Here is a 116,912-nt window from a genome sequence, read left to right as displayed (position 1 = left end):
CTCCCCCCCCACCCCCATAGACTCCCCCCCCACCCTCATAGACTCCCACCCCCATAGACTCCCCCCCCACCCCCATAGACTCCCCCCCCACCCACATAGACCCCCCCCCCACCCACATAGACTCCCCCCCACCCCCATAGACTCCCACCCCCATAGACCCCCCCCCCACCCCCATAGACTCCCCCCCCCCCACTCCCATCGACTCCCCCCCCACCCCCATAGACTCCCCCCCCCACCCCCATAGACTCCCCCCCCACCCCCATAGACCCCCCCACCCCCATAGACTCCCCCCCCCACTCCCATCGACTCCCCCCCCCCACCCCCATAGACTCCCCCCCCCCACTCCCATCGACTCCCCCCCCACCCCCATAGACTCCCCCCCCCACCCCCATAGACTCCCCCCCCACCCCCATAGACTCCCCCCCCACCCCCATAGACTCCCCCCCCACCCCCCCCCCCCCCAAGGCAGCTGGACCGAGGGGGTGCCGGGTGCTCACGTTATCTCGTAAGAGGGAGAGGTCACGTTATCTCGTAAGAGGGAGAGGTCACGTTATCTCGTAAGAGGGAGAGGTCACGTTAAATCGTAAGAGGGAGAGGTCACGTTATCTCGTAAGAGGTTCAAACGGCACACGACAAAACAGTCCCACAAATTTTGCTAAACCCATCGACAGTTCCCTTGAAGAGCTACCCCATTGTGGTCCTCTCGTCTTACGCAGGGCCACGTTGCATTTCTTCAGGGACTGCTGATGGTTTTTGCATACTGCGCAAAGACCGAATGCTTTTTTGTACACGTTACTGCTGTGTGTTATTTGATACTTATGGTTTTTTCAGTCTGCGTTGTTTCTTCTTCTATTATGATGGGTATTTCTCGTAATTTACTGATTCCATTACTTTATTTCATACGGCTCCGGGCCACATAGTCGTACTAATCGGATACTGAGGGGGATATATTTTCGACTTATAATCGAGGGCTTTGCACCTTGGTATTTGAAACTGCGGTTCGACCTCCGGTATGAATCGGTCGCTTTCCCTTGTTAAAGGCTGATACAGCTAACCTATTCACAACTTAGTGGGGGTGTCATGATGCATCCGATTAATTGGATAATGATTTTAAGGTCGTAGTGCATAAATACAATTGTGTGTGTGTGAAAATGGATATACTGTATATTGTATTAATTTAATGTCCACGTAATCTCTGCGGCCACTAGAGCCCGCTATACTCGACTGGATGTTAATTGATTAATTAATAGATAGCATTGAGATCTTTAATGGATACAATTGGTGTATTCGTTGATATCGTATGCCCTTTCAAATATTTACTTACATAGCATATGTACTCGTAGCATCACGTGGCGCACACACTCATACAACACACACTCATAGCTTATATATAGATGGCCCTATCATCATGTAGAGAGGACACAATCATAGCTTATACACTCACCAGATGCATTTCAGCAGCACCCAAGCGCATTTGAGAGTCACCGCTTCCTGTAATAACCGAGAGGATTTTCAAATGCCCAAGACACTTCCACCAAATGTGTAGTGGACCTTTTTTTAATAAAGAGATGACAGTGCCTATGTAGTCAGTACTTGGCTGGGTGGCATTCCGATTGGAGTGCTTGACTCAAGAGGCGGTTAGAAGGGGGGGGGGTCGCCCTCTCCCTGTTGAGACCCTGGATACTGGTATTTTATTGATATTGATAAGCAAATATACCCACGAACATGTTTTACTATGAATCCAGGGCCCTATTCAGAAAGCTTGGAATTTCTGGACCGCCGTCTCCCCCCCCCCCTCCTCACGCCCACGCCTCTTGCTGAGTTTTTAGATCTGGCCCTGGCATAGAAAGAAGAACTTCATCGAGGAGCGGATCGACAAATGTCTGTAAATAAATTCGAATTAAAACTCTCAGTCGACGTGGTGTTTGTCTGCGGTTCCCTCGCTGGTGCACAACTCGAAATAACAAAAAAAGAAGCGAGGGATTGAGGAGTCATCCTTGCTGGAGCCTCAGCCATAGCCAAACGAGGGGGGGCAGAGATGAGCCACCGCCTTGCCATCTGCTCCGAGGGCAACCGGCAGCAGCAAGCACTTCGCTTGGCTGCTGCCTGCGCGCGTCGCCGGCTCTGAACAGCCAGAGCCGTGATCACGCCCGCCAGCGAGGACCACGCGGCACGCCCGCTTACAAATTGACTCCCTAGGGATCTCCAAGCCAAATGTGTTTTTTAAATTTTCTTTTTCTTTGTATCTGTGCTTCTCCCACTCTCGTTCGGCATATGGTGGCTGCGAGTTTGTATCTTCATTAACGGGACATTATTATTATTACTCATCTTACAATTTGCGTTTTTAAATACCAAGCAGATGCATGCGTCGTGGTTGCATTTAAATGACACCACAAGGGGGAATCTGAGACTTAGTTTTGGCGATCATTATAGAGATAGGGGGTAACTGTTTCAGGAGCGTAGTGGTGGCATCGTGGTTTGCAGACTGCAGCTGTAAAACCGGCGACTGGAGTTCGATTCATAGGCATAATTGACATCAGTTTCGAGTGATTTGGACCAGTCCTAAGTCTGTCCCCCCCCTCCTTCACCAAACCACACTGTAGTGAAGTATTGTCAACACTCGTCAACGACCGAAATACCGGGGGAGGCCTTCGCCAGCGGACTGACAAATGGCTGTCATTTCTCTTTAATTATTCACTGCCATCTCATGCAGAAACTCAACTCATTCGTCAATAGCACTGTTTCCCTCAAAAGTAAACAATATAATAGCCCGTCTTCATAGCAGAGAGATAGAGAAGCCTGAGAGACAGAGTGAGCAATAGTTTGAGACTGCACGATACACAGTTTTAAATGTGGCATCTCATAAAGGACCAGGGCAGCAGTGGAACATCGGTGGTTAGGGTATGTTATCCTACAATCAGAGGATGCAAAGCATTCAAGTGGACAGAGACTCGGTAACCCCAAATATATCCCAGTCCAACCAATTATCTATACCTGTATGATGGCAGCGCGAATTATTTTCTTTCAAGATACATTAGTTTGCCTTTCTGTGCCCTAGGCAATGAACCACCAGAGTCCTGCGTGAATCTTTTGTTTCCAAAGCATCGCGCCCGGCTTTTCCAAACTCCATTAATCTTGGTTTCAGGTAGGACGGTACACCCTGTTCTCTTGTACCTAACAGTGCAGTGCACGTTTAGTGGTGCCCTCTCTTGAGCACCGGCCTCTGCATACCCACACGAACAGATGTGTCCAGACCATGGCACCTCCGTCACAAGGCAAGTGCCTCTACCACAACCTATTTAACATTGTCCAACCTGGTGAAGTATGGTCAAATAACCCCGCATGGTGTAGGAGAGGCCCTCTTATCCAGCAGTGGATTTACAAAAGGCCTACACATGTATATACAAGTTGATCATTTTATAGGCCACGTGTTTTTTAATCCTGCCCCACCTGTCCCCTTAGCACAGCGCTCTTCATTGCAAGGCCCGCGGGCCACTGGCGGGCCCTGGTGGCCTTTAGTGCGGCCCCCTGACGTGCGGCCCCCGACAATACACAGCACGTGACAACACTCAATCATGCTATAAACCGAATGATTTCAGATGTGTGGCAGCCCTCAAACTGATGTCTTATAGGCGAAAGTGGAACATTGGTGAAGAACATAATAAAGGTTTTTGGGTTAGATCGCGTTTATTTATAAATGTGTCGTAACCCTCCACCACCCGACACGGCCAATCAGCAAAAAAAGTGTCACGTTGACAAAAGACAAATAATTCACTACTTTTGTCAACGTGACACTTTTTTTGCTGATTGGCCGTGTCGGGTGGTGGAGGGTTACGACACATTTATAAATAAACGCGATCTAACCCAAAAACCTTTATTATGAATAATATTGGTCGCGAAAGCCTACGTGTTAAATTGGTGAAGAACATTGACTCAAAGGTATGAATGGGGACACCACAGTTAATGGACCGACAGGTCCCGTGCCATAGGGTGCAGTGTGAGTACTGCAGGGCTGCACTTTCATCATTTTGTAGGCGACAATAGATAGAAGAATGGTAAAAAAAATTAACGGGTATGGAAATTAGTGCTGTGTTTTTGTAACCTATTGAACGGATCCGTTGGTGCAAGCGGCCTAGAGTGACACGCCATTCAGCTGTTTGGATTGTGTCATTCTCCACTGGCCGCCCTCGCACATGCTCCAAATGCACACGTGTGCGAAGTAAAAACAGCCGGGGTATGACGAGCACACACGAAGCCAAGGGGTGAACGGTTGGGACCGGGATCGCAGCCACCATGGGTGTCATGGGTGTACGGACACCTCCAACGTTTTAGATATGGCTTAAGATTGTTAGACGTCCACCCAGAAATACGCCACGGACGTCTGGCCAGCGTGAATGAGGAGGCCAACATCCCTCTACGTCACGCAACAAACATTACTCTCAGTGGCAGAGCAGGTGGGAAAGTGTTGCGTTTGACTGGAAGGGATCTCAGAGGTAGCTCTATGATATCCACTGCTGCGGGACATTTTTTTTCCGCACGACGGGATACGTCCTGTTGTGCTAGAGAGCCGAATTTAAACTGCGTCTATTGACATGACGCCGACAGCACAGTCGGGATGACATTTGGGGAAAATTACGAGGAAAAAAAGCTATTCCGAAAAAAACAAGATATTTTGATATATTTTTTTGGCAGGAAAAAAATGTGGCTTTCCACTCTCGCACCGCAGCTGCGAGCCCGTCTTACGTTCCCCACACGAGTCACGAGACCGCGCGAGCAGCCCCGCTCGTCACACCAAACAAGCCCGCTCATTGATACCAACCCAGAGCCGGGTGGCCTCAACGACAAACAACTCCAAAAGGGCAACGGAGCCGCGGCGGCGGCTGCTGCTGCTCCGCTCGCAATCACCACACGGCGCCTTTTTAGCTCAGCGGTCGTGTCACACGATGCGCCCCGAGCCGTGAGTCACACACGAGCGTTGGTTCGGCCATCCCCGGGCATCTTAGCCTCGCGAACACCACAAGGGAACAACAAGGGAACAACAAGGGAACAACAATGGGACAACAATGGAACAACAAGGGAACGGCAAGAGAACAAGGGAACGACAAGGGAACAACAATGGAACAACAATTAAACACCAATGGAACAAGGGAACAACAAGGGAACAACTAGGGAACAACAAGGGAACAACAAGGGAACAACAAGGGAACAACAATGGAACAAGGGAACAACAATGGGACAACAATGGAACAATAAGGGAACGGCAAGGGAACGACAAGGGAACAACAATGGAGCAACAATGGAACAAGGGAACAACAATGGGACAACAATGGAACAATAAGGGAACGGCAAGGGAACAAGGGAACAATAATGTAACAACAATGGAACAAGGGAACAACAAGGGAACAACAAGGGGACAACAAGGGAACAACAAAGGAACAACAAGGCAACAACAAGGGTTTTATACTGTGCTGGGGGTGATGCGGGGACTGTCCGGGCAGCAGCAGTGAGGCTACGCGATGTGGGGGAGGGGGCAGCACTGGGTTGAACTCGGGACCGCTTTTGTTGCTTCGTTGAATCATTTCATGGCCCCGCTCCGATGTGTTTGAGGGTTGTGCCGGTGTCTTTTTTTCGCGGGACGTGATGACCCGACGTTTCGCGCCTCGCTCCGGGAGCTTCTTCCAGAACAGAACGCACACTAAGAGCGATGGAGACAGACACACGGAGACAAATGCAGACGATGGTGAACAAACATGCAACGGGTTAGAAAGAGACGGACACGGAGAGACGGAGACATGGAGTGACACGCAAAGAGACAGATAAACTCATTGAGAGAGAGGCATATACAGAGAGACACAGACAGACACACAGACAGAGACGGCCCCCAGCAGGTGCAACGAAACGTCGGGCATCATCTAAAAAAAGCGGCCAAACAATCCGAAAACACACGCGTGGTGGACACCTATGCAGTGGTTATGTGAGGGCACAGTCTCTGCGGAGTCAGCCATCAAAGGAAGAGGAGATGAGTGATGCGAAGGAGGAGTTGGGACACGGGACCAGCGCGTGGTCTAAACACACAGAGCAGCCGTTGTGTCTTTAGAGTGAACAGCTCGCGCTGTGCAAGCTGTTCACAAGCAGTTCCGGGAAATCTGAGTAATAATATAAAACAAGCGCACGCCTTGCAGTCACCAGCACTCGCGTGCGAGCTGCTTGATGCTCACAGAGCCTCGGCAGCACTGAGTGCGGTCCTGTGCCAGCAGACGTGGGGAAGAGTAGGCCAAGGGACGGAAACAGATACACGCACAGGCACACAGAGACACAGACAAGCACAGATAAACGTAGAGACATGGAGAGACACAAAGACACACAGGTAAATGGAGAAGAGACAGTTTTAGACAGACATGAAGCAAACACAGCGAAAAACAGGCACACATAGCTACAGAGAGACGGTAAAACGATATAAAATTTAGGCAGACAGACATATACAGGTAGAGACACAAAGGGGCGTAAATAATGATCTATGTGCCTTTAGAATTCGCAGTAAAAACACAGAGACAGACACAGCAAGACGGAGCGAAACACAGCGACATACATAAAGACAACAACAAGGAAACACAGAGCAGACGTAGTGACAGACACAGCAACATCGAGACACACGTGGAATGTCGAACGCCCTTATCATCCTCGCAGCAACGGCTTTTGGCTCGCCATCGAACAAAGGCGATCAATGCATCGCGCGCTTTCAGGTGCGCTTCTGCGGCCGTCTGGAACGCTCTTCCTTCCGCTATTAGGAAGCCTCTTTTACATAATCTAGATTTACAAACTCATTTATTTATAACTGCTTCGTGCATTTCGTGTGTTGTCCTTCACACCGCACCTCCGATCAGCGTGGTTGGCTACGTACGGCGCAAAAGAAGTTAAACATTCATACAGACGCCGGCAGCGCGTCATGCACATGCGTCTGTGGAGCTCAACACACACACACACCCAGTGATTCTTCTTCATGTGAGCCACGCTCCCACTCGAGGGAGACATCATATGGGCATCATCATCAGCAGCAGCAATGGACAGCCAATGCTGCCCGCTCTACCCGCTGCCAGATACAACACAAGCCTTCAAACGAACGCTGGTGCATGAATAAATGAAACTGTGGCAGCCGGTGGTGAGTTTTGGGGGTGGATTGCTCGGTCCCTGTGCTTCCAGATGGCGCGAGGCTATCGCATTCAGCAGGGCCATCTGCCTCCCTGGCAGACGCCTGCTGAGCTTCGCGCGGTACATCTGTGGGGCTGGATGAACGAGGGTTGCCACCCCTAAGGTGCAAAACAAAAGCGCGGCTTATCATGGAAAGAAGTCGGGCTTAATTTATCAGGGAATATTGGATTGTATACCCCCTTCTCTTTTCCCCTGGCTCTCACCCCCCTCCCGCCCCCGCCCTGACCTTATTCTCCAGGGGGAATATTTTTTCGAGATCAGCCCCCGACTGCTCCAGCTGAAATTGAGCACTGGGAAGTAGAATATCTAAAAAGTACGGGAAAATGGTAGTGCTTTGTGTTATGCGTTGCCGTGAGTGGTGCGTTCTTATTATTATCACTACACAAATTACAAAAGTCGGGACATTACTTAACCGGGACTTGTAATTACCTGGGAAGTGGCCCAGTATATCCAGGACAAATATCGTAGTCTTCAGATAATAAGGCGTACCAGAACGTGTGCCCGGTGTCAATACAGTTACAAAAATGTGTTCTGACGCACACGTGCACGCAGTTCCCGGATCCTATGTCGCACCCTCAACTTTTGATTTACAATAAAAAGAGGCAGCGCAGCGCGTCACAATCCATAAATAATAATCATATATAGCCTGAGCAAGAGGGCGATCCTGGGAAAACCAGGACAGGTGGCAACCCTACGCTGTGCGCCAGCCGGCGGGGGTCCCTGTGGGGAACCCAGGATTCACGAGACAATTACCGCGCCGGGTGACGCTGCTGCCGCATGCGTGTGCCCTCAATGCAGCCAATAGATAGCCCAGAGGAGAAATAATGCACGAGGCTCCTAAAGTGGTGATAAACTCTGCACCGCAGAAACTATTAGAGGGATTGATTTTGTGTGGTGTGCCGAGGTTGCTGTGTGTGTGGGTGTGTTTTAAAGGACAAGAAGAGTGATATTACCCTGAATGATTTGCACTCTAAAAGGGGTCAAGAGGTCTCTCGTTTCATGGATGGAGCGGGTGGGGGGGGGTGTGGCAGTGACTCCTATCTCGTGTTGCTCTGTCAATCCACTGCTGGATGAAGGCTCCCCGAGTCGTTTTCAGTTATGGGGACTGTTGAACATACCTGCCGGTGCGGTTTGGTGAAGGAGGTGGCCGTGACCGCGGCTCACATATCTCTCGCCACTCGCGGCATTTATTTTCTGATTATTAAAAAAAAATACCCAGAAAAATCCCTTGTAATGAAACGTGTACAAAATACGTTACAATCGACAATGTATGCAGCCTCCGTTATATGCGCTGTCAAATACATTTATATATACAGAGTCAGGAACAGAGACGAGATATTTTAGTCGTGGCCATGAATTGAACTCAGGCGGAGGCGTTTAGAAGTAGTGCGCCAACCACTGCGTCACAGTTCCCTACAAAATGTTTACTGTCATTGAAAATGTATGGACGATGCCGTTTGGATGGATCGAGTGATGGCATAACGATGAACTGGCATTTAACGTGTGGCATCGCGTCCTGTTACACGCCAGGTGAACTGCACGTCTCGGCATCGGTCCATTCTGCTGACAAACTGCGCGTATATTTGGTACTTCCATCAGTAGATGGCACGGGTGTTTGCTGGCTGGCGCGTTTCAGTTACCTACGCGCTCATTTGTAAGATGTGTCATCGCCTAATTGCGCGGCTCGAAAGGTTCAAGCCATTAGCCTATTGTGCAAAAACGAAAGGGAATTCCAAAACTGGGGTCTTCACAGCCAAGTGCAGTGTTTGCGCACCTGCAATGCGATCGTTTAAATAAAGCCTCGCTTGGCACATGGTTTGGCACGAGCTAAAAGGTGGCAGCGTTTCAAAAATCCTCCATAGACTCGACCCTACTCACCTCTCATCTCACTCTACTCCCCTGCACGCATTCTCCTACCTATCCACTGTCATCTCACTCTGCTCCCCTGTACGCACTCTGTTCCAGTAATTAAGAATGTCTCGACTGACGCCCTCAGTCAATATTCTCCCAGTGAGGTGGCTCATTCGCCGAAGGTGGCTGTATTGTCTGGAACTCCCTTCCCACAGTCATCCGTGCTGTAGACTCCCTGCCCCTATACAAGTCCAGGTTCAAGATCTTCTTCCTCTTCTCCTCAGCCTATCACCGACTGCCTCCTATAAAACACGCCCACTATTTCTGCAAAGCCTCATGGGATCCGGTCACATTTCAACGCTATCTAAATCCACATTATAGTCTATTGTATCGAGAAGGGTACACATTGAAGAGAGCCAAGCTAGCTCTGTAGACTGTGTAAGTATTCACGAATGACTATTGCCGTTGTGAGTGTAAACCCATCGTGTGGGTGGTGGGGGTTTCTCCTGCTACTCGAGTTTCCATACAAATGCTAAACACCCATTGATGGAGTGAGCCAAACATCCCAATGTAGCAGCACTCTCCTGACAATGAGCCTTGAGACTCGGCGAGGACTCCCTGGATGAAGGATGCCTGGTGGGATGGGGATGGTTTAGTTTTATTTCTATGTTTAGGGGTAATTTGTTTGCCTTTCCTGTACTTTACACTGTTATCGTGTTCTTGTATTGTTTGTTGTTGTAATGTTCTTACCCGTCCTTACTGGAGATCTGTGAAAAAAAGAGAGCTTCATAGCTCATCGGATTCCTCCGTTATAAAATACTGCACTGTAAAGATTCTGATTCTGGCCACGGCTTCTCTTCAACCACGTGGACCCCTGAAAACCGAAGAGAGGGCGTGGTCTGACAGAAGGGGGCGTGGTCTGGTAGTAGGGGGGGCGGAACTTGACGGGGGTGTGGTCTAGCGGAGGGGGCGTGGTCTGGTAGAGGAGGCGTAGTTTGCCAGAGAGTTATTTTCAACCGCGCTCTCAGTCGCCGTCGCCGCCTGTTCCTGCGGCCTGTTGTCGTCCACCTTCTTCGCTCACTCCTCGCTCTCTCCGCGCGTCCGCCCTCTCCGTTGTCCACCCCTCTCGGCCTCTGCGCCGCGGGGGGAGATGAAGAGGAAGCGGCCCAGCGCGGCCGGGGGGAGCGGCGCCGCCAAGAAGGTGCGGCCCGCGCTACCAGGGCCTCGCGCAGGCCTCGCTCTGCATTTCATAGTCTGCATAAGCAAGGGCCGACGTGTGTCATCTAAGGGTTTATAATTATACTTTTCACAACGTATCATCGTTAGCCACGCTCTATCGACTGCTGGATGACACAGGTCGTACCGCGCGCTAAGTTTACCGGAGTCTGTATAGGTCCCCGAAGAGTGGTTGCAACCGCCTATGCTCGTGTGAATTATGGTTTTAAATTTCATATTGCACAACTTATAAGAATTGTGTTACGTGTGCGCTGTTTATCAACGCAAATAAAATAACATTTTCAAATACCTGTCCGTTAGCCTAGTGGAATGTTGTCGGACCCAATGCCCTTCCAGCGGTGGAGGGACGGGTGGCTGTACAATAGGAAACACGAGATGTGTGATGGCTATTTCCCGACAAGATATCAGGCAACAGCAACCCGGCTACATTGAAGAGGCCAGACTGCCGATGACACTCGGATACATCGAAACCAATCCAGGGAATTTTTACTGCTGATGATGATGGTGGCGATAATAATGGTCGGATGAAGTCGTCTACAAGTCTCCCACATGACAAGGGGATGCCTTCATCAATCCAGCAGTGGATAAATGATGGCAGATTAGATGGAAGGATTCACTGATTGGAAGGTTTTGTAATAACATTAAAAGCGTTTATCTTTTTCAGAAAAGTTCTGCATTTGACATTTTGGCCATTTTCAGTGATGATTGGCTTCTTGTGGGAGGCGACTGGAGTGCCCATAGAATATCCACGAGTGGGGAACACGGTCAAATGTCCACATAGCTGATCCACCAACCCTTGCCTTCCTTCACAGCATCGTATCACATGCGTGTTGAACCATATCTCGAGAAATCAATCCAGTTCCAATATTTATCATAGTTTTATTTTCCCAGTGTTGCAAATTCATTGTTTCAAGATAATTTTAGTTTTTATTGTGGTGGAGCAGGTGGTGCTGGGGTTAGTGCTACTGATACAAATCCAGTGACTCGTGCTTGATTGCTGGCCACGACTGACATGAGTGCGAGTGATGTGTGAACCCGGCGTGGGTATCCCCTCGCCAGCGTAGTGAAGTGCGGTCAAACAGCACTCGTGACCCTGCACAGCGTGTGGAGGAGGTCGTCATCTCGCAGTTGATTGATAAAGCACTGTAAAATGTTTTGCTGTGACCTACAGTGGATTTACATTGTAAAATATGCCAAGTTGCAAGACAGCTTTCAAAGTGAACATTGTCACATTCATTATGCGTTAGTGTCACACTCTCTGGTTTTAGACGCTTCTGTGCACATTGTTTCCACGTTAATGAGGGTACAGACGGTTCAGTTGATTAAATGAGTAGAGTCAGCCTTGAGAGCGAGAGAGTTCTTAACATTTGAGTGGTTCCAAAATAACTTCACCTGGTATGCCAATTTTAAAATACATTATTCATCAGTCCACTCCTGAAGCCTTTCCCTGGCTTACCAAACTTGACAGGAATGTATGAGAAGCATTGCTGATCAACGTCCCCATCATACGAGAGAAGAGGATGCACTCAACTTTGGTATTGTGTGACCGCAGAGTTTGGTGGTCCAGGTGACGAATGGGCTCAGGAGCAGAGTGGGCTCGTGGATCCAGGGGATTTTCCGGCCGGACAATGACAGCGAGTCGAGGGTCACTTGGAGCGATGACAGTGGCTCCTCCTGCGAGGAGGCGGAGGAGAAGCCGGCCTCTTGGGGCGACTCCCTCGTGCTCGACCCACCCTCCTCCAGCAGGGGTAGCAGCAGCAGCCCCACTCGTACGTACTGCACAGCGCCCCCGCCCCGGCTCGGGCAGAAGTGGACTTGACTATTTAAATGTGTTTAATGTGATTTGTTTTAAATTAGTATTATACCACCTGAGCATCGCATATCTTCCACGATCGAATAACCGCCCGCGCCCACGCTAGTGTTTGTGCATTGTGTAACTTTTACAAATCCGAATTTGCCAATTGGATGACCTCAATAATTGGGTGCGTTGGAAATTGTTCGGCCCTCACACCAACATGTGATAACTAAGAGTGGGCTCAATACTCTTTGGTTCTATTCGGTAAAGTCACGTAGGTAAAAAATAAAACAACAAAAATCACGACGTTTCGGCCACAACACAAGCGGCCTTCATCAGGTGAAGGGACCAGACTGTCTCGAGACAGCGCTGGAGTGAAACACAGCCAAGCTTAAGTGTGATTTTTGTTGTTTTATTTTTTACCTACGTGACTTTACCGAATAGAACCATGGAGTATGGATCCTTGCAGTCACGAAAGCTTCAAATCTAGAAGTGGGCTCAATGTTTTGCCAGCTTTTATTCGACCGGATTAAGAGAATGACTACAAAAAATCCACAGACTGAGACTTAAAACAAAATTCCACAAGACTATGACTGAAATAAAACACGCTTGGTAAATTTACACTGGTTCTACGTGTTACAGAAACAAATGCCCTCGGCGCCAGCTCGACTGCTGAACACAGGGCGCCTCTTGGCAACGACCGTCCTGAACATCGGTCCTTCAGAGAGGGGTTCGCTTTTAGGGGCCCCGCATCCCCAGCTAAGGCACTCCTACAGAAGCCTCCCCCTGCCAGGCCGTGCAAAGACGTTGCGACGCAGTACGAGGAGGATGACGACATGTCTTCTACGAGCGGCTTCTCGTCGCGCCACTCTGACAGAGGTATCACTGGTACGCCAACAGGATGCTGGGGGGAAGAGCGAACTTAATTTTGTTGCACAAGCACATACGAATGAAACTTTAGTGTTACGTTTTGTTGTTGTTAGGAACTTATCTGAGAGGAAATCGGCCACATTTAGCAAAGGGTTTCCTAAAACTTTCACACAAATCCGTCGCCTGGGCTTTGGTGCCTTGACAACTGAGGAGCGCATTAATCTTCCCTCTTGATGATGTCAACACTCACCGTGTGTCGTCATCTCATTGTGCAGCTTGAAACAACGTCACTAATTATACATCCGAGGACAAACGTATATTAGAAAGCGTGACTGCCCCATGCGGCTTCTGGGTAGTTCAAATGCGGCTCAACGGAGAGAGATTATTTTTTTACTTTCAGCTTTGACTTTAGTTGGAACGGGAAAAATCTGTGGAAGTGGGAGCAGCCCAGGGGACTTGTTCCTGGCAGCACAGCCAAGAAATGAGTACTGTGTGGTCAGGAAGTGTGGCCACCCCTCATAGAGTTTTGCTTTTTGTCCCATCACAGACACAGTCATGTCATGGACCCTCAAGTGTGAGGAGGCCCAGAGGCCTGGACACAGCAATACGAGTACCAGCGACATGAGCAGAAGGAAAGACTCTGCTGCGGTTCACTTGGTAAGTTACGCTGGGCTTCAGAGAAATTGAAGCTGTGCTTTTAAATGTTCTTGTGTGTCAAGTTGAAGCCATATCAGTGTGCGATGCTCGCTCGCCTCTAGGCTGCACTGCTTGAAGTTGATAACCGCAACTGACACGAAAATTGCCGTTGTATTCACTGTCTTGCATTCAGGGGTTTGTTCACTAATGAAGCCTGATGCTGAATACACAATAAGTTTTAGTATGGTTCGTGTTTGATGCTGAAATGAGGCCAATACCGCTTGTAGCGATCTGCTTAGACGACGCAAGCGTTAATGAGAGAAGAAACATCAAGCAGACTTTTATTGTTTTCGACAATAACACATTCAGTGTAGCCCCAATGATGTTTACTTTGAATTCCAAAATATTGTACCGAGGCCTGGTTACATTATCATTGACTGATGTTTTTGCACAAGGAGTAAAAATTATATTTTGCATTCTGGATTCTTCCGTCGCTTCAACAGACGAGTGAACAGCCAGCTAATGTTAATATTGAATTCTGTTTTTTATATGCGTTCTCACATGGGAGGCGAATCCCATCTGAGACTTATTTTGCAAAATGTAATGTTTAATGAGACAAGCCTCCTCAGGCTTACCCTTCTCATTTTGTTTCGCAAGTGACCATGAACGTTCTCACCTCCTGCCCCAGCGGTACCCACGTACACGAGTGCATTTGCTACCTTCCACAAGTTTGCTTTGGTTACTGAGAGGTAAACTGCCGCGGTGGTCGCTTCTAGAGTTCGAAGAGACTGGCAAACGAATGCTTGGATAAGCAGAACGTGTCGTACAAGCGGACTCGTGTCGCCTACGACAACCCGGCACCTGCATTTTCATCGGCCTGCGCTCCACCAGAGCTTTTCAAAGTGAGCTGACATCACCCCCTGCCAATACTGTGACTTCACTCTTAATTGCTGGTGAAGCTACATGTTTATAAAGTCATAATAATAATGATGATGTACAACTCTGTCAATCCACTGCTGGATGATTGCATCCTTCATGCTGTGTCGGTCATGAGGGTTGGCGGACTACTTCACCACACTGGACAGTGTGGATTTGCGAAGGTGGGGAGCGATTAATGTTATTTGTAATCTGCCTGTTTGGAGGCAATCGTGTGTTGTATACATACAGTCCTTTTGATTTAAAGCGTTCGTGACTGCAGGGATTCTTATTCTTGGTTCTTTCGGTAAAGTCACGTAGAAGGGAAACAATAAAAATATAAAACAATAAAATTATCACGACGTTTCGACTGCAACACAAGCAATCATCATCAGGTGTGAAAACACAACAAGAAAATTTGAAAAAGTGGCGTTTTTTTAACGTTAGCACCACGGATAGCGATTTGACAGTTTGTTCAGATGGACGAGTCCATCTATGTTCGGAAAAGAGGAGGTGGAAGACGAAAAATAATGGATGCGGTCTGAAAGCCACCTTAAGCGTGATCAATCAGTTAAGACCCGAAATGGTTGATCAAATCCTTCCAATGATTGCTAAGCCAGAATCCATCTTCTCGGTTGAAATTCTCTGTATATATGGATAGCCTCATGAACGAATCTCTCATGGTAGCCAGATGGCTTGCAAAGAACCTCTGTCTTGGAGAAGTCAATGTCATGTGAACCTACTGAATTATAACAGTGATCTGCCACGGCCGAGGTGTTGGTCCTACCGTGTTTCAGGTCTGCTTTGTGTTCACGAATGCGGTCCGAGACATGTCGTTTGGTTTCTCCAATGTAACTACTACCACAGAGGCAACTTAGTTCGTAGACGCCAGGGTACTGTATGTCCGGAATCTTTTACAGACGGAACCAGGACACGGATTTTATGTAATGTGTTTATTATTTTATTGTTTCCCTTCTACGTGACTTTACCGAAAGAACCAAGAATATACAGTCCTTTGTTAATCCGCTCTTGGATAAGGGCCTCCGCACACCATGTGGGTCATGGCGTTCATGTCACCATACTTCACCATGCTGGCCCATGCGGGTTTGTGACTGTGGGGAGCATAGATGTAGGAGCACAGAGGTACAGTACAACAATAGATTTCGCCGCACTGCCCTCTGTTGCCCAAAGCATAGGCCCTGAGCAGCCCCACAACACCAGTTACACACTTGTTAGTCGCTCAACCAAGCACTACCTAGGCTACTTAGCTGTAAAGATCTGATGAGATCAGGCACATTCCAGGTGTGTTAGCAATTTACATATACCCTCGACTTTTTAATTGCTTGTACACCGTGCCTCTCACTGAATGTGTAGTTGTACTATAATCAGTCGAGGGATAATCTGCATGAGCGGACTTGCGCCTTGGGGCGTTTATTATTTAGCATTGATTTGTGTTTGTGTAGCATTTTCAATTTCTAATGTGACACAGTTATTTTGTCCTGATTTCTATTTGCTTTGTTGCTGCACTCGATTTGTTTTTTTTATTGCTTTTGTCATCTTTGTGACCCAGGTCATTCATGCAAATGAGGTTCATCCTGGTTTCTTGAGTTCTCACCTAGTAAAGCAAATTACCTTGAGCCCTGAAACTACAGGTAACACTTCCTAACATTCATGTAATTCCTTGTTGCTGAGTAAGGTGGAGACAGGGTATGCGGTTAGGGAGGGCGTTATGATAATTGTGACTCGTGGCTTGACACGGACTCATGTTGCCTTCTACTTCAGGCTTCCTCCGAGCGTCCCGGCCGGACCGAGGCCGCACCCTGTGACGTGGCCCAGCAGGCCGTGCGGAAGATCCTCCGTTCCCTGGAGACCATGTCCTCCCCTCTCGCCGTGAGCACTCCGCTCCTGTCCTACTGCTTTCCAGACTAGCGCAGTGTTTTCCCTGCGAGGGATGTCTACAGTAGGATATGCACTATGTATGGCGTGTCCTCGAAGCAATGTTCGGGGTTTTTATTATTTAAAAAGCAATGTGAGCAATGTCAAAAGTTGTAAATGGACTCAATCGGATCTTGATGGCTATACCGTAGTTTTTTTTAAAACAGCAGATATGCTTGGGGGCACCTGGGCCATAATGTATGCCAGTATTTCGAGGACAGCATATAAGACCCTTATACAGCGTATAAGACCCTTATACGCCATATAAAACAATACTGTTGTATTGTAAACTCATATTGGGTGTTGGTCAGTGTGTAGAGTAAACACTGATTTGTGACTGCCAAACCACATACTTTTAATGCTTTGCACAAAGCTGTGCTGCGTATACCAGTGCATTCTAATGAGCAGCATGCTCTTGGTGTCGTGCGTGCTCGCCTACGCAAGGTCTCGTTCACCAACACCTTTTGGGCCCTGTGTGAAGTGACAGTCTAAGAATGGCGTGCTGCTGCGTGAACTTGTAAGCGTGTATTGTTTGTTTTTTTGTACTACACGTAGGACGCTAAGAAGATTCCACTGATGGCGTCGTGCATCGAGGTGAGATATAGATACTTTAAAAGTTTTTGTCTCCGTTGTGCACTTCGCGTTCTTCATAACCATCCGCGGTTTGTTTAGCTCTGATTTTCCGCTATGAGATAGTGTTTTATTTTTTTGGCAGATGAAGAATGACAGAAAGCATCAATCAGAAACAGCCCCTGCTTTCTCGTCTCCCTTGAAACGCCTGCGGGTATGTAACGAGGTCAGATGGTTTGGTGCATACATGAATTCTAATGCGTGCTCACTGCAGTTGATAGGCTTTGACAGCAATTCCCTCGTGTAGAAAGGGAATATTCTCAAAGTTTTTTGGGGGTAACATTTTGTACCGGGAACATCTTTGACACGACGTATTTCCTTCGTTGTGCGGTGCAGCAGAAGGTGTGTGTGTTTTAGACGGATAGCGAGTGTCCAAAATTGGCGCTCAAATCAATCTAGCGCCTGGACCCTTGCCCTTGATATAGTGGGTTCTCTGAGCCTGCCGTGAATTCCCTTTGTGTTTCTCAGTGGGAAATTATGATTAAATGTGCTGGTAATGTGCTTTTGTACCCGGTTGCATGTGCGAAGAAGGTGCTTATACACGCAGTGACTGGAACTAAAACTCGATGTAGTGTAGTGTGTGTGAAAATCCTGACCTCTCTGTGCTAGTTCACACGGAAATTTTCCAATTTGCTTTTCTCATTTGGTTCTGTCTGGCTGATGGTGGCTCTTCATAACTGAAAATTTAAAAAAAAAATTTCAATAAATATGGAGGTATATATCTTACACTTGTTTACATCTCATATCACACTTGTGAATAATCTTGTATCTTATATCTAAATTTTGTAACGTTCTTCTTGTAATCTACATGTGGCTGTTCCATTTTAATAAATGTTTTTTTTTTATTCTCAATGAAACTTTTTAAAATAATTTATTTTGGTTTAATTATGGCTGATGGCAATGTTAAGTATAAGGAGAGGGTTTGCATTTAGTGGATGCTTAAATGCCCCAGGATCTCGGAGAATCTTGCATCACATCAGTCATTCCATTGCCCACCTCCAGTTTTCTCTCATTTAGACCTCGGGGGACCCTTTCATGACGGCTGATTGTGCGCCACACAAGGTGACGCAGCACCGGCCTGCAAGTGGGCATTAGTCCGTCAGCACGGGGGCTACGTTCGCTCTTTTCGCTATTCCAATCAAGTTATTTCATCGCGTTACTTGCGAAACAGATTGCCGGCGTCTCGTGCTCGCCCACGGAGCACAGAGGGACGTGCCTTAAAGGCCTGCCACCGATCGAAACTTCCGGTGAAACTCGGAGGGAACGCGGTGCAAAGCGAACCCCTAAGCACAGCCCTCACGCCAGCACGTCCTCCATGGTGGGTGTTGGATCAAAGCGTCTTCCCCGGTTAAACACTTGTATGCATGACAACTTCATTAGTTTGGCTATGTCGGGCGGTGCACGGTCTTACAATAGAAGTTTAGCCAGATCATTACCGTGGCTTCTAACCCAACAATAAATTATGAATCATAATATTGGCTATTGACCAGTAGAGCATCCCTAATTACACATCCCTGTCGTGTGGCTTCAGCCGGGGACGAGGTCCGCGTCCTCCCCCGGCACGTTGGGCCGGTACTGCCGCCCGCCACTCGACCGAGCAGAGATACCTGTGGCACGCGGCGAGCGAAGGGTGGCGGCGCGCGAGCCCTCCCAGCAGGTGTGATGCTTCACCCCAACGTTGGTGTAGGGGGGTAAACATTGCCCTTCAGGGGATTCTTGTCACGCAACAGCATCGATGTTCTCTCAGTCTGTAGCATCCTGGTGAGGTGTTCCCATTCAGCAGGGGATGCAAAAGAATTTCAACATACATACACGCATGTCCCTTCGATGTTTAGCTGCATAATGCGCAGCGATGGCACAATCGGTTTATCTTTGCCCTGGTGAGGGCCTCTCACAGTTTTCCCATTGCATTTCTGAGGCTCACGGTTGGCGGTCATGTCGAGTTGCTCGTAAGCAGTCAAATAATGTAGTATATTATTGTTATTATTACACTTGTTTACCCAGGAAACTTCACTGAGCCTCATGACTTACTCAGGCGGGTCCTACCAGGTGTTCGCAGTAGGAGGCGATGTTGCTATTTGTAATCCCAAATGAGTTATTTGCAGGTCGTTTTGCACCATTGGTATGTTTGGCCAATAGTTACATTGTGTGGTTTTAATAGTTCTCACTGTGATCAACCGGTGTCTTACAATGACACGCTCTCACCAACCTTTCCAACGGATGTTTAAACTTCTGTCATCTTAGACGACAGTCAAAAGTCCACCTTTGGTGGTTGCGGAAGCAAGGGCTGAGAAGGAAGAGCAGAGTGAGCGTGTGAAGAGGACGCCGGAGCGGAGGAGCAGTGGTCACTTCACCGCATTTCTGGCAGACGACGTGAATGACCTTGACGACATCGAGGTTGGTGTTTGACGCGTCTGTGGTGCGGAGGCTCGGTCGGGATGCTTGGTTGGCAAATTACCTTTTATCAACGAGCGAGGAGGCGTAGACATCACTGCGAGTGTATTTACACAGCTTGTCTGCATTCATGCAATGTGTACGACTGCAGATTAACATCGCCTGTGAAAAAAGCAATTTCGTGATAGCCTCGCGCCGTAAGAATGGGGTGTGGAATGCAAAATGTACCAATGATGTGGTTTGATTATATAAGCGTATTGAATCATTGCCGCATCTCCCATGCACTCCCTTGTGGCTGCTGGGATGTCTAAAGCAGAAGAGATTTTTTTTGACGGACAGTTGTGTGCAGGCGGCATATTGCCTGCTTATTTATTTTGTTGCTTAAATTCTCCACAGTGACGCGAATAATTATTTTGTGATTATATAATATGTGTGTTTTCTGCATTGTTTGTTTTTTCGTTAGTCACAATGTGCTCTTTTAAAAACCTTCACAGTTAACAAAAAAGGGGGGAAAACGCCTCCAGTTCTAAAGTAGCTTTAGTTTCAAGGCTGAAACGCGGGGTAGTGGGGAACACGCGGCCTGCGACTTCATTCCACACGGCACGCAAAAAGCCGACCACTTCAAAACTGCCCACAAACGAATACCGCCCCTCCGATTAGCACGGTTGGCTAAATACGGTGCGAAATATCTTCAACATACATCTTAGCCGCATGGCTACTTGGGAACTGCGACCCAACATCACCGGCGTTCTTACTCGGAGCAAAGCAGGCTCCCGGCGTCGCACTTGCGCTGTTAAGGTACGAGCCCTGATTATTTTTAGTGATATTGCCGGGTAACAGTCAGGCGTGCGTTAACGTCTGGCCCACCAGCGGGGTTTGAAAGTGCGATTTGGCCCCATCTCGGTAGGCAGACAGTTCCGCACTCCCGGCGTGAGGGAGGATTCTCTCGAGTTGTGTGCGAGGTTTTTTTCTTCTGATTATCCATTCTGTGTCCCCCTTGAACAGATGGAACCACCTTCCAACTCCCAAGCATTTAAAAATATTGACAAAGGTGAGTCATTTCACACAGGAGCGAGCGACCAATCAGACATAGATCTTGCAAATACTAATTTAACAAAGATGCGTTTCGTGAAAATGTTTGTTCGAGTAATCTTGATGTTTTTAATATGATATATCTTTCATTATTGCATTACTTTGTTTACACGAATAAATGTATATTTAACTCAATGCATTTCTTTCTTTTGCACATACAGTACAATCTTACATATCTGACCATGGCATATTTGCTCTGGCCAAGTAACCACCCAAACGCATTGCAGTATTTGTGCATGGTATAACTGTTCACTTATCCGCCTATACCCCAGTGCATGGCGAGTTTGATGCGACATGTTGTACTCTTAATGACAAATATTTATTTCGGGGTTTACATGTTGAGACCAGTGCTGTCAACGGTGGTACATGTACATTGTAATAGATGATGACGACGATGTTGATAATCCTTCCTGGCCAGGTTACATGTCCGGCTCGTCTTCCACCACCTCCTCGTCATCCTCAACGCCCACCAAGGGCCTGGTGACCAACGCTTCGGCCTCGACCCTCGTGCCGGCCAGTGTGAGTGTGGACCCCCCCCGTGTCCGCTAGAGGAGCGGGTTCCTCACGGAGGTTAACATTTGTGGAATGCGCGGAGGTAGGTTTGTGCTCGTAAGTGCCCCGAGAAGAGATCCGCAGCGATGCCGCTGAGAGAGTTGGGGACCGCGATCGGAGAGGGAGTGTGGTTGGCATGGGCCCTGGTGCAAGGAATTAAATGTGGGGGAGCCCCCCTTTCTACTTTGTAGCCGAGTGCCTGGGCTCCTCCGGCCTGTGGGTCCTGGAACAGTTGCACGCCCTGCAACGCTTAATTGCTACTGCACTCGTTCGTAGCGTTGTTTTAAAAAAAAAAATAAGCTCACATTTTTTTGGGAAATCGATCGTTAGAGCTGTATTACTGTTATTGAAGTTATGGAACCCGTAATGTCACTTTGTCGAAAGAATGGGTTGATGTAATCAGGGAGAGGAGGCTGCTATGGAGGTGTCATGTGTGCAGGATGGATGGAAGGCAGTTTACCTACACATGCATTTGAGACCCCTGGCTTCCATTAAAGCCAGATGGTGGAATACTGTAAAAGCAGGGTGGGCAGGGTGTAGCAGCATAAGCAGTAACGGCTGTGGTGACCTCTTGAATTTGCCGGCTGTGAGATGTGGTGATCGACACGCGTTAGAATAACGTTCTGTCTCCTGAAGAGATCTCCAACTTCCTCAAGAATCTCGGAAGACGCCGCCACCAGTGGAGCGGAAGGAGACCCTTTCTGCCCTCCCGCCGACGAGTCGAAGGGCAAGTCCTCGTTTTCAAGCGAGAGCAGGGCCGCCAGCACCTGGGAGTGCGACACGTGCCTTGTGTGGAACTCCGGGCGGCGTCTGCGCTGCGCCGCGTGCGATGTGCCGCTGCCCAGCGTGCTGGCGCTTCGCTCCATGCTGGTGCCGCGCCCGTCCGGCAGAGACGCGTCCGAAAAAAAGGCGGGCGCCGCGGGGCAGGGCTCGGACGATCGGCCTGATGGCCCGTCACCACCTGGCAGCACAGGTGAGAAGGGTTTGGAATTTAGTTAAACATATTAAATAAGGGAAGTCTCGAGATCTCTTCTCACGGGGGTCCTGTATTGGGATGCTTGGTACCCCAGTAAACCCACGTGTCCTACGAATATGAATCCATAAATCTTATTTCTTTCAGGGCTGGACAGCAACACAGAAGGGGATACAACCAGCGTGGAGGTGGCAAACGACGCGGCTCAGGTGGAAGTGAACAGCCCGGCGGGTCCTCCCACAATTCCACCAAGCTCGCTCGCATCCCAAACGCTGGCGCCACAGCCGGGGCTCCCCGCAGGCAGCGGTGACATCGATGCCGACACGGCTGGGAGCTCGGCAGCTTCTCAGACGAAGGCTTCCGAGATCGTCGTGCCCGGCGCCAGCAAGGCCGCTCCAGATGGCGCCGTGCCCACATCTGTAACCATCGGTCATACGTCCGAACCACCAAACACCGCACCGACGGCAGGGTATTGTTTCGGAAGCAAACCAATCACGTCAGCGGCTGCCGGAATGTCATTCCAGTTCGGAATCGGCGGTGGCGGCCAACAACCCCAGCCCCCCGCGGCTGTGTCAGGTCTCACAGGGGTGGCGTCCGCACCGATGCCGGGATCGGGCCAAGTGCTGGACCAGCAGGGGGACGTGGTCGGGAAGCAGTCGCTAGATGCCGCGTCTGCGGCGGAGAAGCAAACGCCACAGTTCTCGTTTGGATCCTCGGCGAGCGGCTTCAAGATCGACTTCTCCGGGCTGCAGCAGCAGGGCCTGGGCTTGAGCACGGCATTCCGATTCGGAGAGGCCGCCATTGGTAAAGATTGTACGGGTGGGTTGGCGATTGCCGTGTCTGTTCTCTGGTACAGTGCGCTATGCAACTCGGATTTGTATAGGGTTGAAATGCGACTGCATCTCAAGGCACTTTACAGAAACGACGTGCAGAGGCAGTCGGTTATATCTATATATTTACATCCGGAGAGATCTATTTACGATACGAGCAGCTAAAACGAATTATGCCGTTGCTTTAGTTATTCCATATTTTACCGTCGCAATACTAGCGTGATTTTCTTTGTAACTCATGAGCAATGTACATTAAGCTCATTAACTTTATTGCTTTTTTTTGCTTTTTTTCCCAACTGGAATTTCAGATGGGCCCCTTAGCAATCCTCCTCCAGCATCCAACACAGCCGCCCAGCCTGGCAGCACCGGTGTAGCCAGCAGCAGCAGTGACACGAAGCCCAATACTACCGACGGGCACCAGCTGGCACAGAACTCGGTCGCGTCCAGCATCAACTTGCCCGGCGTCGCTCTCATGACAAACCCCTCCTCGCTTATTGATACTAGCTCCGCAGGAATCACAGCCGCTGCCGCCACCAGCAGATCGAACACCAGCACGGCCGCCCCCGCTTCGTCCTATTCCTCGCCGATGCCGGGGCTGCACGCCGCGTCCGCCACCTGTACCGTGCCAGCGCCCGCTGCCCCTGGCGCAAGCAGCGGGATTTCGGCAGCCGCTCCGACTTCCTCCGCCTTCTTCACATTCGAATCCTTCACTCGGGCCAATGGCAAGACGGACGCAGCGACGGCGGTGAGCGGCACCAACTCCGCCCCCAGCACCACGGCTGGCTCCCTTTTCACCTTCGCCAACACGGCCACCGCAAACTCAAGCGGTGGCGCAGCGGCCGCGCCGTCGTTTGTCGTCATTGGAAACCCGCTGGGCACACTTGGCGGCTCCGGCTTAAACCCCACGTTCAGCGCCGCTAGCTCCGCTGCGAACACCGTCAACAAACTCTCCTTCGCCTTCGGGAATCCCGCTTTGCCGACAACCAGCAGCACGGCGGTTGTCGCGCCGACGGTGGCGTTTGGCGGATTGGCGAACGGGGCTTCGGCTTCCGCGGAACCCGAATCGAGCGTTTCCGTCGCGGCTGCGGCAAGCGGCACGGGCAACCCTTTCGTGTTCGGCGTGGCGTCGTCCAGCGGCAGCGCCGCAGGGACCACCGTGCCCAACTTCACGTTCGGCAAAAGTACCGCCGGCGCCCCTCTCCCGGCCTCCACCGCGGCTGGGAGCGCCCTCTCAGGAAATGGAGGCAACGCAGCCGCTCCCACCTTAACGTTTGGGCAAACGGCCCCACCTGTTGCCGCGCCAAGCGTCGCCGCGTCGCCGTTTACGTTTAAAGGCGGCGCCGCGAACGCCGTCGCCACGACCGCGGCGCCACTCTTCAACTTCGGAGCCATCCGTACATCGGGCAACCTGGCGACGACCAACCCGTCGATATTCACGTTCGGGAGCGGCAGCAGCGCCGTGAAAACCAGCACGACCATCGCGCAGGCGCCCATCTTCTCGTTCGGCAACGTGACGTCCGCAGCCACCGCGGCGCTCTCCACAAACGCGCCTCCGCAGGGCGCCGCCGGCGTCACGATCCAGCCGTTCCAGTTCGGGGCGACCGCCACGACCGCCGGGACCAGCGCCGGTGCGAACGGTGGCAACTTTGCTTTCGGTGGCGCACCTTCTGGCGCCGCCCCAGCTCCGACGTTTGCCAAACCAGAAGCGCCGACCTCGGTCTTCAAGTTCGGAGCTTCTGGTGCTGCCAACAGCGGAGGAACGCAACCGGCTGGGTTCGCGTTTGGCACGACCGCGCCGTCAGCTGTCGCCACTCCACCAACCGTGCCGGCGCTGTCCTTTGGGCTGCAGGGTGGCAGCAAGCCAGAAGTGGCAGCTGGATTTTCATTCGGAGCTGCCGCTCCGGCTCCCGCACCTGCCCCAACTGCCGTGCCGCTGTTCAACTTCACAAATGCCGAAAGCAACAACGGCAACAACAATGCCGGTTTGTATTCCGTTGCCTGTCACTGTTGAGAAGAGGTGCAGCCACTTTGTCAAAGTTGGAGATGCCCCACTAGCGAATGGATCCCAGTGGTTAATGAGCAGATGACAGATGGAGGTGTATTAACAAAAAATATATATGCGCTGTCCGCTGTCCAGAGAACGTTAAATATCTCTGTTCGAATTTAGCAAGAAATTGTGGCGACTTCATGCTGCAAATTTGAAAATAACTCCCAAATTGCTTCCTTGGGTAAAACCACGTAGAAACACCGCCCCCTCCTGGCAGACTATACCCTTCACTGAAACTTGGTGCCCTTATGGTAGCCTTGTGCTATGCGAATGGCGTAAGTAACATATGCACTGAATTGTGATTACTTTTATTTCAGGATTTAGGTTTCCGTCCAACACCAATCCTGCAGCCTTCGGTGCTCAGCCCAGCAGTCAGCCAGGTTTCGGACAAACAGGCAATCCGGCGCCTGTGTTTGGATGCTCACCCAACCCCTCGCCAGTATTCGGGCAAGCGGCCAATCAGACGCCAGCCTTTGGGCAGGCAACCAATCACGGGCTGGCTTTTGGACAGCAGGCCAACCAAGCTGCCATGTTTGGGCAAGCGACTAATCAGGCGTCAGCTTTTGGTGCTGCTGTGTCTGCGTTCAGCCAGACAGCCAATCAAAATGCAGCATTCGCGTCGCAGTTTGGACAGGCGACCAATCCACCCCCTGCCTTCAATGCTACTCCTCCCACCAACAACGGTATATATAAAAAATAACCTTTCTCTGAATGTTATCATATAGTTTCCTTTTTAATGCTTTACAACTAAGGTTTAAAGGATAATGTGCAAGTCCTGTCTGTCTATCTGTAATGGAGGGGGGGATGACACTTGTAAAGATGATCCAATGCTATTCAGGACTGGAGAAAGCCAGCCATGTTGACCAAAGGGTTGCCCTGTGCCTCGTGACGTCATCCCTTTTACGTGGCTTGAATCGTAACATTATTGCTAATTAAATACAAACGCACGTTGGAAAGCGCTAAGAGTCCACGAATCTGCGTGATTTTCCTTAGCTTTTGTATGACAAAATGAATGTGTCTTAAAGTGAATACGTATCAACTCTGAATGCAAAGTACAGTAAAGCCTTGTTATTTCGTTATTTGATCATTTGGAATTGGGGATGATTCGGCACGGCTGCGCTTTTGGCGTATATACGATGTATTAGTAATTCGCAATGAGGCGGATTGCCGTACGGAATGGTCTAATTTCGGCACACACGTGGAGCGACGCCGCACGCCGCAACCAGAACGACGACTCCGTCTAGTGGCGGCGTGCGTGGCGAGCGTTAGTGCAGACCCGTTGCTTTGGACGTTACCTTGTTTATGCAGTCTGTGCAAGCTAACCCTCTCAGAAATGTCGTCTACACCTACATCAATAAGTTGATAGGGACTCAAATATTAATTCCTAAGTCTGCGAGACAATTCCAAAGTTTTGGATAGAATTGATGCAGGTATGTCAGTGCGTATAGTGTGTGAAGAGTTTGGAAAATAAATTTGGAAAACATGTTTTGGCAGGAGGCACTGGGGGGAGTACCATTGTACATAATTCAGAATATTGGATAATCCGGCAAGGCCAAAGCCCCATATGTGGCGAATTAACAAGGGTTTACTCTAAATACAATGCCACGTTTCCACACATGTTTCTGCTGGTATAGACCCACATTTTAAGAATATCTTCTGACGATAGTCTTCCGCAACCAATAATGCAAACTCACCGGTGGAGCTGTGCACAGTCGGTGGGTTCCAGTTTAACCCGGGCTCCAACCCAAACGTTTCCTTTGCGAGCGTGTCCTCAGGCTCGTCTCCATTTGCGTTTGGAGCGAACCAGCCCACGCCGCAGCCCTTCCCTGCCTCGAGTCGTCCCACGTTCACTATCGGGTACGCCAGCACTCCGCTATCTGTCCCCTCTACACACAAGTTACGACTATTATCGTCATACTCACAATCAATGGGATGATAGTCTGTGGCTATCCACTGCACATTTTGTATTTAATTTCCACTTACCTTTGTTTTGTGCCAATGCTCAAGGAGTGAGCACATCTTTCTGGCACCAGTATTTTATGTCGTTGTCAAGCCTTCCTCTCTTTCTTCCATTCTTCCCGAACAATACACTTTAAATGTTGCTGTTGTTGTCCACCCTACATATGTGTCCAAATAGTGCCAGGTATTACTATCATTATTATTAGCACACTCGTTTACCCCGGTTAAACCTCACAGAGTCTCAAGACCTTTTTTTTCAAGAGTCTCCTGTGAATTTTCAAAGTAGGGGGGCCCATTGATGTATGTATGTTTAACTTCTTTTGCACCGTACGTAGCCACCCATGATAATCGGAGGTGTGATTGTTGCTGCTGTGTGTGACCCCTATTGAGTAATTTGTAGGTCATTTTTCAACATTGGGATGTTTTAGCAAATACCAGTTTGTGTTTTTTTAGCTATGCGAGGGATTTGGAGAACCTGGAGGAAACTCCTGCAGAACAGGGAGAGAACATACAAACGCCACACAGTAATTTGTCAGAGTGGGGAATTGCACTTGGACGCTTCATACTGTAAGGCACAAGTTTCACTCCTGTGTTACCCAAGTTGATTAAAATAATGTAATTAATTTATCGAGGAAATAAACACTGACGAAGTCTCAATACTTTTTCAGCAGGGTTCTGCCAGAGTATATTTGGCCCATTTAATTTTGAGGACTGCATAGGTTTTTGTGGTTGTCCTGTCAAGCTCTCTGACCTGCATTCAGGTTGAGCCGCTTGTTGTTTGGCATGATGTCTGAGGTTTCGCTTCACATACTGAAAGATTCTTAAGTTCCGGACAGCATTTGAAGAATACATTAACTTTTGTCACTGCAAGGGCACTGCAAGGGCATATTGTAGTGACAGGAGCGACTGATGTGTGTGTGCGAAGATGTGGTTGTCCGCCAAACGTATTTGACAGCTCTTAGTAACGAGAATGTTTCCCACCGCTTAACTGAAGTAAAACTGGTGTGTACAAGTGTCCCATATGCCTTCCTGGGTGTGTGTGTTTGTGTTTGTGTCGGGTGGGGGGGGTAAGTTCGCGCACTGCGCTACAAACCTGGCGATCCGAGTTCAATTCCCACGCACAGCCAAAATCAGTGATGAATATCTGAGCTGGTCCTGGGTCTCCCCTAGGTCGACTCTGCCTCTATTTATAACTTGATGCGGTGTGTAAACATCAGTTTCAGGAAGACAAAGGGCGGCCAGGCATGGCTCTGGCCACACCACCTCTTCACGTGCCACGTTCAATTTCATAGGATCTTGCTCACAGCGAATCCACCTGACGTTTTGTGTTCAGCCTTGCAGAGGGGGATGGGGAATTGCTGTACTTGTACGTGTGCGTATTTACTCCACAGCTCGGCAGGCAGCAACCGGGGAAACCCCCACCGGCGGATACGCACGGCGCGGCGCAGGCGAGATCAGAACGAGCCGGCGCACTTCCACTGAGTACGCTGCACATCTCTTTGGCTTCACCGTATTTTAACACGGATGATGATCGAGCTTATTTGCTATTCGCTCCGTTCTTGTAGTGCACGGCTTCCACAAAGGCGCTGCGTGTGTTTTTTTTCACAGACACATGTTGTCTTGCCAGTAGGATGCGAAGTTGCTTTGTACGATCCCAATTGAGTAGCTTGCGGGGTCATTTATTTAAATCGGGCAAATTTGGACCACGTTAATGACACACAGTGGCCTTCTCTTTTCGAATTCCATCAGGGGATCTTTAACATCCGCTGCGTATATTCACATGGTTAATACACCTGCTGTAAACCTCTGGAACAAGTGGCAAATGCGCTGCGGCTGGGCCACGTCGCCACATCACCTGGGCTATGTCACCACCTCCGTGTTTTTGACCACTTATTCACGTGCGTGATTGCGGCATGATTTTCACGCACGCTGTTGCCATGGCTGGATTGTCCCTCTTTTCAGGCCCGCCCAGAGTGGGAGGGAGGGAGGAGGAGGGGAGCAAAGGGGAAATTTTACACAGCATTTCATTAAAGAAGGGCCCCACAATGGGCCTGTTTGTACCGCTTATGAACTAGGAGGCCTCATGTGGGATTCTGCCCCGGGCCTCGAGACCCAGGCCTCTAGAACCTCTGGACAGCCCTGCCTTTTCTTTTTTCTTTTTTTTTTCTATATTCCAAATCTATTTGCCGTTGTGGATATTTTAAAATGTTTATGTGCTCTTTACGTGTTAGCCATGTATGTGTCACAAGGCACTCTGGGATCACCTTTGCAAATGAGATGTTCCTTCTCGGGGGTTATACAGGTAAGTTTTAATAATAATTATCTATTTTATAGAGCAATCTAATAGAGGCCTTCATTCAGCAGTGGGTTGATAAGGTGCTGTAAATTATTAGTTTTATAAATTTATCGTAATTTGGTGACTGCAATATAGTTCTAACAGTCATTGAGAAATAATTATTGTTTTTCTTGGTGTGTAGGTCTGCACCTGGGATGAGACATGCAGGTATTGGTGTCACGCACGCTTGCTCCGGACTGAAGTTCCATCGGTCAGTCGCTCCTCAATCCCATTCGAGAGGCTGAACAGCGCTCCTGCAAGCAACTGCTAGGATGCAAGGTTGTACCTGGAGTGAAGTTGCATGTCAGGAATGGAGAATGGAATGGATAGCTTCTGCAGGCGACGACAAAGAGACTTCACTCTGTAGCCGACAGGCACACAAGGTGCAACGGTGCGCGTTTCGAACATGCTTTGGAAAGAAAGGGGCCTCGTCATGAATCTCTGGCTTTCTGCTTTGAGGTTTGAGTCCTTTAATAGGAGCGTTCAAAGGCTAATGTGTTGAAAGGTAACAAACCAGCGAGCGTTAGGCTGAGATGGTTTTAGAACGCTAGGTTTAAGATGAATGGGAATACTATTAATTGAAATTCTTAAAATATATTAGCTTTACTTGAGCTGATGTCGGCTATTTAGCGCGATGTATTATAAGGCCAATGTAAGTAACATGCAGTGTGTATGCATGGTCAGTCTGATATTTTTCAACTTTTTCCATATGCCAGCTCATGAATTTCCACATTGTACATTGAGATAAGTGTAACTCAACTCATCTGTTATTACATAGCTTAGTCAATTGGCCTGTTCTCTTGTTTTAATTTGAAATTGGTTTGTTTGCCACAAATCTATGTTGGCTAATTTAAAATCGTTAATGACCTTTTTAACGTGTAAGAAAGAATTTCACAAATAGTTGCCTAGAGCTGGCAGAGGTGAGGGGTACTAAGATCGTCATATTTTCGTGGATATTGTACAATTTAATGTTCCAACTTTAAATGTTAATATATTGCGATGTAACTCGCTTAAGTGGCTGTTCTGATAATAATAATAAGAATAATTTGTCCATTTAATTATATTGCTGAATTAACAGAAAATGAACTGAAATGGACAGATTTGCACTTGGTGTTTTTGGCGGGCAAAAGCCGGACGTTGAAAGTATTGGCTGAGGAAATGCTGCCGCTTTCTGCGATGCAGGGGACAGTTGCTGCTGTGCTGGCCAAGTTAAACATTGGGCAGAGGATTCTAGAGAGTTGTTGAAACGTTTAGGTTGCCGAGCCAGGACACAAGGAGAACAAATAGATCTGGAATGGAGTTGTGATGAATATGAGGTCATGTGAACTCTCTGACAGTGTGATCCTTGAGAATGCATTCAATGTTAAGCCATAACTTTTTGGCCTGCGGTCTGCACAGTGAGTGTTGTGGCTCATGGTCGCAGCACAGGTAAAGCATGTCCTTAGAATCGTTGCCAAAAATAATAACACATCTTTAGGAACACTGCAAAAGAAAAGCCCTGGGTTTGGGTAAATCACTATTTATTGGTGTGTTTGTAAGAGGTACGATATTCACATTGGATTTGATCGGCTGTTGTTTTCAACAAAGACGCTGTGTATAGTTTACATTTAAAACGTACATGTGTGAAGATTGTAACACGCATTTAGGTTGAGCCGACTGTGGAGTGAAGGGCAGGACATTTGTAAGTAAGAACTTAACTCCTCTGGCTTACTGACGTGTAGCTGCAGTACGCATTGGCACCTTAAGTTCGCATTGAAGTCGATTGCACATTGTTGTCACCTAGTTTTACACAATACCGTATTTGATATCTTCCGATGGGATCCAAAAAAAAATTAATGTTTAAAAAACGATTTACTGTGCGCAATGTGCAGCTAAGAGAATTGCGTTTTGGTATTTGCGAGTGGGTCGGTCGACTGTTTTTGCTCCGTCTCTGGATTTGGCCAAAGTGAACTTCTGCCACCCAGTGGCGACCAGGGTTTGGTTTACTTCACAAGCAGCACAACCGGGGGTATTTGGCAATAGGAATCACATGTGCCATTGGCTTGTTACGTGTACGCTACACTACTTACTGCCTATTGGAACACCACCGGCTGAGAGGCATCCAGGTTGCCAGGTCACTGCAGGTGTTACAGCTTGCTTCGTTTAGCTTTAGTTTTTGGCTTGGTTTGCGTTTGAGTACTCCTAACGACATGTTGTGCTGTTGTATTTACTATAAGGTGAATGTGCGTGACGGTGCATCGCTGCATATTACTTGTTCTCGTGACTGCTGGCAGAAGGGCTTCCGTGAACAGCTGCTCTCGAGAGGCCTTCTAGAGGCCCCCTCTGGAGGGTAGTGGGATAGTGTGTCTAACGCTGTTGTTTTCTTCAGCGGTTCAAACCACAATTTAGTCTTCGGCAATGCGTAGTTAATGAGCAAGCTGACAAACGTGTCGTTTGCAATTAAATTTGTAAAGTATTAGTGTATTACACGTGAGACGCGAGCGTGTTTAGTGACGCTGGTTCGGTAATTCACTGCAAGGAAGACGTGAAAAGTGAATGGTCAACGTGGATGCACGATTACAGGCAGTGCCATGATGTTGGTGTCGTTGGTATTTGGTCACCACGCATGTAATCATTCATCCCCTCTCCCCTTCTGTCTCTCACGTCTTCTGTTATTTGTGCTGCCGTATCTCGCATGGCCTGTCTCACTCTTCTCAACCCGTTAGCCTAAAGAAACACACACTGCCTACATTTGCATTAATCATTAACGATGTATTCTCACATGCACAATTTGTTGCATGCGTAATCGATTTTAATTCATGATTCAGTGAATCATTCAAGTTAAAAGTGCTTTCTTGCTTACTTGGGCATTGAGACAGTGCTTATCTCCTGTTTACAGCCATGAGCCGTTGGTGGGAATTCCACACTTCTATGGCCGGGTGCGAGTCTATCCATAGGACAGCCCGTGTTGACTTCCCCACAAAACGGTACTCATTTTATCGACTCCAAAATTCAAGTAATTACTCGGGCTGCTTCTGACTCATTGTGCAACTGACTATAACTCAACTGCTGATGCCCTGGTAATTATTTTTTTCTAGATGATGAACCGAGTTCATCCCCAACCAGGATTTCATCTCACAGTCTCGCGATTGCGAGCTGCCACTGAACCATCATTGCACACGAGGCATCCCAGTATCCAATCGGAGTGAGGATTTGCGATATCAGCGTGGTCTTGTGGAACTTATTGCTTCACGTGCCTCTCGGCGATACGCATTGCGACATACATTAGCAATTCACAATATATTTTTTTATTGATGAGATTGCGTTAAGGGTCGAAGTGCATTGGATAGGGTGGTGAGATTGCTCTGTCGGTCCAAAGTGTGTCCATAAGCAACGTTGCCAGGCTCTGTCTACAGTGTAAGTGGGCTGCTGGAATCGGGAGCCATATGGATTTCAACAACGTCATCATCTGATCAATCTCATCAGATCTCGTTAGCCGAGTAGATGCGAGGCTGGATAGTGCTTGGGGTTGGGGGAACTGCCATGCACAGTAAGGTTGACATAGGTGGCTGTGGGACCACATGGTGGACAGTACAACAATGTTGAGGGAAGTCAAGAAAATACGTTGTGCTGTACTTCTGTGCTCCCGCATCTATGCTCCCCACCTTCACCAATTAGCGCGATCAAATAACCTCCGTGACCGGCACGGCTCTCATCCAGCAGTGGATTGATAAAGGGCTGCACATAGAGATGTATGTCGTCCAAGGAAGAATGAGGGAATTCGTGTAGGTCATTCATAGTTGTTTCTTATTCCAGCTTGGTTTTTTAAAATAGTTTTCTTCTTGTTTCAGTGTGTGTGTGTGTGTGTGTTGAACACTGCTTCTGTCATTAAATTAGCCATTATTGCTTTGACACTGCCACGTGGGTGTCTTAGGCAAGGCAGGCACAGGCTTGTGATGGCACCTCAAGGGATGGTGACCCGACAGAATATGGTAAGGTGGAAGAGACATGGTAATCCTACCGTCCATTTTGCAAAATATAATTTTGATCTCGCTTATCCGTGTTAATTTAATTTATTAGATATTTTATTTGCTGACCATGTGAAATGACAAATTCGTTACTTAAATTTGTAAGCAAAGAGCCATTGTCCATTAAATTAGTGCTTTGAAAAATGTTTTTTTAGCAATTTATGGCATTGGCGATTACATGCTGTCATTTTTTCTATTCAATGGAATTAATAGTTTCCTGTGCACATATCGGCAGGAGTGTGCATAAGCGTTTCAGATTGTAAAATTTGCAAGGAAAAGAAGACGTGGCCAGCTCATGTTGAGTGAACTGCAGTTGACAAGCTTAGTCACAGCAGAGCACAAAAACAAGTCAACAGCAAATGTGAAATACAATTACAAAGTTACAGGAAACTAACATCGCGGTAACCATCACATCGGGAGTTCTCGCAGCGCGAAAAATTCTATCACGCTAAGCCCAATTGGGTACCGATTAGACACATTCACGCACAGAGTGAACTTGGGTGAAGGGTTGCGGGCCTACGATTGCTGAAGGCAGTTGCAGGGCTGCTCTGTCGGGCAGCCGTGCCCGTTGGTAACAGGGTTCTTGCACGACGTGCTTTGTGGTTTGCGATGGATAGCTTCTGGGTCGAGTCCTTCCCCCTCCGCTGCATGCCAGCGTGGCGCAATCACCGCGGCCGCTTTAGGAGGGTGCAAGGTGTAAGTAGCCCTTATCGTCGTACGTGAACTGCGTGTACAATTACATAACCGCGTCGAGCTTATTTCCGTGCTGGTGAATGTTGCCGATTGACTTGAATTTTTTCGAATGAACTCTATAATACAAGTGATAGCTCTGAAGGGTGGGGGGGGGGGTGGGAGTGTGGCTCGGTTGGAAGTTGTTCGTCAGAACTTGTTTGTGTTCCCGAGGTGCAGAAAGTGCACTGTTGATGGATTGCCAGGCCTAATGCAAGGCAGAATGTAAATATTGAGCGTCACATTGCAATAATTTGATCGCGATAATAAACGATACACACTGATACCACCAACTCCAGCGTTCGCTGCATGCTTGTGGAAAGAACACTGATTATGCAATTACCTGCGGCATTTTAAGTCTGCAGGTCTTTGTTCTGCGCTGGTCCATTTTTTTTGTTAAGTGTTGCATAAGGCGTGAACCGTTCACAACTCGTGGTGTAGCTTATTAACCAGTGTGTGCAAGGTATTCATAAAGTAAGGTCCCTGGTTTACTACAAGGCCCGGAGCTCTGGATTAATGTTGAGTGTGTGTTGGGTGTGCAAGACAATTCCTTTGCAGGTATTGTCTACCTTGCCACCATTCCCAACCATAACCACAATTAGGGTAGAGCCGGGCCATTATCGGATTACTGTATTATATCGAGATGACTATAGTAATTTGAATACTCTTCCTATTATTGGTTCAATTTATTCGACCAATCGGATAACACGAAAGAGTTGGAGGAAAAAAAAGTGTCACCCCTGCGAACGCCTCCCCTCACGTGCCGCTGGTCGGGAGGTGATGAGCAGGGCTTGGTGACATCAGCTCCATCACGCCGGGCGTGGCTTGTAGGGGGTTTCCTGCCTTCAGGAGGTGGCTGTGGGGGGCGGCCGCCATTTTTAAAGGGGTCCAAGCGTTCAACCATAAAAAATGCACAAGATTGAAATTTTGGCTAATCGACTAAATCGACTAATTGTCCCAGGAAATCCAAAGGGATGTGCATTTCGATGAAGTAAAAGTGGATGATACTTTATGAATGCCTTTGCTTGTGTTTTTTTTGTATTGTTACCTAAAAACAAAGTATTATTTTCATGTTTGATAGGGGCAGCAATACTGCAGAGGGAATTTGATAGTTTATGAATTACAGTCATAATAATCATCATCATTCCTTAACATTTGTGATGGTGGTGGTGTCAAGGTTAAACCTTAGGCTCGTTGTAAATATGAGTGGAATGACTGTCTTCCAAGGTCCACGTTACCACTGCAAAATTGCTAACTCTACCTCAAAGCGTTGCTTGCTGTAGTGTTTAATCTGACGGGGCTCAAATTGGGCGTGAGCACTGAGGCATTACTCCTGATCCGTGGGTAATGTTTCGGTTATAAAATGTGGTTAATTGTGCATTACTAGAATTGTATCTTCATGTACATTGTGTGTGTGTATACTGGGGTATTCGATCTTCGCGAAAAGCTCTTGCCCCAACTGCCTGTGTGGGCTTCACCGGATTCTTTGTCTTTGTGCATGAGTGGAGTCGTGGCATAGTGGTTGTTAGCGCCCTGTGCGGTGATTTTCCGAACCCGTCATGGGCCTCTCCCCTATGTCGACTAAGCCTTAAATGAGTAACAATTGCAATCTTTAATCGTTAGCACTGGGGGAGACCGAGCCGGAAAGGCGTAGTGCTGTCAACACCGCCGCCTCGCCTGTCCTGGTCTTAACAGGCGCTCGCTAACAGCACTTGCCCCGACATCCTGTTTGGCTATATGGGGGATCTTTGCGTATAATACACACACACATTGTACGTTTACACATTTACTTGTGTATGGGAGGGGCTCTCAAAATGTTTTGAGAATGTGCTACTAACATTGTGCGGACTTACTCGAAACCACTTGATTTTTTTTATTCAGTCCTTACATTATTGCACTTATTACACGATTGTTACATAATATTGGAGTCAAAATTCCTTAACGTAAGATCAATGAGACCAATGTTATTGTCATTCTCAAGGTGTTTTGATTGCCTGTATTATCTAGATGTATATTTCCCTTGTAATGGTTAAGAGAATGTTTAATGGTATTACTTTTATTTTATTATAATTTCTTTTTATATATTTTAAAATATGTTTCGTAATTTGTCTATGCAGTCCTTCTTATTCAACGTTGCCAAACACCGCTGGCGTTAAATGCTCGGGAGGAGAGGTGAACGAATTAGGGCACTCGCGTAAATTTCTACAGTCGGAGCAAACATTTTCAACGTTTAAGAAAGGTGGTATTTATTTTTGTACTCTGCTAAATGGACGGCCGCTGGTGGATTTGGATAAAGAAAACGTTTGCTCGCTGGCGATGCGATTAGCGTGCCCCGAGGCAGGAAAACAAGACGGCTTGTGCGTACTGCGCGCGTGTGTGGCCTTGCGAGACTACAGTCGAGCCTTCGTGCATCCGCCCCTCGGCGCGCTCTCGCGATGTCGTCGTCGTACCGGAGAGAGCGAGCGAGAGAGAGAAACAAAACTGTCGCGAATCTTCCTCTCATTACTTGTTTGTGGGGTCATTTTGTCACCAAAACAAAGCGGGGTGGGAGAGGTTAAGAGTTGTGTTTTTAATAAGTTTACATGACTTATCGTAATGTATTTGTTGTATTAATCTCATTAAATACAGGATAGAAGACACACGCAATTTTGACGTTTGATTTCTTTAATATCTTTTGTTGGTGCAGTGGTACAAGTGTGCATTTTTAGTTTGAGGCAGGTCTACGAGGTCAAAAGAAAGAATGTGCATTGTCCAAGCTCCGTTACGCCTGTGAAACCGTGGCTCTGCTCCTCGTGCCTGTCGGCGGTGTCAAGTGGAGTTCAGAGTGACGTTAAGAGTGACGTTACGTTTCGATGTCCAGTCGAGAGCATCGGGGGGACGCAGGGTGAATTTCAGAGGGACGGTTTGGTCACTCAACGCTCCGAAACAAGACGGGAGATTTCAGTGCCAATTTTATGTTTTTGTTTTTAAAATCGTCACCGCTCGTCCAAGAAACCTCGGACCGCACGCTTGGCTGACCTCTGCCAAGTCCACACCAAGCCGTGGGCACGTCACGACGCCCTGTTCCCCACTGTCCCCGGCACCTCTGAGTCGACTAATTGCCGCTGTTCATTGTCCTGGTTTCTATTACATAATTTGTAAAAAAAAAATTACAAGTCGGTATCGCAGCCACAGTTGTGATTCATAATTGGCCACGTGTATACTTCACTTATTTGTACTTCCTGCAATTTATTCTGACTGACTGGATCTTTGTCCTAAAGATGCTTGGCGCAGTTTCAAGCGAAACGTCTGATTCTAATTGCTAAATTTGGTTTTGAGAATTGCTCATCAATTTACAGCTTCGCTTGTACATGTTTGCTACATTAACCAAATCCATATATAAATTACCCAAAATATAAGTAGTCTATTTTCACGCGTTACGACTTGATGCGTGTATCGTGAGCGTAAGAATCGATTTCAAGCGACGAATCATCGAGACGGTGAGTCGTGGTTGCGTGCCTACGGTACGGTAATCTCGTGTCAAATTATTTTGTGACGTGCTTTCAGTAGCGTGCAATCGCCAACACAAATTCGGTACGCTCGTCAATAGAAGGGACACTGCCCAAAATTACGCCTTATATTGATATGCATTTCTGCTCTCAGGCAGTGTTATTGACGAATGCGGTCTTGTTGTTAATCTCTACTCCTGGTTGCGGGGCGATCCGGACGAGCGCTACTTGGGCGTGATGAGGTGGACGACTTCAATGATGTAGTCCAGGCCCCATCTTTCAGCACGGTCAGCCATGGACTCCTTGTCCGATTCCAGGAGTTCCACATCGCATCGCTCCCCTGCACGCCGCAGGGGAGCCACACCACGTCGGGTCCCCACCGTCGCCCGCCACGTTAGTGTGCCGCGTGGTAAGGAGCTATGCGCTTTGTCAGGTGGCAAGCGAGCAGGAGCTTCATCGCCCACAAATATACTCGCTGGAAGACTGAAGTAGGGTGGCACGTGCCTAATAGCCACAGCCATATCCAGTGGTATACTGGATGTGGTGTGTCAGGTGCAGACATTTTCCCGGGTCACAGACCCAGCTAAAATTATTAAGTCTCGGATGTGTCCATTTTTAGAGACTCGGGATTGATGTGTGGATACTTTAGCGCTCTCCAATTTGCGTTCGTCCTCAGAATTAAAGTATTTAATTGGCAATTATAACGTTACCTTCTCAGTCACAAAATGAGATATTACAAGGCACGGAACCTGTGACATCGTGAGATGACATCACACGATGAGGTCACGGGAAGGCAAGGCATCTGGTGTGTGAAGTCATTACCTTTGTTTACCGATTATCGCTCTTTTTTACCGCTAGGTTTTGGATAACCCTTTAATAAATTTGCCAGTTTTTTTATAGGGTAATTCCCCAATATTAAACCAACAGTTTAAATTTATCTTGGATCATATTTACGAGCTTCATCATGACCCTGCGTTAGACGGAGCTACTGCATTCCCGCATCCAACCTTGGTTGGAAAAGCATTGAGAAACGCTTAATGATTTAAGGCGAGACAAAAGTGGTTTTCACGTGCTGCCTTCATAACTAATTTAAATGACTCCGTCAGTGCCGCGTTATTTTCACGGTCCATCAAACTGCGTCGCGTCAGTGTTCGCCGCGTGCGTACAAGCGCGGCTGCTTGCCCTTTACTTCACAGCGTGCATTATTCATGGTAGTCTTACCGTAGAGAGCTCGTATTTCACTTTCAGGCACGTAATGGGGTGGTCCTACAAACACGGAGACAGCGGTGACCTCGTTATTGTGCAATTACACACTGGCCGTGCTAACAAATTACATTTGTGCAGTTTTACCACCTTCTGAATTTGTGCTTCTGTAATCGACACTTTTTTTTGTGAACTTCACTTTGGGCGTAACGTAAATGTCAGGGGTGTTATGGTGCATTCTGCGCTTATTGCCAGGGGATCCGTTTGCAAAGCGTGGCACCTCTGCCCCACGTCTCGCGTCCGATGCGCCGATCGCGTTTACCGAGTGCGTTGCTTGGGCCTCTGGCATCGTGCGTTCATTCTGAGACCTTGGTTAAAGTGGATCAGCAGTTTCTCCCTACCTTCAAAGATCCTCCCAGGTTAGGAAATTAGACAAATTAATCTAAAATAAAATAAAACTAAATCAAATCCCGACGTGTTGGAGGCAACACAAGCTTCCGTCTTCAGGTGGAAACAGTCACAGCAAGATAGCTGCAGTTTTATTTTAATTTTATTTTATCTACGTGATTTTACCGAAAAAACCAAAGAGTATGCATCCTTGCAGTCACGAAAGCTTCAAATCTAGAAATGAATTAATCTAAATTAGATTTTTTTTATATCTTTCCATATCGTGTATAGCTTTAACCAAAACGCTTAGAACGCACGTGATCTCACCAAATCTTGGAAGTTAAGCAGAATTGACCCTGCATAGCGTGTGGCGACTACCCAGAAAGCAGTGTGGCAAAATACTACATGATACTGTTATATGCTGCCTGTGTTTAACCAGCATTGTAAAAGAATGGTCAAACCAGAACGGCATCGGGAGAACCTCATCCGTAGTTGTCCTTCCCCCGCACCTCCGATTATCATGGTTGGTTCCGTACGATGCAAAATAAATTCAAGGTACATGTACACATTGACACAACGGCTGTATATGTACATCCTGCACTCGGTCCAACTTCCTGCCAACGCGGAGAGATTCCGATGTGAACGTGAGCTCTGTGCCGAGCTGTTTGGGTGCTCACCCTTGAAGGTGAGGTCATTGTAGTTGAAGGTGTCCAGAAGATATCGGCAGCCCGGTGCCATGAGGTCGGTCATGATAGCTGCAAACCTGCAGGTTCGGCAAATGGCATGTTCACAAATATCACTTAATAACAATGTGGTGATGTATTATTATTATCAGACTGAAGACGGTCGCTCGTGTTGAGATCGAAACGTCGTGATCTATACATGTTCTACCCACGTGACTTTACCGAAAGAACCAAAGAGTATGGATTATTCCTGCAGTCACGAAAGCTTCAAATCAAGATTTATATTCTTCTCGTTTTTTCTGCTCGTTTACCCAGAAAAGCCTCGCCGAGTCCCTAGGCACTTTTTCAGAAGGTTCCTGACAAGTTTTCTCAGTAGGGGACAAGGTCGCTCTGTAATCCCCATTGAGTAATTGGCAAGTAATTGCTCAGCATTGGGATGTTTGACCAATATCCGTTACGTATTACTTGTACAGCGATACCTTCACTTTCGTCCACTTGGCTTTCGTCGCTTCGCTGTTTCGGCCGTTCTCAACTATAACCACATTTCAAATTTCGTCCCCGTGGCTTTCCACTGTCGTCGGATTTCATCCCAAACTTCCCACGACGTTTGTGCCACACGCCGTCTTTTTCGTTCAGTCTTTGAATAGAAGTCGTGCAGTGAGCATCTCTTATATTTGTGTTTATTCATATATTATTAATACTGTACTTTTTTCTGTGATTAGACTGTGAACAATTCATAGTTATTTTTGTGATAACAGTATATAATTCTAGTGTTCATAGTTATTTTCGTGATTATAAAACGTGTGTACAGTATTCATTTTATGAATCTAGATTCCCCCTAAATCACCAATATATTCATCGTCTACTTATGCAAGAATACAAATATTTCAGGGTATCATAATGTTTATTTATTTAGGCTTTGTTTATTTTTCTTTCTGTTTATTTAGGTTTCGCACACGTGTTATATCGTTACTGTAGTTATTTGCATGTACATTTTTATATTGTAGTTATCTACTCTAGTTATCTGCAAGTACGTTTTTCGCTGGCCAAAATAAATTTGCTAGCTAAATAAAGGCTCTGCTTTGACATTCGTCCATTTTTGATATTCGTCCATGCTCTGGTCCCTAACCAGACGAAATTTCAAGGTATTCCTGTATGTGTTTTGAGCTGTTGGAAGAAACCAGAAAATCCCATGCATAAACTATTAAATTATAAAAACTAGCAAACATTTTTTTTTACTTTACCAGGTAAGGCCCAATGAGCTATATCGCTCTTTTTAAAAAGCCACCTGGCCACAAATGAAGTTGCTTATCACGTGGACATGTATAGCAGCCAAATACTCTAAAACGCGTGTTTCTAACCGTGGAGGGAAAAACCGGACAAAAATCCACGCGACCACGGAGAGAGACATAAAAATTACAAATATCCAGGTATCCGGGTAGGGATCGAACCCACGACCTCCTGTACACCAGGCGAGGTAGTTAACATCTCCTCGCCACCGTGGCGTCCAACCTCGGCTGTGGCAGACGCAGGCCGCGGTGCCTCACCGCTCGCGGTCGCTCGCGTTGATGGCGACGAGTCCCCCGCGGTCCCACATCGCGTCGAACCGACCGGCAACCGCACTGCAACAACAATAACAACAACAACAATAACACACAGACACCCCGTGTGGTCTCAATGCGCTGCTGGGGCAAGTGCGGTGAGCGAATAGCACCGATGAAGGCCGGAACGGCATACGAGAGGGGGTGGCGTGGCCAGAATCACGGCCGGCCGCCTTTGTTTCCTCAGCGTTGATGTTGAACGTCGTGCCAGGTGCTCATTTAAGGCTGAGTCGAACTAGGGGAGGCCGAGGACCGGTTCATATATCCATTACCGATGTTGACTTTGAGTCGGGCTCGTAGCGCAGTGCGCTCCCCATCCATGCGCACAAGGAAAAAGATCCCCCATGTATCCTTCACAAACTTTTGGGCCAAGTGTTATTCTCGAGCACCTTTGAAGGCGGCACGGCGCACGATGGGGTGGAGCGGGCGAACGGCATGCCTGGCTGCCTTTGCACAGACGCGCGCACAGAGGCGCACGCCCCAAGTGTCCTCTCGCCATCCCCGCGTGCAAATGTAACACCTCCGCCGTGAGTTAACGCGCGCGGACGCGGCCAGCGCTGGGAGACGAAACGACGTGTCTCTGACCGAATTCGCGAGCACAAATCAGATTTGAAACACGGCAGAACGAATTCTTCTGCCGTAGCTGATCATTGTTTCAACGCTGTGGGTGATCACGATATAATTTTCTCCGATACCAAGGTCCTTTGCAAACCGACAGGTTATCATCAGAGATTTATCCACGAGGCGATTCAGATTTACAAACACAGACACAATTTCAACCGAGAAGATGGTTTCAAATTAAGCAACCATTGGAAAGATGTTCTAAATCGAACCAAACATTAAACTAATTTCAATGGTACAGTATATTTATTTCAAATAGTGGCACTCCAAACTTCCAAGGTCGTGATTTTTGTTGTTTTATTTTTTACCTACATGACTTACCTAATAGAACCAATGAGTATGGATCCTTGCAGGTACGAAAGCTTCAAATCTAAATTTCAATTGTACAGTATATTTATTCTAGTAGTGGTATTCCAAACTCCCAAGGTGGTGTATTATCATCTTGTGCTAATTCCAAGCTTTGTCAGTGGTGCGTTTCATGCTAATTTCCTTTGTCAGGGCGTTTGCCGTTTGCCCCCTCACAGCTTAAAGGGAGGCGACCAGCGCTTGGCTTTCTTCACTCCAACGCTGTCCGCTGGACAGGTTGGTCCCTTCACCTGATGAAGGCCGCTTGTGTTGTGGCCGAAACGTCGTGATTTTTGTTGTTTTAATTTTTTACCTACGTGACTTTGCCAAATAGAACCAAAGAGTATAATAATAGGTTTGACCCTTTCTGGCAATTAAACAGTTGTGTTAAGATGTTAAAACACCAAACAGAAACCTTTTGCAAGTAATCATGTCTGCATTAACCACATATATTCGTGGCGAACATGAAAATAAAACATGCTCTGATAGTATATTCATCGTCTTCGAAACTGTCTCCACCAGAGACAGCTTTCTTTAGAGCCTCGTCTCAAGGGAGGTACCATGATTGTTGCAGCTCACCCCGAGCTCTCAATGTCCTGCTGATAGTGCATTGCGTTTGTGATGTTCGCCTTTTGGCGTCCTCTAATGCAGACGTGATTCCTTGCAAATGTTTTATTGCCAGAAAGGGTAAAACCTATTATTAAATAGACTGAGCATGGCTGACGATCGATGGCGATGATGTGTATGCAATGACAACTCCCCATCCCAGGTTGGCAGCAGAATTGGCAAAGTGACCTCAGTTTTTTTCAGTTTATTTTGGTATAGCCCTGTGAGCCATTCGGCTCTTGAATCGGGTGCAACCACAACAAACAAAAAACAAAAACACGAACAATAAAACATCTTAAAGTGAATCTAGATTTGAAGCTTTCGTGACTGCAAGGATTCATACTCTTTGTTTTTTTTCGGTCTTGCTGTGACTGTTCCACCTGAAGACGGAAGCTTGTGTTGCCTCCGAAACGTCGTGATTTAATTGTTTTCTTTGATTTTTATTTTACCTACGTGACTTTACCGGAAAAAAAAAACAAAGAGTATCTTAAAGTGACTATGTGACTGTGCAAACAGAAAATCCATGGAAAAAAACCAGCAAAATATTCCTGAAAAAAGCACCGTACACCAACGCTGTGTGCAAAAAAATCCCATAACGACGACGCGCCAAGCGAACCCGAGCACCTTGTAAAGTTGAAGAAGTCACACCTGTACACCGACATCTTGCCGTCCAGACTCTGTGACAACGATAAAGGTCGGGGAAGGGTTAAACACCGAGCGCTTGAGCGGCGACTCCCGCCGTCGCCTGCAGATGCAGGGACGTAGAGCTGCTCCTTACCGGCATGCGAACAGGCCTCGCGGGCAACCAGCCTTACCGAAAACGCACGCACAAAACTCCATCGCTGATGCGTCAGAGTTTACATTTGTAAACGCGCGCGCTCAAATCACAAACACGGCGTTGCGATGGTTAATACATTTCATTCTCTGACATGAATTGTAACAAATAGCTGTGCTATAAAACCCGGCGACCTGACTTCGATCCCTTGGCTGTGGCTGACGTCAGTGGAAAGCGATACCAGAACCGGACCTGCCCTTCACTGACCCGCAATGACCAACGTGACATGAAGTCCGATTAGCACGGTTGGATGCGTGAGGGGCAAAAGAAGTTAAACATGCACGTAGTCGCGGGCAGCCGGTTCCCGACACCTCCCCGAGTGAGGAGCGGGTGGCGGAATCACCTGGAAGAGTTCCCCGTCGGGTAGAGACGGCACCGTTTGCCTCCGAAACTCCACGTTCTGCTCCGAGAAAAACTCGACGATGGCGGATTCCACCCCCTCCACTCCGACCACCTCGTGGCCCAAGTCTGCGAGCCTGAGTACCCGGGAGGTTTGTTAGAAGAGCAGCAATCGGGTGAATCCTCTGATTTTGTAATAAAATACATATTTCTTCTCGGCACGACGCAGCTAAGTGGAACTGCGCCAGCGCGCTCGGACTCACCACTTCATGTCCACGGCTTTGCCGCACAGGGGCAGGAAGACGCGCAGCTTGGCCCGGCCGCTGCGCATCGCGTCCAGGTACTTGATGAGCTTCCTGCAGCGAGCACAACACAGGCCGTGAGCCGTCAAGGCTGCTGCGACACGGAGCTCCCCTTAAGAGACACCGCTGCTCTCAATGGGATGTTGCCCGGTTAAGTTATCTGTGTTCACTGCCTTTTGTGTTGAGTTTGCTGTTTTTCCCCGAATCTCCGATTAGGGTGGTAGGCTACGTACGGTGCGAATGAAGTTCACCGTACATCTAGTGTTGGGGTCTAAGAGTGTGCGGAGGACAGTTGTAGCTGCCCCATAGCCTCCTGTGGGTGGTGCAGTTGCCACCAGGGATTAATTTTAACCAGGTCCGTACTATGAAAAATAATATTAAAAATACTATTAATATGAAAATTATTAATAGTACTAAAACTATAAAAAGACACCTCGCTATACATATTATCTTGGCATTTTATTATTACGTACAAAAGCGGATTACTTTTCGTGCTCCCGAGCACAGGAGGATTTTGAGCAGTGTTAAGAACACGACAGCCGTCCCTTATTTTGCGTCACAAAGCAGCGACGAGAACGACAAAAAACCCAGGGGGACGTGAAGCCCCGGCCCTCACTCGTGGACGTTGGGGTCGTGGAAGCCAATCTGCCTGCGCTGCCAGGCGCCCTGCCAGTAGGGAAGGCTGCAGTCCTTCTCCTCCGCGCGCGAGTCCGTACCGCCGTTGTCACCGCCACCGCTGCTCATGGCTCCTGCAAGCAAGGAGGGCCACGGAGAACGCTGACGGGGCGGGAGGGGCTGTCCCCCTGGTCTCTAGACGGGCCCCCATGCGAGATGCGGCCTCTCCGCTGTGGCCCAGGAGAGAGATCGTCAGCCCCAGGCGCTGCTCATTGGTCGACGACTCGAAGCAGTCGAACCATTGTCGTAGCAAACATAAGCACAGTCCCAGTGGATAAGTTGACATACGTTATTTATCTCTGCACATTTTTTTTTAACACATCCCATCAGCCGCACGGCCACCTCTCTGGGTGAGCAGTTTTTTCAGCAACACTGGCTAAACACAACACTGGGCCGGTTTATACATTCAGTATATCTCACTAGCAGAGTCAAGCTTTACTAAAAGCAATGCTGGCGAACTTGCCCAGATGCTTATGGGAAAGTTGCGTACTGTCAAGCGTTATTTATTTAGACTGTTCATACGTCGTTAGTAACTGGGGTTGTATCATCCTATCCTCTGCTGCCCTCTTGAGTGGCGATTGATGAGCACTCACTGCTGCGCCACACGTGACTCGGCACACGTGGGCTGCCGCTATACCGCGGTTCACGATTCGACGATAATCGCGATACCAATTTCCCATTAATGTATATCCCCAGGCGCGGCTGTTGGACCAGTGGGCAAGGGGAGAGGGGGGTACATGAATGGCACAATGGAATATTGCAATTATTCAACAAAGCAGCGTCGTAAGAACAAGACATGATGTGAACGATACTCATTAACATGATCAAGGCGCGTTTCCTCCGTGCATCACCACGTACGGAGATCATGAAGAGAACCTGCGGGGTAAACGTCCCGTTTAAAGAGGCGAGTTTTCAAGATAGGACTTAAATATGTCTAACGACTCTGTCTTGTTAGCAAGGGGGCCAAGCGTTGTTCCAAAACTTAGGAGCTGCACTGCCGAAATCCCGATGAGCCCCAGCTTCAGAGCCTTGACCTCGGGAGCCCCTGGAGGTCAAGGCGATCGTTTGAAAGTCAACACGTTTGGAGCAACGGCGCTTAGCAAGCGATGAAGATGCACGGCGAATAATTTCTGCAGCGAAACAAACAGTCGGCACCCTGCACGCGACGCCGCCTACAGCTCTCGTCACGTCGCCAAATCGCCCGACGGCGATGTGAGACACCGGCCTGGGCCCGACACGTGGTGGCGAAGCGCAGCGCGATCACGGTCAGTCGCTCGAATCTGCTTTCCACGCAACAGCTGTCAACCCGTACGGTTTACCCCGTATTCTTCTTGTACGGGGACAATGAGTTTTCAGGCCCATTCGCCGTACAGCTGTTTCAACCCATCTGATCCAAAAAAAAACTTATGGATATTGGGCGCGAAAGTCTACGTGTTAAGCCGTTGTGATGGGACTGTAGGATGAACGTTGCGATTTTTAAGAGCACGGGGAGACTAATACGGTCTGAATTGGTCTTCTAATAAGGTAGAGCACTGACTGACAAGGGGTTGACAGCTATGATGACGATAAAAGTCCACCCCGACCCTTTCACTAATTCGCCTATACCACCAATCCCTGTACCATCTTGTTTTGTGACCTGCAGTGTGGTGAGTGAACAGTGTGGTGAGTGGGTGGGTGAGTAGGTGGGTGGATCAGTGAGTGGGTGAGTGAGTGGGTGGGTGAGTGAGTGGGTGAGTCTGAGTGATTGTGTGAGTGGGTGATGGTGGGTGAGTGTGTGGGTGAGTGAGTGGATGAGTGTGAGTGAGTGGGTGAGTGTGAGTCAGTGGGTGAGTGTGGGTGAGTGGGTGAGTGGGTGAGTGTGAGTGAGTGGGTGAGTGTGTGGGTGAGTGTGGGTGAGTGCGAGTGAGTGGGTGAGTGTGAGTGAGTGGGTGAGTGTGGGTTAGTGTGGGTGAGTGGGTGAGTGTGAGTGGGTGAGTGCGAATGAGTGGGTGAGTCTGTGTGAGTGTGGGTGAGTGGGTGAGTGTGAGTGAGTGGGTGAGTGTGAGTGAGTGGTGAGTGAGTGGATGAGTGTGAGTGAGTGGGTGAGTGTGAGTCAGTGGGTGAGTGTGAGTCAGTGGGTGAGTGGGTGAGTGTGAGTGAGTGGATGAGTGTGAGTGAGTGGGTGAGTGCGAATGAGTGGGTGAGTGTGGGTTAGTGTGGGTGAGTGTGAGTGAGTGGGTGAGTGTGAGTCAGTGGGTGAGTGTGAGTGTAGGTGAGTGAGTGGGTGAGTGTGAGTGAGTGGGTGAGTGTGTGGATGAGTGTGGGTTAGTGTGGGTGAGTGCGAGTGAGTGGGTGAGTGCGAGTGAGTGGGTGAGTCTGTGTGAGTGGGTGAGTGTGAGTGAGTGAGAGTGAGTGGATGAGTGTGAGTGAGTGGGTGAGTGAGTGGATGAGTGTGGGTGAGTGGGTGAGTGTGAGTCAGTGGGTGAGTGTGAGTGAGTGGGTGGGTGAGTGAGTGGATGAGTGTGAGTGAGTGGGTGAGTGCGAGTGAGTGGGTGAGTGTGGGTTAGTGTGGGTGAGTGTGAGTGAGTGGGTGAGTGCGAGTGAGTGGGTGAGTGTGAGTGAGTGAGAGTGTGTGGGTGAGTGTGAGTGAGTGGATGAATGTGGGTGAGTGTGGGTTAGTGTGGGTGAGTGGGTGAGTGTGAGTGAGTGGGTGAGTGCGAGTGAGTGGGTGAGTGTGTGTGGGTGAGTGTGAGTGAGTGAGAGTGAGTGGGTGAGTGTGAGTGAGTGGGTGAGTGAGTGGATGAGTGTGGGTGAGTGGGTGAGTGTGAGTGAGTGGGTGGGTGAGTGAGTGGATGAGTGTGAGTGAGTGGGTGAGTGCGAGTGAGTGGGTGAGTGTGGGTTAGTGTGGGTGAGTGTGAGTGAGTGGGTGAGTGCGAGTGAGTGGGTGAGTGTGAGTGAGTGAGAGTGTGTGGGTGAGTGTGAGTGAGTGGATGAATGTGGGTGAGTGTGGGTTAGTGTGGGTGAGTGGGTGAGTGTGAGTGAGTGGGTGAGTGCGAGTGAGTGGGTGAGTGTGTGTGGGTGAGTGTGAGTGAGTGAGAGTGAGTGGGTGAGTGTGAGTGAGTGGGTGAGTGTGAGTGAGTGTGTGAGTGAGTGGGTGAGTGTGGGTAAGTGTGGGTGAGTGCGAGTGAGTGAGTGGGTGAGTGTGGGTGAGTGGGTGAGTGAGTGGGTGAGTGTGGGTTAGTGTGGGTGAGTGGGTGAGTGCGAGTAAGTGGGTGAGTGAGTGTGAGTGTGGGTGAGTGGGTGAGTGAGTGGGTGAGTGTGGGTGAGTGAGTGAGTGTGGGTGAGTGGGTGAGTGTGTGGGTGAGTGAGTGGGTGAGTGTGAGTGTGTGGGTGAGTGCGAGTGAGTGGGTGAGTGGGTGAGTGCGAGTGAGTGGGTGAGTGTGTGTAAGTGTGGGTGAGTGGGTGAGTGTGAGTGAGTGAGAATGTGTGTAAGTGTGGGTGAGTGGGTGAGTGTGAGTGAGTGAGAGTGTGTGTAAGTAAGTGGGTGAGTGTGAGTGAGTGAGTGTGTAGGTGAGTGTGAGTGGGTGAGTGCGAGTGAGTGGGTGAGTGTGTGTAAGTGTGGGTGAGTGGGTGAGTGTGAGTGAGTGAGAGTGTGTAGGTGAGTGAGTGTGTGGGTGAGTGTGAGTGAGTGAGAGTGAGTGGGTGAGTGAGTCTGTGTGTGTGGGTGAGTGGGTGAGTGTGAGTGAGTGTGTAGGTGAGTGTGTGTGTGAGTGTGGGTGAGTGGGTGAGTGTGAGTGAGGGTGAGTGGGTGAGTGTGAGTGAGTGAGTGGGTGAGTGTGAGTGTGTAGGTGAGTGAGTGTGTGGGTGAGTGTGAGTGAGTGTGTAGGTGAGTGAGTGTGTGGGTGAGTGGGTGAGTGGGTGAGTGTGAGTGAGTGTGGGTGAGTGGGTGAGTGTGAGTGAGTCTGTGTGTGTGAGCGTGGGTGAGTGGGTGAGTGTGAGTGAGTGTGTAGGTGAGTGTGTGAGTGAGTGTGTGGGTGAGTGTGAGTGTGGGTGAGTGTGAGTGAGTGTGTAAGTGAGTGAGGGTGAGTGTGAGTGAGTGGGTGAGTGTGTAAGTGAGTGGGTGAGTGTGTAAGTGAGTGAGTGTGTGGGTGAGTGGGTGAGTGTGAGTGTGGGTGAGTGTGAGTGAGTGTGAGTGAGTGTGTAAGTGAGTGTGAGTGAGTGTGAGTGAGTGTGTAAGTGAGTGTGAGTGAGTGTGAGTGAGTGAGTGTGTAAGTGAGTGAGTGTGTGGGTGAGTGGGTGAGTGTGAGTGAGTGTGTAGGTGAGTGAGTGTGTGGGTGAGTGGGTGAGTGAGTGTGAGTGAGTGAGTGTGTGGGTGAGTGTGTGTGAGTGAGTGTGTAGGTGAGTGTGTGGGTGAGTGTGAGTGAGTGTGTAAGTGAGTGAGTGTGTGAGTGAGTGTGTGGGTGAGTGAGTGAGTGTGTGGGTGAGTGGGTGAGTGTGAGTGTGGGTGAGTGTGAGTGAGTGTGAGTGAGTGTGTAAGTGAGTGTGAGTGAGTGAGTGTGTAAGTGAGTGAGTGTGTGGGTGAGTGGGTGAGTGTGAGTGAGTGTGTAGGTGAGTGAGTGTGTGGGTGAGTGGGTGAGTGAGTGTGAGTGAGTGTGTAAGTGAGTGAGTGTGTGGGTGAGTGTGTGGGTGAGTGAGTGAGTGTGTGGGTGAGTGGGTGAGTGGGTGAGTGTGAGTGTGGGTGAGTGTGCGTGAGTGTGAGTGAGTGTGTAAGTGAGTGAGTGTGAGTGAGTGAGTGTGTAAGTGAGTGAGTGTGTGAGTGAGTGTGTAGGTGAGTGAGTGTGTGGGTGAGTGGGTGAGTGAGTGTGAGTGAGTGTGTAAGTGAGTGAGTGTGTGGGTGAGTGTGTGTGAGTGAGTGTGTAGGTGAGTGTGTGGGTGAGTGTGAGTGAGTGGGTGAGTGTGTAAGTGAGTGAGTGTGTAAGTGAGTGAGTGTGTGAGTGAGTGTGTGGGTGAGTGAGTGAGTGTGTGGGTGAGTGGGTGAGTGTGAGTGTGGGTGAGTGTGAGTGAGTGTGAGTGAGTGTGTAAGTGAGTGTGAGTGAGTGTGAGTGAGTGAGTGTGTAAGTGAGTGAGTGTGTGGGTGAGTGTGAGTGAGTGTGTAGGTGAGTGAGTCTGTGGGTGAGTGGGTGAGTGAGTGTGAGTGAGTGTGTAAGTGAGTGAGTGTGGGTGAGTGTGTGGGTGAGTGAGTGAGTGTGTGGGTGAGTGGGTGAGTGGGTGAGTGTGGGTGAGTGTGAGTGAGTGTGAGTGAGTGTGTGAGTGTGAGTGAGTGAGTGTGTAAGTGAGTGAGTGTGTGGGTGAGTGGGTGAGTGTGAGTGAGTGTGTAGGTGAGTGAGTGTGTGGGTGAGTGGGTGAGTGAGTGTGAGTGAGTGTGTAAGTGAGTGAGTGTGTGAGTGAGTTTGTGTGAGTGAGTGTGTAGGTGAGTGTGTGGGTGAGTGTGAGTGAGTGGGTGAGTGTGTAAGTGAGTGAGTGTGTAAGTGAGTGAGTGTGTGAGTGAGTGTGTGGGTGAGTGAGTGAGTGTGTGGGTGAGTGGGTGAGTGTGAGTGTGGGTGAGTGTGAGTGAGTGTGTAAGTGAGTGAGTGTGAGTGAGTGAGTGTGTAAGTGAGTAAGTGAGTGAGTGTGTGGGTGAGTGTGAGTGAGTGTGTAGGTGGGTGAGTGTGAGTGAGTGTGTAGGTGGGTGAGTGTGTGGGTGAGTGGGTGAGTGAGTGTGAGTGAGTGTGTAAGTGAGTGAGTGTGTGGGTGAGTGTGTGGGTGAGTGAGTGAGTGTGTGGGTGGGTGAGTGGGTGAGTGTGGGTGAGTGTGAGTGAGTGTGAGTGAGTGTGTAAGTGAGTGTGAGTGAGTGTGAGTGAGTGAGTGTGTAAGTGAGTGAGTGTGTGGGTGAGTGGGTGAGTGTGAGTGAGTGTGTAGGTGAGTGAGTGTGTGGGTGAGTGGGTGAGTGAGTGTGAGTGAGTGTGTAAGTGAGTGAGTGTGTGGGTGAGTGTGTGTGAGTGAGTGTGTAGGTGAGTGTGTGGGTGAGTGTGAGTGAGTGGGTGAGTGTGTAAGTGAGTGAGTGTGTAAGTGAGTGAGTGTGTGAATGAGTGTGTGGGTGAGTGCAATTGTTCGCTCACGCCACCGCTGGCGCAAGCGCCTCCACACGAGAGCCCCGCTCGAGGCTACCTTGGCCTACTCTTCCACGCTGGCCAGACCTCCGGGTAGAGGCGCGAGCCCCCACACTTAACCCACTCCGCGCGCCACGCGGCCATTCGACTAAAACTGCTGCGTGGACTTGGCGCGTGCGTGAGAGGATTGAAGACAGTTTCCGCGCCGGGAGATGGAGTCGAACCGGCGCGCTCGGGATTTGAAGCCCGCTCGAGGTGACCCACCTGCTCGCGTCCTGATGTGCTGGGGCAAGAATTGAGAGCGTAGCGAGAGAAAGGCAGTCGGGGCTTTTCCTCTTTCGTTTTCTCTCCCTCTCTCTTAATCTCTCTATTTAGAGAGTCCAATGGGGGACTCTGGGCACGTCACCCGCTACCCAATCAGCGCGTGGGAGGGCTGCCAGGGCTGCCCAGTATCGAGAGGCTCTCGGTGGGAGGGCAGCGTGGAGGTGCGGCCGTGGTGTAAGTGGAGAGAACGCTTCGACTCGCGACCCAGAGGTCGTCGGGTTCGATCTCCCTGCGCGGCAGCTAGATCGCCCCGCCTCTGGCCACCCAGCAGAAACGAAGGGGTTCGCCACCAATTCCACTCGATGGGCATGTGGCGTGCTAGCCGCTGGGGTCTAATGCGGGCACTGCCACCGCTTCTCAGACAGCTGCCCAGCGTGGGAAGCAGGGCAGGCCAACAACACATGGACGAGGGGGAGTTGGCTGGAGTGGAGGCGCTTTTGCCAGCAGTGGCATGAGCGAGCTGTTGCAGGTCTGCGCCTTTGCCTCTTGTGCAGAGGAGTGGCAAAGGGGGTGCATTGCTACAAACTAGATTTGGTGCTTTCGTGACTGCAGGAATTAATCTTTGTTTTTTCGGTAAAGTCACGTAGAAATAAGAAACTTTACCGAAAAAAAACAAAGGTGTATTGCTACAGTTTCGCGGTTGTGTCCAGCACTGGAAAGACAAAGGCGGCCGGGCGTGTTGTTGGCCACCCACCTCCTCGTGTCCCGTGCCGGCCTTCATAGGTGCTCGCTACCAGCACTTACCCCGACAGCATGTGAAGGCTACACGGGGGACCTTTGTCTTCATACAGACACGCGGTTGTGTTGAGGAGCTCTCCCCTGTGTTTTGGGTCGTACCGCGCGTGTTGTTCGGCATGACGTTCCGACGTTTCGCGCCACGTGCGCGGGAGCTTCTTCAGGAACAGAGAGCAATGTTGATCCGGGCGACAGAGCGGGGCACTTACAACCATGAAGACGGCCAGCGAGTCGACGCGTACCCAACAAGACGCAGCGCCGCCAGCGCTTCGTTTGTCGATATTCAACCACAACGCTGCGAGTCGGGATGATTATGGGCGTGAGGCACTATACTAGCACGAGAGTACCCTGCAACGCCACGGTTACCCGCCAGTATCCGCAGTACAACGTCGGCGAGATGGACGCGGAGTGCCAAAGATGATTTTGGGAACGGTCTGAACGAGGAGCCGTGCGCGGCAGGAGCAGCACATTGCGGGAGCCGCTGTGTCCGGGACAGATACAAACAGCGGAACCCCCCGCGGTGTGCACGGCCCTTGATAATTATTCAGCAGCGATGGCTCGCCGCGCTCATTCCACGCCCGTGCCACGCCAGCCCGAGGCACAGCGCGCAGATGGATTGCAAGCGATGTACATTGGTTCACCAGCCCTTAACAATGCAGGCTCGCGCGGGCTCTACGAAGGGGGCATTGTTAAGTTTGTGCACTCGGTAACGGTGCTGTGCAAACTCTCCATTCACCGTGACTTTCGTGGGTCAAGAGCAGAGGGCGCGCGTTGAATGCTTAACAGCCCGTGCAGGTTGTGTTTGTGAGCAGTGGGGAAGAGTGGAGTGAGTGATCGTTTGGGCGGGGGTCGAATCACAGACTTCAAAGTCTGTTGTTGTTGTTGTTTTAACTCGGCGGTGGCCGGCTCAAAGGTCAGAGACGTTGAGCCGGAATCCCGGAGTGCCTGGGTTCGAATCCGGGTTTCAGCCAGTTGTGATTGAACCGGGCCTCAAGCGTAGCGAGTTGATGGCCTCAGCCCGGTCACCAATTACTGCACAAAAACACGTCGGAGTAAATTTGGCTCTGTGCGTAATTTGGCGAAATTCAGCTCTGAAAATTTAAAAGTATCGCCTTGTCAGTGTTGCTCCTCGCTTCTATGTGGAGCAGAAGGCACTTGAATGGATCTCAGGAGTAGCTCTGCGATATCCACTTCAGTGGGCTGTTCTCTAACTCGTGGTGGGTTGCCCTGCTCGGCCAGACCTGAAAGGGTGAATTGGGATAAACATTTGGGGAAACTTTAGACAAGTTGTGTTTATATAATTTGCCTATCTCTTGTTGCATCACAGAAAAAAGCTTTTTGCTGGTAAACCAATCCCAACACTCCGTATAAAGCCAGCAGACAAACAGTGTTCCAGCCGGCAAAACATTTAATGTGGGGTTTGTGTTTTGGAACTGGAATGTATTTAAATACGTAGATTTAATACGTAGATTCATCCATTCTCACATTTGGTAATGGACTGGTTCCACGGGTCCACTAGGATTAGGATTTGCACCGATGTCTAAACAAAAGAGATGTCGTGGAATTAAAGAAAGGATGAGACAATAGCGAGATATCGTCCGGCGAGAGAAGACAGACTAATTGGTGTTAATGTAAATTCTCTTGTGACGTTTATTAGGCGTTGATCCCGAGCTGCGGGTCTAACGAAGCCTGCTTGGCTTTGCTTTGCTTTTGCCTTGTGCCGCCACCGGGCCTGTCGCTCAGCAGGGCTTGAGGTGCTCGTGGTGCTGGAAGATGATGTCCATGACTTTCTGCAGAACGCCCGCCGGGGTGTCGGACGCGTCGATGGGAATGCAGCGCGGCTCCCGCATGCGCCGGTAGGCCTCTTCCACCCTGCGCGCAGCGGCGGCGACACGGCAGACCACGGTCAGCCACCGGGAGAACGAACGCTCGCAACGCGCCGTCGAGAGAGCCGGTGCGGGACGCACCGACGGGAGGGGAGCGACGGACCGGCGGGAGAGACGGGCGACCGAGTGGCCGCCGAGGGAGGGGATGCACCCGCCGGGAGGACCCTCGGCGCGGGGATGGAGCGATGACATCACGGCGAGGTCAGCTCGCGAGCAGGAGATGGATGGTAGCGGTAACTGGAGCGTGGTCGATGGCCTACGGCGTGGGAGTGCCTTCATCCAGCAGTGGATAAACAATGGCCGATGTTGATGATGTTGAATCGTGGTGCAGTGTGTTATGCACATTGCAGTAACTGCTAGTGCCACGTTACGATGCTGTGGACTGCATTGGCCTCGTTGGTGGGAGATGGAGCGATGAAATCAGCCGGTGCGCAGGCGCTCACTGGATTACTACGGGGCCGCGAGCGATGGGCTTGACGGGGATGCCCTGCATCCAGCAGTGGATCGATAACGACGACGAACAAAACAATTCGGAGCGAAATTCCAAGCGCCCGCGCTGGTTGGGCGCGACCCACCGCTCCCTGAAGGCGGCGTCCTCCTGCAGGCGCCTCTCCTCCCGCGTGATGTCCTCGCCGCGGCCCAGCAGCCGGCGCTGGCGCTCCGCGGGGCTCAGCGTGAGCATCACCGCCACGCTGGGCGCCAGCAGGTCCCACGGCCAGCGGTACACGGGGTGTCCCTCGGGAGGCAGGGCGCCCACGGGCACGCCGCCGCCGCCGCTATCCTCCGTGGCCACGGCGTAGGCTGCCGTGCTGTGCCAGAACCTGTCAGGGCAAAAACAAAGACAAAGATCCCCCGCGTAGCCTTCACGGACTGTTGGGGCAAGTGCTGTTAGCGAGGAGCACCGTCGAAGGTCGGCACGGTGCAACCACACGGTCGGGTTGGCCGACGCGAATGCCCTGACGTCTGTGTCTCTCCCCAACGTTGATGTTTACACACCGCCCCGGGTACTCGTTTGAGGCCGAGTCGAGCGAGACGACGCCCCAGGATAGGTTCAAGATGTTCCTCGCCAATGTTGGTGGCTGGGGTCGACGGACTCGTTCAGCGGGGTGAGCTCACCACCGCACGCCCCCCCGCTCCCGAGCAAAACCACAAACGGTGACACCGACACAACAACAACGTGGCACACCTGTACGGAGCGTGTTACAGCTGGTGGTCTGCGGTGGCTGGCACAGCGCGAGGAGCCAGAGAGACCACAACGAGAAGAAAACTGGGTGATTGTATGCACCTTGAACTTCTTTCGCACCGGACGTAGCCAAACCGTGCTAATTGGGGGTGCGGTGGAAGGGCAACACACTGAACACAATAAGTAGTTCTCGAGAAATGAGGTGTGCAGGGTGCTGACGTGTTCTGGGGTCAGAGGCAGCAACTGGGAGGCATTCTAAATTCATAACCGTCGCCTATTACGTAAATTCTATTTTCAGGCATTATTATTCACCAAATAGTGTGTTTAATTCATGGAACAATGACGGGTGGCAGTGTTCGTTTCCCTGCCCCTGTGGAGAGAGATAATGCAGTACCGTATGTGTGTGACCATGCAGTACCATATGTGTGTGTTGTGACCACTTAGGTCTACACGAGCCCGGATAGCTCAGTCGGTAGAGCATCAGACTTTTAATCTGAGGGTCCAGGGTTCAAGTCCCTGTTCGGGCGCTAGCTTTTTTTAAATACCTTTTTATATTTTTAATGCGTTCCTCAACTGTTTTAAAACTCTCCTGCGGCAGCACTCAATGCTGTTTAAAAGTAACTACCTGGGATTCTCCACGTTCCTAGGTGAGTTCTTAAATCTATAAAAATGTTCTTATATAACCGGCTTGTCCTGCCAATTAAAAAAAAGGATTTGTCATGGTGACTCGGAGAGGCTTTAAGAGGCAAATATTGCAAACTGAGCTCGGCTAATTAGGTTGAGAGGTTGTCGTGAGACCCTCCACCACCCAGCACAGCCAAACAAATGAAATTCGTCGCGCGGTGTGCAAGCATTCCACACGCCAGTGATCATTGTTTCTTAAGTTGTTTCTCAATGGTGGTTGTGAGAATTTCCCTTCAACTCACCGGCGCTTGAGCTCAAACAACGGAAATCGGCGCATTAGACCCTCGTGCAAGTGACGCATTCACTCTGGTCCGGCCGACGCAGCGTGCCATGGGGTTACCTGTCTAGGACGACGGGGCCCTTGCGGGCCGCCTGGGACGCCTGGCCGTCGAGGATGTAGTTGCGGAGGCAGTAGTAGGCTCGCCGGATGAAGTTCGGCTGGTTGACGAAGAGCGGCAGGTACGAGTCCAGGTGGTCGGCCGGCAGAGGCAGGAGGGTGGCGCCGAGGCTCCGCTGCAAACCTCGCGTCACCGTCGATTTGCCTGTGTTGGAAAATAAGGCGAGGGTTCTTTGTTGTTGTTGCTGCTGCTGCTGCGGTGGCACTCGCCATGGACGCAGCGGCGACCCGAAGCGACGCCGCCCGGCGCGGGGTGGCGGGTGAAGGTTGCGAGCAGCTGACGGGGTCCACGTGGGTCAAACCTGTTGCGTCCAGACCCTCGAGCACCACGATGGGGTGCAGAGACGAGGAGGCGGAGGCGGCCATGCCGCTGCCGCGATCCGCGCTCACCTTCCTCCACTCCTCACTCAGCTTCAGCAGCTCCGCCGCCTCGGGCAGGAACTCCACACACTGCAAGAGCGCGGTACACTCACCGTGAGCGAGGGCGCGGTTTTTGCCGTAGTCCTAACCCTAACCCAGCCCAAACCCAGACGTAGCCCAGCCCGCACCTCCTCCATGACGGCTCGCGCCTCCTCGTAGCGATGGAACACGGGGTAGGTGTCGCCGCTCAGGAAGGCCGGGTGGAGCGGCGGGGCCTCCGCGGGGACCACCGTGCCGCCCGTGAGGCCGCCGCCGCCGCCTCCGCGCTGCACCGTCTGCCGCACGCAGCCGTCGGCCAGCGCCTCGTAGCGACACACCTGCCACTCCGCGTCGCTGTCCGCGCTCATTTCTGCGGAGGAGACGGCGGGAGGTGCGGCGACGAGTTAAATGGATCACTTAGATCGGTGATGGGCGGCCCAGGCGACGTCGGTGGGCCATGCGAGCGGCCCTCCTCCACCCCAGTGGGCCGCAAGCTTCACACCGCGCCCGTGCGCTCACCGTGACCCCCGCGCGTGACCCTGGACGCACTGAGACCACGCAACCACGAGGGACTGCACGGAACGCATGCGGCACACGGGCAGCAGGTTTCCCACCACTGGCGTAGATTGTCGAGAGCTCTCCGATTTGCGGTTTAAGTTCCCTCGTGTGCCGTGCCAGCCTCTGTAGGTGCTTGCTAACAGCACGCGGCCCGACAGTCTTGATAAATATTACATGGGGGATATTTGTCTTTGTACCTTTTATCAACGTGTCCACGTGTTCATCGCAGGACACCAGGTATCCCGTGCGCAGGTGAGCTCCAGGTGCTCCCGGCTGCCTGCGAGTGTCAATGTGATTCAGTGTGATCAGGTGAGAACTCGAGAGAGCGGGACCGGAGTCCCACGAGGTCACGAAAATAAAATAAAGTACAGCAAATAAGCAATTAGAAATCAGAGCAAAAAACAACCTCGTCTTACGTGATACATCTAAAATATTGCTCAAACGCAAATCAACGTTCATAGATAGATTCCCCATAGCCAATGTTTGCTCAGGCAGATTATGTTGAGACTGATCACAGTACAATTTCAGAATAAGGTACAGCAACGTTAAACAGAGTTAGGGTGACGATTGCACTCGTATGTAAAGAGACAAAGACACGAGTCAAAAGCAAATTGAATAAGATTGTGGCGATATAATTTTTCACGATACGGTAATCTTATCGCGACATATAATCACCTTAACTCTGCGACTATTTCATGACGCTGACCTTCCTCAAAAAGCTTAAAGGTCGTGATCTGAGCTTGGCTTTTTTCACTCCAGCGCTGTCCTCCAGACAGTCTCGTCCCTTCACCTGATGAAGGCCGCTTGTGTTGTGGCCGAAACGTCGTGATTTTTGTTATATATATTTTTTTACCTACGTGACTTTACCCAATAGAACCAAAGAGTATTTCATGTGCGATCGTCTCGGTTTGTTTGTGCCCTGACGTACCGCACCAAGAAGATTCAACTACGAGCAGGGATCGCTTTGGTAGCTCGACGCACGCGACATCGTCAACACGACGCTGCCACGAGGCTTCGCATGCCTGTGACGTCACAATGAGTATGAAGCCGACACCACGCAGATCGACAAGCCGTCCATCTAAGCGCGTTTTACAACACGGACAATTCGATTCGTACTAAAAGAGACAAGCAGACGATTCACGTCTCCACAAATACAGTACGTTAGTGTTATTTTACACATCCCTACACGACGGCCTTTCTGGCAGTGCAGTCTTTCAGCTCTATTGGTTCGATATAAACAAACTCTGGACCAGCTTAAAAATATATATATATAGATTTTTAATTATTATTATTGTTATCAGAACCGTTTAATCATTGTTATTACATATGAAAAACATGCATTTCAAATAGAACCAGCGACGATAATTTTGCGATGTATCCTGATACGATGCAGTTATCGCGGATCCTCATCGTACGATGCACTCGAGCTCTCGCCACGACCCCCGTCAGCCCCGTCACCTGTGGGCCATGAAGGCGAGGAGGCTGCTGCCGCGTGACCGCAGGAGCAGCAGCAGCCTGTCCTCCAACTCGGCGAGGAGACGGGCCGCGCCAACCCGCGACCTCCCGGCGATACTCACGGAGACGGAGCCGTGAAACACGGAGCGTGCCTCGGCCGGCAGGGCCCCCGCGTGGAGCCCCCCACGGGGCTCCGAGGCCACGGGCAGCACCGTGAAGTGGAAGGGCTCCTTTAGGGGGGCTCCGGCCACGCAAAAGGCCCAGGCGAGATGCCCGGGGGCGCCCTGAGGGTCGTCTTGGGCCATCAGAATTCTGGCAACGGCAGCAGTACCAGCAGCAGTATCAGCAGTAGTACCAGCAGCAGTACCAGCAGCAGTATCAGCAGCAGTATCATCAGCAAGAGTAGTATGAGCCGAGGAGGTGCTCGTTGGGAAATCTGGAGAATCTTGTTTGGGGAGAAATAAAATAAAATCAACTTGTCTGGAGAAACTAAATCTCCAGCCGCCTGCACCTCGAAGTTTCGCAGGACCGCGTGGAACGGTCGGTGGCTCGTTGCAGCGCGCTCTGGGTGAGCGCGTGGCAGCTCTGGCTGATAATGAAGGTTGTGCCCAAGGGTGGATGTTTGCACGGATGTTTGTGTTGATGTTTGTGTGGATGTTTGCGTGGATGTTTGCGTGGATGTTTGCGTGGATGTTTGCGGGGATGTTTGTGTGGATGGTGTGCGGGGTTGTTTGTGTGGATGTTTGCGTGGATGTTTGTGGGGTTGTTTGCGTGGATGTTTGCGGGGTTGTTTGCGTGGATGTTTGCGTGGATGTTTGCGGGGTTGTTTGTGTGGATGTTTGCGTGGATGTTTGCGTGGATGTTTGCGGGGTTGTTTGTGTGGATGTTTGTGGGGTTGTTTGCGGGGTTGTTTGCGTGGATGTTTGTGTGGATGTTTGCGTGGATGTTTGCGGGGTTGTTTGTGTGGATGTTTGTGGGGTTGTTTGCGGGGTTGTTTGCGTGGATGTTTGCGGGGTTGTTTGTGTGGATGTTTGTGGGGTTGTTTGTGTGGATGTTTGTGGGGTTGTTTGCGTGGATGTTTGTGGGGTTGTTTGTGTGGATGTTTGTGGGGTTGTTTGTGTGGATGTTTGTGTGGATGTTTGCGTGGATGTTTGCGGGGTTGTTTGTGTGGATGTTTGTGGGGTTGTTTGCGGGGTTGTTTGCGTGGATGTTTGCGGGGTTGTTTGTGTGGATGTTTGTGGGGTTGTTTGCGTGGATGTTTGTGGGGTTGTTTGTGTGGATGTTTGCGGGGTTGTTTGTGTGGATGTTTGTGTGGATGTTTGCGTGGATGTTTGTGGGGTTGTTTGTGTGGATGTTTGCGTGGATGTTTGTGGGGTTGTTTGTGTGGATGTTTGCGTGGATGTTTGTGGGGTTGTTTGTGTGGATGTTTGCGTGGATGTTTGTGGGGTTGTTTGTGTGGATGTTTGCGTGGATGTTTGCGTGGATGTTTGCGGGGATGTTTGTGGGGATGTTTGTGCGATTTAGCGTCTTTGCGGCTTACCTATTTCGACACAAAATTCGCTCTATGCGGTTCGAATTCAATCATATGCGGTTACGCGGTCGGGTGTGAGACAAACTTGTGTGTGTACTATTGTGTATTGTGTGTACTATGTGTGTACTATGTATGTACTATGCGTGTATTGTGTGTACTATGTGTGTACTGTGTGTATTGTGTGTGATATGTGTGTACTCTGTGTGATATGTGTGTATTGTGTGTACTATGTGTGCACTATGTGTGTACTATATGTGTATTGTGTGTACTATGTGTGTACTATGCGTGTACTATGCGTGTATTGTGTGTGATATGTGTGTACTATGTGTGAAAAGGGTGTATTGTGTGTGATATGTGTGTACTATGTGTGTATTGTGTGTGATATGTGTGTACTATGTGTGTACTATGTGTGTATTGTGTGTACTATGTGTGTATTGTGTGTACTATGTGTGTACTATGTGTGTATTGCGTTTGATATGTGTGTACTATGTGTGTATTGTGTGTGATATATGTGTACTATGTGTGTACTATGTGTGTATTGTGTGTACTATGTGTGTACTATGTGTGTATTGTGTGTACTATGTGTGTACTATGTATGTACTATGTGTGTATTGTGTGTACTATGTGTGTACTATGCGTGTACTATGCGTGTATTGTGTGTGATATGTGTGTACTATGTGTGTACTATATGTGTATTGTGTGTGATATGTGTGTACTATGTGTGTACTATGTGTGTATTGTGTGTCCTATGTGTGTGCTGGGTGCGTACTGTGTTTACTATGTGTGTACTATGTGTACTATGTGTGTACTATGTGTGTACTATGTGTGTATTGTGTGTACTATGTGTGTACTATGCGTGTACTATGTGTGTATTGTGTGTGATATGTGTGTACTATGCGTGTATTGTGTGTACTATGTGTGTACTATGTGTGTATTGTGTGTACTATGTGTGTACTATGTGTGTACTATGTATGTCCTATGTGTGTGCTGGGTACGTACTGTGTTTACTATGTGTGTACTATGTGTGTATTGTATGTACTATGCGTGTACTATGTGTGTATTGTGTGTGATATGTGTGTACTCTGTGTGATATGTGTGTATTGTGTGTACTATGTGTGTACTATGTGTGTATTGTGTGAACTATGTGTGTACTATGCGTGTACTATGCGTGTATTGTGTGTGATATGTGTGTACTATGTGTGATAAGGGTGTATTGTGTGTGATATGTGTGTACTATGTGTGTATTGTGTGTGATATGTGTGTACTATGTGTGAACTATGTGTGTATTGTGTGTACTATGCGTGTACTATGCGTGTATTGTGTGTGATATGTGTGTACTATGTGTGTACTATGTGTGTATTGTGTGTGATATGTGTGTACTATGTGTGTACTATGTATGTATTGTGTGTGATATGTGTGTACTGTGTGTGTACTATGTATGTATTGTGTGTGATATGTGTGTACTATGCGTGTATTGTGCGTGATATGTGTGTACTATGTGTGTATTATGTGTGTACTATGTGTGTACTATGTGTGTATTGTGTGTACTATGTGTGTACTATGTGTGCATTGTGTTTGATATGTGTGTACTATGTGTGTATTGTGTGTGATATGTGTGTACTATGTGTGTACTATGTGTGTATTGTGTGTACTATGTGTGTACTATGTGTGTATTGTGTGTATTGTGTGTACTATGTGTGTACTATGTATGTACTATGTGTGTATTGTGTGTGATATGTGTGTACTGTGTGTGTACTATGTATGTACTATGTGTGTATTGTGTGTGATATGTGTGTACTATGTGTGTACTATGTGTGTATTGTATGTCCTATGTGTGTGCTGAGTGCGTACTGTGTTTACTATGTGTGTACTATGTGTGTACTATGTGTATTGTGTGTACTATGTGTGTACTATGTGTGATATGTGTGTATTGTGTGTACTATGTATGTACTATGTGTGTATTGTGTGTACTATGTGTGTACTATGCGTGTACTATGCGTGTATTGTGTGTGATATGTGTGTACTATGTGTGTACTATATGTGTATTGTGTGATATGTGTGTACTATGTGTGTACTATGTATGTACTATGTGTGTATTGTGTGTGATATGTGTGTACTATGTGTGTACTATGTGTGTATTGTGTGTGATATGTGTGTACTATGTATGTATTGTGTTTGATATGTGTGTACTATGTGTGTATTGTGTGTGATATGTGTGTACTATGTATGTATTGTGTGTGATATGTGTGTACTATGTGTGTACTATGCGTGTATTGTGCGTGATATGTGTGTACTATGTGTGTACAATGTGTGTATTGTGTGTATTGTGTGTACTATGTTTGTACTATGTATGTACTATGTGTGTATTGTGTGTACTATGTGTGTACTATGTGTGTACTATGTGTGTATTGTATGTCCTATGTGTGTGCTGGGTGCGTACTGTGTTTACTATGTGTGTACTATGTGTGTATTGTGTGTACTATGTGTGTACTATGTGTGTACTATGTGTCTATTGTGTGTGATATGTGTGTACTATGCGTGTATTGTGTGTACTATGTGTGTACTATACGTGTATTGTGTGTACTGTGTACTATGTGTGTACTATACGTGTATTGTGTGTGATATGTGTGTACTATGCGTGTATTGTGTGTACTATGTGTGTACTATGCGTGTACTATGTGTGTATTGTGTGTGATATGTGTGTACTCTGTGTGATATGTGTGTATTGTGTGTACTATGTGTGTACTATGTGTGTATTGTGTGTACTATGTGTGTACTATGTGTGATAAGGGTGTATTGTGTGTGATATGTGTGTACTATGTGTGTATTGTGTGTGATATGTGTGTACTATGTGTGAACTATGTGTGTATTGTGTATAATATGCGTGTACTATGCGTGTATTGTGCGTGATATGTGTGTACTATGTGTGTACTATGTGTGTATTGTGTGTGATATGTGTGTACTATGTGTGTACTATGTATGTATTGTGTGTGATATGTGTGTACTGTGTGTGTACTATGTATGTATTGTGTGTGATATGTGTGTACTGTGTGTACTATCTGTGTATTGTGTATACTATGTGTGTACTATGTGTGTACTATGTGTGTATTGTGTATACTATGTGTGTACTATGTATGTACTTTGTATGTATTGTGTATACTATGTGTGTACTATGTATGTACTATGTGTGTATTGTGTATACTATGTGTGTACTATGTATGTACTATGTATGTATTGTGTATACTATGTGTGTACTATGTATGTACTATGCGTGTATTGTGTGTGATATGTGTGTACTATGTGTGTACTATGTGTGTATTGTGTATACTATGTGTGTACTATGTATGTACTATGTATGTATTGTGTGTACTATGTATGTACCATGTATATACTATGTGTGTGCTGGGTGCGTACTGTGTGTACTATGTGTGTATTGTGTGTGATATGTGTGTACTATGTGTGTACTATGTGTGTATTGTGTATACTATGTGTGTACTATGTATGTACTATGTATGTATTGTGTGTACTATGTATGTACCATGTATATACTATGTGTGTGCTGGGTGCGTACTGTGTTTACTGAATGCGCTACTCGGCAGGCAGCTGTCACCTCGTGCGGTTTCGCTTTGTGCGCCTTTTTTTGTACGACTACCGCATAAAGCGAGGGGGACCTGTACACATACTGTGTAAATACTGCATAAACTATCGGTGTGCGTACATGTAAAATACAGCAATAATGCATCACAGCTCTAGGCTTTAGCGTAATCTCCAGATTCTAAGATGCACTTCCTCTTCCGCCCTGTATTTTTAAACAAACGTGTTAGTGAGGGTCGCGTATCGCACACCGTGTCCACCCAAACTTTTTCACCCCGTGTTCTTGTACAGGGATAGTGAGTTTTCAGGTCCATACGGGGCGTACAGACGTTTCAATACGGGCACAAATGTTGTAGTCTATTTGTTTATTCCTTGTGATGGGACTTTGTAGGATGAACGTTGAGATTTATAAGGGCACGGGGTGACCAATAAGGTCTGATTTGGTCTCTAATAGGTAGGGCACTGATAAGGGTTGACAGGTTTGTAGTAGTGTATAGTGTGGTGCATAGTGTAGTGTATAGGATGAACGTTGAGATTTATAAGGGCACGGGGTGACCAATAAGGTCTGATTTGGTCTCTAATAGGTAGGGCACTGATAAGGGTTGACAGGTTTGTAGTAGTGTATAGTGTGGTGCATAGTGTAGTGTATAGGATGAACGTTGATATTTATAAGGGCACGGGGTGACCAATAAGGTCTGAATTGGTCTGTAATAAAGTAGGGCACTGATAAGGGGTTGACAGGTTTGGTCTTGTAATCAGGAGAATGCGGTAACTTGACACTCGACGAATATAAAGTTCTCACGAAAGCGTTCACCCGACTCCCCCTGGCCACTCGCGTGTGAACACTCACCAGCCACTCACCACAGACGGCGTCAACTTCTACCCTGGCAGTCTCTACATTGTCATACAGTGGGAAAAAAGTATTTGATCCCCTGCTGATTTTGTACGTTTGCCCACTGACAAAGAAATGATCAGTCTATAATTTTAATGGTAGGTTTATTTGAACAGTGAGAGACAGAATAACAACAACAAAATTCAGAAAAACACATGTCAAAAATGTTATATATTGATTTGCATTTTAATGAGGGAAATAAGTATTTGACCCCCTCTCAATCAGAAAGATTTCTGGCTCCCAGGTGTCTTTTATACAGGTAACGAGCTGAGATTAGGAGCACACTCTTAAAGCGAGTGCTCCTAATCTCAGCTTGTTACTTGTATAAAAGACATCCGTCCACAGAAGCAATCAATCAATCAGATTCCAAACTCTCCGTGTTTGGAGGAGGAGGAGGAATGCTGCCTATGACCCCAAGAACACCATCCCCACCGTCATACATGGAGGTGGAAACATTATGCTTTTGGGGTGTTTTTCTGCTTAGGGGACAGGACAACTTCACCGCATCAAAGGGATGATGGACGGGGCCATGTACCGTCAAATCTTGGGTGAGAACCTCCTTCCCTCAGCCAGGGCATTGAAAATGGGTCATGGATGGGTATTCCAGCATGACAATGACCCAAAACACACGGCCAAGGCAACAAAGGAGTGGCTCAAGAAGAAGCACATTAAGGTCCTGGAGTGGCCTAGCCAGTTTCCAGACCTTAATCCCATATAAAATCTGTGGAGGGAGCTGAAGGTTCGAGTTGCCAAACGTCAGCCTCGAAACCTTAATGACTTGGAGAAGATCTGCAAAGAGGAGTTGGACAAAATCCCTACTGAGATGTGTGCAAACCTGGTGGCCAACTAAAAGAAACCTCTGACCTCTGTGATTGCCAACAAAGGTTTTGCCACCAAGTACTAAGTCATGTTTTGCAGAGGGGTCAAATACGCATTTCCCTCATTAAGATGCAAATCAATTTATAACATTTTTGAAATGCGTTTTTCTGGATTTTTTTGTTGTTATTCTGTCTCTCACTGTTCAAATAAACATACCATTATAATTATAGACTGATCATTTCTATGTCAGTGGGCAAACGTACAAAATCAGCAGGGGATCAAATACTTTTTTCCCTCACTGTAGAACACGGCGCGGACGGCACGTAACATCTACTTACATCGCCACTATATTTGCTTTACTTGTGGAGACATCAGCACTGGGAAGACAAAGGCGGCCGGACGTGTTGTTGGCCACCTCTCCCGTGCCCTTCCAGCCTGCATAGGTGCTCGCTGACAGCACTTTCCCGATTAGCACGGTTGGTTACGTACGGTGCGAAATAAGTTCAACATAAAAAGTCTGTCCAAGGCTATACGGGGGGATATTTGCTGAGACGCGATGCCATGTCCGCTGTACGTTGTAGTACAACTCACCCGATACTCACCGCTCCATTAACCCCTGGCACAGCCGACATCACTCACCTGGCACACCCCAACACGTGGCACACTCACCTAACCACACTCACCTAACCACACTCACCTAACCACACTCACCTAACCACACTCACCTAACCACACTCAGCCCAAATTTTGATTTAAAGCTTTCGTGACTGCAGTAATTCATATTCTTAGTTCTTTCGGTAAAGTCACGTTGAAGGGAAACAACAAAATAATAAAATATATATAAAACACTCAGCCCGTCACCTGGCACTCACCTAACCACACTCACCTAACCACACTCACCTAACCACACTCACCTAACCACACTCACCTAACCACACTCACCTAACCACTCACCTAACCACACTCACCTAACCACACTCACCTAACCACACTCACCTAACCACACTCACCTAACCACTCACCTAACCACACTCACCTAACCACACTCACCTAACCACACTCACCTAACCACACTCACCTAGCCACACTCACCTAACCACACTCACCTAACCACACTCACCTAACCACACTCACCTAACCACTCACCTAACCACACTCACCTAACCACACTCACCTAACCACACTCACCTAACCACACTCACCTAGCCACACTCACCTAACCACACTCACCTAACCACACTCACCTATCCACACTCACCTAACCACTCACCTAACCACACTCACCTAACCACACTCACCTAACCACACTCAGTCCGTCACCTGGCACTCAACACTCACCCGGCACTCACCTGGCGACATTCATCAGCCAGCCACAAATATAGAGATCCCCGTATAGCCTTAACAGACTGTAAGGGCAAGTGCTGTTAGCGAACTGCACCTTTGGAGGCCGGAACGCAACACGAGGGGGTGGGTGGGCAGCACCACGCCCGACCGCCTTTGTCTCCCCAGTGGCGATGTTTACACACCGCGCCAGGCACCCATTTGAGGCTGAGTCGACCTAGGGGAGGCCCAGGACCGGTTCAGATAATCGTCACTGTTATTGGCCGTGAACGGGAATCGAACTCCACTGCCGCTCCCCACGACGCTCAGCCCTCGCCTGGCACTCAGCACTCACCTGCCAGCACTCACCAGCAGTGCCACACTCACCAGCAGTGCCACACTCACCAGCAGTGCCACACTCACCAGCAGTGCCACACTCACCAGCAGTGCCACACTCACCAGCAGTGCCACACTCACCAGCCGTGCCACACTCACCAGCCGTGCCACACTCACCAGCAGTGCCACACTCACCTGCCGTGCCACACTCACCTGCCGTGCCACACTCACCTGACAGCACTCACCAGCAGTGCCACACTCACCAGCAGTGCCACACTCACCAGCCGTACCACACTCACCTGACATCACTCACCTGACATCACTCACCTGACGTCACTCACCAGCCGTGCCACACTCACCTGACATCACTCACCAGCCGTGCCACACTCACCAGCAGTGCCACACTCACCAGCCGTACCACACTCACCTGACATCACTCACCTGACATCACTCACCTGACGTCACTCACCTGACATCACTCACCAGCCGTGCCTCACTCACCTTACATCACTCACCTGACGTCACTCACCTGACATCACTCACCAGCCGTGCCTCACTCACCTGACATCACTCACCTGACGTTACTCACCTGACATCACTCACCTGACATCACTCACCTGACATCACTCACCAGCCGTGCCACACTCACCTGACATCACTCACCAGCCGTGCCTCACTCACCTGACATCACTCACCTGACATCACTCACCTGACGTCACTCACCTGACATCACTCACCAGCCGTGCCACACTCACCTGACATCACTCACCTGACATCACTCACCTGACGTCACTCACCTGACATCACTCACCAGCCGTGCCACACTCACCTGACATCACTCACCTGACGTCACTCACCTGACATCACTCACCTGACGTCACTCACCTGACATCACTCACCAGCCGTGCCTCACTCACCTGACATCAGTCACCTGACGTCACTCACCTGACATCAGTCACCAGCCGTGCCTCACTCACCTGACATCACTCACCTGACGTCACTCACCTGACATCACTCACCTGACATCACTCACCAGCCGTGCCTCACTCACCTGACATCACTCACCTGACGTCACTCACCTGACATCACTCACCTGCCGTGCTGCCGCCTGTCGTGCCCGCTCGTTCTCTGCCTCCTCGGCCCCGCCGCCTCCGCATTGTGGAGATTCCTCCGTCAGCGCGTCCTGCGTGGTGGTGGTGGCGGGGGGTGGTGGTGGCGGGGGGCGGTCGCTGGCTTTCGGGTTTCGGCTTTCGGGGTGGGAGCGGGGCTATCGGGGGGAGGGGTTGGGAGGGGCTGCTGTTGAGGCAACATGCCAGCAGCGTGTGCGGTCTGGTTATTGATTAAACCACCCGTACCACCACCACCACGCGTGGTCGTTCCTGGAATCGATGCGTGCCCCTCCATCTCGACGGCATCGCCTCCGGCGACGTCACTGCGCGGAAGAGAAGGAGGGGGCCCCTCACTCGGGAAACCAGCAGCGCGTGCTTTTGAAAGGGAAGGGTTGGTGGATCACACCGACATTTGTAAGCCCCCCCTTGCCCCCCTCCCTCCCCAGCTGCGTACTGACCTGCTGCATGGTGGCCGTGGTCAAGAGGTGGCAGTCCAACGAGTCGGTTCGTCAAGCCGCCGATGTGGAACTCTTGCCAACAGGGTGGACGAGTGGTTAAAACTCGTGCAACAAGATCAATGGGTTCGATTCCTGACTCGGGTGCCTTTGCTGCGTGGAGTTTTGTTTGTGCTGACCGTGTTTTGCTGAGCGTGGAGGGCAGGGCGCATAGACGTTTCATGGAGCACAGTACAATACAAGGCATTGTGCTGCACCGCCGCCGCAAGGCACTCACCACTGATGTTGGCCGGGAATCAAAAATGAAAGTCGGGTTGTGGAGTTCATAGCGCAGCGTGGAACACTGCTCCACTTCTCCCTGTATGATCAATACAACAAAATCCCCGCCATATGAATGCTCACGGAGTCTCAACACGTCTCGTTAAAGAGGGTGCTGCTACATGGGGAGGTTTGCTACATGAGACCAACGGTGGCTAGGAGATATTAACTACCTCGCCTGGTATACAGGAGGCCGTGGGTTCTATCCCGACCATGACGCCTGCTGCTGTATATTTGGAGTTTGCGTGTCTCTCCCCGTGGTCGAGTGGATTTTTCTCCGGGTCCTCCGGTTTTTCCCTCGACATTTAGAATCAACATCACGCGTGTATATTATTTGGCTGCTTTCCACTTCCACGTGACAAGCCACTTCGTTGAGCGATCTTTTGTGGCCAAAACGCTTCTGAAAACGAGCTACACAGCTCAGTGGGCCTTACCTGGTAAAATAAAAAAAACAGTGAAAGGTTTGGCCATTGTCATTAATCAGAGTCGCGTGTCTCCTTGTGGGAAGACCCCGCAGAACCCGGGAGAAAACCCAACCACGCATGCGAAGGGGGGTAAGCACTCAAAACTCCGCACAGATGGATTCGAGAAATGTCTACATAGCAACTCATGTATGTGTGTGTGTTGAAGCCAAACGTGCTAATCGTGACCCCAACTAGACACGTGCTGGCCACCTGACGGTCCGTGCACATTAAGGGTTCTGAAAACAACTCGTGTCGTGGAAGTTTATGGTACTTTACCGCCGTATTCATAAAAAAAACACACAGCTTTTTTATTACAAATACACAAACCAACGGTTCCTAGCAACGATCCTTCTTGACGGAGAAGCGGTTCATTTCGAGTGTGCTAACCGTCATGGGAATGTGGAATTTCCACCACCGACGGTGAAAAAAATCAACGCTCGCACGGTCGTTTTGAGCTCTGACGGACACCGCTACTTGATGACTTTCTGTCGTGATGTACGAAGCGGGTGACGAGGTGTAGTGTACAACCGGCGGGTGACGAGGTGTATTGTACAACCCGCGGGTGGCTAGGTGTAGTGTACAACCGGCGGGTGACGAGGTGTATTGTACAACCCGCGGGTGGCTAGGTGTAGTGTACAACCCGCGGGTGACGAGGTGTAGTGTACAACCCGCGGGTGACGAGGTGTAGTGTACAACCCGCGGGTGACGAGGTGTATTGTACAACCCGCGGGTGGCTAGGTGTAGTGTACAACCGGCGGGTGACGAGGTGTAGTGTACAACCCGCGGGTGACGAGGTGTAGTGTACAACCGGCGGGTGACGAGGTGTAGTGACCAGGTACACTCTACAAGGAGTGGATGTTCACGATAATTGGATGGGGGGGGGAGTGGTCAGTCACGTGGTCAGTCACGGCTCGGGCGCGGCACGCGCGGCAGGGCAAGCCCCTTCCTGGAACCCACGCAGCCGCGGTGTCACAACAACGACACAACAACAACAACAATGACGACCCAACAACAACAACCGCCGTTCACCACTAAGTGTCGGTGACGTCACCACGACGCTTGTGCCAGGCTACGTGCCGCTTTGAGGCCACGTGAAGTGCCGAAGTCTCGCAGCCACCCAGGTGCCGTGGGAAAAAAACCGAAGGACCCGGAGAAAAATCCACGCGACCACGGCGTCAGAGGCACGCAAACTCCAAATATACAGCAGCAGCAGGCATCGTCAGGGTCGGGATCGAACCCACGACCTCCTACATACAAGGCGAGATAGTTAACATCTCCCAGCCACATTGGCGCCCGAATAAAATTACGAGCCGTGTGAAATGAAGTCGCGAGTCGCATCGAGCCTCCCGGCGATCATCGCACGCGAGCGCTTGCGTCATCGCGTGGGCTTCATGACAAGGGCTGCGTCAGGGAAGGAGGAAGATTCGGGGGGGGGGGGGGCTGTGAACAGACGTGGGGGGGGGGGTTAGAAACACGCAAGTTCTCGTCAGGGCGGCGTGACGAGACGGGGCGGGGGGGGGTCCCTGTGTGTTTGTGTGGTTACGGCGTTACAGCTCGCTGTGCCGCACGCACGCACGGCCACGCTGCTATATATATACACACACACAGGCGTCTGTCGATGGTGATCGGGGCGAGACACAGCTGGGGGAAGTTGTCGTCTGCGCTCCAGCTCACTGCACGCCGGATTGCGCCACGCTTAGCAGTCGGCGGTGCCAGGAGGAGTACGGAGAAAAATAAAAACAAAGATGTTGGAGTTCATCGTGACCCTGTGCAAGTCCAGCGTCCTCCTCCTCCTCAACCTCGTGTCGCTCCTGCGCCACTTCGTGGTGATGGTGGTCACCCCTCCACTCGGCAGCCACCCGCACGCCAAGTGCCCTCCGGACCTTCGAGGTGATCGTCAGATCGCCGACTTACCAGGTGAGGAGACGTGGTGATGGCGATATCCGTGAGGTTATTGTCGCGAGTGCCCTGATAAGGGCTTATCTCCCCCCCCCGCCTTCACCAAGCCGTGCTGACCAGCGTGGTGAAGTATGGCACGGGAAGTTTCGTTCGCCCACCTGGGCACACACGCCCGTGAGAGAATAGTCGTGCAGTCGCCTCCCTATCACTCTTCCATGGCTTCTACCATGGCTGCTATTCCCGTGAACGTCACTCATTGATTCCTCAGCCCCACGTTGAGGACTCTTACTGTGTGTCAACCAGCACCCTGCGTGTCACGACACCTCACCCACACATTAAACCACCCACCCACTCACGCACTCACCCACACACTCACTCACACACTTACCCACTCACGCATTCATCCACCCACTCGCGCACACATTCATCCATCCACCCACTCACGCACTCACTCACACACTCACCCATTTACCCACACATTAATCCAGCCACCCACCCAATCACGCACTCACACACTCACTCACCCACTCACCCACACACTCACTCACCCACTCACACATTCATCCACCCACCCACTCACGCACTCACCCACACACTCACTCACACACTTACCCACTCACACATTCATCTACCCACTCACACACTCACACAATCACCCACTCATTCACCCACCCACCCACTCACGCACTCACTCACAAACTCACTCACCCACTCACATTAATCTACCCACTCACACACTCACTCACACTATCACCCACTCATTCACCCACCCACCGACACACTCACACAATCACACATCCACCCATTCACACACCTACTCATACAACCCACTCACACGAGGGGTTGGGTAGCCAGCACCAATCACGGCCGTGTTTGTCTCTCCAGTGCTGTTTACACACCGCACCATGTACTAATTTAAAGCTGAGTCGATCTAGGGGAGGGTCAGGAGCGGTTTATATATTTGCCACTGTTATTGGAAGTGAGCGGGAATTGAAATCGGGTTGCCTGGTTCGTAGCGCAGAGCGCTCACCACTGACAACAGCCGCCATTCAACACAAAGTGGCGGTGACATCACCGTGGCATTTGTGCCAGGCTAAGTGCACATCGAGGCAACGTGACGTGTCGAAGGCTCGCTGACAGGCCACCGGGCAGACCCCGTTGGTTGAATTCCTGAGCTGTTTACCAGATGCACCGACTGTGTACGAACCATCGTGCCACTTAGGCAGATCTTGTTGACACCGCTGGTACTGATCATCACCCGTAAGTCGCTGGCACCTCCCTATTAGCCACGGTTGGCTACGTGCGGTACCAAATATGTTCAACATGCAGGGCATGGACATACATTGAATACTGAACAGCTGAGAAAAAGGTAGCATGGCCATGCTAAATGTCCGACGAGTCAAACAAATGTGTTGATTTTACAACGTAAATATATCTGTTTGATGACTTTATATATATAAAATCCGTGCAACACTATATGCGATACGTTGTTCGGCCCTTCCCTCCTATAAGCTTCGAAGGCCCTCACAGCGTCCACGCGGCCCTGCACGCCCCCCCCCCCCCCCCTCCTACCGCCGTGTGGCCTGCAGACGGAGAGGGCCCTGCCTTGTGGCCTGCAGACGGAGAGGGCCCTGCCGACCCGAGCTCCATCCCGCTGGGCGCACCCGTGGTGCCCACCAGCGTGAACTACCACTTCACGCGCGCCTGCAACTATAAGTGCGGCTTCTGCTTTCACACGGCCAAGACGTCCTTCATGCTGCCGCTGGAGGAGGCCAAGAGGGGGCTCACGATGTTGCGGGACGCGGGTGAGAGAGGGGAAACATGGAGGGGGGGGGGGGTCACGATAACTCTTGACAAAGACGGTCCGATGTGTGACGATGCCATTATACATTAATTTTGTTGTTTAAAGTTGCCTTGCTGTCAGGGACTCGCCCTGGAGCAAACCGACCAAATTAATCAGAAGGTTGCTCAAAACTCGGGAGGAGGAGGAGGTTCGCCGTCGGCGTTTTGCGCGTGAGCAGTGAAGGCGCGGCCACCTTCCGTCACACTCCGTTCCCAATGACCTCGCCATGACGCGTGACATCACCTAGCCGTGCGACTTGAAGCATCAACATCGTTGCCGCGAGCTAAGATGACAACCGTCGCGCGAATGTCACCACCTCGGCTGGCAAAGCCTCGACAAAAAAAAACCGAAATCAACGGCATGGATCGAAGCGCTTCCGTGGACAAGAACGCTCCGTCGGACGCGGTGGAAGGGTGCCTGCCCGCGTGCTCACGCGTCATTTTCCATCCTCGTTCCCCAGGCATGGTGAAGATCAACTTCTCCGGCGGGGAGCCCTTCCTGCCGGAGCGCGGCCGCTACCTGGGCGAGATGGTGACGCACTGCAAGCGCCAGCTGCGCTTGCCCAGCGTCAGCATCGTCAGCAACGGCAGCCTCATCACCGAGCGGTGGCTCGCCACCTACGGTACCTGCCGCGGGGCACCCGGAATATAAATATTTATTCATACCGGAGGAATCCGATGAGCGATGATGCCCTTTTTTCCACAGGTGTCCACCGAGCCGCACCCGTTGCCAATGTCCCTGGCGGCGGTGACATTTTGGTGGCATAAATCGTGGGTACTGCCACCTCTTCAGAGACGTGTGTCCGGCACGTATAGCAACGAGCCCCACGGGGCAGCCGGGGCAGCAAGGGCAGCACCGACTATTTCCCCGGGGCATCTACCAAGGGAGGGCCAGTGTTCGTTGGCAAGAGACATCTTAAGTGATCTTTCCCCTTAGTTTGGGGTGTAACCCAGTGGGTGAGACCTCAGGGGCAGAGTTTAACTTCGGGGACTTTCTGCACCTTTGCCACAAAGCACTTCACCCGCGAGTCCGTGGCGGTGTCGGCAAAAGCACGCGACTATTATTACGGCTCTTATCGCAATCGTGACTTCTCCACTGTTGGCTTGTCGCGGCGCGCGCAGGCGAGCACGTGGACATCCTGGCGGTGTCGTGCGACAGCTTCGACGAGGACACGAACCGGCAGATCGGGCGCGGCGCCGGGCGGCGGAACCACGTGGAGACGATGCGACGCGTGCGCGACTGGTGCTTGGCGTACAAGATCGCGTTCAAGATCAACACCGTGGTCAACAGCTACAACGTGCACGAGGACCTCGCCGACTACATCACGGAACTCAGGCCCGTGCGCTGGAAGGTGCCGCGCCCGAGTTGCCCGCATGCAGCGCGACCAGGCCGACCGCTGCCACCACCACCACCACCACCGCCACCACCACCGCCGCCAGCAAAGATCCCCTGTAGAGACTGAACAGACTGTTGGGTCAAAAGCTGTTAGCGAGAACCTATGAAGGCCGGCATGGCATGCCAGGGGGTGGTGGCCAACACTACGCCCGGCCGCATTTGTCTCCCCAGTGCTGATGCTTACACACCGCACTAGGTACTAATTTGAGGCTGAGTCACCCTAGGGCCGATTTAGCACAGGGGTTTAAGGGGATGCATCCTGGGGGGCTCGGATTTTGAGGGACCCCCAATGATAGGTAAAAGGAAATCATATGATTAATCTGGTAATTAAACACATTAGCATTACTGTGTGAGTATTACCAGTAGCTATGAGCCAAATAGTTATTTCTTAAACGACCTTTGTTAGTTTTCACCTTGAATTCGTTTTACAGTTCGTTAAATCACGTAAAATAAACCCGACAAGTGAAATGAGCCATGTGAATAAAAATATGGGCGCTGGGCATCATCACCTCCGGGTGGTGGGGAGACAGCAAGCCGAAAGGAATTGGACGAACTGGACACAAAGAGCGCCCCCCCCCCCACAACTCAAACAGCCCCGGGCCCCCGACGTAACTTGATCCGGTGCTGTGGCTCTCTGCCATCCCTGCCCGTGGGCCCAGGTGTTCCAGTGTCTGCTCATCGACGGAGAGAACAGCGGCAAGGAAAGCCTGCGCCAGGTGCAGCCCTTCCTCATCGCCGACCGCGACTTCCAGAGCTTCCTGGAGCGGCACCGCCACGTGAGCTGCCTCGTCCCCGAGTCCAACGAGAAGGTGCCACCACCTCGCGCGAGCCGTGGGGCGCATAATGGCCGTGTCGGAGTCACTGAGCCGCCGCTGTTGACAGCCTGAGTTGCAACCCGCGTTGATTGTCCCGTATCATCTCTGTTGTCCTTACCCCCGCATCTCCGATGAGCACGGTTGTTAAACGTACGGTGCGAGAGAAGTTCAACGTACATTCGCTCTTAGTCACGAACGAGTCGGGCTAGAACATGACGTCGTAGGCATCGTCAGGCGGAGGTGGCTACGCTGCTGCTGCTGCTGCTGCACGTGGCTGCCTGTAACCCCGCACTGTGGAGGAGGCAGCAGCAGCAGCAGCGAGGCTTGGTGGATCACCGCACACACACACAGATGTTGTGACCTTCGGGGTCGCTGTACCCTGGTTCGCCAGAAGATGGCGGTACAGCAAATGGATCCATCTCCATCTGTTCCATCTGCGCGGGTAGAGTGTCCTCCCTCGCATGCGTGTGTTTTTCTCCGGGCACTCCAGAGCCCTCCCATATGCATGAACGCTCATTAATTCGCCGATAACACCTTCGTATATAGAGGGCCGCAAGACTTGGGAAGCGACGGCACCGGCCCGTTGCCTGGCCGCTGCCTTCCCGCTCGTCTGTGCCCCCCCCCCCCCCCCGAGAGTTCCAAGTTGTACACCCTCGCTATCGTCCATAGGCAATTACCTTCATAGTCAGTATGGACACAGAGAGAGATGTCCCGCATGCCGTCTGTGTGGCAGCATCGGTGGAACGAGAATTTAGAGGACGCCTGAGGAGGTTTGTCTGGTCGCCCATCTTATTTATTTATTTAGCGAACGCAAAGTCCCTAAGCTAAGCGGTTGCTTCCAGTCATGCTGCGTTGAGGGTGAGGGAGGCCTCCACTGAGACCTGGGGAGTTTGAAACCAGCGGCGTGTTGTGGTGGGGTCGTAGTGAGGTGCTTATTTGCCAGGTCCAGGGGAGCCTGGCGCAGCCGGGACTGGAGTCGCGTGAGCGGACGCGGGCAGCGTGTCTACGTGCCAGCGCGGTAATCGGAAGCGATTTGTGTCTTTACAGATGCGGGACTCGTACCTCATTCTGGATGAATACGTAAGTGGCCGGAGATGAGATGGTCTAAAAGCGCGTGGCTCCTAGCGAGCGTTGTGGGTGATGAGTGTGGACGAGGCGTATCGGGGATGCTCAGTCGCATCGGTTCAGCCGCACGCTCGTCTCTGTGGTGGTGGGAGGTGGGGGGGGGGTAGAAGGGGGGCAGCCGCAGTCATCGTCACGCTCGATGATGTCACCCCGCTCACGATCATCGTTGAATAAAACAAAATCCTCTTTGTCGATGAATATTTGTTGTCACCAATCTCTCTTTGGTTCTTTCGCTAAAGTCACGTAGAAAGAAAATAAATTAAATAATAGCATACGACGTTTCGATTGCAACACAAACAATCGTCATCAGGTAGAACTTCAAATATGAGAGAGAGACAAAACACAGACACGGAGACACACAGACAGACACACAAGCAGAGAGAGAGAGAGAGACAACACATCTTAGCGTGGAGGAGACACACATTCTCTCCCTCTCGCTCTCACACAGATGCGCTTCCTGAACTGCACGGGCGGTGCCAAGGAGCCCACGTGCTCCGTGCTGGACGTGGGCGTGGAGAGCGCCATCCAGCACAGCGGCTTCGACGAGCGCATGTTCCTCCAGCGGGGCGGCAAGTACGTGTGGAGCAAGGCCGACATGCGGCTCGAGTGGTGAGCGCGTCGCCCCCGCGTGGCCTCGCCGGCCAGCCCGGCCCAGCGCTCTTCGGCGCCGCTGGTAACCGCCGCCGCCGCCGTCTCCTCGCTCCGCCTGCCACGGCGCACGGCCCCGTGGCCAGGTAGCGACGCTTCACCCGCCACGCGGTGATGGGCAGCAGCGGCGCCGCCGTCCTCACCGCCGTTATCGTCGCCGGTCCCGCGACGCGTCCGGCCGGAACGCGCGGGAGGACCCCGCTGTCGCGTGCTCAGAGAGCAACATTAACCGCGTAGAAATTCAGTGTCCGTGTGCGGGGTTAAATGTGCCCATAACGAAACCGCGAACCGTTAATTGGGTCGATTGCAAATTTGACACTTGCGAGACAGAACCGTGGATGGTTTGAGAAGGGCTGGCCTTCGATGTTGATGCACCGTGCACCCGTGCGGGGGCGCTGTAGTCGGTGGAGCCTTGTGCGGGTCCGTGGCACGTGGACACGCGGATCCGCTTGTCCACCCGGACGATCAGTTGTGTCACTTTGTTTGCGGTCAAGTTGGGCGACTTCGAGAGCAATTTTGTCACCCGTCTCAGTCATCACTTATTTTTCAGTGAGAAGTGGAGATGAGTGAAGGTGCGGGTACGGGAGACATGTTCAGGAGTTCACTGTCCAGCAGAGGGCATCCTCCTCCTAATCGCTCTTTCATTGAGGCCGTGTGATCATTATTTGGATGCATTTAAACTCAACTTTTTTTTAACCAGGTAAGGCCCACTGAGCTATAATATAGCTCTTTTTTCAGAAGCGACCTGGCCACAAATTATAGTTCAACGAAGTTGGCTTATCATAATGCGCACATTTATGGCAGTCAAATACTCTAAACGCGTGGTGATGTTGATTCTAAATGTGGAGAGAAACACCGAAAGACGCGGAGAAAAATCCACTTGATCACGGGGAGAGAGACACGTAGACTCCAAATATTCAGCAGGCGTCAGGGTCGGGATCAAACCCACAACCTCATGCATACCAGGCGAGGTAGTTAACATCTCTCCACTGTGGCCAGTCTCTCGCCACCGTTTGTGTCGGTAAGATCCTCCACCACCCGACGCAACCAAACAAATTGAAGCGCCGCTCCAATTATAATAATTATTTGAGCTCAAGCAGTTGTCACAGTTGTCACAACGGAACGTAGCACCAACGGCACATGTGACGTTTGGCTTGGAGCTGCGTCAAGCATCATCAGGACAGGTGTCAGAAGTCGTAAATCTTCCGCGTTAGCCTGTTAAAGTATTATTATTTTTTTATAGCGTTCCGCCTCGCAAGTTTGTAAACCGAATTACTCTCGCGAAACTTGCGTGTATGTTGGCCCTTGCCAGTGTAAACCATTGAACAAGCGTTAAAGTTTACTTAGCTTACAAACTACATATGACAGCAGGAACAAAAAATCTATACGATGGACATTATCATATTTATGTAAATATTTTAGTTGGGCTGCATGCCACATGTATTTTGGTTCATGCCATTATAGATTGTTGTGTTGTATTGTCATTCTATCAATGGATCAGCATGTTAATGTTCTGTACATCTATATATATAAAAGGGAAATTTGTGAATGTGTGTCTGCTCAAAATGTTTAGCGTACTTCCCGACATGCAACAAACTTTGAATTTGTCATGTGGGTACTTTGCAGACTGTACACCATGGAAAAATTATAAAATAGACTTTTGTATTTTCCTTGGCCGGGTGGGGGGCGCAATAATGCATTTATATTGCACGGCAAGTGAGCTGTGACGTCACATCTGTCATGTGACCCGTGTGCGGAAGCGTAACGGAGTGTGCCTGCTCATGTCACCCCCCCCCCTCAACCCTCCGCGGGTAAAGTGAAATACAAATGTGTTGCAGGTCGAAGGCGTTCTTCGCGCAGCATTGCTTTACTATTTGAGTCGTTTACTGCCGTACGCACCCTGAAAGTTGTGTGGTGTGTCTGCAGCAAGCGCGTGTATGTGTACCAATGGACGCGCGCGTGTGTGGGGGGAGCGGTAGTGTAGTGGTTAGCGCTACGCTGCGCTACGAACCCGGCGACCAGAGTTTGATTCCCGCTCACGGCCACCACCGGTGGCTCAGCCTCAAACGAGTAACTGGTGTGGTGTGTGAACATCGCCACTGGGGGGACAAAGGCGGCCGGGCGTGGTGAATCCAAGTCCTGGGTGAATCCAAGTCCCGGGCGAAGCCGGGTAGTAAAGCTAGTAGTAGAGACGCGCAGTACCGAGTTTCTTAAATCCCCACCCCGCTCCGACACGCCGGTCGGTGGCATGCGGACACGCGGGTCGGTGACACGCGGACACGCGGGTCGGTGGCACGCGGACACGCGGGTCCGTGGCACGCGGACACGCGGGTCCGTGGCATGCGGACACGCGGGTCCGTGGCACGCAGACACGCGGGTCCGTGGCACGCAGACACGCGGGTCCGTGGCACGCAGACACGCGGGTCCGTGGCACGCAGACACGCGGGTCCGTGGCACGCAGACACGCGGGTCCGTGGCACGCAGACACGCGGGTCCGTGGCACGCAGACACGCGGGTCCGTGGCACGCAGACACGCGGGTCGGTGGCACGCAGACACGCGGGTCGGTGGCACACAGACACGCGGGTCCGTGGCACGCGGACACGCGGGTCCGTGGCACGCGGACACGCTTGTCCACCCGGACGATCAGTTGCGTAACTTTATTTGCGATCAAGTTGGGCGACTTCGAGAGAAATTTCGTCACCGGTCTCAGTCATCACGTATCTTTTATTTGGTGGTGAGGGGTGGAGACGAGTGACGGTGTGGGGTGCGGGAGACATGTTCAAGAGTTGGGTCGTCCAGCAGAGGGCAGTCTCCCTCCGTGAGCGGTGATCCTACACGAAACAAAACACGACACGAAACAAAACACGGGCAGCTGCCACGTCCATGATTTATTTGCTCAACAAATATTTCTAGGTCGATAACACAATATCTGTTTGTGGCAAGTCACGATTGGACTCGCCTCTGCCATAGGAATGTGGAATTTTCACCGCTGGGCTCAGGTCTGTCGCGATAGGGTTGAGCACCGACTCGAGCGAGGGGTGTGGAAGCGCGGCCGCAAGAGGCCCGCCGTGTCCGTGGGCCGCCACGCGATCCCAAGCCGTCACTGCACGCAGCATAGCCGCACTCATTGGGCACTAGTGGGCGTCAATTGTACGCCTTTAAAACGGCACTGTTTTATCTTAATCCGTCGCTCAGTCGCTCCTGTCACTGCAATGACCCTTTGCCGTGGCCGATCTGTGGAAGAGTAGGCCCAGATAACTTCGAGAGCGGTCTCCAGAGCTTCCTCTAGTGGAAGCCCTTCCACCAGCAGTGGCGTGGGCGAACAATTGCAGGGCTGCGCCTTTACCTCTTTATCACAGAGTAGGTGTGGCCACCTGTTTTCCCATTGTTCTGGAGGCGTTTGTCCTGACCAGGTGCGTCTCTCTCTCTCACGCTCTCTGCGTGTGTTGGTATGCCAGTGGTTTGCAAACTGCTCAAATTCATGCTCCGGCAAACCTGGGTTCGACTCCCCGCCACGGCTAACATCATTGGCCACTATCTGAATCGGTCACGGGCTTTCCCAAGGTTAACTCGGCCTCAAATGAGTAAGTTCATGGTGAGGTGTGTACACAATTCTGGGGAAACAGGCGGCTCTGGCCACGGTAACCCCCTCGTGTGATGCATCAATCTTAATTGGGGCTTGCTACCAGCCCTTAACCCAACAATCCATACTTTTACACGGGGACATTTGTCTTGGTTTTACGATGGGAGTGGTTTGCAAAATGCACTATTCTATTCTTGGGTATGATGGCAATGTGGTTCAGGAGCTAAATGCCAATACCGAGGGCTGATAGCCACGACGAGAGGGCTTCAAGGAGGGAGTTCGCGTAATCGTGCTGCACTGTTCCGGTTAAACCTGGGTTCGACACCTGGTGGAGATCCGAACCTGTGCTTGGCAGTAACCCTTAGATCGACTCAGCCTTAAATGAGCACATTGTGCGGTGTGCGTACCCATCAGCATCAGTGATGTATCAACAGGTCCTAGGCCAATACTGCCCCCTTAATCACCCCACACTGACCAGCACGGTGAAGTATGGTCAAACAGCCCGCAGGAACGACACGGCGTGGGTAAGGCAAGCCTTCATCCAACAGTGGATTGACAAAGAGGCTGTTAAATATAATTAAAGTTTTATCTATTTGAGTGTTCACAATGTGACTTCATTGTAATCAGCAATTTATCTATCCACTTGTGGATGAACGCCTCTGCAAGCCGTTGCTGTAAACGCATTTGGCAAGCCTCCGAGTGAGAATAATGAGGCTTGTTTATTTGTGCGAGTGTGGCCATCATTACTACTGCAACAATCCATGTCCGCGGGGCAAGTGTGTTCCTTGCAAGAGAAACGCACGCGAAATGTACGCCGATCCGTTGTATGATTTTGAAACGAGGTTCACATCTTACTTTTGTAAACAGCAGAGCTCATAAGCATTGCCCACGGCCGATTAGCATAAAATGCGGCCGCAGCAACAGCATCGGTCAAAATTATGGAAATGTTCACCTCGGCTGCATAGACCTCGTCGTAGACCTCCTCGCTCAATGGAACTTAGCGGAGGAGCAGTCTAAGAGAAGTACTGGGGACATGTAGAACGATTCGCCTCTGTTGCACGGATAGCTGGGAATGATAAAGACTAATCAGTGATGAAGAATAATCAGTGTTTATTCTTGTACTCTACATGTAGTCTTATGACAGATAGCGTATATATTTAAAAAAAATGCATCCATCCAAACAGTTTTCCTTTTTAAACTCAAAGCAGTGATGCTTGAGATCGAGTCTCAATGAGAATTGGGACAATGTCGCAGCCCAGCGGTTGCCAAATTCTCTGCTCGTTGTTGCAGAGATCCCGCGGTTCGATTCCAGCGCCCGCCCTGGTCAATGCCGCGCTTGCATTGACCGTATAAATAGTACGCGCCATCTGCTGCACAGTGGGCGTTAAAGATTCCGTGACGTCATTCGCAAGAGTGGGTCATTCTATGCCACAGTCTTGTTCTAAATTTGCCAAATGTTATGAATTACACACCGCAAATTTACTGAATTGGAATGTACAACACACGAATCAGGACCCTCCTGAAAAAGAGTCATTAAACTCAGTGAGGCTTTCCTGGGTAAACAAGCGTGGCAATAACAAATTATTAACCCAGTGGGATGATGCACTTCACTGAGCTCTTGAGAGTTGTATTAACTGATATTAATTTCCACGTGGAACTAGGAAACCGTGTTAGGCTTGAGTCTTGACCGAATGCCTTGGGAGTCCGGGTACAATGTGTCACTGTGCGCGTGGTGCGTGAAGTGGCTGACGAAGGCTGCGACGTGGAACTGATCTTTAGCCAAGAGCCGGGGGCGGGGCGGGGTCAATCTCAGTAGAAAGTTCGCCTCTTGACGCTGACCACGGCACTGATGAAGTAGAGAAGAGTCGTGTAAAATGAGATCACCTGCACACAGGAGAGAACACATTAATGCCATCATCATTTCATCAAGTGCCCCATCGGCAATAGACGCCGATAACCAGGGCCGCCGATAGCACCTGACGTCAATATATGAACCACCCACGCGTCCCACGCTACCCAGCACCTGCAGTTCAACCCAGAGGAAAGCGCCCTGAAGACGCTCCTCTCCTTCACTCCACATGCTCTGGACACATCCCTAGTGGACTTCTTAAGAGAATGCGGTCGACTTGGCCAACGTCAATAGATTTTTGTTTTTAACTGAGACCTCCAACAAGCAAAACAAAACTATCTTCATCATCAAACCTCGTCACCAATCACGGTTCATACACTCTCCTATGTCGTGTTGCTCCATGCGCGAGGCATCCGGAAACACCCACGCAGGAGTGTGATCTATAACACTGCCTTGAGCAAGCAGTGTGCAGGGCTGCACCTTTTGCCTATTTTTCTAGACATTATTCATTCAGCGCAGCCACAGACGTGTTTAGCTCTCATCTTATGCATCCCCCCGTGTTAATTCAAGTCCAAGAGGACGTGCATCTGTGCAGATTTGCCCGCGCCTCTGCTATGAAATATTCATCATACTCACATTGCAAGCGCTCTATCTGGGTCAGAATCCGCAAGCCAAGAAAGATGTACCTGACATTTCTTGCTCACATGAGCAGACGCAGTACTAACCTCCTGCTCACAGTCCTGAGCCAATGGTGGGAATACCACGTTCCTATGGCGGGGGCCGAGTCTACCCATTGTTGATGTCAACCTATGTTGGTACTAATTGTATCGACCCCCAGAGGGAGATGATGGGCTGAGTCAACCACCCAAGCCGCTCGCTCTACCGCTGGACATAGTGGACATGTGTGAAAAAGAGCTTCATAGCTCATTGGATTTCTCCTGCAGTCTAAATAAAGAATCTGAGCCGGTTAACCGTTTGCATGCAAGGACATATCTCTTATGTCCACGGGAATGCCTCGCTGAATGTCCAGACTCATCTTCCCTGGCACCGTTTAGACAATGTTACGTTGTGAATATTATACCCACGTCCCGTGCCATTAAAATATACAATACCCACTGAAACAGTATCCAGAGATTATACAGAACTCCAAGGTGTATTCCAAAGCATTCAGCCGTCTCCCCTCGATCTCAATGGACTTTGTATCAAATCCATTAACGCTCTCTCCACCTCTGTGTGACACGGAGCCATCGCTTTCACAATATTCAATCAGCTTTTGAGATGAAAGTCAGAGGGGTCATCGGAATCAGTGGGGCATCTGTAAATGGATCGCCCTATGTGTGTATGTATTACTTCAAAGGTGCTCACTAAAATCACTTGCCCCAGCAATCTGTTAAAGGCTACACGGGGGATTTTGTCTTTGTCTCATTCTTTGACATTTTGAAATAGTGCGTCATGCCCTTAACATCACATAGTCCGACACATTCCACCGTTTTGCGTGTGTCTCTGTTTATTTTAATAAAAACTTTTCTTTGTTAGGAACGATTTCAGACCTTTCCGAGGGCATTACATTTTAACGAAAAAAGTACTCAAATAAATAAAAAATCGAGCATCCGTTGTCTTCTTCTTCTCTGACCAAAAGCGAGCAGGCCGAGCGTTGCGCATTGGCGACATCCCGTGCCAACATTCCCACGTGTGCACCGTGAGACTGTAAGCCCTCCCGACTCCTCTCCTGCCCTGGAGGATGCGAGCTACGGCCCAACGCGTCGCTGTGTGTATATATATTACCCCGAAGCCGTCACGAGCCTCATTGTGATGTACAAATGCAAAGTTATCCCTCTCCGTGTGCGTGCGAGCTATTTTAGAACGCCGGCAACCGGTAAATCGCGCCTTTGGCGGTTTATCTTCAGTGGCGGCGGGACACGCTTCCCCTTCCTCGACCAATCTCGCGGAATCGCTTTATTCACGTGGCGGCGTACGTGAGTGATCCAGCGTGTTGCAAGCTAAGGGGTTGGTGGGTCACACAGAGATCAAGGCGCCCTCGTCTCACTCCAGTTGCTCGCTCACAGGCGGTCAGTTGCCTCCGTATCAATCTTCTATCGCTACGACTGCCCATGAACTTCACTCGTTGATTCCTCCGCCCACGTTGAGGAAACGGTCTACCATACACTGTGTCGTCTCCTCCACCACACTGTGTCCACTCACCACACTGCAGGTCACAAAAACACTCACCCACCCACTCACCCACTCATCTACTCACCCACTCATTCTCCCACTCACTCAGCCACTCACTCAGCCACTCATTCACCCACTCACTCACCCACTCACTCACCCACCCACCCACTCACCCACTCAATCACCCACTCACTCACCCACTCATTCACCCACTCACCCACCCACTCACCCACTCACCTACTCACCCACCCACTCACCCACTCACCCACTCACCCACCCACTCAATCACCCACTCACCACACTGCAAGTCACTTCACTTCTCTTTCTGCTTCTTTCCTCGCACTGCGCCAGTTTGTAATTCCCTTCCAGCGTTTTTTTACCCCAAGCTGTTATAATAAAAAAAATTACCTTTCTCAATTCAAACTCAGGTTAACTGTACATTTTACAACTATGATGGTGCTTTTTGTTGCTGACAGTGTGACGTTGTGGGCCTTCGGGCCTGGTTCTCTGGCAATCCCAGGCTACATTGTTGACTTGCAGTCTACGGGTGTCCAGATTTTCTGCTTTCTTTCCATGCCCAAACCACCAGTGACAATTGAATTGGCCAAACATCGCCCCGTTATTCTTTCAACCGCCGCGCCATACGATCGAATCGAAACAGCGAGAAGTCAGAGAGGTTTTCACATCCGACTGCGGTGATGCTCGCCGGCAGCACTGCGCTCGCACGCACGCACGCGCCCACGGTCGCGCGCGTGCGGGCCCCACCGAGGCGGCGATGTTGAGATTGTAGACGATGGCGGAGTACGACTCGACGTCGTTGAAGACCATCAGGTTGGCCTGCAGCACGGAGGCACCGAAGAACAGGAAGGTTGCCACAATGTAGAAGACGGCGTCCTGGGAATTGAACACGGACACTTCTCACTTTTCCTACGAATATTTAGGGGTTTTTTTTTTGCTCTAGACATTTATCCCAATTAACCGCGGGCAGTTGAACCCCAGATTTGAACCGAGGATCTCATTGTTGGTGGCTCAGAGCAGTCGGCCACTTCGCTTTCGGAAAACCTAGTTTGGTCAGTCGCATCGCAATGCCACCGCTCGCTCAGGACAGCGCGACTATGGCCACTCCTCCCCCTCCCAGCATTGTGAGGCAGTCGTCTTCCTGAGACGTGTCGTGGTTTCTATGTATTTATATCAGAGGTGACAATCACCCATTCAGCCACTCACCCTGCCGTGTACCTATCTACCCAGCCACCCAGCTACCCAACTACCAAAGCAGCCACCCGGTTACCCAACCACCCATCCAGCTACCCACCCAGCTACCAACCACCCACCCAGCTACCCAATCAACCACCCAGCCATCCACGCAGCCACTCGCCCAACTACCCACCCAGCTGCCACCCGCCCAGATGCCTCTCCCAACTACCCAGCCATCTGGGCGACGCACCAGGAAGGACCAGGGCAGCTGGGCGCGCTCGGGCACACGCGTCGCGTAGAGCAGCAGCTGCACGAGGGAGGCGACGAAGAGGAACACCGGCACGAACATGCAGAAGCCCTGGTACGCGTGGAAGGCGCGCGGCAGCCGCGAGGCGGCGAGCAGCGCCCACACCACGGCGCAGCACAGCTGCGCGGCAAACACACGCAAGGTAAAGGTCACCCGTACAGTCGCTGCAGGGTGGTTCGGGCAAGTGCTGCTGGTCAGCGACGGCGAGGGCCGGCACGGCACGCACCTATAAACTACACCTTTTTAAATTATTATTTTACCAGGTAAGGCCCACTGAGCTGTACTGATTTTTTCAGAAACGACCTGACCACAAATGATAGCTCAACGAAGTGGCTTATCACGTGGAAATTTATAGCAGCAATATATTACGAATGCGCGTTTCTAAATGTGGAGAGAAAACCCGGAGGATCAGGAGAAAAATCCACGCGATCACGGGGAGAGAAAGACGAGCAAACTCCAAATATACAGGTGCCAGGGTTGAACCTACGACCCCTGTGTACCAGGCAGCACCCTATGTGTCCAACACCCAGTGCTGGCTTTGCACACAATGCCAGGTACTAATTTGAAAGCCGAGTCGATCAAGGGGAGGCCCAAAACCGGTTCAATTATCTGCCACTGATGTTCGCCGTGAGCTCGGACCACTGGGTCCATAGCACGATGCGTCCACCACGACAAAAAAAACAACATCCGCTATTTACCGCAAAATTGAAAGTAACGTCAATAGGGCGCTTATGCTAGGCTCGGTTCACTTAAGACCACGTGTGAAGCATCAAATACTCGCTGGCAAGAGGTCACAGGACAGGCCGGGCGTTGCGGGTTGACTGAGATGACTGACAGATGCACCACCTGTGCCCTCCCCACTGTGTCATCCCTCTGTGCTTTATGCGCCCTGAATGTTGTTGTGAGCGTCGCTCTGCGTCTGCATCTGCCGGCGTGTGTCAGAGATGCACGTAGAGACTTGTGTAGTCATTTAATCATTCCAAATAATGATGATGATGTTGATGCTGGTAATAACGATGATGATCACGATGTAATAAACTTCCATGGATATATTATTTCTCTATACCAGGAGTTAACGAAATGCTGGTGAATGATGGTGGTGATGATGAGACGGTGATGCTGATGCTGTTACAAGCTTTCGCAGAAGTCATTTATATTTTTCTATGCCAAACGTTAATGAAATACTGGTAAATGTGGCCAGAGTGCAGGTTATGCTGGGCTCAGTGATTGATTTCCCATAAGCTGATAGACTGCAGAGCCATTAATTTTGTCTGGTGCTCAAATCGAGATATGTCTCTCAAGAATAGAGCATTGCCGAAAAGACCGAGGAAGCAAATTTAGAAGTGGGAGAGCAGAGCGTCTATTGGATTTAATTAAAAAATGTTTGCTCCCTGATATTGGGGTCCTGCAAAACTTTTTATGTGGCTTAGGCAAAAGCGGTTTGAGTGAAACCGAGCGAGCGAACGGCGAGTTGCCGCCCTCCGTTACGCTTTTGATGAAATTTCGTTTGGCAAACGCCAGGAAAGTAATCACAAATAAACGATAGCGGAAGCCTTTTGGACAACTCGGGGCAGTGAATACATCTCAGCAACGTGCTTTAATGGCAAAGGCGCAGCCATGCAATTGCTTATTCACTGCACTGCTGGGGCAAGGGACTGCTAGACGGAGCTTTTGAGAGCCGACCCCAGACGGTACTTGGCCTACTCTTCCATAGTGGGCAGGTGTATTGGAAGAGATAGGCCTACCCGCGAATTGCCATCACCGAGCTGTCCTCTACCCGTTCGGGTGGACGGAGGTGAAGATTTCAGAAACTTGCCCCAGTGTTTGAACTACGGCGCCCAGGAGCTGGGAGTCGAACCGGCGAACTCCGCATTGCAAGTCCAGTGCGCTGCGAACCATTTTACACCGCCTGTGGCAGCAGCCCTCAATAGTTATTATTTAATTAAAATTTAGCTCGTTCAGACATCCAAACGAAGGAGCGGTCACGATGAGCCACGAGGCTGGCTTCGTGTGCTCATGGATGCGTCGGCAAATCACAGCGATTCCATGAACCTGACACCGCCGCCATGTGAAAGGATCCCGTCTGGTGGATCTTTCCATAATGAATGTGTCGTTAAACTCGCCACCACCCGACACAGCACACTGGTGTGCTGAAGTAGTAACTCATTTTCAGGTTGTGTTTACGTGACAAGCCTTACTAATTGGCTGTGTCGGGTGGTGGTGGGTTTAACGACACAATTATATGCACGCGATCTAACCCCACTAAAACCCTCTTGTCGATAATATCGGTCGCCAAAGCCCTACTACGACCACCACTACGTGTTACACCGGTGGCTCTTTATCCCGTGTTTATTTCCGTCTCTCTCACCGGCGGCCGTGGCCACGCGGCCCCGGCATGGAGCCGCGCGCGTTGCGTCAACAACCCCGAGCCTCTGCGCCACAGGACGGGGTGTGGGGGGTGAAGGCCTCGAAGGCACAGCTCACGATTTCCAGTAAGATGAGGAGGCCAGTCTTGCTCGTGAACACCTTTTGACCCAGCGGCAGCCACGGAACGTAGCCGGGCGGCTGCCTCTTGGGTGACGTTTCGTGATCCATGGCCGAGCGCCTGAGCGAGTTGAACTCCCACCTGAGCCTCGTCGCCCGCGGTCTCCTCACTCGCTTGCGCCGCGCTCGGCCTTCTTAAGCTCCGTGTGCCTGGGCGGTGCCCCGATCGACGCTAATGTCATAATTGGAAGGTGACACTCTGAGATGCGCTCATCAGCTCCCAGATTAGAAGTGTCTTCATTGCTCCCTGTGTGTGTCAGAGGCGACGATTCTGACGCTGGGATTAATGAGTTAGCCAGCAGGGGTGTCATCTTGCTGCACGCGGCGCCGTCTCAACGCGTGTCTCAATATTCTCAGTGTTTTACTCTGTCGACGTCTGCGTCTTTGTGTTGTATGTTCAACATATTTCGCACCGTACGTAGCCAACCGTGTGAATCGGAGGTGCGTGGGAAGGACAATAAACTAAAACACTAAAAGCGTTTCAATCTAAGTGCATCGCTAATGTCGGAAGAGCGTTCCAGACGGCCGCAGAAGCGCATCTAAAAGCGCGCGAGGCGGTGACCACCGTCTTTGTTCGATGGTTCGCAGCCAAAAGCCGCGGCTTCTTGACGAGATAGCGAGGTATTGTGGTTCATTTGAGGCAAGCACTTTGTGTGTCATGAGTGCAACCTCATACAAGTCTGCCTGTCCGTTCTCCATGCCAAAGTGTCTGCCTCGCTGTGCATTTACTCCTCTCAATCTCATCCTTTGTCTCTGTGCCCATGTGTGTGTCTGTCTCTGTGTGTTTATGTCTGTGTATGTCTGTGTGTGGCTGTCTCTGTGTGTTTCTGTCTGTGTATGTCTGTGTGTCTGTCTCTGTGTCTCTGTGTGTGTCTGTCTCTGTGTGTGTCTGTCTCTGTGCGTTTATGTCTGTGTATGTCTGTGTGTGGCTGTCTCTGTGTCTCTGTGTGTGTCTGTCTCTGTGTCTCTGTGTGTGTCTGTGTGTCTGTCTCTGTGTGTTTCTGTCTGTGTATGTCTGTGTGTGGCTGTCTCTGTGTCTCTGTGTGTGTCTGTCTCTCTGTGTGTGTCTGTCTCTGTGTGTTTCTGTCTGTGTATGTCTGTGTGTGGCTGTCTCTGTGTGTCTCTGTGTGTGTCTGTCTCTGTGTCTGTCTCTGTGTCTCTGTGTGTGTCTGTCTCTGTGTGTGTCTGTCTCTGTGCGTTTATGTCTGTGTATGTCTGTGTGTGGCTGTCTCTGTGTCTCTGTGTGTGTCTGTCTCTGTGTCTCTGTGTGTGTCTGTGTGTCTGTCTCTGTGTGTTTCTGTCTGTGTATGTCTGTGTGTGGCTGTCTCTGTGTCTCTGTGTGTGTCTGTCTCTGTGTCTCTGTGTGTGTCTGTCTCTGTGTGTTTCTGTCTGTGTATGTCTGTGTGTGGCTGTCTCTGTGTGTCTCTGTGTGTGTCTGTCTCTGTGTCTCTGTGTGTGTCTGTCTCTGTGTGTTTATATCTGTCTGTGTATGTCTGTGTGTCTGTCTCTGTGTTTCTGTCTCTGTCTGTCTCTTTGTATATGTGTGTGTCTGTCTCTGTGTCTCTGTGTGTCTCTGTCTCTGTGTGTCTCTGTATCTGTGTCTATGTGTGTGTCTGTCTCTGTGTCTCTGTGTGTGTCTGTCTCTGTGTGTATCTGTCTCTGTGTCTCTGTGTGTCTCTGTCTCTGTCTCTTTGTATGTGTGTGTGTGTCTCTGTGTGTCTCTGTGTGTGTCTGTCTCTTTGTATATTTGTGTGTGTGTTTGTCTCTGTGTGTCTCTGTGTGTGTCTGTCTCTTTGTATATGTGTGTGTCTGTGTGTTTGTCTCTGTGTGTCTCTGTGTGTATCTGTATCTGTGTGTCTGTCTTTTTGTCTCGTTTTTTGTAGTATGTATCCAGCTGCCTCTGTGCTGGATACAACCACATTTACAAATGTAATTTGTAACTTTGTTCCTTACACATGTTTTGTAATTTCAATTTGAATGTACAGTTTTATTGAGAGACTGCTGTGTCGTGTCTTGGCGTGGTCTAAACTGTTTTTGTTTTGCTGCCTTGGTGTTGAAAAATCGGCAGGAATTGATTAACTTATTCAATTTGCATTTATATTACACTAGCTGTAGTACCCGGCTTCGCCCGGGACTTGGATCTACCACGCCCGGCCGCTTTTGTCTCCCCAGTGGCGATGTTCACATACCACAGCAGTTACTCGTTTTGAGGCTTAGTCGATGTAGGGGAGGCCCAGGACCGGTTAAAATAATCGTCACCGGTGGTGGCCGTGAGCGGGAATCGAACTCGGGTCGCCGGGTTCGGAGCACAGCGTAGCGCTAACCACTACACTACAATGCGTTACGCTTCCACATGCGCGGGTCACGTGACAGATTTGACGTCACAGCTGACGTGCCGTGCAAAAAAATCCATGCATTACTGAGCCTCCCCCACCAAAAAAAACCGAAAGTGTATTTTTATAATGTTTGCATGGTGTACCGTCTGGAAAGTACCCACATGGCAAATTTAAAGTTTGTTGCATGTCGGGAAGTACGCTAAACATTTTGAACAGACACATATTTACAACTTTGCCTTTTATATCGTGACTAATTTATCGGTGCTTTCGCAGTGTTTGTTGTTGTAAACTTTCTGACCCGCCCGACTGGACGTCAGTGAAAGACAAAAAAAAAACCTTCATAGCTTATCGGATTCTTCCAGTCTCAAATAAAGATTCCGAGTCTGTATCTCTCCGCTGCATCTCTGCATCTCTACATTACTATCCATCTCCGCGTCTCTTCGTTTCTGTCTGCGCCAACCCCCTGTGTCTGCACTGGGTTTCACTTCGCCTTGAGACGGCTCCTGCGAATGTTGCTCATTAAGCTAAGCCTTCCGCCGGGACGGACGTTTTGTTAAATGGGCCCATGCACGTGCACAGGGAGGCATAACAGCCGATGTCTGGGTGCTAATGAGCCCGCATTTCTCTCCCACTGCGAGCCAGCGAAGAAGGAGCGACGTGAACCCGCTAATGGCTCCCGTGTGTGACCGTGGCAGGAAGCAACCTGCGCTCCCGCAGGTAAACGTGCAGCCCTGCAAATTGCTCGGTCAGAGCCACTGCTGGCAGAACGGCCTTCACTCCCTCTCTCGACTGACACTCGGCCTGCTCTTTCATGCTAGCCAGACACTTTAATTCACCATACGTGACCTGTCAATCGACTGTCGTGTTGGGATTTATACTCCTGGGTCAACAGACGTGGGGTGAGAGGGTGGGCTGGGATTAAAACAAATGTTCCCCTTACTTCACCTGCCGAACGCGACGGGAGATGGAATCGAACCGCGCCGCGGTAGTGAACGCGACAGTGAGCAGCGGTTCTCATTGTCATGCGGCTGTTCGTGCTGGGACGGTGGTGGTAATGGTGGAGGCGGGGTTGGTAGTGGCGGTGGTAGTGGTGGCGGTGTTGGTTGTGGTAGTGGCTTTGGTAGTAGTGGTGGCGGCGGTGATGTGGTGGCGGCGGTGTTGGTCGTGGTGGCGGAGTTGGGTTTTTTTAAGCTCCAAGTTGTGGCCACGGAAGTGAGAAGCGGAGAGGATGAGAGGCTGCCACAGAAGTTTCCCCCTGGGACTTGAGGCGAGGCAGAGCGGAGGACACAAATAGCCGCTGGTCAATTTCCGGCAGAACATTCGCAAACCGGCGCCCATGATTAAATATATTGGGGCTGCATTCCTTGAACAATCGTAGCGGTAAAATAATCCAGTCACATGCTCGCGTTCACGGGGCATTTCTTTATTACGTTAACTTGTGTGACGGTAATACGCGGACTTATTTTGATTTCACATCCCATATTTTAATGTGGTCTTACTGCAATGTGATGTCGCCATACGGGTTACATTAGGCTACGAATTGCATTCATTTATCCTATACAAATACAGCAGGCCGTGTATTACATTTACTGATTATTGTTTTTTTTTTGCGTAACTCGAGCGAGGCTACTACAGCAACATACATGCCTATTAAAGCAGACAAGGCGTACATTTCATTTGCAGCTGTACAGATTCCTATCGCGTCAGCAGCGGCCGCGATCACACGCGGTGCCTTTTCGGTTCGGAGCGACGGCGAAATCTTCGCAGCAGCACGAGGTCACGACCCGGGATGTGAACTTGGCGTGGTGATTGTGAGTTGCGAGTATAACGGTCACCCAAAGTGCCCCCCCCCACCGCCGCTCCTCCAATTTCTTTATTTAAAAGATTTCACGGAGTATAATTAATTCACGATTTCCGTTCTCACCGTGATCCCCGTGCTCTTGTAACTAATAACCCCACGATTACACTAATTGCAATAGCGAACAAACCAAAAACTTCAACTAAGAATATCCATGGCATTGCTTTACTCGCTGTATATTCTGCCCATCAACGACACAGCGTGGCCGTCGACATAACGTGGGGGGTGGAGGGGGGGGGTATCCCGTGAGCCCACATTCTAACGAGCTGGTAGAGAAGACGACAAACTGAAATGAGAAAAGATGGAAATCGCTGTCCCAAAGCTCAAAAGTGGAACAGCCGCCGGGTCAAGGCCACGCACCGCACAGGACCGCTTGAGTTCGGCACCGCGCAGCGACGATTTCCGTCGCCATGGCGTCGTGGGTCCTGGTTCTGGAATTGGCTTACGAACTTCAGCGGTTTCGGTGATGGGTTGTTATTTTTCCTCCAAATTTTAGACGCGTAAAATTTGTTTTAAAATATATTTTTCGTATCGTTTGCAATGCGAAATCAAGCTGGATATGGGCTAAATCGGTCTTTGTGGAAACAGCGGAAGGGGTTTATTGGAGAGCGCTGGCGTGAGCGAGATGCTGCGGGGCCTCATCCACCCCTCGAGGGAGGGGATGAGACCGCGGTGAATCCCGCTCCGGAATTAGAGCCGATGTCGAGGCAGCGCCGCGCTAAATCCATCGATTGATGGAACGGCGACGCCACGCCTGGCCCGGACCCCCCCCGCTGCACCCCCACCGAACGCTCGCTCGCCATCCTCGTGCGGTCGCAATTTCTATTCATTTTATTTTGGTCACAATCTTAGCCTCGTCGGCGACAACCCGACAACCTGGCATCTGCGCTGAGGCCTTGCCTGCCGACTGGTCATTCTCTGAGCCGACGAGCTGGTGTGAGAGGCACGCAAACCACCCCACCACTGCTCCCCGAAGACGGTCAGCTGTGAGCTGAGTAGTGAGCCCAGCAAATAAGAAATGTAAGCGTGCAGCCAATTACCACGCGTGGTCTTCCGCGGTGCCCTGCGCCCTCCCGTAACGTGACCGAGAAGGTCTGAGTCTGCGTCTTCACACAGACTCGGCTCACGCCGTCTCGTCACGGTCTCGCTACGGTCAGTGCTGGGCAGCACGCACGCGCGTTCAACTTCTTTCGCACCGTACGTAGCCAACCGCGCTAATCGCAGGTGCGGGGGAAGGACAACAGAGTGGGGAAGGGGGGACAACAGAGTGAGGGGGGGGGGACATCAAACTGCAGTCGTGGGGGTTCGGGTTTCCGTTCAATCAAAGTCACCGTTGTCTCAAAAAACACAAAACAAACATTCCCGTCACTAATTCTCTCGTGGAAATTAAGACCGGCGGCAGGCGAGAGAGAGAGAGCGGGCGAGCGTGGCAGGGGGGTTCCGCAGCGAGCGAGTGACGGCCGCCCAGAGAAGCGTGGTTGCTCCTTCAGTTGAAGCGCAGCCGGCGGACGCTGATGACGGCGCTGATGCCGTAGAGGAGCGTGACGAGGTGGGCGAACAACTGCGGACGACAGCGCAACGCGGCGTGACGCAAACGCTCGCCACTTGAGGGGACGGGTGGAGGTCAACCGTGTCCATCCCCGGGGCTTCTGTCCCCCCCCCCTCTTTCTCTCTCACATTATTATTTATAGCTTCATCATTTCCCCCACCCACCCTTCCCCATTGTATCCCACTTGTACGATCATCTCGTGTCATGAAACATTTCGGCAGAAGACACCTGACGACCGGCTCAAATAATTAGGCCCCTTGTGTTGCCTTGCCTCGAATAATAGGTAGCAGCAGCAGCAACAACAACATCTGCAGCGATTTTACAGTCATGCGGTGTCTAAATGCAACGGCATACCCAAGACGCGTTTCATAAATGAAAACAACAACAACAGCAGCGCGATGTGAAAGTAGAAGTGTGGGTGGGAACCCAGTTTCGGCGAATCGCGCCAGTTCTTGCCACCACCCTCTGGGTGGGTTAAAGCCGCGGCTGTTTCCACGCTACGGTTTTGTGGTCTCGTTGGGAAGGGGGGAAAAAAACACCAAAAACCTAATTCCGTGTCATGTGCATGGCTCAAAGGGTCAAATTGTATATTTCCGCAAACGACCGTAAAAAATAGGGCACGTTATTTGTGGCCGGATAGAATTGAGGTCAGACAAATGGGATCATCATCAGCAGCAGCCATGGTCAATCCACTGCTGGATGAAGACCTCCCCGAACCGTCACCATCTCACCATCCTGAGATAACAGTCCAGCCAGCTCCATCACTGTCCGTGAGCAGCGTCCATCCATTCCCGCCGTGACATCTCCAGCCTGCAGGCCACTTTAGCTTTTCCTCCCAGTTTGAATGATGCCATTAGCCCGAGTATGCTCTTTAAGCCACGTCTTCCTCCTCTTCCTGTCGCTCAATTTTAAGTCTCCACATCTCTGACGTTCGAAAACTATCCCTTATCATCATTATCATTATCAGCCTTGGTCAGTCCTGTTGCTGGATCAAGCCTAATTTAACCGATCCATTAGCTGGGTCATGCTGTCAACTCCTTCAGCACCACAATATTGATCATTTCCATTTGACGACTTAACCCTTGTTCCCGCTGCTGGTTAGAGCGGTCCGTGAACCGTACTGCTTAGGTTTTCGAGGTTGTACAGGGTTGTACCACGCGTCATTTGGCGTGATGTCCGACGTTTCGCTCCTCGTCCTTGGAGCTTCTTCAGGTACGGAAGAAGCTTTCAACGCGCGGAGCGAAACGTCGGGACGACACGCCGAATGACACGCGGTACAACCCGAGAGCACAACAGCGAGCGCTCCTTGACGTTTAAAGGAAGGCGCCGTAGCCATATTTCTCTGCCGGCGAGCGGACTTCAGCCCGCAGGAGCAGGATAGGAAATCTGTAACACGTTGACGCAGCGCGAGCATCCTTCGGGATTGACGGGGGAGAGCCAGGCCGTGGAGCCCAATTATGGAAGGGGTCGTCCCAGAGCCCAACACAACAAAAAGCCAAGCGGCGGCTCCCACGTGAGCATGGGCCCTTCAATGACTGCCGTCTTTAAATATGTAAAAGCTAAAGGCGGAGCCCTGCAATTGATCGCTCGCGCCACTGCTGGCGGAAGGGGCCTCCTCTCTCGAGAGCTGCAGAGAGCCCCCCTCTGGGGGGTATTTTTTGGCCTACTCCTCCACGCTGGGCAGGCATCTTGTAAGCGGTGGGCGTGCTCACACTTTACCCTCACTCCACCACGCAGTGCAACGTTTCCCACCCCCCCCCACCCCCCCAAAAAAAACATGTGAGCGGGCTTTTATTTTTGTAATTATCTCGACCTCGTTAAATAAAGAAAAAAAAACATCAAACGTGGAGAGCGCACGAACGTGCGTAGCTCAACTCCTCATTCTCCTCATTCTGGCCAGACGTACAAACACTCGCGTGCTTCACAAGCGCCTCCCATCCCAGCTCATTACTGGCAGCCCTGCGCCCCCCAGGGAAAGGGGCAGTCTGGGGGTGTGTGTGTGGGGGGGGGGGGGGGGGCTCTCATGATCCACGTACTTTAAACAATACGCCGGCAAATTATTTGATATCGCGTGAAAGATTAAAAAAACATCGGCCGCTGCCACCGTGGTGTGGCGGTCAGCGCGCTGGATTTGTAATTCCATCGGTTCGCCGGTTACATTCCATTTCCCGGCGCGACAGCTGCTGAAACAACGGGGAACGGTTCTTAAAACCTCTGTCCCGCCAGCAGCGCACTGGGGTACCACCACAGTTCGTCGATGGGCAGGTTTGTGCGCGTGGTGGAGGAGCGGCCGAAGACATTTTCTCATTAAGCGCACTCTCTCGAGTTCCCTTCGGCGGAGGCCCTTCCGCCAGCAGTGGCGTGAGCGAGAAATTTCAGGGCTGCGCCTTTACCGTTGTTACTGTCGAGAACCTCTAGAGTTAGCGCCCAGTCAGCCTCCCCGACATCGCGTCAGTCATGGCGACTGTTTGACCATACTTCACCACGAGTGTCAGTCCGCTTAAAGTGAGAGGTGCTGCAGGACCGGTTCGGACAGCGCTCGCCGTTCATTGCGGCCGTGGCCGGGAATCGAACTTAGGTGCCCGGGTTTACAGCAGAGGCGGATCCGGCGGGAGGGGGAGGGCGGTGACTGCGCCGCCCACATGAGATCTAGAACATTCTATTTGTATTTTCCATAGCAAATACACTGAATGAATTTTCTTACGTAGAGGCTCGATTTACAAAGCTTCATTTTCAGGGTTTCTACATCTGGCCCGGTGTGTATGTCTGTGTTGTCTCTGAGGCACGGGCTAGAGAAGAGATGGGCTGATGTGGTACAGCAGGATGTGGAGCTGAGTGGACTTGCCATTGACCGGTACCAGGGTGTCAAGATCGGCCCCTGCGGAGGAGGAGGCTCGTCAAGGACGCTGCTACTCGGCATTTGGAGGCAGTCGCCCTCCAGCAATAGCGGAGGGCAGAGGAAGCGACCCTCACGTCAACGAGCGGAGCGCCGGGCACATTGAACGCGGCGAGTTGGCACCGTGGGGAGATTAGTCGGTCACGTCAGGCAGCCAACCCGTGGCACCTGCTGGATCTGTCCCGTGGCTTGCCAGCGGAGATCCTTCCTCGCTTCACGTGGTGGCCTCAAGGTGCACCTAGCCTGGCACGAGCGCCACGGTGACGTCACCGCCACGTCGTGGCGAGTGGCGGCTTCTGCTGCTGCTGTTGTCTCTGTATCCGCGTGCTTCGATCCCGGCCGATATGAAGGCTCCGGCGCCTGGGTTCGTAATCCCGCACGGCGATCCCGCGGAACGCCTCGGGACGCGATGAATAAATCAACAAACACCGACGACGACTGCTGCTGCGCATTGACCCGGCCAGCCCGAGCCAACGCGTACACACACAGCCCGAGTGACTAACAGACAGCAGGCGCCTGTAGAGAGACGAGACACACAGCCCGAGTGACTAACAGGCAGCAGGTGCCTGTAGAGAGACGAGACACACAGCCCGAGTGACTAACAGACAGCAGGTGCCTGTAGAGAGACGAGACACACAGCCCGAGTGACTAACAGGCAGCAGGTGCCTGTAGTGAGACGAGACACACAGCCCGAGTGATTAACAGGCAGACCTGCTGCCTGTAGCGAGACGAGACACACAGCCCGAGTGACTAACAGGCAGCAGGTGCCTGTAGAGAGACGAGGCACACAGCCCCAGTGACTAACAGGCAGCAGGTGCCTGTAGGGAGACGAGAAACACAGCCCGAGTGACTAACAGGCAGACAGCAGGTGCCTGTAGAGAGACGAGACACACGGCCCCAGTGACTAACAGGCAGCAGGTGCCTGTAGAGAGACGAGACACACAGCCCGAGTGACTAACAGGCAGGAGGTGCCTGTAGAGAGACGAGACACACATCCCGAGTGACTAACAGGCAGCAGGTGCCTGTAGAGAGACGAGACACACAGCCCGAGTGACTAACAGGCAGCAGGTGCCTGTAGAGAGACGACACACACAGCCCGAGTGACTAACAGACAGCAGGTGCCTGTAGAGAGACGAGACACACAGCCCGAGTGACTAACAGACAGCAGGTGCCTGTAGAGAGACGAGACACACAGCCCGAATGACTAACAGGCAGCAGGTGCCTGTAGAGAGACGAGACACACAGCCCGAGTGACTAACAGGCAGCAGGTGCCTGTAGAGAGACGAGACACACAGCCCGAGTGACTAACAGACAGCAGGTGCCTGTAGAGAGACGAGACACACAGCCCGAGTCACTAACAGACAGCAGGTGCCTGTAGAGAGACGAGACACAAAGCCCGAGTGACTAACAGACAGCAGGTGCCTGTAGAGAGACGAGACACACAGCCCGAGTGACTAACAGGCAGCAGGTGCCTGTAGAGAGACGAGACACACAGCCCGAGTGACTATCAGGCAGCTGGTGCCTGTAGTGAGACGAGACACACAGCCCCAGTGACTAACAGGCAGCTGGTGCCTGTAGTGAGACGAGACACACAGCCCCAGTGACTAACAGGCAGCAGCTGCCTGTAGAGAGACGAGACACACAGCCCGAGTGACTAACAGGCAGGAGGTGCCTGTAGGGAGACGAGACACACAGCCCGAGTGACTAACAGACAGCAGGTGCCTGTAGAGAGACGAGACACACAGCCCGAGTGACTAACAGGCAGCAGGTGCCTGTAGTGAGACGAGACACACAGCCCGAGTGACTACCAGACAGCAGGTGCCTGTAGAGAGACGAGACACACAGCCCCAGTGACTATCAGGCAGCAGGTGCCTGTAGTGAGATGAGACACACAGCCCCAGTGACTAACAGGCAGACCTGCTGCCTGTAGCGAGACGAGACACACAGCCCGAGTGACTAACAGGCAGCAGGTGCCTGTAGAGAGACGAGACACACAGCCCGAGTGACTAACAGGCAGCAGGTGCCTGTAGAGAGACGAGACACACAGCCCGAGTGACTAACAGGCAGCAGGTGCCTGTAGAGAGACGAGACACACAGCCCGAGTGACTAACAGGCAGCAGGTGCCTGTAGAGAGACGAGACACACAGCCCGAGTGACTAACAGGCAGCAGGTGCCTGTAGAGAGACGAGACTCACAGCCCGAGTGACTAACAGGCAGCAGGTGCCTGTAGAGAGACGAGACACACAGCCCGAGTGACTAACAGTCAGCAGGTGCCTGTAGGGAGACGAGACTCACAGCCCGAGTGACTAACAGGCAGCTGGTGCCTGTAGAGAGACGGGACACACAGCCCGAGTGACTACCAGACAGCAGGTGCCTGTAGAGAGACGAGACACACAGCCCCAGTGACTAACAGGCAGCAGGTGCCTGTAGTGAGACGAGACACACAGCCCGAGTGACTAACAGACAGCAGGTGCCTGTAGAGAGACGAGACACACAGCCCGAGTGACTAACAGGCAGCAGGTGCCTGTAGTGAGACGAGACACACAGCCCGAGTGACTAACAGGCAGCAGGTGTCTGTAGAGAGACGAGACACACAGCCCGAGTGACTAACAGGCAGACCTGCTGCCTGTAGCGAGACGAGACTCACAGCCCGAGTGACTAACAGGCAGCAGGTGCCTGTAGAGAGACGGGACACACAGCCCGAGTGACTAACAGGCAGCAGGTGCCTGTAGCGAGACGAGACACACAGCCCGAGTGACTAACAGACAGCAGGTGCCTGTAGTGAGACGAGACACACAGCCCGAGTGACTAACAGGCAGCAGGTGCCTGTAGAGAGACGAGACACACAGCCCCAGTGACTAACAGGCAGCAGGTGCCTGTAGCGAGACGAGACACACATCCCCAGTGACTAACAGGCTGCAGGTGTCTGTAGAGAGACGAGACACACAGCCCGAGTGACTAACAGGCAGCAGGTGCCTGTAGTGAGACGAGACACACAGCCCGAGTGACTAACAGACAGCAGGTGCCTGTAGAGAGACGAGACACACAGCCCGAGTGACTATCAAGCAGCAGATGCCTGTAGTGAGACGACACGCAGAGCTGATTCGGCTGAACAGGGCTCTCGCTCGGTTGTCTATCCGCAGTTCATCTTCTGAACACGTGTTTAAGTGACACCGCATTGCATGTACGTATGTTGGACTTCTTTCGCACCGTACGTAGCCAACCGTGCTAACCGGAGGTGCGGGAAATGCACCATTGGCAGTGGTGGATTTGTATTATTTTTGACTTCATGAACCGAGGAAAGCCTCAGTGAGTCTAAAGGTTCAGTTTCACGAGCGTGCTGCTAGTGTTGTCGTCGTATGGGGGTCGATGTTGTGACTGCTGCTGCTGTGTAACCCCGATGGTTTAACTTGCAGGCAATTGTTCAGCATTGTGATGTTTGGTTAATACCAGTTACATTTAATGATTGTTTTTTTTCCTAAGCACAAACTCAACACATGTGTAAACAACAATATCCTACAAAGGAAAAATAAAACGCGTTTTGTTGACATATGCGACGACGAAGGGCCATTTCGCGCGGTTGGCTACGTACGGTGCGAAAGAAGTTCAACATACATTTTGCTCGAAACGGTGAGTCGTGTTTGTGTTATCATTTTAGGGCCGTGTTCAGCCTGACTAGCGAGTTCAGTTTTATTGTTCGCTCACAGGGGGAGGGAGGTTGCCGGTACAGTACAGATAATGTCCACCCCACCCAGGGCGACTCATCAACGTCTCTCTGACAACTTTTGACGCCAGTGTTCTCACTACTAAGTGTGAACACTCACACAAAAAACCCCCACAAAGATTGCAAAACATGGGGTGGGGGAGGGCGGATAATTTAAACGAATTGTTGCGGTCTACAGACGGTGTTTAGGTTCCAGAAGGGCGGGGGGCTATTTTTGTGGAGAGAGATGAGCAAATCTCCCTTGATTGTTGAGTCCCTGCCCTCGGCGCCACGCGTGTCCACGCACGCTTCTCCCTCCCATTCCTCTCTCTCCTCCTCTGTCACCGGTTACATATTTAATTCATAAAGGCTGTTGGCGTCACGGTTGCAGCATCAGCGCAGGACCTCCGCTCGTCTTATAGACCGCGTGCTTCCAGGTCCCTTGAGATGCCCACAAAGCTTCAAATGCCAGGGATATATTGATCTGCTTAATGCGCTCCGCCAACGATGTCATCGTTGGCGGCTGTAGTCACTGTGCATGGGCGAGCGGAGCAGGACCGATTCGCTCACATCGACGGCATTCGTCGTACTCTTTGGTTCTATTCGGTAAAGTCACGTTGGTAAAAAAATAAAACAACAAAACTCACGACGTTTCGGCCACAACACAAGCGGCCTTCATCAACGCTGTCCTCGTGACAGTACGGCCCATTCACCTGATGAAGGCCACTTGTGTTGTGGCCGAAACGTCGTGATTTTTGTTGTTTCATTTTTTACCTACGTGACTTTACCGAATAGAACCAAAGAGTATGGATCCTTGCAGTCACGAAAGCTTCAAATCTGGCATTCGTCGTGTTCATTCGTCGTGTTGATGGCGACACGGAGCCACGTGGCGGGGGGGAGCACCGCCAGAAGGGGGCTGCCCTCTCCCCCCCACAAGGAGAAACCCCACGAACTGTCCCTCTGCCGAAGCCCTCTCGTTATGGCCGGCAGCAGCAGATCTCCACATTGCCATCGAGCTCCTGAACGTATTGCCAAACGGAAGTAAACGAAGCTAGAGATACACAGAGACGCATCGAGATAGATAGAGACACGGAGAACCCATAGACACCCGTAGAGATACATAGAGAGACACATTGTATCGAAATAGATACATCGAGACACAGAGATACACTATAAACTCATTTAGATACCTATAAAGATACACAAGCCACGGTCGTGTGAATCCATCTGTGTGCAGCTTTGAGTGGTATCCCCCGTATATGCGTCGGGTTTCTGCAGATACTCGTGCCAAAGAGGAGGATCGAGAAGGAATGGTGTTGTCCACACACCCAAGACATGACCTTCCTGAAATAGAGTCTCAAGACTCAGAGAGGCATCCCCGTGGAACACTTAGCGTGGCAGTGTTGGCTGGTGTATTTCACTCGGTCACATTGAAGGGAGGGGCGAAGGCTTGAGCAGAAGGCCTATGTCCAGCAGTAGATAGGTCATGCCTGGTGATGATTAATAATTGTTTTTTTTTATTTTGAACGTCATCTGTACGAACATTGTCTTTGTAGGGAACAAAAAGGCTTAAGAGTTTTTTTTATTATTGGCTAAAAGGTCTGGGCAGGTGAGGACACGGGTTTGAACTTTTAAGCAATGTATTTTTTTACTACTGAGAGATAAAAGGAAAACCCACTCCTCTCTCAAGTCGCCTTCAAAAGGAATTCACCAATGGTCACTAATAATTTGTTTCCCTTTAGCGGAGGAGCTGCCATCACCCAGGATGACGGTGCTTGTGAGAAGTCATCAGTCATGATCAGTCTCGGGACAGCTGCCATTCACCGCCGCGTGCTCGCACGAGGCGCGATGTTTGTGCGATGGTCGTGGCGGTGTTCTCGTGCGAGAGTCACCGGGAGGCCGTGCCCAGTCATTCAGCGTCGCTGTGCGTGCGTGCGTGGCCACCGAGGCGGCACGCGTGTTCAGATATTTTTTTTAAAATGTTAAAGGCGCAGCCCTGCAATTGCTGCCGGCCTGGATGGCCTCCACTCTACTGTGACCGCCCGTCGTCACGTGCCACATCCCGCTTTACCTTCTTTAGAGCAGTGTTTTTTTTATACACAACTGGCGTGCTTGCGTGCGGGGATGGAATTCCTTTCCAGCTCAGACCCCGCCTGCTTGCCCTTCGCCACATATATAACCTCCTTGTTGTTGTAGCTGCTCTCTCGCTGTGTTCTTCCTCGTTCAGCAGTTCCACTGCTGGATTATTTTTTCCGCCTGAGGACGACCGCTTGTGATGCGATCGAAACGTCGTGATTTCTCATTTTTTATTTTATTTTATTTTTCTACCTACGTGACTTTACCGAAAGAACCAAAGAGTATGGATTCCTGTGGTCACGAAAGCTTCAAATCAAGATTGAACAGTTTTTTGTGTTTAGTTTGTTGTCCTTCCCCCGCACCTCCGATGAACACGGTTGGCTACGCACGGTGCAAAAGAAGTTCAACATACATACACAAAGATGCATAATGATTGGTGATGATAATGATGATGAAACACGGAAACATCAGTCGATCCACACTCACCACGGCCGCGACGCTTAGCCCGTAGATGTAGTTGTCCATGATGACGAGCATGTCCTGTTTGCCCAGCAGGACGCAGAGGTTTGCCAGCAGCACGGCGGCGCTCAGGTACATGGAGAAGGCAAGTATGTTGTAGACGCACTCCTGGGAGAGGGGGCGACATGAACACCGTCTCTGTGCCGTCTCTCGGATATTCGTCGTTTTCTTGGCTTTTGTTTGGTGAGCAGGTCGTTACGCCGCCTGTATTATGACGTTTGATGATCAATCCATTAAGAAATATATACATTGATACTGTACACACGTGTGAATAAAATTCTGTTTTCAAAAATGCAACTTGTTTTTTTTGTGAGTGGGCATGACCTGGCACTCAGAAGTGGAATCGGCCAAAAATCCCAACGTAGGGTCCCTCCTGAACAATGTACTCAAGACTCAGGTGAGGATTTCCTGGATACATGCAGGGCGTTATTTAAACATCAAAGTAATTGTGTTTCTTCAGTTGTATTTCGACATATGTGGATCTAGCAACTTCCAATGGGGGGGGGGGGGTCCTGATTCTAATTCGGGCCCTACATTAATAATAATTAGTATACAAACATTCAATATTTTTGCCTCTGGAAAAAAATCAATAAAACACCAATCTGTGGATTCTTAAGGTGGGGTGGGGTGGGGGGGGGGGGTCGATCATCCCCCCCAATGCCCCGCCCCCTATTGGATGTGCCGCACTGGCGAGGCGTCTTGAGGCACGCGGCGTCTCACAGCCGCCTCGCGGCTCAATGGGCACGACCTGGGGGCAGGAGGGAACGGGGGGGGGGTTTGGGTCCCCATCATGGAACTCGGCGCACGGCAGGAGCCCCGTGCGGCCCGTGTCTGTGGGGACGGCGCCACAACCACCGCTCCGCGTTTTGCTTATCGCCCGCCGCAGATGTTCCTCCGGTAGAGACGCAGCGGCGGTTATCACTTGCATTCAAATTGCCCACGTGGGGTGGTGAAGAGGGATTGTCTATTCATTCGTCGGTTTAAATGGATTATTGCGCTCAAGATAACACACGCCAAAATATGTTAATCACACGTGGCGCAGTGGTTAGCGCATATGGCTATGAACCCTGTCACCTGAGTTCGATCCATGGCCACGGCTGAAACCAGTGGCGAGTGGTTTTCGAACCAGCCCAGGGCACCTGCCTTCATCACACGCACCGACCAGCGTGGTGAAGTATGGTCAAACAACCCTGTTGACCAAAAGGCATGGAGGGAGGCCTTCATCCAACAGTGGAGTGACTGGGGGTTTGTACCCCAATGTAAATAGGCATTACTGGACTACTTGCACGCGGTCTGGTACATTTGGTGAGATCAGCCACTCTCCGTGGCAATCCGAGATGCGTCGCGGACACTTTTCACGAGGAACGTGGGGAGGGCACTTTTTTCCGAGCTTGGTTTTGTAATCAATAAATTAAAACTATTTCGCGTCAAAACCCCATGAGCACAGAATCACGTGGAGCAGATGATGAGGGAGGAGTGCGATTGGAGGCGACCCTCAAATTGAATAATGAGGTTTTACACACGATTCATATTTTTGGATGCATCACGAAATAACAGCGAAATAAAAAAAACCTGCAGGCTTTTTAATAAAATTGCTCGCCGCATGATTCCGGGGTGGGGTAGGGGCATTATCCACCCTGCTCGAGCACGGACACTCGACGATTCCCATTCCACTGCGCCTCTGGCCTTTTAATTACCTCCGAAAAATAAACAGGAAGCCAGCACCGAGGGCTTTCTGAACGTTTGTGAAATCGCAGGGAGCCGGACGATGCGATGCGAGCGGTGACGGAACGGCGCTCGCCGACGACGAACGCCGCCGCCCTCTCCGCTGGCGTCGCGTGGCGCTCCTCCGGGCCTCGTGGCGGACGGGGCTCGAGGACTGCTCGCTGAAGTGGCCCTCGCTTAACTCCCGCACGATCGTCGCCCCTCTTGTCATATTTTAGACGCCAGCTCCTTCTTCTTCATCTTCTTCTTCTTCTCCTTCTTCTTCTTCCTCTTGTTGTTGTTGTTCTTTCTTCACCCCTCCCCTCTCCGCTGGCATTTTTCGCTCGTAGCCAAAATGCCAGCGGAGAGTGGCGGGCGGCGGAGCAGCGTGCGCGCTCCTGGCGTCGCCGCCGCCACTCCGCCGTCTCCCCGCGTGCCTCTGACGTCAAGCCGAGACCTCGATCGTCGCGAGATCGCGAAATGTGAGCGCGGTGCTCGTTATTGCCGCTTTGGTGGGGTGGGCTGCTGGTGGTAGGGTGGGCTGCTGCTGGTGGGGTGGGCTGGTGGTGGTGGGGTGGGCTGCTGGTGGTGGGGTGGGCTGGTGGTGGTGAGGTGGGCTGCTGGTGGTGGGGTGGGCTGCTGGTGGTGGGGTGGGCTGCTGCTGGTGGGGTGGGCTGCTGCTGGTGGGGTGGGCTGCTGCTGCTGGTGGTGGTGGGGAAGGGAATGATCGCCGTCATCGCAACTCGGGGCGAAGGTGTGATGAGGCCCTCACGCTCTATGTTGCGCTGCTGTCTCTGCCCACACGCGGACGGCTGTTGCCGTCAGAGCCCGCGCAGCCAGCCCTGACCTTTCTCGGGCAGGAATTCGATGCCTCTCACATGTCCCATCTTTACTGCGTTTACTTTGTGGACATATCGGCACACGGGGATGAGGTTAATTTGTGGCCTGACACAATGAATTGAAACAAAAAAAACCCACAATGAATGCGAAGTATATTGAGACAGGGATGCTACCGTGATGTCATGGTTGTAATCGCACAGGACTTGCAATCTCCCGGCGCGGCAGTTAACACAATGGGGCCAGTTTCTTAAGCCGCCTCTGTCCACCCAGCACTATAAATGATTTGCACCACAGTGATGGGTCGACAGGTCGCGTGTGGTGGGGTGAAGTGTGGGTATGCCCACCTCTTACAAGACGATTGACCAGTGTGGAAAGACGAGGCCACATACCCTCGAGAGACCTTCTCCGAGCTCTGTCCAGTTTCAGCCCATCCACCAGCAGCGATGTGAGCAGAGAATTGCGGGGCTGCATCTTTACCCGCTGCACATCCTCTGCACCGCGTGTTGAATTTGTCTTCGTGGTTTCGCGAGATGCACCGCGCGTTCAACTGAACGATACTTTTTCATGTCTCAAAGTGATCACTCGCTCGAGATGTCAACCACAACTGTGCACTTCATTTTTCTAACAATTTAGTAAAAGTTCATAAAATGTAACACGAGTTATTTTTGTTATTTTGTTGGATGTTTTATTTCAGTTGAGAATTGTGCGCTATTTAGTTGGTGTGGAGGAGTGGCTTTGAACGCGGAGTTCACTTCTGGTTCACGCTGCGGGTGAATCGCCCGTAACAATACGCGCCGCCCGCTTCACAGTGGACGGTAAAGATCCCGCCGCGTTATTTAAAGTGAGACGGCCGTTGTGCGCCGAAGCAACGCTACAAACTTTGCCAAATTCGATCAATGACACCGCAGTTTCTCCAAATGGGGGTTACAGTGCGCACATCGCCCCCTCTCCTCCCCTCCCCCTACTGGCAGACGCTCGTCCGCTTGCAGGCCTGGTGCTGAGTCGCATCGTGCCGCACAGGGGCAGCTGCCACCAGGGGCTAATCGGAGGTGGCAGCTACCACCTCCGATGAGCACGGTTGACTACGTAGGGTGCAAAAGAAGTTCAGCAAACATAGAGGGGAGTGCCCTTAAAACGTGCGAGATGAGATGCCGATGTAAGGCCACTTCGAGTTGCTGATACCTCGAAGCAAGCGTCGTATAATTGCATTGTTATCGGTGACAATTATTCTTGGCACTATTATAACAACAACAATAACAATGATCGCTCACCATGAGTAGCCAGGGCAGGTCGAGGGACTCGGGCACGCTCGTCCCGTAGAGGAAGAACTGCACGATGGAGCAGAAGCAGAAAGTGACGGCGACGAACATCACCCAACCCTGGTGGAGGTTTTGGGTCATCCCCGTGGCCGCCACCAGGATCCACACGAGGGCTCCCAGCGTCTGCGGGCCGAGGAGCCCCACGGGAGAGGGAGAAAGCGAGGCACCGCTGGTCGCGAACGCTTCAAACATTCACAATTGTCAAGCAACAGGCGGTTCATTTCATTGTCGCGCGAGATTTAATATTCGTTCAAACCGCACAATATGTTGGCATAAACCTCCCTCCAAGTAATTTATTCCTATAGAATCTCAACAGGATTCTCACTCTTGGCGCACGGTATAAAGCCAGTTTAACACGTAGTATGATTTCGCGACCAATATTATCCATAAATATTTTGGGGGGTCTTTGTTGTGGGGAGTGATGTCAAGGTGATTATCATCAGACACGTTATGATTCATACATTAACATGCTGATACATTCACTGCATTGTTTGTCCAAGAATATATTTGTAATGATTTATGCAAATTATGTAATTATTTTTGTAATTACTCCTTTTTGCTTCCTCTGGTCTAACACTGGTTTGGACTCGGCCCTAAAGAAGGCAATGCCATATATTACCAGAGCGTGTTTGTTTTGTTTGCATGTTCACCACAAGTACCGTGTGTGGTTAATGCGGACACGATTCCTTGCCAAAGGTTTCTCTTTGGTGTCTGAACATCTTCACGCAAACCGTTTTATTGACAGAAAGGGTAAAACCTATTCTTATACTTTGATAGCGGCAAGAAAGGTCCCATGTTGAATGTAATGATTATTTTCTCGTATTTAGGCAAGAGGGATAGGGCAGTGTGAGTGGTGGCGCAGTGGTTAGCGCGCTGCTCTACAAAACTGGCCACCTGAATGCGACTCTATGTCACGACTCAGATCAGTGGCGAGTCACGTGTGAACCTGTAACCCGTCCCCCCTGTCGTTCACCAACATGCAACGGCCAGCGTGGCCAAGTATGATAAAAAAAACATCCTCACAGCAGATACGGTATGGGAGGGCGTTAATACAGCAGTGGATTGATGCGTGGCTGTGCATGCGGAGCTCTTGGTATATTTATGGTCACGGAGTGAACATTATGGGACAAACACGACAGAGCGTACGAGACCGGCGCTACACACGGGACAGAATCATGACAACCGCGATTCTTGAATTATGACGATTCATTGAAGCACTGTGGGGGAGTAGGTGATTCTACTAGGCGCCTGTGGGAAAAAATAATCTCGATAGCTCATCGGATTCCTCCAGCATGAATATATTTTCTGATTCTGAATCCATCACAAGCGTCATGGCTATTGACCACACCAAATCGACCACGGTTTGATTCCCCGGTTACCAACCTCATCCGTTCGTTTATATTTGTTTTGTGTGACGGCGGTTCCAGGAGGAGGGCACGCGCGTCCTGCTACGTCAGGCGCGGGCAGAATGTGGGCCAGGGTGAGGGCACTCGCTGCTGGCTCGCGGCGCTCCCTCGAGGCTGCTGCTTTACGCATTCGGGACGCGTCCCCTCTGCAGGCACGGGCTGGGGTGATGTGGTGCCCTGGCATGCGCGCGCGTGCGCGAGTGTGCGGTGGCTCTATGGATAGTGCAGGGGAGTGTCACTCGCTGGACGTGGCACGCGCTGCGCCTGCTACGAGCTGACAGGGTTTCCCGATGAAGTAAACATAGCGTGGGGTCTTCCTGGCCACTGTGTGTTCGTAATTATAATTGTGATTACGTTTTTTTTTTTCCGGATGGCCTACCCTGTTTCAAATAACCTCACGGGATCTTGGACGTCCACTGTGAAGCGGAGCGCGTGAAGTATTCTCACGATTAAAACTAAAAACGTTACTTTTTATTTTACCAGGTAAGGCCCACTGAGCTATGTGGCTCTTTTTCAGATTCGACCTGGCCACAAATTATAGCTCAACGAAGTGGCTTATTACGTGGATATTTATAGCAGCCAAATACTCTAAACGCGTACTGACTCTAAATGTGGAGGGAAAAACCGGAGGAGCCGGAGAAAAATACACGCGACCACGGGGAGAGAGACAACCAAACTCCAAATATACAGGCATCGGGTCGAACCCACGACCTGCTGTATACCAGGCGAGGTAGTTAACATTTCGCCATCGATGTTAATACAAGCGCAATGTTAGCCAGGGCGGCGAGCACGCGACCGCCCGGCGATGTCCCGTCACGACAACAACATTCCAAACAAACGCTGTGGAGGCTGTCGCGGTTGTGCTGTACGGCTCCCTGATGCGCTTCCGGCTTGGAAGGTGGGACAGTCTTTATCTAACTGACTCATGACTTCAAGGTATAATCTTGCAGTTTAATCCCCCTGGAGAGAAAAAAAATGGTAATTAGAAGAAGAATTCTACTCGCACTGTGACCAACGTGGGAGGCCAAATGTCTCAGCGCCCGTGCCCTCATCGCGATCGCTGGCTGCCGGGTGCCGCCCCGGCGCTCCGAGGGGGCTTTGTCTCGCACTGTGGGCATGGTCCCGGCAAATGCGAACGCCTCCGGCTGTTGTTGTTCGGCCGTCGTGACCTCGAGACGCCGTCCGCGTGTCCTTTCCCGCAACCTCCGATTAAATAACGATTTTGGCTACGTACGGTGCGAAAGAGGTTCAACACACGCTTGAAATGTGCACTACACGAGTACAGTGTTCAGTGTCAATCCACTGCTGGATGAGGGACTCCGCTAGAGCGTGCGGGCCGTGGCACGGGCGATCTGGTCATACTCTTTGGTTCTATTGGGTAAAGTCACGTAGGTGAAAATGAAATAACAAAAAATCACGACGTTTCGGGCGCAACACAAGCGTCCGTCATCAGGTGGAACAATCACAGCAGGAAACAACTGCTGAAGTGGATCGAAGGACTCCCGTAATACGAGGTTATATAAGTAAGAGAGAGGGGGAGCGGAGTGCTGCCAGATGAAGAGCAGCTAGAAAAAGGATCAAAGGGCAAACGGAGAAGCAAAAGCAAAAGGGGAGATGCGGATATGAAGGCAATACCATAAAGCATTTAAGTTTTACCTGGTTAATAACATCCTTCCAATGATTGCTCAATTTATATCCATCTTCTCGGTTGAAGTTATGTCTATGTTTATATATCTGGATGGCTTCATGAACAAACCTTTGATAGTAGCCCGAAGGTTTGCAGAGCACCTTGGTCTCGGGAAAAAAATAATATCATGAGAGCCCACAGCGTTGTAGCAATGGTCAGCCACGGAGGAGAACTTCAAAACTAGATTAGTTGTATTTGTATGTGTTTTGTTTACCTGTCGTGTACTTTGCACTTCGTTGTTGTAACGTCCTTACCCGCCCTGACTGGACATGTGTGAAATATAGTGAGCTCTGCAGCTCATCGGATTCCTCCAGCATAAATAAGGATTCTGATACATCGCAGGTGACGTTTCGGGCAATGGCGCTTCTTCATGAGACAGATAGATAAAGTGGATAATCGGAATTGGTAAACCGCAAGTAACATTGGATATTTATTTATTTTCATATTTATGAGGCTCTCTATTCCTGGATTCTCCCTTGAGATGGAAACGTCTCGTCTATGCTATCCAGGGCGTCAAGTAACACGTACACAGGTCAAACATACCGATGCAAATATTGTACACACATTAAACAATCTCCCATAGTCAATTGTATCAAGCTTGTATTCAGAATTATAATATTTATACTGGAATAATCCGATGAGGATCTGGTCATACTTCAGCACGCTGGTCAGTGCGGTTTTGTGAAAGCGGTCAGAACAGATGCGGAAACATAGAAGCAAAGTCCAACGATAGATGTTGCTGTACTGCCCTCTGCTTAATCACCACGGTGGCACCGCTTACGCAGCAGCCTATAACAACCAGGCATACCATGAAATACCCATCGTGCTTGGAAGGATATTTCGGGATGTTTGTGAATCTCCTTTCAATAACAACATGATTCATATAAATATATGATGACTTGATTTGAAGCTTTCGTGACTGCAAAAATACTCGTTGGTTCTTTCGGTAAAGTCACGTGACTGATGATGCATATATAGTTTACATGAATCATACACGTATATATGAACCATCGGCCACGCTCCATCCACTGCTGTTGTTTGAAGTCATCCCCAAGCTGTCAGCGTCTCTCGCTGCCCTGCGTTGCGGCGAAGTAAAAAAAAAACCCTTGGCTTAGCCACGGCCCTGGCAGTGACGTTCGCCACCAATAATTTCCCAGACAGTGCCCTAAAGGCACAAGGTCTCTTAAACATCATTTTTAGAAATGACATTCCAATTATAGTTGTTTCTCTCTCTCTCATATACATACAATTAATTCCGTATTCTGTGGTTAATACATCGATGAATGTGAATGTCGGTGACTTTTTCGCGGAATATTTCCGTCGAGGAAGCGCATTGATCTCTGGCTCGCTCCCCCTCCCCTTGATTGGCGATGGCTCTTGACCTGCACGGGCACCGTGCCGTACACTGCCAACCTCTCTCGCGATTAGATCACCCCCCCACCTCCCCTTACGCCGCCCCCCCCAACCCCACTCCCTCCCACGTGAAACTTGTAAACAAACATCGTGGAAGAAGCTAGAACATTCTGATATCGAACAAAATTAAAACACTCGCCAGCAGCGGCGGCGATGTCAAAAATGTCCCTCTCGGAGCTGCCGCGTGGCCACGTGGGGTTTGGTGCTCGATACCGCACGCGCAGTTTCCATGCTGTTTGGAAATTAAATTCAAAATCCTTATTTTTAGTTTTTTTTTTAAACGCAGGATGTGTTTGTTTTACGTTTCGCACAAGGCAGAGCAATCCCAAGTCGCCGCGTGTGAAGTGCAGCGCGTTGTGCACATTCCCTGCGGCCCGAGACGAAATTTGTATTCTGTCTCTCTCAGACATCTCTGTATTTCATTGTTGCGCGTGATTCAGCAGCAGCAGCAACAAGAATATGATCAGGAGCTAAGTGGCAATGTCGAGGTCTGCTGGCCACAACAAGAGAGCCTCAGCTGAGGGAGAGTTCGTGCAGTTTTTGCTGTTCCCTCCTCCGCTGAAGGAACGCGGACCACAGTGGGGTGACTTTAGGTCCATAGTTTGGGTTGCATGCATCTTCACGCACCTCTACGGGTCTCTGTGTATGTCTATACATCTCTGTGTATCTGTATGGGCTTACTATATGGTCCGCAGTTTGGGTTGCATGGCCACAAGCGCACGACCTTGGCTCGTCTTTAGTTTCCCGTTCACGGTGTGGATGCTGGTCACGCCACCAGTGCCTTCGAGGAGGACGGCAGCCCCCTCCTGCTAGCGGCGACTCCAAATGCCAGCGCGGCGTTCTTCGTTGCAAAGGGCTCGCGGGTCACTGGCGGCCCCTGGTTGCCTTTTGGTGCGGCGCCCTGACGTGCGGCCCCCCACAATGCACGACACGTGACCCCCCCCCCCACCACATCATCATCGTCGTGGTGCTGCTGTCAAACCCCCATTGGTTTCAGCTGCGTGGCCGTCCTCACACTGACGACGACTTAGCGACGACAATGCCCTCCATCCCCTTCTGAAAAGGAGTGAAGAGCCCTGTTTGTGTGTCGCCTTCATCTGGGATGAAATGGACGCGTCGCGTGATTGAGTGCCCTCGTGAGAGTAACGCCATGAGGGTAACGCCACGAGAGTAACGCCGTGAGAGTAACGCCGTGAGGGTAACGCCGTGAGGGTAACGCCGTGAGAGTAACGCCGTGAGAGTAACTCCGTGAGGGTAACTCCGCAATAACAATAACAAAAAACTGCACAAACGGCGCGACTACTCCGCACGGGCACGCATCTTCTACCACGTGGGTGAGAAAGTAAGGAAAATTAAGATGGCTTGAGATCTCTCCGTGTCTCCTCGGCCAATTGATTCACGCTCGAGACTCCGCGAGATGGGATCCAGTGACATGCAAACAATTTGGAGCCCCAGACACGCTACGGGGTAATAGCTGCTGCCACGTCCTCACATGGCTCAGTTTCCATTAGCTAGCTGGGTGTCAGGGCAGAGTTAATGCCATTGCCACGTATGACTATGTTGAACTTCTTTCGCACTGTACGTAGCCAACCGTGCTAACTGGAGGCACAGGGAAAAGGCAGCACCAGCACTATCAGTTCCAAACATCAGCGCCACCATCACCACCACCACTATTAACTACTGCTACCAATTCGACTAATATCACTGCGCACTACCAACGCCACCAACTTGCCCAATATTACCACCCACCACTAACTCCACCATCATCTTCCCTATCTCCACCATTAACCACCACCACCTCCAATATCACCACTACCGGTATAGCTATCATCACTACTGTCATCATCACCACCAAAGACCCCCCGTAATGTCTTATAATCGTGATCAGTTCACAGAACAGGTTGGTTCTCCTCTGCGGGACTCTCCTTTGTGCTGTGTTTGTAGGTTTCTAGGCCTGTGCTCAGCAACTATGGTTTACAACAATCACTATGACTAGCACTACCTATTACCACCGAAATCATTTCCACCACCATGACTGCCATTATCGTCACCAAAGACAAAGATCCACCGTATATCATTATTATACCTTTGGGGCAAGTGCTGTTAGCGAGTAGCACCTATGAAGGCTGGAACGGCACACGAGGGGGTGCGTGGCCAGCACCATGCCCGGCCGCCTTTGTCTCCATAGTGGCCGTGTTTAAACATTGCACCAGGTACTCATTTGAGGCCTAGTCGACCTAGGGGAGGGCCAGGACCGGTTCAGATAATCTTCACTGGTATTGGCCGTGAGCCGGGACCGAACTTAGTTTTCCGGATTCATAGCGCAGGGCACTAACCACTCCACTACCGCTCCCCACCATTATCTTCACCACCACCACACACCACCTGCATTAAATACTTGGGGCCCAGAACACCAGCGCCTCCTGCACCTCCACCATCACCACCACCAGGCGCTCGAGTGCTGGTGCACCACAGCACATGGACGATGCACGTTCACTTACCACCTCTGCTATGATGATGTTTCCACTGAGCCTCCAGAAGACCTTGGAGCCCAGCGGCAGCGTGGCCGAGATGGGCTGCATGTAAATGTTCTGCGATTCGGACGTCATCTTTGCCCGCTGTGAGTCACACAGCCGGTCAGGCGACGAGCAGAGAGGGTCCCGTCCGACTCGACGCTGGGGTTCACGCGGAGCTTTGCGGTGTCGCGGGAAGCGACGGGGGACGGAGCGTGCGAGCTCGCGAGAACGGGGAGCGCACTCAGGAAACGATGAGCGAGAGGTGCGTCGCGGAACGGTGGAACATGCCTCCGCCTCTCCCTGCGGCTCGGGGCAAGACTCCGAGCTCGCCGGCGACACTCGTGCGACCGGCCGCTCAAGTCGCCGGCGTGCGTAATGCGCATTCCATCGGGCGTCGACACCACCAGCGCCGGCGACGTCGCTCGGTTAAATATCGCCGGGCGGGCGTTGTGGCGTTGTTCAGCCAGGCGCGGTGCGTGCCTGTGGCACACCTGTGTGGCTCGGCGGGCAGGTGAACGCAGCTGCACCTTGCTGCGGTTGACACACACGTGGCTGATAATACTTGGGCGCGAGAGGGATGGGCCGCCCTTCCCTAGCGATTGTGTTTACTCGGGGACGCGGAGACCAAAGATGCCCCAGGGCGTTGTCGAATCCTGGGCACGCAAAGCAGCTCGGCCATCATTGTGTGCGCGTGCGTGTTTTCAGTTTTCAGTTTCATTTATTTGGTATAGCCCTGTGAGCCATTCGGCTCTTGAATGTGTGGGCAGCGACAGTGCAGTGGTTATTACACCGAGCTGTGAAGCCGGCCACACGAGATCGATTCCCGTTCAAGGTTCAACTTCAGTGGCGAATATCTGAGCCGGCCCTGGGGCCTCCCCTTCCTCGACTCAGTCTTTAATGAGAATCTGGTACGATGTGCGATGAATAAACGCTGCCTGACCGTAAACAAGAGTCCACGCAGGACTGCAACCTCGTCGCTATTGCTCGGAGCTATGCGAGCCTCTCGCCGAGCGCCCGATACGACGCACTCGGGGTCAGCTGCTCGCGGTGGTGGTGACCTCGTAACGTGCGGTTGACGTGTTTTCATCGTCACGTGGAACGCTCTGTCAGACAAATTCAGGCGCAATGAGCTCAGCCACGTGAGGCGAAACCTGAAGAGGCGGTCCATGTCCACGGCGCGACGAGACGGCACTGCTGCTGCAGCGCATGAGAGATGCTGTTCGCGTGATGTTGGGTTTCTTAAATGGTTTTTTACACGTAAACATCAGCGGTGAGGAGAGATAAAGGTGGCCGTGCCTGGGGCTCGCCACACACCACCTGCTCGCTTGCCGTGCCGGCCTTTATAGGAGCTTGCTACCAGCACTCACCCCAACAGGTTGCATGGGGGATCAGCGTGTGTGTGTGGCTCACCTGGGGAGTGGCAGTGCAATGGTTAGCGCGCTGCGTGACGAACCTAGCGACTTGAGTTTGATTCCCGCTCACTGCCAACAACAGTGATGATTATCTGAACCAGCATTGGGCCTCTCCTAGGTCGACACAACCTCAAATGAGTACCTGGTGTGACGTGTAAACTTCGTCGCTAGGGAGACAAAAACGGTCGGGCGTGGTTCTGGCCAGCCACCCCCTTGTGTACCGTCCCGGCCTTCCTAAGCGCTCGCTAACAACAGTCTGTTAACAGACTGTTGTTAGGGGTTTTTTGTCTTTGCGTGAAGATGATCGCGTGTCGTAGTTGTCCTCTTTTGTGTGTGCTCGTTATTGTGCTGTTTTGACTGCCCGTGTCAACAGCAACGGCTTTCCATCTCAGCACTGGGGAGTTCAGAATTCACAATTAGTGGGCGCGCTGCTGTTGTGACGTTTGTTGTTTTTGTTTGCCACTAACGATGGAGCGACGCTGTCACAACAAAACGAGCGTAAACATCCTAATAATTGGCCAACGCTAATGATGAAGACTCGCGAGCGATTTTTTTTTATTTGTGAAGTGACATTGCCACTGGGCTGGGGGGACCGCTCACTCACTCACTCTCTCTCTCTCGAGGGGGAATGCTGAA

General features: G+C 50.7%; 6 protein-coding genes and 1 non-coding gene across 12 annotated transcripts; 3 read left to right on the top strand and 4 right to left on the bottom strand.

Moving 5' to 3' along the window:
* Positions 1–10,013: 10,013 nt before the first annotated feature.
* LOC116945131 (uncharacterized) lies at positions 10,014–36,634 on the top strand. Of its 5 annotated transcripts, none has more exons than XM_032959291.2 (20): positions 10,015–10,261; positions 11,849–12,065; positions 12,734–12,970; positions 13,509–13,618; positions 14,374–14,499; positions 16,295–16,402; positions 17,003–17,041; positions 17,163–17,231; positions 18,249–18,395; positions 18,609–18,734; positions 19,322–19,474; positions 20,477–20,522; positions 20,982–21,082; positions 21,752–22,088; positions 22,236–22,907; positions 23,227–24,900; positions 25,283–25,648; positions 26,741–26,822; positions 28,316–28,406; positions 29,402–36,634. In XM_032959291.2, exons 1-19 carry the CDS (start codon positions 10,211–10,213, stop codon positions 28,404–28,406), a joined length of 4,752 nt encoding a protein of 1,583 aa, XP_032815182.2. In that variant the 5' UTR covers positions 10,015–10,210; the 3' UTR covers positions 29,402–36,634. The 5 variants fall into 5 exon arrangements, with proteins under 5 accessions (XP_032815185.2, XP_032815182.2, XP_032815183.2 ...); XM_032959292.2 differs by having other exon boundaries at positions 12,734–12,979; positions 22,236–22,892; XM_032959289.2 differs by having other exon boundaries at positions 12,734–12,979.
* A 7-nt stretch (positions 36,635–36,641) lies between these two features.
* Positions 36,642–51,625, bottom strand: TPMT (thiopurine S-methyltransferase). Its single transcript, XM_032959301.2, has 9 exons — positions 51,473–51,625; positions 45,022–45,154; positions 44,367–44,459; positions 44,108–44,240; positions 43,554–43,606; positions 41,304–41,378; positions 39,751–39,836; positions 38,705–38,749; positions 36,642–37,823 (listed from the first exon to the last, which is right to left on the bottom strand). Exons 2-9 carry the CDS (start codon positions 45,147–45,149, stop codon positions 37,708–37,710), a joined length of 729 nt encoding a protein of 242 aa, XP_032815192.1. The 5' UTR covers positions 45,150–45,154; positions 51,473–51,625; the 3' UTR covers positions 36,642–37,707.
* Positions 51,626–53,657: 2,032 nt separating this feature from the next.
* On the bottom strand, positions 53,658–68,563 carry CMPK2 (cytidine/uridine monophosphate kinase 2). Its single transcript, XM_032959299.2, has 8 exons — positions 68,401–68,563; positions 58,833–59,141; positions 57,572–57,651; positions 56,966–57,186; positions 56,720–56,867; positions 56,361–56,562; positions 54,729–54,974; positions 53,658–54,139 (listed from the first exon to the last, which is right to left on the bottom strand). The coding sequence occupies exons 2-8, from the start codon at positions 59,132–59,134 to the stop codon at positions 54,007–54,009; spliced, it is 1,332 nt and encodes a 443-aa protein (XP_032815190.2). The 5' UTR covers positions 59,135–59,141; positions 68,401–68,563; the 3' UTR covers positions 53,658–54,006.
* On the top strand, positions 55,791–55,863 carry TRNAK-UUU (transfer RNA lysine (anticodon UUU)). The gene has a single exon. It is a non-coding gene; the product is annotated as a tRNA-Lys (tRNA).
* A 2,620-nt stretch (positions 68,564–71,183) lies between the features above and the next one.
* RSAD2 (radical S-adenosyl methionine domain containing 2) lies at positions 71,184–79,263 on the top strand. The gene is made up of 7 exons (XM_032959300.2): positions 71,184–71,584; positions 73,156–73,371; positions 73,870–74,031; positions 74,531–74,760; positions 75,464–75,613; positions 76,667–76,699; positions 77,193–79,263. Exons 1-7 carry the CDS (start codon positions 71,413–71,415, stop codon positions 77,355–77,357), a joined length of 1,128 nt encoding a protein of 375 aa, XP_032815191.2. The 5' UTR covers positions 71,184–71,412; the 3' UTR covers positions 77,358–79,263.
* A 2,280-nt stretch (positions 79,264–81,543) lies between these two features.
* Positions 81,544–89,348, bottom strand: LOC116945138 (myelin and lymphocyte protein-like). 2 transcript variants are annotated; one of them, XM_032959305.2, is made up of 4 exons: positions 88,983–89,348; positions 86,442–86,618; positions 85,763–85,834; positions 81,544–82,860 (listed from the first exon to the last, which is right to left on the bottom strand). In XM_032959305.2, exons 1-4 carry the CDS (start codon positions 89,091–89,093, stop codon positions 82,786–82,788), a joined length of 435 nt encoding a protein of 144 aa, XP_032815196.1. In that variant the 5' UTR covers positions 89,094–89,348; the 3' UTR covers positions 81,544–82,785. The 2 variants fall into 2 exon arrangements, with proteins under 2 accessions (XP_032815196.1, XP_032815194.1); XM_032959303.2 differs by having other exon boundaries at positions 85,763–85,891; positions 88,983–89,186.
* A 3,437-nt stretch (positions 89,349–92,785) lies between these two features.
* Positions 92,786–115,531, bottom strand: LOC116945137 (protein MAL2-like). The gene is made up of 4 exons (XM_032959302.2): positions 114,850–115,531; positions 107,795–107,965; positions 103,947–104,087; positions 92,786–94,797 (listed from the first exon to the last, which is right to left on the bottom strand). The coding sequence occupies exons 1-4, from the start codon at positions 114,955–114,957 to the stop codon at positions 94,723–94,725; spliced, it is 495 nt and encodes a 164-aa protein (XP_032815193.1). The 5' UTR covers positions 114,958–115,531; the 3' UTR covers positions 92,786–94,722.
* Positions 115,532–116,912: the final 1,381 nt, after the last annotated feature.

Source organism: Petromyzon marinus, chromosome 23 (genome assembly GCF_048934315.1).
Source record: "Petromyzon marinus isolate PM22_M1 ecotype Great Lakes invasive population chromosome 23, UKy_Petmar_22M1.pri1.0, whole genome shotgun sequence".
Classification (NCBI taxonomy): Eukaryota; Metazoa; Chordata; class Hyperoartia; order Petromyzontiformes; family Petromyzontidae; genus Petromyzon; species Petromyzon marinus.
The sequence above is the reverse complement of the archived record's forward strand: the minus strand, read 5'-3'. Positions and strand labels throughout refer to the sequence as shown.

Coding starts and splice junctions, on each gene's coding strand:
- LOC116945131 (XM_032959289.2), top strand. CDS start 10,211: ATGAAGAGGAAGCGGCCCAGCGCGGCCGGGGGGAGCGGCGCCGCCAAG. Junction 16,403..17,002: donor CCATGTCCTCCCCTCTCGCC/GTGAGCACTCCG, acceptor TACTACACGTAG/GACGCTAAGAAGATTCCACT. Junction 26,823..28,315: donor CGTCCCACGTTCACTATCGG/GTACGCCAGCAC, acceptor TTTACTCCACAG/CTCGGCAGGCAGCAACCGGG.
- TPMT (XM_032959301.2), bottom strand. CDS start 45,149: ATGAGCAGCGGTGGCGGTGACAACGGCGGTACGGACTCGCGCGCGGAG. Junction 44,241..44,366: donor AAAGCCGTGGACATGAAGTG/GTGAGTCCGAGC, acceptor CCGGGTACTCAG/GCTCGCAGACTTGGGCCACG. Junction 39,837..41,303: donor AACGCGAGCGACCGCGAGCG/GTGAGGCACCGC, acceptor CCGAACCTGCAG/GTTTGCAGCTATCATGACCG.
- CMPK2 (XM_032959299.2), bottom strand. CDS start 59,134: ATGGCCCAAGACGACCCTCAGGGCGCCCCCGGGCATCTCGCCTGGGCC. Junction 56,868..56,965: donor CGCGAGCCGTCATGGAGGAG/GTGCGGGCTGGG, acceptor GCGCTCTTGCAG/TGTGTGGAGTTCCTGCCCGA. Junction 56,563..56,719: donor CGAGGGTCTGGACGCAACAG/GTTTGACCCACG, acceptor TTTCCAACACAG/GCAAATCGACGGTGACGCGA.
- RSAD2 (XM_032959300.2), top strand. CDS start 71,413: ATGTTGGAGTTCATCGTGACCCTGTGCAAGTCCAGCGTCCTCCTCCTC. Junction 74,761..75,463: donor TCAGGCCCGTGCGCTGGAAG/GTGCCGCGCCCG, acceptor CCGTGGGCCCAG/GTGTTCCAGTGTCTGCTCAT. Junction 76,700..77,192: donor ACCTCATTCTGGATGAATAC/GTAAGTGGCCGG, acceptor GCTCTCACACAG/ATGCGCTTCCTGAACTGCAC.
- LOC116945138 (XM_032959303.2), bottom strand. CDS start 89,093: ATGGATCACGAAACGTCACCCAAGAGGCAGCCGCCCGGCTACGTTCCG. Junction 86,619..88,982: donor TCCTCATCTTACTGGAAATC/GTGAGCTGTGCC, acceptor TTTGCCGCGCAG/CTGTGCTGCGCCGTGGTGTG. Junction 82,861..85,762: donor ATCTCAACATCGCCGCCTCG/GTGGGGCCCGCA, acceptor TCCTGTGTGCAG/GTGATCTCATTTTACACGAC.
- LOC116945137 (XM_032959302.2), bottom strand. CDS start 114,957: ATGACGTCCGAATCGCAGAACATTTACATGCAGCCCATCTCGGCCACG. Junction 107,966..114,849: donor ACATCATCATAGCAGAGGTG/GTAAGTGAACGT, acceptor CTCGGCCCGCAG/ACGCTGGGAGCCCTCGTGTG. Junction 94,798..103,946: donor GGCTAAGCGTCGCGGCCGTG/GTGAGTGTGGAT, acceptor TGTCGTCCGCAG/TTGTTCGCCCACCTCGTCAC.